This window comes from Buteo buteo, chromosome 1 (assembly GCF_964188355.1).
Source record: "Buteo buteo chromosome 1, bButBut1.hap1.1, whole genome shotgun sequence".
Classification (NCBI taxonomy): Eukaryota; Metazoa; Chordata; class Aves; order Accipitriformes; family Accipitridae; genus Buteo; species Buteo buteo.
Window position 1 is genome coordinate 66,411,735 of NC_134171.1, and position 141,048 is coordinate 66,552,782.

The window sequence follows — 141,048 nt, forward strand, 5'->3', positions numbered from 1 at the left end:
ATTCACTGTGGATATTTCAGTGCCTGTATACCTTCTTGGTCCTCCTCACAGAGCAGGTGGCTTAGCACATGTGGGTGAACAACCTTGGCTCCCGTGTGGGTTGCATTTAGTCCTGTCATTTTCTGAACTTCCCATAGTTGTGGGGGAGAATTCAGAAGAGCAGGGAAAGGGTGAAGAAACCGGAGAGACCACAGCAGTCCCCCTCTTGCGGAGCAGTGGAAGAGGGTAAACAGGCAGCAAATCTGTTGCTTCTCCTGTTATCTCAAAGACCCAAAAGAGGAGCTATTTGATATTAGACATGTCTTCCCTTGCAGCCTGAGTGTCTGATTGCAGGAAACCCCTCCTCAGAGCCTTGCTGTCTGCATTATGTCAGCATGCATCAGTGTCCTTGGAGGCTCAGGCTTCGTAACAGCCAGCTAGGTCAGGTACAGCTGTCAGACATCGTTTGCGGCAGTGTGGAGCTCAACTTGAGAAACAGTTTAAGAACTTGATCTAGGTGCTGGAGCCTTGCCCTGAGCACACTGCCAGAGGTCGACTCTGCCGAGCACAATCTACTGAGCTCCATCACAGTGACATAAACCTGCATGTACTCTTGGGAGAGAGACAGAAAGTCCTGGAATGCTTTTGGCTGCCACCAGGCACACTGTGGGTAACACTGACTGATAAGTGCAGTTTCTTTTACATTTTCTTGGCTTGTAGCAAATTATTCTAAAGTTTTTCATTCAGGTGAGCTGATGATTTGCACGCTTTGTATTGTAAGACCTATGGAGTGCAGTTAAAAAGTATTATTTATTACCTCTCCGCCTTAATGGTTCCTGTTCTTCTGGAGGACAATGGCAGTGATTTTAACTGCCTGTTTAAAATTTCAGCTGTATCAGACTCTTCTTCATAAAACCAAAAACCCCTGCACATCTGAGGAATCGGAGGGATCTAACTCTCCTGTGAATGCATTTTTTTCCTTCCCTTTGATAAGGCATACCACAAAACACAATTGCTTGCAGTTCATGACTTTGCCAGGAGGAATCTGAATACATTTCTGTATAATTCGTACTGAGTAGGAAAAAAAAGCCCATCTAGAACAGATGGAATGCTTATTTTCAGCAGTGGAGATGCCTTAATTTTGATTACTATTAGCAACAAGAGGTTTAGCAGTTCCATCCCCATCACTACAAAATAATTAATCTATCCAAGCAAATGTAGGTAAAATGTCATTTTAGGATACTTGTCAGCGAGCCTGAAATCTATATCCGCTGTGTTTTGGGTTTATGCTTTGTCAGTTCTAATATCTTATCCTTTTCTTTTTTTAACCAGAATCAAACTTAGCTGTATTGGTCTGTACTTTGCACCAACTTTCAAAACGTGAGTGATTTTTTTTTTTTTTCTTCCTGTTAGAGGGAAGTGGAGAAGGAGATTGATAGGAAGAAAATGAAATCAGAAAAAGAAAGAAAATCATTGCAGCCTGCAGCTAACAAAGACTCCAATAAATTGAAGTGAGTGTACAGTGGTGGGATGGCAGACATGCATAAAACTAAGTCTTTTTTTAAAAAGGTTAAGGCGAGGAACTGTATCTCCTGTCCTTATACTTCTGAGTTTGCTTATAACATCGTGTGCCTTCTGAAACTTAATCTGCTGCAATCTGTCTTTACATCCTGGAACCAACCATGTGGCTATGGGAGTGTCATTTATTCGCCTTTTTATTTGTTGCAGATGTGAAGTGATACTTGGGTGTCACTTATCTTCCTCTCCCTTAACGCTGAGGATTATGGTTCTAATCATTCAAGCATAAGCTGACGTTTCCGTGGCTGATCATCCTCCTATACCTGGTTTACACTGCTGCAAAAGCGTTGAATGTTGTGGCATTTGTCCTGATTTCGAACAGTTGAGATGGGAATGAAGACTTCACCATTTTAAACACAAACTTGTCCATCCTGCAGCTTATGTTGCTGCATGCTCTGATCCATATACTACATGTAGCTCAAAGAATCTGTTTATGCTGCAAGAAATTTAATTGCCAGTTGTGCCCGTACTACTTTTCCTTCTAAGCTGGTAGGCAACCATTTGCACTGCTCTCTTTCAGACCAGATGCAGGAAACAAATTTGTGCAAAAAAATTAGACGTTGTTTGAGTTGCAAACAGTGTGGTAGATTGCACGCTGGGATGTAGGAGCCATTTCCCCTTCTCTAAACTACAGTGGTGGTAATCTCTCAGCAGACAATTGCCCAGGTGATCTGGGAGGTGGCAGCTGTTCTGTGGGGAGTAGCATATGCTTGTTCTGCACGATGGCTTAGGTGTTTCAGGGGATGGCAAGAGAACTTGCCATCTGGTTGACAATGTCTCTGCTCATTGCAGGGGGGTTGTACTAGATGATCTTTAAAGGTCCCTTCCAACCAAAACTATTCTATGACTCTAGGTGAGTAAGACTTGAGAGTTCAAGTATCAATTATTTCTGCTTTCATGAGAAATGGAACTAGCCTTAAAATGCTTTTAAAAAGGGAGTTGGACTAGATGATCTTTAAAGGTCCCTTCTAACCCAAACCATTCAACGATTCTTACGAACTTCTTTTTCTTTGCGCATGTTTTCCTCATTCTGGGTTCTACTGTCATACTTGTTTTGGGGAAGTTCGTGGTCTCACTGCATGGGAAGCAGCAGAAAGCTTTTTAGCAGATTCATAGTACTTCACATGCATTTAAAGCTCTGAGTCTTTGTAAGGTGAGAAGATGATGTGAACGTGTTTTGCACATGGGGAAATTGAGATGCAGACAAATTTGAGTTGCTTGCTCAGGCTCCTGCTGCAAACAGGTGAAATAGCTGAAAGGGTGGCCCCGAAGTCGTGAGTCTCATTCCCATGATTGAGCAATCACGTCCACAGCAGAGCAAGTTCTGGCAGCCTCTTGGGAAAGGATATTGTACTAAATGCAACTGTATGTCCATAAATTTTGACTCGGTGATCATTGCTGTTTTCGTAATTGGACAGGTCCTGATGAAAGAAAAAAGTCAGATGTTAATGCTGATACTCTCTACTCCCTCAGCTGCTTTTGCTGTCATCGGTTACAGACTTTGAACAGCACTTAGCGGCTGGTGCACGCAGTGTCTGTGCTAGGTGGAACTTGTCTTCTCCCAGCTGAGAATGCAGAGGTGAATGTGATGGATATTGCAGAGCTCTCTTTTCTCACCTTGCTGCCATGGGAGGCTGCTGAGCTGGGATGCTCCAGAAGCACGTGGACATGCAGCTCCCCCTTTCTCTAACCAAACCAAGATGCCGCAGTGCCAGTAGGCTTTTTACTTTGACTAGCCCAGATTTGCATAGAGGTGAAATGTGCAAAGCCCAGTCCAGAAAACAGATTTGTATGTATAGGTGGGTAGGGAGCATTTGCGTTCTCCACTAAAATCATCATCTTGTTTTTGTCTTTTTTGTATGTGACCTAATGGGGACGCAACCAGTGTGCCTTTTGAATTGCGGTCTTTCTAGAATTTCAGATGGCCTTTATGGCCAGGAATTTCTCATGTATTCCACTATAGCATTTGCAGTGTTTCTGGTAGATCTGCTGAAACTTACCCCATAATTTGCATACCAGTGTACTGCCAGCATTTTGGCTAGGTCTTTGCTAGAGCAAACGCTTCCAAGAGCATGTCTTCAAATGGGCGGTGTTCCTGAGAGGGGAGGCTCCTGTGTCAGTTCTGGGCTACTGCATTCAATTCCTGCTTGATTGTGGCTTGAACTTGAGGTATTGACTTGCATTGGTATGTAGCATTGAGGTTTGTGTCCTGACAACATGAGTAAACTGCTTTTCTGCAGAGAAAACATTGAAGTACTCTGAAAGCACTTAGGCGTTAGGGCTAACATTTAGTTGGGTGAAGGGATATTTCAGCTGTGGTAATAATGGAAGGGCATTACTTCTGTGGTTCATTCCTCCCTTTTTCTCAGTGAAAACGAGCACCCCTTTTAGCCATGTTCTGGCTTTCAGAGTGGGAAGAATAGGATGCGTTTTTGGGGAGAGAGGGCTCTGGATCAGGTCAGGGGATGCCGCTGAGCTCTGCGTCAAACAGTCCTCTCTGGAGCGTCAGCTGTAGTGAAGCTGGGGAGCATGTGTGCAGTGAGTAGGGACTGTGCCACGGGAAAAGTGGGTTGTGGAAGAGGGGAGAGGACTGTCGCACGCACAGCAGAACGAAGCAAGATGTGCAATGTTACACTTCAGTCTTCTCACTGGGTTTAACTTCATTTCCTCCTCTTCTGATAAGGCAGTCCATGAGTTGGGATTCACTGCTCTGTGTTTTCCTGGAAACTTTGAGAAGCTGAATAAAAATGATGTAAATGAGCAGTAGTGAAACAAGGTTTAGAGCTATTTGGTGCTGCTTACAGCTGCCAGAGTTCCCTGGTAATCCTAACTTCAAATGATCAGAAATCTGATGTGCCACCATCCTATTAAATGTGATAGTCTCTGCCATTTAAAAGCACAGCATTTTAAGTCTCTATCACTGGAATCCTCTCAACTTTATAGTGTTGTCTAGTTGAGCTGGTGAGTCCTGGCAAGGAATGACTCAGTTGAATTCTGTCAAAGCACATACAGGATCAAATGTCTAGGTGAGTATCTCTGACCATAGAAGATATCTTCTACCATAATTGGGAAAGAGAGGTAGTGCTGCAGTTCATTTGCCTTGTTGGGTGATTTGTGCCAGGGATTTTAGTTGCTGTGATTGCCTCTCTTCCTCTTTCAGTGAAAAGGGGCTGTGTTGGAGGGATGCCTTTTTTTTGCAACAGCCTCGTATTCTGGTTGCAAGCATTTACTCCAATGATAAGTCCTGAAGGTTATTCCTACTTGAAAACCAACTTGTTTGTGTGTTGTTGGCGGCTTAAGATGTGTTACCTAATGCCAGTGAAGTCCCTGAAGTTTTGTTTTGCTTTTGTTGGATTCTTTATGTTAACAACTCATTTCACACTTCCAGAGAAATTTAAAGAGAACTGGCACATGATATAACTATGTTTTTAAAAAAATCCCTACCTTATATGTACACCATATTCATCCCAATTGCTGAATTTGCTTCCCATCTCCAGAGCATCAAAAACTTCACTTGAAACCCAGAAGAAAGATCTCCTGCTACCCCCACCACTGCCACCCATGTCTCCTGTACATCCTCCACCAAAGTCAACCAAGATGGCCCAAAAGAGACCCAAAAGTGAGAGCAGCGAGCTGCCTGTCGTGGATAACACTGCCAGGGACGAGAGCAACCACAAGGATCCTTTGTTCTCCAAGCACAAGAAAGTGGAGAGAAATCCCGCTGAGCTCTCAAAGGGCATCAAAGTAGGTATCCATTATAACTGGCAGGATGTTTCCTGCAACCCATGGGTGCTGTGTGATTCTCTTGAGAAACATGCTCTGAGGATATTAAAAAGGAAGGAAGATAAACAAGCCACCAGAGAAAGCTCTTTGAAGCATTTTTACCCCTTTAATGGCTATCTGTGACCTTATGTTGCTAGCTCAAAAGCCTGTGTTGTAACTTCTCTGCTGACTTTCCATCATCTGTTTTAATCTTACCAGTGAAACATAGTGAGAAGGGGTGACCATGTGAAAAACAAAGGCAAGAGAATCGTGTTTATGGTAGTAACTGCTTCTGACTGTAGGCAACTGCAAGTACAATATTGGTGTAAAAATAAGTGTGTTTACAGAAAGAAAGAGTGGATTGCTTAAAAATACGAAACAAGCAACCTGTGGTTTTGACCGTGACCTAGGTATAAGGTTTTATAGCTTGCTTACAAAATTGTTGATGATCCTTGCAGCTGGATCTTTGCATTTTGAGGTTATAAAATTCAATTATATTGCTGCTTACTCATGGCTCTGTGTGTGTGATCTAGGATGTTGCTGTGTGTGTTAAGCTAGACTGTGCATGCTGTATTAGCTGGCTTCTAACTGCTTGCTTTTTCCTGATAATGTAGTTAGTAGTGGAGAATCAGCAATTTCCATGTGGTTAAGCTGGAAATAAGTGTGAATGGATATTACCCCTTCTGCCTTGGCTAGTGGCCATGAAAAACGTGCTGCTTGCAGCCTTACTGCTATTTTAGCCATTGTGCAAGGAAACCTGCTACTTAATTTCTCCATGCTTGGGAGAAGTTTGAATGGTATTAAGCCTTGCTAGCAGTCAGGTAGGATGCCAAGTTTCCATTTCCATTATTGAAAGGGGTACTGGGGAAGAAAGTAAGAAGAGCTGGAGAGCCTGGAGAATAGATTATGCCTGGGACAAATAAACATTTTCTCTTGAAATTTAGGAAAGCCAAGCTTTGGAATTGATTTAGACATCTCTCTAACCAGCTTTATCTCCACTCTGTGTTTTTTTCAGGGATCTCCAGGGGATGTCACAAATCCTTTCCCAGTGCCTTCTTTGCCAAATGGTGCCTCCAAGCCAAGGGGACCTCAACTCACGTTTGAAAAGTAAGTTTTTGTTTTACACCCATCACCTGTACTTTCTGAATACACCAGACAAGGCTGGCCCTGCAGCCACCCAGGCTTCTGCTTCTTGATCACTTCTTTGGGGAGGAAAGAGAGAGAGAGATGTCTGAGACCTGCCCTGTACTGCCTTCTTGTGTCTGGGACTTAGCCCACCCACCACAAAGCAAAGGTCTCATTACAACAGTTCTTGGTTTGAGGGAAGCTACTCTAGAAATTAAGTACTTTTGAACTCTGAGAGGAGGTGTCTTGTGCCTGCCTACAAGTAATGGGTTTTGATTTGTCTGATTCTTGACAAGTGGCAAACTCCTCTGTGACAGGGTGCTGGGCAGGCAACTGACTTTTTCTGAGAGGGTATGACTCTACTTGCTCCTTTTGTTAGCGCACAGGTGGCTGTATGCCATTTCCATGGTGAATAGATTATCCCAATGCGCAGAAATGTGTGCAGTCCAAATTTATCATCATTTATGTGTTGACTGAGACCCAGCTCTGTAGAAGCGTTGCACACCATATCTCTTGTAAGCAGATAACTTGAATGCAAGCTCTTTTGGTCTGAGTGTGTCATACTGCAGAGTTTACTGTATGCTTCAATCAGAAATGTATTGCTGGTATTGTACTTGAGGAATGATAGGGCATCACGTAACTACTATCTCTCCATGGGAGCAAAGAAGTAAACTTGGCCTCATAGTAGCCTAACCTCCAGTGTTTTTTCTACTTAGAAATGTAAGTTTTCAGTGTTATTCTAACATACATTTTTTAAGAAATCAATTCATTTTATCTGTCCATTCAACTGCTATGTATTTCTGAACATGCAGACAACATTCATTTAGTGACTATCATAACTGTAACGTGTGTTTGATAAGGCTGTAACAAGCTTACCAAAACAGGATGTTCGGACTCATAGCATCCTGTAGATAAGAAGGTAAAATTTATCCTACTCTTTTTCTCTGTTTTCTGTTTTTCCTCTTTCTGTCCCCAATTCAGGCAGCATCCGATAGAATACTACATAGAAGTGGCCAAGAGGCTGAAGCACAAAGCTGATGCAATGGTAAGTCATGGCCCTGTGCTAGAAATGTTAACCAGCTCTTGCATTCAGACCTGATACTTGCATGCACGTGAATAAGATTCGCTGGCTAACGTTACTTCCATACTCCCTACATGGAGCATGTTCAAGTCATATGTGGGGAGGCTGTCTTTATTTGCCAAATGTTCAGGCATTTCCCTTTGTTGTAAACACATCTAGAGAATGTGCCTAGAGAATAGGATTCAGAACTGATGTTGTCTGAGGTTAGCAGGCCTGTTTGCTTTGCAGAGCTATCACAAAGTCCTTGGAAGATAGTTTTAAGACAGTTTACTCTGAAACGTCAGGATCCTGTGTTGGTGGACAAGACTTGGAAGTGCCCTTTGCAGATGTAACTAGCTTTCTCCACTATGTGCAGTTTAACAGCATGCATGAATGAACCTATTTTTTTGCTAATTATGGCTCAGTCAGATAATGTACATTTGCTACTTGCCATTTACCTGTGAAAATGAAGTGAGGGAATACTGCAATGGGAAGGCCCCATCTGCCTCTCCCAAAGCAGGCCCCCAAGATGAGACAATAATATCCAAAAATGTGAAGGTAATAAATTACTTAAGGAAAATGTTGAGCAAGAGGAAGAGATACGAATAGCCAGAGCCCACAAAGCTGATGACTGGGACCACATTAGGGGTTCTGCTGAGAATCCTTTAATTATCACCTGGAGGCCTGACTTGCATCTTTTTCTTTCTTCAAATCCTGCCTAACTAGGGGAAAAAAAGGGAATTCAGGTACACTTGAGAGAAGCAGTTTTTGTCTTAGTCTAAAAATTAGAATTTTCTTCCCAATAGACCGACAAGACTGGAAAGGCCTTTCAGTACCTAGATGCTGCCCTTTCCTTCATTGAGTATGGGATCGCCTTGGAATCGGATGCACCAGCACCAAAATCAGCTTACAGCATATTCAGGGGCACCATAGATCTCATCAAGTAAGTGGTTTTCAAAGCATGATGGTTAGGCAGCATGTTTGGAGGGGAAGGGTTAGTTGCATTGCTTGTTTGCAACTGTGGCAGCTCTGGATTCCCACCATGGAGCAGAGTTTGGGTTGCTGTACAAGCATCAGACAGACCATCCAGAGGCACCAGAGACAAATCCTTTGAAATGTGTTTCAGCATTGCTTATCAGAAGAAGTAGGCACCATGTCCTCCTCAGCATTTGAGCCTTGCAGTTGAGGTACACCAGAGGACACTGGTTCAGATAATCGAGGACATGAAGGAGTTTTTACTTTATCCAGAACTGAAGTTGCTTTTGCATGTGAGCTCAATAGTATGTCAGTTAAAAAAAATCAAAGCAACAATCTAGCACGTGGAAGAGCGGTTTGTGCCCCAAAGCTCTTGCAGCTTGATTGAAGGCAGATTTTACTGGTTTCTCCCATGTGTCTTTGTACCAGTGCACTTTATTGGGGTTTCTTTTAGCAACGTTCCCTGTTTAGTTTCACAGCCATAGTAGATGCATGTAGATAGTAGACATTATGACATATGCAGGCAGTGCAATCCAAGGAACCATGTACTGGATAGAAGAGAGACAGGTATCGGTTTATTCATATGGAAATTACAGGTTATGTGAGTTTTCGAGAGCTGATTTGACTTCTGACCTTAGAGCTGAAAGAGCTGTCAGAGTTTTTTTTGTGGTAGACTTCAAACTTTTTAAATGACATTGTTTGCTTTTTGGTCTTGAGGGACTGCATTTCCAAGATGCTACTGTTGCTTTGTTTTCAAAAAGGAGGTTTGCTTATTTGTTCTTTGCCAAAAGAAACATTTCCACTGAGATGTCTGTCTTGTCCAGAAACACTTGAATTAGTGTTGTAGTCAGTGGTGGGGGCACCTCTTCTGGGCCTCAGGCCTGTAGGTGGCCCACGGGGGGCATCTACTTGTAGGGATGTTGCCCATTAATCAGTGTAAGAGGAGAGCGAGTCGCATAAGGGGCCACATCTGTTCCTGCTGCGTGGAAAACAAGGCATTTGGAGACAGTCCTCTGCTCAAGATCATACAAAGCACTTGGTGCCAGGACTAAGAACTCGGGGCAGGTTTCTTGACTTTTGGACCAGTGCTTGAGATAACGGCATGCACTGGTTTTTCATAAACAGTAGGACTTCAGAGCCCTGATGACTGACAAGATTCTGTTTGTTTCCTTAGATTCGCCATGACATTGAAATCCTTTACGGACTCCTCAGCATCTTCACAAGAAAAAATCTTTGCTGTGTTATGGTGCGTAACCGTTGTTCTGCACCTTCATATTCTGTTTTTAGACTTGATAGAGTGAAAGACCCGTTACTTTCAGGGGCAAAAGAATGAGTTAAATGGGAATCAGAGTTCTGCAAGGAAAAAAACCCCACAATATCAAAACCAGAATGAACAGGAACATCTCTAAAGTGAGCTGGGATATCACAAGGGACTACATGTGGAAGGCACAGGCTCTAAAATTTGATCTGCTGGTAACTTGAGAGCACATAAGGGCTTTCACCTAAGGTGAAAGAATGCGATTTGGCTGTCCGTGCTTGAGCTGTGTAACTGAAGCTGTAGTTGAACGTAGCTGAGGCACTTCTGGACAGAGGCTTACTCAGCCTGTGGCACCTATAAGAGGTTGGGCACCTGTTTTATGTAAAAGACCAGACATGGCCCTTCCTTGTTTGGTTGTTTTTTTTGTTGGGGTTTTTTTTCCCCCTTGTGATTTTTTTACAGAGTCTTTCTTTAAGATGAGCAGGAGGAGAAATTCTGAGCTTTCTTGACTTTGCAATACAGCTGATGTGTGCCTGCCTCCATCCCACAAGGCTGATGACTGCTGAGCAGGCAGCGGTGAGCGTGAACTCTTACTCTTGGTTGTGTTTCTGTTCACAGCATGCGCTGCCAGTCCATTCTGCACATGGCAATGTTTCGTTACAAAAAAGAGACTGCAATAAAGTATTCCAGGATCCTGAATGACCACTTCAAGGTAGGGCATGCGTATTACTAAGCTGCCAGCTGGCTGGCTGCAGTAGTTACTGATGTTGGCTGAATAGCCCATACCTAACAAGAGTTCTGTTCCTTACTGCAGAGTTCTTCCAGAGTAACACAAGCACCTTCTCCATGTGTTGCAAGGTAAGATTTAAAAAGATATATGTTGTGATGTGTCTATAAGGGTGTGAGTGAAAATAGTATCCAGAGTATTTGAGTTGCAGGCTGCGTTTGAGTGCCTCACCACTCGCTCTTTCGTACCACCTGAAATCATATTGTTAGGGGGCATGAGTAGGTTTCTGCTCTCTCTTTCCTGTCTTTTCTCATTGGAAAGGTTGGGTTTTTTTTTGTTATGAGGTCCAGAGTTACTGTGTATCAGGCAGAGCAGTTCTCCACCAGAGAAACAGGCCAGAGGAGCAAGGAAGGTAGCATCACTATGCTATTTCAGAGTCCCTGTTGTTGTCATCTTTGTTCTGTTCTGTCGCTCTCATCTAGAGATCGTTTCAGACTTAAGAGGGTACCATCCCCATCTCCCTGGCCACTGTCCAGTAGGATTATGCCTTCAGCCTGTGGTAGCATAACTTTGAGGTGATACTTTAATATTTTTCTCTTTACCTCAGTCACCAATTAAGAAAAAGAAACTAATTTTCTAATTTGTGAGTTATTGAGCATTTTGTCCTTTCTATGTATCTGCAGCAGTGTTGCTGCGTATGTGGCAGCAAAAGTAAAAGGCAAGATGTCCCATAACAGTGTTTGGCCCAATGCCTGGCAGACTGGTGCTGTGTTTTAATGACAATGAGTAAGACTTTTTCTCTATCCTGTGGTAATTGCATTTGGCAGATAGCTATCCAGCTCCACATCTGTCCCTTTTAAACTTTGCAGTTGAGAGAAGGTGGTTTGGTCTTCAGTAGTGATGCTGAAATTCCAGTTATTTTTCTGCCACCTTGGACAGTGTAGGTTATTGGGAATTAAATGGTCTCCCAAGAGCAGTGGTGGAAGCTCGCTCATACCAGTGACTGAAATGAGGTTGGTTGAAGTGGTGGGGGTGAAGCGATGTGATGAAGCCAGCCTGTGTCTGGAAGGCGGGCAGCTGACTGCGTTTAGCTTCCCTAGGTCTATAAATAAGTGTGTGTAGGCTGACCTGGCTGCTTTGACTAGCTGTCAGAAAGCTCCAGCCTCTGTAGGTGGGGAGCTTCAGCACGCCTGAAATGGAAGTCTTTAGCAAAAAACACTTAGAGAATCTGGTGAAGGCTTGCACGAGGAGGTGTAGATTTTGGAAGGTGGATGGGTGGCCCTTTCTGATGTCTGGTCCCACATTTTCTTTTGTCAAGAGGAGTCCTTAGAGTCGCAAATCAATTCAAAAACCTTGGCCTTGCACTCAGAGGACAATTACCTGTTATGCAGCTGAATGCATCTCAGTTTTTAACACTCTATGCTGCAGGCCTAGATGATACTGGATAGCTCCTGGCATAAGCCAGTCTTGTGGCAAGACTTTCAACTCTGAAATGAAATGTTTGTGGTGGTGTTTCTTTCTCCTGCAGAAGCACAGGCATGCCTTCTCTTTCTCCAATGGCCTCTCCTGCTGGTTCTGTGAGTTCTCAGCCAGGATCGAATGCTAGCAACTGCAGCGGCAACAGCATTGGCTCTTCAGTCACTGTCCCTTATAATATCCCAAGCATCACCTCTTCCTACGTCAACATTACTTCCTATATCCTCTATGCGTATGATATTTGGGAACGGGCTGATGCACTGGTCAGGAAGAATAAGGGTAAGTTTTTGCCCTCTGGCTTTTCTTTCTTATGTGTTGTGTTTATGTGTATGTACTTGCTTAAATCCTAACACTCAGTGTAGCAAACACCATACCTAAAGAACAAAGCAGTAAAAATGTCGAAATAGACAGCTATGGCTTATTGGCAGGTTATTGGCAGAGATACTTGGTGGTGATATAATGATGAGTGTTCCAATTAAAAGGTTGTCTTGGCATCCTCAAATGTCTAAGAGCTAAGGCATGAGGGTATCAAGTGCAGGAAACCAGCCAGCTCGCTCCATGGTAACACAAGAAGCATAAGGGTTGTTTTTTTCTGTTTGTTTTTCCCTTTGGGGCGCTTAGTTTTTCTGAATTGGTCCGTTTTCTTTAAAAACATCTTTTTGGCCTGTACCCTTGTGTTTCAGTTTGTTTGTCAAACTTCCAGGTATTTTTGTCTTGAAAAAGGTGAAGCTGGCTTCTCTCCATAACAGAGAAGCTGAGCAGCACTTCAATTGGAGTCCTTGCCAAGCAGCATTTCTAAAATTGCTCCTACTTTTTTTTATTTTACAGTTTTGTAGTTAAAAATGTTGTGTTGTCCTGTGGTACAAGCAGTGGTGGATAAGCAAAAGCCCTAGAGCAGATGCAGTTCAGTCTGTAACCTGCCATCCCATGTGGCATTTGCAGTGTCATTTTCCGTAAAACACAAAGTTTTGTGAGCTACTGTGGGCAAAGGGAAGTTTTGCCATGATCTGTTGGCAAACTTGCGACAGAAAATAAACACGATGTGCCTGGCTGAATTGTTGGAAGGCTGTAAAAATAGTCACACTAATGAGGCAGTTGCTGAAATTCAAAAGGCTTTGCAAGTCACCTTTGAATAAAGTAACTCCAGTTGTTGGCTGTCCTCTGAGCAAATCTGTGCTCACAGCAGCAATTCATGTGTAGTATTTTGGATTCTAGCCTCTAAAGGCTGAGAAAAGATTGTCACATAGAAGGAGCAGTGGATGCTGCTGGTAAGCCAGAGGAATGAGTCCTGGAGGAAAACCTGTGGGAGGGCAGCCTGAGCACAATCTTGCATCAATCAAGACTAAATTCAGAACCTGCTATGTGTTGCTGTTTTGATGTAGGGGAATGATGACCGGGGTAGTAAATACTCCTTAGGGAGTAGATCTGTGCAGAAGAGTAAATACTCATGTAGGCTTAGCAGTTGTTGTCACTGTTCAGGATGGTGGAGGAATTTCAGAACTGGAACTTGTTGATATTCAGTGTAATGTACAGATGCTAAGAGGTGCGGAGAGTGAGTACCTAAAACTAAAAAAAAGGCCATATCCTTGATTCTTTTGTGCAATTCATAGGGCATAAGAAGAGGAAAGAGCAGTGGCCTTCAGTTATCGAGTTCTCTTAAACAGGGAAGTCATAAGTTAGTGGAAAGCAGTTAGTTCTAACTACGTCCAAGTCACTTGTGCAGAGCTGAAGTGCTTTCTGGCGGGTCCGCAACCAGTTGCTTCCAGCACAGGACCCAGCTCCTCACTGTAATGCAGAGTAGCACCGTGGATCATGAGGCTGTAAGAGGTTGTCTTCAGCCTCTGATTTCCCACAGCAAGGACAAGCTGAGGTTGCACGTGTGCATGTGAAGTCACTCTCCTTTCACAAAGTACTGTGGTCCCAGATCAGATTATCTTCTGGTTGCCCAGGCAGGGTGTTCAGACTCCTTGTCCCTGCTTACAGCTCTTCTGTTTCCTGTGGAGGGAATGGATACCCATTTTGTACACAAAAGGAGGGAAATCAGGGGAAATGTGTTCTCTGCTTCTGAATTGGAAAGTATTAGAATGAAAGTGTTGTGCTCTCTGCTGCTGAAGAGTTCCTTGCACAGCCAAGCAGAAATCTTCAGCCTCCAGGTTCAATCTTTGTGTGTAAATAAGGAGAGCTGAGAACGGGCGGTTTCTGAAAAGGTACCTGGCAACACGATCAAGGCTGGAGGGACCGAGGGACTGGGACGAGCCCATGTCCCTAGAAGGCAGGTCATGCAGGAATATCTTGGAAAGGTGACTGGAAAGGAATAGGTGTGATAATTTCCTGTAACTCACTGTCACCTGCACAGATGATTGCCAGCACAGAGCAGGGCATGCAGCCTGCCGGCATCTCCCAGCAGATTCAGATATGCTGCAAGAGCCTTCTCCTGCCCATGTGGGAGGAGGAGCGTGGTGCCTCAAGCTGGTGGCAGGGTAGGAGGACTCTGTGAAATCTGCCTGACATGCCCAGCTAAAGGCAACCCAAATCTGAGCTGTATAGCCTGGCAAGCTCTATAAATTTTTAAACCTGTTCAGTTGAGAAATCATGATGTCTCCAAGGTTTGAGGATGGATGAAGGAAAGGGACCAGTCTGATGACGGCTGTGTGTGCTTCCCGGCATCACTCAGAAAGACACTCAAATTTGGCCTGTTTAAAATCTGGGGGAAGCACACAGCAGTAACTGGGGTATGAACACCCAAACTTTTGCCCACCTACCATGGAGTCTCGATGTCCTTTTAAAGCCAGCACCTGGGGAGGCGGTTCAGTGTGTGTAGGCGTGTGTGAGTGTGATTTTCCTCTTGCGTGCTGTGCCTCGTGCACTTATTACATTTCCCAGCCTTCTACTATTGCTGACCTCTCTGCATGAACAATGTTTAATGGGACTTGCCAACTGTCAGTGTGCTGCTGTTGTCGCTCCTCACTGCCCCCTAGCCTGTCGGATGTGCCTGTTTTGTGAAACCAACCAAATGTTTTCTTTCTCCCTCCCCTTTTTCCAGAGTTTTTTGCTGAACTCAGCACAGCGACGTGCACTCTGGCACTGAACAGTAGCATGACCGAACTGGTACACTACGCTAGACAGGGTTTACAGTGGCTGAGACTGGAAACAAATACGCCTTAACTGGTGCTCAAGGTGGTCAAATACCTTGAACTTTTTTGCACTTTTGAAGCCTCAGAAACAGTCTAACTTGTTGAATCATTGGATACAAAGCACCTGCAAGGGAAAATAAATCAAGGTGGAAGGGATCTGGTTACACTGGAAAAACTTTGAACTGCATTTTTAGGGTAGCGCTTTGCTGCCTTGAAAAAGAAGAGATGGAGGAAAGCCTCGGCGTTGATGGCACCTTCCTTTCAAACAATGAAGTGCAATGAATTGTCTGAATGGCCTAATGTATTGATGGTCTATAAACATTTCTATTACGAATAACCAGCAGGACAATAATCACACATGAAGAAGTGCCGACAAGAAGGAAATCTGCCTCCAGAGGTTATTATGCAACATCCCACAGTCTGCAACAGTTGTGTGCCCAGAAGACATGTCAGAGAAATGTTTTTCCAAGCATGGATGCAATCTTTGGTGTCTTTGTTCCTCAGATGGCAAGTAGCAACAACCTCAGCAGCACCGAAAAGCGTTATGTTACAATAAAAACAGCAAAGTGGTCTGCCTTGCCTGCTTTCCAACCCCACCCTCTTGCATTTCTCAGCCAGCTGCTGTCCTGAGAAGCGGGGGAAGCCACTGCCTTCAGTGCTGCAAGTTCACTTTTTAAGTCGTCGCTGCTTTGGTCCTCCTCCTTGCCATGCACTCACGCACACAGAAGCCCTTAGCACTCGAACTGTATTACTTAGGGTCTTGCTCGGTTTAAGCCTTGTAAGCCAGAAACAGTTGGGGTGGCAAAATGACCAGGCGTGGTTGGAAACAGCTCTGCCTTTCTTCTGTGGTGGAGGGATGTCACTCACACTGAGGACTCCTTGACTGGTTGCTTTTTGTCATTCCGATGGGTGGGGGTGGACAGCTGTACTGGGTCACTCGGATTGCTTGGGCATGGTTCTGAGTCTGAGAGCTTACATGGGGAGGAATCACTTCTGTTTAAGGAGGGACTAAGTGGCTGAATGTGGAACATAAGACAAATTTTGCATTTGGGTATTTGCCTGCAACCGTTGCTGGTCTCAGTGAATATCTAAGAGCAGGATTTGGTACCAAAGTAGGGCATCCTTCATGGGGGAGATGACTTGTGCTTTTTCTCAGCCAAACTACAGGATGGGCCCAGCAACTTAGAAATCTGTCAAGAGAACACAAAAGGGATAATTAACTGTTTGCAAGCATTTTTTCCTTGTCAGGAGCTGCAGTTTTGAAATTGCAATTTTGCAGGTGACAGTAACAGTGAAGGCAGCATCCATGGCATTAGTGTATGCAGTAAGATGACACCCTTCTCTACCCAAAGATTTCCTGTTGCATGACAGCAGCGTCCTGCCGTCCTCATATCTAATAGTGTGCCTTAGCCCTCTGGTCCCCTCTCGCATCCCTCGCCCTATCTCTGACAAACCCGTGGGAGTGGCAAAGAGAAGGATGGTATCCCAAAATACTTGTGCTTACAGGAAAGAATTAGCTCCCTTTTCCACATAATTTCAGGATGGAGGAACAGGTCTGCATGCATGTAGCAGTACCCCCTTTGTAAAGTACCTTCTTGTGGTTTTGAGGCTTCCGAAAATGGACAGTAAATAAATATCAACAAAAGGTCTGCATTTCCAGAAGTAGTTTCTGTAGAAATGAGCCCTGCCACAAGGAAGCCTGGAGTCCTCTTGCCTCTGGGAGGAGCTGGCAGGAGTGTGCTGTGGTCCTGCCCTTGTCCTGAGCACAAGGGAGCTCTCCTCTTGTCTCCCCTGGCAGCGCAGGACTGCCGGGATCATGGCCGGGTCTTCCTGCAGCTTCAAGAGGCTGTCCTTTTACGTTCACTTTATCAAAAGCCTTAGTGCATTTCAGGGATAAGTTGTCCTAACCAATGGAAGGAAGGTCCATGTCCCCCCCCTCCCCATTTTCCTTATCAAACTTCACTTGTACTCCTCCTCCCTGGAGGAGCAACTGCTCTGAATAAGCCAGGGACAGAGAGAGGCTCAGTGTTAACTGTTTTGTTCTCAGGAAGCGCAGCGATGGCCAGCCGGCCCGAAGGCTTGACGTGCACTTTGGAGCTTGATTCCATACTAGTGGGACGATGCCTTCTTCTGACTTTGTCTTCAAACAAAGCTGGTTTTAGGATCACCAGCTGAGGAGGAGGAAGGCAGGCAGTAAGCTTTATTGAACCTGAAAACCGCTGTGGGAGTGTGTAAGAATGATAGCAAAGTCTGAGGGGGAAGCATAAGGTGAAGCAGGGACACGGGTACCCCTGGTACTTCATTTCGCATACACCCATCTCCCTCCCTGCTGCCAGGCCAGGTTCCTGTCGGAGAGCCGCTTGCTCATGGCTTGCCAGCCCCGGGGCAACTGCCTGCCACAACCTGCGAGGCAGGGTGTGCGGCTGCCCCGCTCCTGCATCCAGCTTGGTGCAGCCCATGGGTGCACCAGGTCCTGTCCTCGCCTGCTCTTTGGGCACTCTACTGCCCAGAGAGTGATAATCTGTTGTCCTGCTCCTAGGAAAGCTCGTGCAAGGGTGCCGGGTGAGCAAAGTTGGTAAGAAGACACCCAGCGAAGGCAGATGAACTACTGGCATTTGCTTCTTTACAGTTGGGAAAAGGCAGCACGTGCTCTGCTACCATGCAAAGACAGTTGTGCGAGAACTGCTCCTGCTCCCCCAGGCTTCGGAGGAAATGAGATCACAGGCAGTTTGTGTTACGGGCATGTGGGGGGCTATTTGGGGGCTCTCATTTCAAAAGCGATCAGTGGAAGCCTCAGGACTAAGCTACATAGCAAGAAGCTGTGTTTTGTTTCAGGTCATGGAGAAGACTGTTTAAATAATAGGAAATTTTTGAAAAGCCATCGTATTTCAACCTTGAGCTAGGTCAGAGGCCTGCAAAGGGTTAGGAAAGATGCTCATCATTTTGACTTGGGCCTGTTCAGGCCTTTAAAAAAAAACAAAAACAAAAACAAAAACCAAAAACCAAACAAAAAAATAATAAATAAAAAAAACCAAACCAAAACATAACAGTGGAGGAAATAGCATTTGCCGTTAGGAAACAAAACCATGAATCCAAGGAAAAACAGAGGTGGTGGTTGAGTCCCAGGAGGAGAGGAGGCAGCTATGGTGGCAAAACAGAATCATTTCCATGCAATATTTATTTAGAAGAAATAATACATGTGTTGAAATTCTCAAATGTTCTATTTTTAAGATGCCATTTATTTAATAGTTGAAAACCCTACTTACATGGAGATAGAGATCTCTTCTGTAACTGAAAGTCAAAGTCTGACTGCAATGCCATTGTTTTTGGTTTTGTCCTCTCCCCTCCCTCTTGGTTCCCATTATAAATCTGTACATCTTAAACTTATTTTAGGGATGTATGTCCCTTTTGTAAATAACTTTTTCTGCCCTGTGTGTGATGGAGTTTCCAAGATGGTTGATTCATTCATATAGGGAAATAAACAATAAATGAAGTAGCCTATTTGTTATGAGTTGTTGCAAGAGTCCTCATGTTCTCAGCTTCTTGTAGAGAAATTGTAATTTGCCTTTTCTCTCTGAATGGTCTTAGTGTTTCCCTTCTGAATGAGGTTTAAGCATGAATTTCTGTACAAGAAGCCTCTGTTTCAGATAGCAATAGTCGGACACACTTCAGTTTAATTTTGATGAGACTTTGTGACAGATAATAATATCGTAGGTAATATTTTTATTCTTCTCCCAAGTCACCGCTTCAGGAGCTTCTGTGATACATCGTCCAAATCTTTTTAGATATCCATCCACAAATCCTCCACTTGTCTTAATTACAGCATCTCACAGTTTGAGCCTTCAAACAAATCATCATCTACTATGGAAAGTACCAGCTATAGCCATCAGACAGCTGTAAAACTAGCTGTGGAGAGCCAGGTCACTGTATATATCCAGTTGGCTGTTAATTGTATCTGGCTTGAGAAACAGCAGTTATGAATTATATCATCTATTTGAAAAATCAAGGGATTTTCACAATCAGAGGTTTAAGGTAAGTCAAGAGCCAGTCTTACCAACATGATGCACTACTAGAGTTAAAGATGAAAAGATGTAATATTACAGATGTAAACCACAATATTAAGATAATGTATTGCAGTGTGTGATAGAATTGATCACGATCCAGACAGAAGGAGAGAACAGATGTTCCACTGGCAGAAAATACTGGTTTGGGCTGACCTGAATGCTTAGCTATAGGCTTTTACTGTTCTCCGATTTTAAACAGAACAGAAATGAGTTTTAGTAGCACTTCTTGAATCAAGATACTAAACTCTGGAAATCTGAAGGTCACACAGAAGTCATGAACGTCAGTATATTTCAAGTCCAAACCTACTCCTCCTTCCAGCTTGAAATGGAATTGTACATAGGTTTGTCATTGCACAGCCTGAAGGGACAGCAGATGAAAAGGGCAAGAAGTTGAAGTTGTACTTTCACATCTTTAATTATATAGAAGTTCACTAGTTTAAGAACCACTAGCTAGGAGGATTGATCAGCATTTAGGTTAGCGTGCATGATGCTCTGTTAATTATGTACTAAGAATCCACAAACAGAGAGAAGAGCCATTTACAGATTTGCTCCCCAAATCAACAGTAATGCAACAATAACATCCAACTACTTGAGGTTAGTTTAGTACTGGGTGAATGCTGCACACTTGGACACACACAGAGTTATTTCCCTCTCTAGGGCGAAACACTGCCACGGCCATTCAAAACCTCAGTAACGTCTGCTCCCTTTTCATCTTGGCAATTAAGTCTTCCAGCCTCGGTACAGTCTAGTATTTCAACTACACTAAGAATGTAAGTGGCCATCACAGAAAGTGACCGACTCTAAGGAAACTAAAGGAAGTGCCTCCTTCATAACATCATCTGTTATTCCTTGTAGACAGCTGTTTGACACTTTCAATGAAGGAGTAACTGTCTGAATAAAAAAACAAACCACATATTGTTTATAGCTCACCATTGTTTGCTGAGAGCAGGCCAGCAATTTTCTTGTTCAAGTTAAATATTTAGAAATATTGATTGCATCTGCTGTTCCCAGAGCGCAGCTGTTCCAGACCCCAGAGTTGGTGTTCTGGTCTTCAGGCAAGGGACTGAGGATCCCCTCCTAGCTATTCTTCACTATCAAACTTAGAAAAGCAAGCAGCGATGGGAGGTCAGAGCACAAGCACGTTCTCTTATATCTGCTACAGTTCAGATAACAGTAACACCCTGAAGTGAAGCAATTTTGATTCAGACATTCTAGGTAAGTCTGAAACGGAATTAAGTGTAACATTACTCAAGTCAAGTCACATCATAGAGTATTTATGTTCAGTATAGGCAAAATACCTCAAATAATATAATTTTGAAGCAAAGAGAAATGAAGACACTAGACAGTGGCAGGACATGAATGAACATCGCTCTGTTTTCCTGTGTCATGAAATGAAACCCCAGGAATGCTGGCCGACGAGCCAACCTAGATGTTGGAGTACATGGCCTGCTCCACCTGTCACGTACCTTGGGAGACAGTGACCTAGAAAGAGGGGATTGTCCTCATTCTTCCACTGACACAAGGGAGGAAGACATTTCAGTGATACAGAACAGAAACAAAACCAAGACCCCCACTATAACCACAACTAGGCAGTGTTCAGGTGAGAAGTATTATGATACCCGTAAATCCAATGCTCTTTATGAGCAGTGGTACTGAAGTAAGTTGGAGAAAAGAAGGCAGAAGTCCAGGAGAAATCAAGACACAGGTGAAGTTTCACCAAGTATCCTGTATGTAATTTTGGTTACCAACTCACAAGATGAACAAAAAATCACATCATGGTCTGTACAGAGAAGGACAGTTAGCCTCACTCACTCAGAAAACAAAAGGGCCTTTTAATTGAAGGAGACAAGAAATTTGCCTTCTGTAAATGCAAAGTTTGTAGCCCTATGAACAGGGAGGTTTTGGAAGTGACTTGAGTACAAACAGACTGCATGCATATAAATATATACGAGTTTGTATGTGTGGCTGTGTAAAACTAACTTGTCTAATACAGAGCCTGATGACACGCTGGTGCTGCTGACCACAAGATTAGATAAGCATATGCAGTGATGAGATCTTCTCCAGTTTAATGTAGCTAACTGTCATGGTTTAAGCCCAGCCAGCAACTAAGCACCACGCAGCCGCTCACTCACTTCCCCCCACCCAGTGGGATGGGGGAGAGAATCGGGAAAAGAAGTAAAACTCATGGGTTGAGATAAGAACGGTTTAATAGAACAGAAAAGAAGAAACTAATAATGATAATGATAACAGTAATAAAATGACAACAGTAATAATAAAAGGATTGGAATGTACAAATGATGCACAGTGCAATTGCTCACCACCCGCCAATCGACACCCAGTTAGTCCCCGAGCTGTTCCCCCCTCCAGTTCCTATACGAGATGTGATGTCCCATGGTATGGAATACCCCTTTGGCCAGTTTGGGTCAGCTGCCCTGGCTGTGTCCTGTGCCAACTTCTTGCGCCCCTCCAGCTTTCTCACTGGCTGGGCTTGAGAAGCTGAAAAATCCTTGCCTTCAGACTAAACACTACTTAGCAACAACTGAAAACATCGGTGTGTTATCAACATTCTTTGCATATACTGAACTCAAAACATAGCACCTTACCAGCTACTAAGACGACAATTAACTCTATCCCAGCTAAAACCAGGACACTAACAGAACAAGGCTAGTTGTTGTCTTGTGTTGTACTAAGAAAACCTGAACATTTGAAAAGAGGGCAGCTGGCAGAGCTGAGGAAGAGACAGAGGGACAGAAGTGGGAAGGGCAGGAGGCAGCTGCAGTGCAAACTGCAGCCCAGCAGCAGCTTTGGCAGGGACTGCACAAGCAGCTGTTCGCTGTTCAGTTTGGTTACAGCTGCATCACCAAGAAGGAACATGGGGGGAAAAAAATGACAAAATAGCGTAGAAAAACGTCAGTGCTCTCCCCTTCTCCATTCACCAACTCTGTCACAGGAGTTATTGCAACCTCAGGCAAAACTGCTCAGATGCCCATGCTAATTAGGTCAAATCAGACAAGGTTGGAAAACATGGGAAAGTTCAAGTTACACACTGTAATACAAGCCTAAGCCTACTGTACTTTTCAGCAGAAAGTTAATTTAACAGGGAAAAAAAACAAATCAGAAAGCACATATCTAACTGGTTTAGCTTGTTTAAAACCACCAGGCTTCCTTTTGTAGAAATTAATAAAAAATTTTCTTAAGACAACATGAATATAAATTTCCAGATCCTTTCAGAATTTCAAAGGTTCTTTGTAGCAAAAACTGACATGTGTTATTGTTCTGTGTTACTTGTCACACAGGTAGTTCAGAAAACGGTGAAATGGGTACAGCTGCCACCATCTTTTATCTTCTTCTGTAACTAAAACCCCATCGGTGCTGTAGACGCACAAACAGTGAATACAGACTGCTCTTTCTTGGAAAAATGTGACAGAAAAGGTGTCTTGTAGAGCATGAAAAGCACAGATAAAATCTCACTTTGGAAAGAATTCTGCCTGGCAATCCCTTAATCCTGTTTTGAGATAGCTTCTTCCCTGCTTCCTTTGATATAATACGTGATTATGCTCAACAAAGTTCTACTGAGGTTTAATCCCAGTTTCCATCAAACAGCAGAAAGGCCAACTGTCCTCTGGGCTTTATGGGATGACACGTTGACAATTTTGTTCAGTTTTGCATAATCAAAACCAAACAACCTAATATGCCATGATTTACTTCTGCTTGATTTACTTTTGCTTCAGAACAATCAGCAAAACGTATCAGAAGCCCCAAAACAGTGAAGAAGGACTCTGCTTTATAGATACAGGTGCACTCGAGTGATTTATTTATGCAAGGTAACCTTGGCAATATCCAAAAAGTAGAACACAAAAGAAAAAACACTGCAAATGAGTCCAATTATTGGGACCATAGTGAAGTGTTGGTAGATAGGTAATGAAAATTTTAACTAGTACTTTACATTCCTAATAACACAGAACAGGCCCTTACCAAGGAGAGACACTATTGTCTCCTCTGATGGACCTGATTTAAAATAACAATAGTTTAATGGTCTCCACAGCAGTGTTTAGTCCAGCCCTTCCTGGGAAGTGTTAACAGAGAGCAAAATAATTTCTAAGTCATTTGCCAGCTGCCCTTTATCCTGGACACATAAATCAAGGCATGGCACCCACCAGCACATCCTAGAGCTGTAGCCAAACACCATTTCCCATATACCCACCAGCCCCATCCTCTCAGAGCTCTCTGCCTTAGCTGCCAACCGTCATCATATTCTCTCATCTAGAGTCGAGATTCACTGAGGCTGCAGCCTCATGGTACACTCACAAGTCAAATGGCTCAAACCATAAAGCAATATCATTTTCCTTTTGTCCCAGAGCTGTAAGGCTCCTTCAAAATCTGTTTGAAATCAGGAGGGGGCAGAGGTAATACAAGAGAAAAGGCTTCACAACCCAAGAAGCTACAACTATTGATGCAGGAAATCATTATTACAAAATTTGTTTGGTGAAGCCTGCTGAGGAAGAACTAAGACACTGGCTAGCATGGTACTATGCTGCCTTGCATCAAAGCCTTGGTGGACTGGCAGTGAGCTTCAGCTGTAGCCCACATGTGAAGTTGGTGTGTGCAGGATTGCTGCAGACTGTGTGCCATTTGCCTTCTGTAGGAAATTCAGGGGCCTCGTTTTCCAAGGTGGTGTCTCATAGCGCTTCCCTTCAGTGTTTACTGTAAAAGAAGAGGAAGGAGGTGATTTTCACCAAGAAGGTGTGTAAGGAAATGAGGCAGTAGAAACTGAGAGATGGAGGAGGATAGTCACAGGGGAATGGCAAAGTCAAAATGCCTGAACAAAGAAAGCACGTACGTCTTCACAAGTGTAATCTGGCAGAGCCCTTGTGCACTGAGAACCTCTTCTGCATCAGTGAGAGGTACTCCGGGACTGTGGGCTCAGTACCTTTGCAGGAGGTGTCACCTGTGCAGGAGGGGTTGGCTCTGTACTGGTAGACACAGGAGACCTTTGGGGTTTCTTCGTGTTGTCCTGCTCCATGGACAAGAGCAGATTTCTCACTTCTGGTTTGTGAAATTGTTGTTCGTTGTGAGATGGTGGCCACCTTCGGCAGTAAACACGGTCCTATTTCAATGAAAGTATCTCCGTGCATGTCAGTTGCTTTGGTATGAGTGTAAAATAATTTGTGTAGTTGGTGGGGATAGTGTTTAAACAAGGGAATCACTTTTTTATTCAAGGTTTTTACTCCTCTGTTGTCACAGAATCATAAAAGCAAACTGCTCAGAGTCATTAGAGGTGACCCACAGAGCCGTAAATCTTTTTTGCTTTGTTCATAATTTGACATGAAGGCTTGCAAGAGTGTGAGAGTTTCTGCAGTTTTCCTTTTCCTAACAAGCATCAGGAACACTAACTCTCTCCTCGCTTTTCCAAGGTGATGTGGTTCATTGGGGATCTTTCGTATTTGTTTTCTTGCTATAAAATGTGTTACAGCTTATTTTTCTTATTTGGGCATGAAATAGGAGATAGGCTTGACCTTGGCATTTGCTTACGTCTTGTGTAGGAGACCTCAGCAGCAAAAAAAGAACCCCTGTGGCAGAAGAAATATTCGCAGAGAGAGTGAACATGCACAGCTTCTGGTGCAAAGTTGATGCTTTCTGCCCCTTGGGGAGCCAGTGCAGTCTAGTAGCATGCTAGTCTCTTGCTGTACAAGGATCAGACTTCTTCCACCCTGCCCTGCTGTGTTAGTGTGCTAGGTAACCTTTGTTGGCTGTGTTAGTGTGCTAGGTAACCTTCGTTTAGAATTCCGCTCACGGAACTTTGTCTTTGTTGTCTGTAGATGGCAGCCAAGGATACTGACCTCCATTGCAAAGTGTCCTGAGATCAGTTGGAAAGCACAGTTAAATCCCTAGATTGTGTGTTATCATTTTATCGTTCATTCAGGTAATGACAAGGTTTAGCAGATTGAGCATGCTAAATGTTCAAAAAGGATGTGGGAGGTTTGTTTGTTTTGGCAAGTGCAAACTAAGTCTTTCTCAGTGTCTGCTGCTTGAAAATGTGTCTGCCTTGGCTGAGATTTGTCTTCTGGTTGTCTTTCAGAATGCTCCAGGCCGACCTGCAGCTCAGTGATAGTGAAGAGAGTGGTGACGACCAAGTCAGTTTTAGATGTTTTATACACTAGGCACACAGACTTCCCTTTAAATCATCACAACTTGTTGTGTTGTTCCGAGTTCCTTAAGCTAACCTTTCCTCCCCCTCTCCTCTTTGTTTTTGTGAACAAAACAGGTTGTTGAAAAGCCACCTTCTTCACTTGCTCCTCCAAGGTACAGGTTTGTTCCCAAACTACTAGCTAGACCAAATAAGGAGGAAAAACAAAACTAATGGGGTAGAAGATGGGTAAGGGTTCCTGGTTTCTCTTGTAGATACAGGTGTTGGTTTCTAGCTGCCTGAAGCTGCTGTTGAAAATCGCCTTTAGTTGTGTGGAGTTTTACGGAAAGCTCCGATTAGAAAGTAATAATCCAGACATGCTGGATTTTGTCTGTGAACCAGAACTGATTTCCCCAACTGTTCCCTTCTTTTCTCCTCTTCCTCTCCACCAGTGTATATGTAGATCACACTGGATCTAATGGGATTTTCAGTTGTAGTAGTGACAAGTGAGGTGTGAGTCCAGTTTTAGTTTAGAAGGAAGCCCAAAAAAGCCAAGTGGATGAAGAACAGAAAAGGGTTAGGTAGGCTCATGGAGGCTATTTCAGCTCCTACTGATAAGGCAGCTGGCTGTAAGCAGTTCCTGCCATGTGTTGTTAGTCAGAAGCAGTATTCAAGGTAGACTGAACAGCCACACGCCAGCATTAGAGGAAGAAAGGTGGAGAAGCCCAGAATTTTTCCTATAGGAGAGCACTGACATATGTTTTTGGCTTGATATCTATATTCTTCAAGCACAGGCTAATGGTCTACAAAGTCAGACTGGCAGAAGGGCACGTCAGTTCTTGGTGTGATCTGTGTCTCTGCAAGCTCTTGAAATAGAGTGTTCTCACAGTATCAGTCTGGATAAGCAAGGAGCTTGCCTCCAGATCATACAAATGTGTTGATACTAATGTGGGAAACAGTTTTCAAAGCAAAAAAAAAAAAAATCAACATTTTGTAAGCCCATTTCAAAACAAAAAGAAGGTGTGCATAAAAGTCACAGTTCTCCCTCAGTTCCATCCACTCCCATTGTCAGTGCTAGAGGAAAACACTTTTGAGTAGGGGAGGGTGTTGCAAAAAATGCTACTGATTGACATGACCGTTAATGAAACAGTTACAGCACCTTGACCAAGTAACACAGATGAAGAAGTAAAAACTTAAGGGGGAGAACACAAAAAAGAGAAACCATCCTGGAATGTATGTTTCTGTCTTGTTAGCCTTTATTGGAAATTTTTCCGTTGAGGGTTGGGGCTTTCAGAAAAACACTCGTTAGTTTTGGTTATTTTTTAAACTTCAGTTGGCTAAATGCAGCTTCATACTGGAGCAGTGATGTCCTGCTTACGTATTTGTCCGACTGGGTTGGAGTTGAAGGTTTTATTATTTCCAGAGGTTTTTTATTCCAGTGCTTTATCTTTTGACTATGGCAATGTATTCCTTTGGCCTTCTCCCCTCCCCTCTCAGTGCCAAAACACAGGGTTTCAGTTTTATTTTTGAATCCTGCCATGTCAATATAATAAGTAAGTAACCTTCACCCATGCTGCTTTCTAATTTTATCTCATGGTGGCCTTGCAGTGCCCTACAGTCCCAGCCCAAGAGTGTGGCATCAGCACATTCCAGCAGCCCGGAGTCAGGGAGCACCAGTGACTCAGACAGCTCTTCAGACTCAGAGACGGAGAGCAACTCGAGTGACAGTGAAGCAAACGACCCTCCGAGAGCGTCAGCACCTGAGGTGAATGCCAATAAAATGTAGAGGCTGCTTAATGCAGCCTCTTGCCTCAGACTCTCTGCTGTCTGAATGCATTCAGGACAGGAGACCTGAAATACTGTCGTTGTTCAGGTGTCCCCTTGACATCTTTGCTGCATCATCAGGCTTATCTTGCCCTTTGTTTCCCTTCTAGAGTTTGTCAATTAAATAACCCCTAGTAACAGCATAACTAGACGTCTACGTGCCTAACCTTGAAGTGTTGCCCCCTTCTCCTTTGGCATCATTGTCTAGCACTCCTGGAGGAATTAGTGCCTTCACGGGTGAGACACAAGCAAGGTGCAGATGAGAAGCACAGCTTGTCTGGGGTGTTTGGGGCCCATGTCTGCCCGTGCAGCTTTCCTGGGTGCCAAGGCTATGGGTTGCTTCGGGGTGAGACCAGTTTCCTGATACATTAAGAGGAGCCACTGCCTCCCTGCAGCTCCTGTGTGTGAGTGACAGATTCAGCTTCTCCCAGATCACAGCTGAAGTGATGAGACCTGCAGGAAGGGCTGGAATGTGCTTAGACTTGCTTCTGTTGAATTTGGCTCAGATAGTGCTGCACTGGCATTTCTGAGGCTTTTACTGGGAAAAGCAGACAACCAGAACTTAGCGCCTTAAAGTTTCATAATTGAGACCATGCATTTTTTGAAAATCTGCTGCAGAAGTGCTCATGTCCCATGGTTTCAAACAGTTCCTCCAGCTTGCAAAACATTCTTGGGCCAGTGGGAAGTACATAGTTATATCCTGTGGACCACAGCTGATGTAAACCAATCTGCTGCCAGTTTTGAGGTACTCTCACAAAACACAGAAACCGTGTAATTTATTCCCCGCCCCCTCCTCCAGCCCTAGTTTTCCTTTCTTTTACCTTAGAAGCACATGAACAGGGAGAATTTTATGTGCAGAAAACAAGCTTTGAGAAGGTGTATCTTTTCATCTCACATCTACTACACTTCACCCTCTAGCAGTTCAGTTACAGACTTTGCCCTCTGCAATGTGGGTGTCTTTGGAAGGACAGATGTTATACTTCTCCTCTTTTACCAAATCCTGCCTGGTTTGTCCTGAAAATACTAGATTGTAAGATCCTTCTCGCTCTAGTGAAGTCCTAACTATTTGCCATTGACCATTTTATCCTTTTTTATTCAGCAAACTATTCATCCATGGTGCTCAAGGAGTAAGTTAGTGCACATGGCCCATTTGTTTATAGTCAGTTCTTCACATGCAAAAGAACAGACTTTAAGACCTATAGGCAGTAGTTCCTTTATTATTTTTTTTTTTTATTTTTTTTTTTTTAAAAAAATCTCTTACTATCCTTTGGTTTTGGAAACCTAATGAAAACCTGTATGATGGTGTAGATCACAAACAAGATAACCGATGGTAGAAGTGCTAGAAAAGGATCAGAGTATGCCACTGTCTGATAGCTACGTACATTATAAACCAAAGTTTACTAAGTCTTTTAGCCATGTTTTTACAGTGTTTGACCAAAAAACAAATGTTCTTCAGTGGCTAGTAAGTTAAAATTCTGATGAAAATAAAGCAGATTTGTGTTATCTGAAAAGCCTAATGGAATTCGTGGTTTAATTTTACTTCCAAACCCATGGTAAAACCAAGCACTGTTTTTTAAACCAGGATTCTAGATGGACTGACTTAAACACAGTTGAAGACATGTCTTATTTATCTGCATGTTCTACAGTGAGTTGAGTCTGGATAGAGAAGAAAATCATGGCAGAAGGGATTCATTAGTCTCGGAAAACATTTCACGTACTGGGCTTTCTCTTTTCGGGGAAGGGTTGTGGCTCTTCTCAGAAGTGAGAGTGGTAACTGGGGAGAATCAGTGAGTGCGGGAGTTTAGCTGTGCTCTGATGGTGCCCAGATAATGAGTTACCCATTTGAGTGGTGTTGCCACATACATGGTGTTTTCAGAATGGGCCCCAGAGAATAATGCCTCAGATTTGCAGCTTCTGTTGTCTCTTTTAGCATTAGTTGGGTTTGCTTTTCTCGTAATTTGTCAGACCGCTGTTAGATTAGGCAGAGCTTGTAGCAACCACGTTATGTTATTTGACCGTGATGCCAGGGGCCTTCAGACTTCAGTCGTTGCTCACGCCTTGCTTGACCCAGAGGGAAGCGAGTGTTGGGTTGTGTAGGCAGAGGACTCAGAAGAGGCCGGACTTGACATGCTAGCCATACAATTTATTTTGGTAAATGGTTTGCTTTTGGCTAAACCACAGGAGCCTGACAGCCTACCTGTCAGACTTCAATGAGATGTGTTAGCTGGCACAGCTGCTCATCTGTTTTGAAAGTAGTGCTGTGTGCAACTAACTTTCCAAAAGTGTTGCGAGGACAGCACCTAATCCATTTCTACACCTGCTGCTTTTTTTATATGTTGTCTGATTGCACAACGGTGTTGGTTAGTGGCAAACCAAGATGAAGCTTTCATGTAGACTGGTCTCTTGCTGAGCAACAGGTAAGGCTAGCAGAGATCCAGGAGTGCTGTGCAATACGTTTGACTGATCCTGTGCGAAGATGAGGTCTGTGTTTCTGAATTGTCAATGTGCAGACGCTAAAGCATCACCACTGACACATGGTCTTTCACTTTCAAGCTCTTTTAACATCAAGGGGAAATTTTACTGGGCTCTGGTAAGCCATGCTAGGATGAAAATAGCCCATAAAGGCATCATAAAGTCTTGCATCCTTCCTTTCTCTTTTTGTGTGCAGCCTGACCCACCGACTTCTAATAAGTGGCAGCTTGACAACTGGCTAACCAAGGTGAACCCACCAGCAGTGCCAACAGAGAGTCTCAGCGAAATTGCCCATGGGGATGGATGTGAAGAGGGCAAGGAGCAGGGGCAGGCTGTCAGCAGCAATTCCTCCCACCAGCGTGCCGAGCCGAGGGAGCCTCATCACAAGAGCTCTGGCCGAGCGGCCAGGGCTCCTCAGGACGCTCATCTTCTGACCAAACGCAACTGCCAGAAGTCTCCTGTGCGGGCCGAGGGGCCCTCACCCAGGCAGACTGTGGGCATCAAAGGGCCCAGCAAGGGCCTTGTCCACGAGGGGCCCAAAGGAGGCCTGAAGGTGGAGAGTGACCCTGGTCCTTTTGAGGTCAGAGACCAGTCTTCCAGAGACAAGCCAAAAGTCAAAACGAAAGGGAAGCCAAAATCCAGTGACAGAAAAGACCTGACCCCGGCACTGCAAGAGCCCCCTGAGAACAGAAAGCACAAGAGCTCCCACCAGGCCAATGCCAAACCCTTCTTGGACCCCAAGGTCATGAGAGATGTTTTGCTTGGCAGTGTCCAGGAGCATCTCGCTCTCAGTCCCCTTCCTCAAGGCCAGGGCACAAGCCCCACCAGGACTAGCGGCCACAGGCCTGCCATCGTGGCCAGAGAGGATTTTCACAAGGAGAAACTTCCCTTGCCTATCAGGGGGAAGAAGTTGCTCTCGCCAGTGAGGGACTCCCCTGCCCCTCAGTCCCTCATGGTGAAAATAGATCTCCCTCTGCTGTCAAGAGTCCCCCAGCCCCCTGGGAAAGGCAGTCACCAGAAGAGAGCAGAAGCCAAGGAACCCCCTGGTGCAAGGAAGCAGGACTTGGAGAGAAAAATCACGGATACTCTTGACAAGTCCCTTCAGAAGAGGAAGGTAAGAGGTGGAGGTGGGTTTGTACAAGGACCAAGGTGGTGTTTGAAAAACCCATGCGGAGAGTTCATTTCTGCTCCTAAGTTGGGAGTAGATCCCTTGCGCTCCTCCTTTAAAGGTGTTATCAAACTTCTAAAGGGAATGTGTATCAAAGCCGTTCATAGAGGTTTCTTGTTGGTCACAAATGCCCTGCTGAGCAAATGAAAAGCCTCGTGAGCTAACAAACGCTTTGGTATTTGAAAACACTTTTTGCTGTATTTTCTTGAAATACTAGTTTTCTCAGACAACAAAACCCCAGCCCTCCTATATTGGAGGAGCTTTCAGCAGCAGGCTGTGTCAGCATGTGGTTGGCCAGCCCCCTGGTAGCATTTGTGGGTTTCCCTGGCTTTCAACCAAGCAGAGCTTTGTAGGGCTGTGGTGCCCCCTCCCCCTGCAACCCCTTTAAATGCAGCATGGTATCTGAAGCACCTCCCAGACTGTGCAGTCATCTACACTATCCATTTAATGTCTGTTGTGGGAGAGCACCTTGCCTGCACTTTGTGGGGAGAACTGACACAGGCTGCCCTGGTCTGTGGTTTTTGGTTTTGTCTATGCGTGGACCTTCTGCTGCCTTTAGCCATGCAGCCTTAGGCTGCGTAGCGTAGTCTTTTCCTGTGTGGAGTCATTCATTTCCATGAAACAGTTGTGATTGCTTGCTTACACAAAGAGGAACAAATTCTGCAGGTGTGAATTGTGTTATTACTAGGGATGATGGCAGCAGCCCCATGTTTTTGCTTTTCCATAAATGCAGACTTTTAACTGAACCAGGTTCACCGAGAGTAACAAGTGTCGCTAAACCCTGCTTTGGATCTCAGCGGTTGGCTAAATATGTAGAAAACTTCTTTGGTTTCCCCTGGAGCTGCTGAGGTGCTAGCAGCGATGCTAGTGCTTAAAAGATGCATGTGTCCAGAGTCCTTCAGCTAGAATAGTTGCTTTGCTTTGAATTACAAGACAGCCCTTTATTTAACTGAGATGGTAGTTGCTCACAAGTGTTTTTTGGAAAGCTAAGTCCCAAAGGGGGCTGTGAATATACTTCTAGCCAGCTGGTTCAGCTGCACAGGGTTGGTTGCAGGCCTTGTGGTGAATGGGTATTCACTGTGGATATTTCAGTGCCTGTATACCTTCTTGGTCCTCCTCACAGAGCAGGTGGCTTAGCACATGTGGGTGAACAACCTTGGCTCCCGTGTGGGTTGCATTTAGTCTTGTCATTTTCTGAACTTCCCATAGTTGTGGGGGAGAATTCAGAAGAGCAGGGAAAGGGTGAAGAAACCGGAGAGACCACAGCAGTCCCCCTCTTGCGGAGCAGTGGAAGAGGGTAAACAGGCAGCAAATCTGTTGCTTCTCCTGTTATCTCAAAGACCCAAAAGAGGAGCTATTTGATATTAGACATGTCTTCCCTTGCAGCCTGAGTGTCTGATTGCAGGAAACCCCTCCTCAGAGCCTTGCTGTCTGCATTATGTCAGCATGCATCAGTGTCCTTGGAGGCTCAGGCTTCGTAACAGCCAGCTAGGTCAGGTACAGCTGTCAGACATCGTTTGCGGCAGTGTGGAGCTCAACTTGAGAAACAGTTTAAGAACTTGATCTAGGTGCTGGAGCCTTGCCCTGAGCACACTGCCAGAGGTCGACTCTGCCGAGCACAATCTACTGAGCTCCATCACAGTGACATAAACCTGCATGTACTCTTGGGAGAGAGACAGAAAGTCCTGGAATGCTTTTGGCTGCCACCAGGCACACTGTGGGTAACACTGACTGATAAGTGCAGTTTCTTTTACATTTTCTTGGCTTGTAGCAAATTATTCTAAAGTTTTTCATTCAGGTGAGCTGATGATTTGCACGCTTTGTATTGTAAGACCTATGGAGTGCAGTTAAAAAGTATTATTTATTACCTCTCCGCCTTAATGGTTCCTGTTCTTCTGGAGGACAATGGCAGTGATTTTAACTGCCTGTTTAAAATTTCAGCTGTATCAGATTCTTCTTCATAAAACCAAAAACCCCTGCACATCTGAGGAATCGGAGGGATCTAACTCTCCTGTGAATGCATTTTTTTCCTTCCCTTTGATAAGGCATACCACAAAACACAATTGCTTGCAGTTCATGACTTTGCCAGGAGGAATCTGAATACATTTCTGTATAATTCGTACTGAGTAGGGAAAAAAAGCCCATCTAGAACAGATGGAATGCTTATTTTCAGCAGTGGAGATGCCTTAATTTTGATTACTATTAGCAACAAGAGGTTTAGCAGTTCCATCCCCATCACTACAAAATAATTAATCTATCCAAGCAAATGTAGGTAAAATGTCATTTTAGGATACTTGTCAGCGAGCCTGAAATCTATATCCGCTGTGTTTTGGGTTTATGCTTTGTCAGTTCTAATATCTTATCCTTTTCTTTTTTTAACCAGAATCAAACTTAGCTGTATTGGTCTGTACTTTGCACCAACTTTCAAAACGTGAGTGATTTTTTTTTTTTTTTCTTCCTGTTAGAGGGAAGTGGAGAAGGAGATTGATAGGAAGAAAATGAAATCAGAAAAAGAAAGAAAATCATTGCAGTCTTCAGCTAACAAAGACTCCAATAAATTGAAGTGAGTGTACAGTGGTGGGATGGCAGACATGCATAAAACTAAGTCTTTTTTTAAAAAGGTTAAGGCGAGGAACTGTATCTCCTGTCCTTATACTTCTGAGTTTGCTTATAACATCGTGTGCCTTCTGAAACTTAATCTGCTGCAATCTGTCTTTACATCCTGGAACCAACCATGTGGCTATGGGAGTGTCATTTATTCGCCTTTTTATTTGTTGCAGATGTGAAGTGATACTTGGGTGTCACTTATCTTCCTCTCCCTTAACGCTGAGGATTATGGTTCTAATCATTCAAGCATAAGCTGACGTTTCCGTGGCTGATCATTCTCCTATACTTGGTTTACACTGCTGCAAAAGCATTGAATGTTGTGGCATTTGTCCTGATTTCGAACAGTTGAGATGGGAATGAAGACTTCACCATTTTAAACACAAACTTGTCCATCCTGCAGCTTATGTTGCTGCATGCTCTGATCCATATACTACATGTAGCTCAAAGAATCTGTTTATGCTGCAAGAAATTTAATTGCCAGTTGTGCCCGTACTACTTTTCCTTCTAAGCTGGTAGGCAACCATTTGCACTGCTCTCTTTCAGACCAGATGCAGGAAACAAATTTGTGCAAAAAAATTAGACGTTGTTTGAGTTGCAAACAGTGTGGTAGATTGCACGCTGGGATGTAGGAGCCATTTCCCCTTCTCTAAACTACAGTGGTGGTAATCTCTCAGCAGACAATTGCCCAGGTGATCTGGGAGGTGGCAGCTGTTCTGTGGGGAGTAGCATATGCTTGTTCTGCACGATGGCTTAGGTGTTTCAGGGGATGGCAAGAGAACTTGCCATCTGGTTGACAATGTCTCTGCTCATTGCAGGGGGGTTGTACTAGATGATCTTTAAAGGTCCCTTCCAACCAAAACTCTTCTATGACTCTAGGTGAGTAAGACTTGAGAGTTCAAGTATCAATTATTTCTGCTTTCATGAGAAATGGAACTAGCCTTAAAATGCTTTTAAAAAGGGAGTTGGACTAGATGATCTTTAAAGGTCCCTTCTAACCCAAACCATTCAATGATTCTTACGAACTTCTTTTTCTTTGCGCATGTTTTCCTCATTCTGGGTTCTACTGTCATACTTGTTTTGGGGAAGTTCGTGGTCTCACTGCATGGGAAGCAGCAGAAAGCTTTTTAGCAGATTCATAGTACTTCACATGCATTTAAAGCTCTGAGTCTTTGTAAGGTGAGAAGATGATGTGAACGTGTTTTGCACATGGGGAAATTGAGATGCAGACAAATTTGAGTTGCTTGCTCAGGCTCCTGCTGCAAACAGGTGAAATAGCTGAAAGGGTGGCCCCGAAGTCGTGAGTCTTATTCCCATGATTGAGCAATCACGTCCACAGCAGAGCAAGTTCTGGCAGCCTCTTGGGAAAGGATATTGTACTAAATGCAACTGTATGTCCATAAATTTTGACTCGGTGATCATTGCTGTTTTCTTAATCGGACAGGTCCTGATGAAAGAAAAAAGTCAGATGTTAATGCTGATACTCTCTACTCCCTCAGCTGCTTTTGCTGTCATCGGTTACAGACTTTGAACAGCACTTAGCGGCTGGTGCACACAGTGTCTGTGCTAGGTGGAACTTGTCTTCTCCCAGCTGAGAATGCAGAGGTGAATGTGATGGATATTGCAGAGCTCTCTTTTCTCACCTTGCTGCCATGGGAGGCTGCTGAGCTGGGATGCTCCAGAAGCACGTGGACATGCAGCTCCCCCTTTCTCTAACCAAACCAAGATGCCGCAGTGCCAGTAGGCTTTTTACTTTGACTAGCCCAGATTTGCATAGAGGTGAAATGTGCAAAGCCCAGTCCAGAAAACAGATTTGTATGTATAGGTGGGTAGGGAGCATTTGCGTTCTCCACTAAAATCATCATCTTGTTTTTGTCTTTTTTGTATGTGACCTAATGGGGACGCAACCAGTGTGCCTTTTGAATTGCGGTCTTTCTAGAATTTCAGATGGCCTTTATGGCCAGGAATTTCTCATGTATTCCACTATAGCATTTGCAGTGTTTCTGGTAGATCTGCTGAAACTTACCCCATAATTTGCATACCAGTGTACTGCCAGCATTTTGGCTAGGTCTTTGCTAGAGCAAACGCTTCCAAGAGCATGTCTTCAAATGGGCGGTGTTCCTGAGAGGGGAGGCTCCTGTGTCAGTTCTGGGCTACTGCATTCAATTCCTGCTTGATTGTGGCTTGAATTTGAGGTATTGACTTGCATTGGTATGTAGCATTGAGGTTTGTGTCCTGACAACATGAGTAAACTGCTTTTCTGCAGAGAAAACATTGAAGTACTCTGAAAGCACTTAGGCGTTAGGGCTAACATTTAGTTGGGTGAAGGGATATTTCAGCTGTGGTAATAATGGAAGGGCATTATTTCTGTGGTTCATTCCTCCCTTTTTCTCAGTGAAAATGAGCACCCCTTTTAGCCATGTTCTGGCTTTCAGAGTGGGAAGAATAGGATGCGTTTTTGGGGAGAGAGGGCTCTGGATCAGGTCAGGGGATGCCGCTGAGCTCTGCGTCAAACAGTCCTCTCTGGAGCGTCAGCTGTAGTGAAGCTGGGGAGCATGTGTGCAGTGAGTAGGGACTGTGCCACGGGAAAAGTGGGTTGTGGAAGAGGGGAGAGGACTGTCGCACGCACAGCAGAACGAAGCAAGATGTGCAATGTTACACTTCAGTCTTCTCACTGGGTTTAACTTCATTTCCTCCTCTTCTGATAAGGCAGTCCATGAGTTGGGATTCACTGCTCTGTGTTTTCCTGGAAACTTTGAGAAGCTGAATAAAAATGATGTAAATGAGCAGTAGTGAAACAAGGTTTAGAGCTATTTGGTGCTGCTTACAGCTGCCAGAGTTCCCTGGTAATCCTAACTTCAAATGATCAGAAATCTGATGTGCCACCATCCTATTAAATGTGATAGTCTCTGCCATTTGAAAGCACAGCATTTTAAGTCTCTATCACTGGAATCCTCTCAACTTTATAGTGTTGTCTAGTTGAGCTGGTGAGTCCTGGCAAGGAATGACTCAGTTGAATTCTGTCAAAGCACATACAGGATCAAATGTCTAGGTGAGTATCTCTGACCATAGAAGATATCTTCTACCATAATTGGGAAAGAGAGGTAGTGCTGCAGTTCATTTGCCTTGTTGGGTGATTTGTGCCAGGGATTTTAGTTGCTGTGATTGCCTCTCTTCCTCTTTCAGTGAAAAGGGGCTGTGTTGGAGGGATGCCTTTTTTTTGCAACAGCCTCGTATTCTGGTTGCAAGCATTTACTCCAATGATAAGTCCTGAAGGTTATTCCTACTTGAAAACCAACTTGTTTGTGTGTTGTTGGCGGCTTAAGATGTGTTATCTAATGCCAGTGAAGTCCCTGAAGTTTTGTTTTGCTTTTGTTGGATTCTTTATGTTAACAACTCATTTCACACTTCCAGAGAAATTTAAAGAGAACTGGCACATGATATAACTATGTTTTTAAAAAAATCCCTACCTTATATGTACACCATATTCATCCCAATTGCTGAATTTGCTTCCCATCTCCAGAGCATCAAAAACTTCACTTGAAACCCAGAAGAAAGATCTCCTGCTACCCCCACCACTGCCACCCATGTCTCCTGTACATCCTCCACCAAAGTCAACCAAGATGGCCCAAAAGAGACCCAAAAGTGAGAGCAGCGAGCTGCCTGTCGTGGATAACACTGCCAGGAACGAGAGCAACCACAAGGATCCTTTGTTCTCCAAGCACAAGAAAGTGGAGAGAAATCCCGCTGAGCTCTCAAAGGGCATCAAAGTAGGTATCCATTATAACCGGCAGGATGTTTCCTGCAACCCATGGGTGCTGTGTGATTCTCTTGAGAAACATGCTCTGAGGATATTAAAAAGGAAGGAAGATAAACAAGCCACCAGAGAAAGCTCTTTGAAGCATTTTTACCCCTTTAATGGCTATCTGTGCCCTTATGTTGCTAGCTCAAAAGCCTGTGTTGTAACTTCTCTGCTGACTTTCCATCATCTGTTTTAATCTTACCAGTGAAACATAGTGAGAAGGGGTGACCATGTGAAAAACAAAGGCAAGAGAATCGTGTTTATGGTAGTAACTGCTTCTGACTGTAGGCAACTGCAAGTACAATATTGGTGTAAAAATAAGTGTGTTTACAGAAAGAAAGAGTGGATTGCTTAAAAATACGAAACAAGCAACCTGTGGTTTTGACCGTGACCTAGGTATAAGGTTTTATAGCTTGCTTACAAAATTGTTGATGATCCTTGCAGCTGGATCTTTGCATTTTGAGGTTATAAAATTCAATTATATTGCTGCTTACTCATGGCTCTGTGTGTGTGATCTAGGATGTTGCTGTGTGTGTTAAGCTAGACTGTGCATGCTGTATTAGCTGGCTTCTAACTGCTTGCTTTTTCCTGATAATGTAGTTAGTAGTGGAGAATCAGCAATTTCCATGTGGTTAAGCTGGAAATAAGTGTGAATGGATATTACCCCTTCTGCCTTGGCTAGTGGCCATGAAGAATGTGCTGCTTGCAGCCTTACTGCTATTTTAGCCATTGTGCAAGGAAACCTGCTACTTAATTTCTCCATGCTTGGGAGAAGTTTGAATGGTATTAAGCCTTGCTAGCAGTCAGGTAGGATGCCAAGTTTCCATTTCCATTATTGAAAGGGGTACTGGGGAAGAAAGTAAGAAGAGCTGGAGAGCCTGGAGAATAGATTATGCCTGGGACAAATAAACATTTTCTCTTGAAATTTAGGAAAGCCAAGCTTTGGAATTGATTTAGACATCTCTCTAACCAGCTTTATCTCCACTCTGTGTTTTTTTCAGGGATCTCCAGGGGATGTCACAAATCCTTTCCCAGTGCCTTCTTTGCCAAATGGTGCCTCCAAGCCAAGGGGACCTCAACTCACGTTTGAAAAGTAAGTTTTTGTTTTACACCCATCACCTGTACTTTCTGAATACACCAGACAAGGCTGGCCCTGCAGCCACCCAGGCTTCTGCTTCTTGATCACTTCTTTGGGGAGGAAAGAGAGAGAGAGATGTCTGAGACCTGCCCTGTACTGCCTTCTTGTGTCTGGGACTTAGCCCACCCACCACAAAGCAAAGGTCTCATTACAACAGTTCTTGGTTTGAGGGAAGCTACTCTAGAAATTAAGTACTTTTGAACTCTGAGAGGAGGTGTCTTGTGCCTGCCTACAAGTAATGGGTTTTGATTTGTCTGATTCTTGACAAGTGGCAAACTCCTCTGTGACAGGGTGCTGGGCAGGCAACTGACTTTTTCTGAGAGGGTATGACTCTACTTGCTCCTTTTGTTAGCGCACAGGTGGCTGTATGCCATTTCCATGGTGAATAGATTATCCCAATGCGCAGAAATGTGTGCAGTCCAAATTTATCATCATTTATGTGTTGACTGAGACCCAGCTCTGTAGAAGCGTTGCACACCATATCTCTTGTAAGCAGATAACTTGAATGCAAGCTCTTTTGGTCTGAGTGTGTCATACTGCAGAGTTTACTGTATGCTTCAATCAAAAATGTATTGCTGGTATTGTACTTGAGGAATGATAGGGCATCACGTAACTACTATCTTTCCATGGGAGCAAAGAAGTAAACTTGGCCTCATAGTAGCCTAACCTCCAGTGTTTTTTCTACTTAGAAATGTAAGTTTTCAGTGTTATTCTAACATACATTTTTTAAGAAATCAATTCATTTTATCTGTCCATTCAACTGCTATGTATTTCTGAACATGCAGACAACATTCATTTAGTGACTATCATAACTGTAACGTGTGTTTGATAAGGCTGTAACAAGCTTACCAAAACAGGATGTTCGGACTCATAGCATCCTGTAGATAAGAAGGTAAAATTTATCCTACTCTTTTTCTCTGTTTTCTGTTTTTCCTCTTTCTGTCCCCAATTCAGGCAGCATCCGATAGAATACTACATAGAAGTGGCCAAGAGGCTGAAGCACAAAGCTGATGCAATGGTAAGTCATGGCCCTGTGCTAGAAATGTTAACCAGCTCTTGCATTCAGACCTGATACTTGCATGCACGTGAATAAGATTCGCTGGCTAACGTTACTTCCATACTCCCTACATGGAGCATGTTCAAGTCATATGTGGGGAGGCTGTCTTTATTTGCCAAATGTTCAGGCATTTCCCTTTGTTGTAAACACATCTAGAGAATGTGCCTAGAGAATAGGATTCAGAACTGATGTTGTCTGAGGTTAGCAGGCCTGTTTGCTTTGCAGAGCTATCGCAAAGTCCTTGGAAGATAGTTTTAAGACAGTTTACTCTGAAACGTCAGGATCCTGTGTTGGTGAACAAGACTTGGAAGTGCCCTTTGCAGATGTAACTAGCTTTCTCCACTATGTGCAGTTTAACAGCATGCATGAATGAACCTATTTTTTTGCTAATTATGGCTCAGTCAGATAATGTACATTTGCTACTTGCCATTTACCTGTGAAAATGAAGTGAGGGAATACTGCAATGGGAAGGCCCCATCTGCCTCTCCCAAAGCAGGCGCCCAAGATGAGACAATAATATCCAAAAATGTGAAGGTAATAAATTACTTAAGGAAAATGTTGAGCAAGAGGAAGAGATACGAATAGCCAGAGCCCACAAAGCTGATGACTGGGACCACATTAGGGGTTCTGCTGAGAATCCTTTAATTATCACCTGGAGGCCTGACTTGCATCTTTTTCTTTCTTCAAATCCTGCCTAACTAGGGGAAAAAAAGGGAATTCAGGTATACTTGAGAGAAGCAGTTTTTGTCTTAGTCTAAAAATTAGAATTTTCTTCCCAATAGACCGACAAGACTGGAAAGGCCTTTCAGTACCTAGATGCTGCCCTTTCCTTCATTGAGTATGGGATCGCCTTGGAATCGGATGCACCAGCACCAAAATCAGCTTACAGCATATTCAGGGGCACCATAGATCTCCTCAAGTAAGTGGTTTTCAAAGCATGATGGTTAGGCAGCATGTTTGGAGGGGAAGGGTTAGTTGCATTGCTTGTTTGCAACTGTGGCAGCTCTGGATTCCCACCATGGAGCAGAGTTTGGGTTGCTGTACAAGCATCAGACAGACCATCCAGAGGCACCAGAGACAAATCCTTTGAAATGTGTTTCAGCATTGCTTATCAGAAGAAGTAGGCACCATGTCCTCCTCAGCATTTGAGCCTTGCAGTTGAGGTACACCAGAGGACACTGGTTCAGATAATCGAGGACAGGAAGGAGTTTTTACTTTATCCAGAACTGAAGTTGCTTTTGCATGTGAGCTCAATAGTATGTCAGTTAAAAAAAATCAAAGCAACAATCTAGCACGTGGAAGAGCGGTTTGTGCCCCAAAGCTCTTGCAGCTTGATTGAAGGCAGATTTTACTGGTTTCTCCCATGTGTCTTTGTACCAGTGCACTTCATTGGGGTTTCTTTTAGCAACGTTCCCTGTTTAGTTTCACAGCCATAGTAGATGCATGTAGATAGTAGACATTATGACATATGCAGGCAGTGCAATCCAAGGAACCATGTACTGGATAGAAGAGAGACAGGTATCGGTTTATTCATATGGAAATTACAGGTTATGTGAGTTTTCGAGAGCTGATTTGACTTCTGACCTTAGAGCTGAAAGAGCTGTCAGAGTTTTTTTTGTGGTAGACTTCAAACTTTTTAAATGACATTGTTTGCTTTCTGGTCTTGAGGGACTGCATTTCCAAGATGCTACTGTTGCTTTGTTTTCAAAAAGGAGGTTTGCTTATTTGTTCTTTGCCAAAAGAAACATTTCCACTGAGATGTCTGTCTTGTCCAGAAACACTTGAATTAGTGTTGTAGTCAGTGGTGGGGGCACCTCTTCTGGGCCTCAGGCCTGTAGGTGGCCCACGGGGGGCATCTACTTGTAGGGATGTTGCCCATTAATCAGTGTAAGAGGAGAGCGAGTCGCATAAGGGGCCACATCTGTTCCTGCTGCGTGGAAAACAAGGCATTTGGAGACAGTCCTCTGCTCAAGATCATACAAAGCACTTGGTGCCAGGACTAAGAACTCGGGGCAGGTTTCTTGACTTTTGGACCAGTGCTTGAGATAACGGCATGCACTGGTTTTTCATAAACAGTAGGACTTCAGAGCCCTGATGACTGACAAGATTCTGTTTGTTTCCTTAGATTCGCCATGACATTGAAATCCTTTACGGACTCCTCAGCATCTTCACAAGAAAAAATCTTTGCTGTGTTATGGTGCGTAACCGTTGTTCTGCACCTTCATATTCTGTTTTTAGACTTGATAGAGTGAAAGACCCGTTACTTTCAGGGGCAAAAGAATGAGTTAAATGGGAATCAGAGTTCTGCAAGGAAAAAAACCCCACAATATCAAAACCAGAATGAACAGGAACATCTCTAAAGTGAGCTGGGATATCACAAGGGACTACATGTGGAAGGCACAGGCTCTAAAAATTGATCTGCTGGTAACTTGAGAGCACATAAGGGCTCTCACCTAAGGTGAAAGAATGCGATTTGGCTGTCCGTGCTTGAGCTGTGTAACTGAAGCTGTAGTTGAACGTAGCTGAGGCACTTCTGGACAGAGGCTTACTCAGCCTGTGGCACCTATAAGAGGTTGGGCACCTGTTTTATGTAAAAGACCAGATATGGCCCTTTCTTGTTTGGTTGGTTTTTTTGTTGGGTTTTGTTTCTCCCCTTGTGATTTTTTTACAGAGTCTTTCTTTAAGATGAGCAGGAGGAGAAATTCTGAGCTTTCTTGACTTTGCAATACAGCTGATGTGTGCCTGCCTCCATCCCACAAGGCTGATGACTGCTGAGCAGGCAGCGGTGAGCGTGAACTCTTACTCTTGGTTGTGTTTCTGTTCACAGCATGCGCTGCCAGTCCATTCTGCACATGGCAATGTTTCGTTACAAAAAAGAGACTGCAATAAAGTATTCCAGGATCCTGAATGACCACTTCAAGGTAGGGCATGCGTATTACTAAGCTGCCAGCTGGCTGGCTGCAGTAGTTACTGATGTTGGCTGAATAGCCCATACCTAACAAGAGTTCTGTTCCTTACTGCAGAGTTCTTCCAGAGTAACACAAGCACCTTCTCCATGTGTTGTAAGGTAAGATTTAAAAAGATGTATGTTGTGATGTGTCTATAAGGGTGTGAGTGAAAATAGTATCCAGAGTATTTGAGTTGCAGGCTGCGTTTGAGTGCCTCACCGCTCGCTCTTTCGTACCACCTGAAATCATATTGTTAGGGGGCATGAGTAGGTTTCTGCTCTCTCTTTCCTGTCTTTTCTCATTGGAAAGGTTGGGGTTTTTTTTGTTATGAGGTCCAGAGTTACTGTGTATCAGGCAGAGCAGTTCTCCACCAGAGAAACAGGCCAGAGGAGCAAGGAAGGTAGCATCACTATGCTATTTCAGAGTCCCTGTTGTTGTCATCTTTGTTCTGTTCTGTCGCTCTCATCTAGAGATCGTTTCAGACTTAACAGGGTACCATCCCCATCTCCCTGGCCACTGTCCAGTAGGATTATGCCTTCAGCCTGTGGTAGCATAACTTTGAGGTGATACTTTAATATTTTTCTCTTTACCTCAGTCACCAATTAAGAAAAAGAAACTAATTTTCTAATTTGTGAGTTATTGAGCATTTTGTCCTTTCTATGTATCTGCAGCAGTGTTGCTGCGTATGTGGCAGCAAAAGTAAAAGGCAAGATGTCCCATAACAGTGTTTGGCCCAATGCCTGGCAGACTGGTGCTGTGTTTTAATGACAATGAGTAAGAGTTTTTCTCTATCCTGTGGTAATTGCATTTGGCAGATAGCTATCCAGCTCCACGTCTGTCCCTTTTAAACTTTGCAGTTGAGAGAAGGTTGTTTGGTCTTCAGTAGTGACGCTGAAATTCCAGTTATTTTTCTGCCACCTTGGACAGCGTAGGTTATTGGGAATTAAATGGTCTCCCAAGAGCAGTGGTGGAAGCTCGCTCATACCAGTGACTGAAATGAGGTTGGTTGAAGTGGTGGGGGTGAAGCGATGTGATGAAGCCAGCCTGTGTCTGGAAGGCGGGCAGCTGACTGCATTTAGCTTCCCTAGGTCTATAAATAAGTGTGTGTAGGCTGACCTGGCTGCTTTGACTAGCTGTCAGAAAGCTCCAGCCTCTGTAGGTGGGGAGCTTCAGCATGCCTGAAATGGAAGTCTTTAGCAAAAAACACTTAGAGAATCTGGTGAAGGCTTGCACGAGGAGGTGTAGATTTTGGAAGGTGGATGGGTGGCCCTTTCTGATGTCTGGTCCCACATTTTCTTTTGTCAAGAGGAGTCCTTAGAGTCGCAAATCAATTCAAAAACCTTGGCCTTGCACTCAGAGGACAATTACCTGTTATGTAGCTGAATGCATCTCAGTTTTTAACACTCTATGCTGCAGGCCTAGATGATACTGGATAGCTCCTGGCATAAGCCAGTCTTGTGGCAAGACTTTCGACTCTGAAATGAAATGTTTGTGGTGGTGTTTCTTTCTCCCGCAGAAGCACAGGCATGCCTTCTCTTTCTCCAATGGCCTCTCCTGCTGGTTCTGTGAGTTCTCAGCCAGGATCGAATGCTAGCAACTGCAGCGGCAACAGCATTGGCTCTTCAGTCACTGTCCCTTATAATATCCCAAGCATCACCTCTTCCTACGTCAACATTACTTCCTATATCCTCTATGCGTATGATATTTGGGAACGGGCTGATGCACTGGTCAGGAAGAATAAGGGTAAGTTTTTGCCCTCTGGCTTTTCTGTCTTATGTGTTGTGTTTATGTGTATGTACTTGCTTAAATCCTAACACTCAGTGTAGCAAACACCATACCTAAAGAACAAAGCAGTAAAAATGTCGAAATAGACAGCTATGGCTTATTGGCAGGTTATTGGCAGAGATACTTGGTGGTGATATAATGATGAGTGTTCCAATTAAAAGGTTGTCTTGGCATCCTCAAATGTCTAAGAGCTAAGGCATGAGGGTATCAAGTGCAGGAAACCAGCCAGCTCGCTCCATGGTAACACAAGAAGCATAAGGGTTGTTTTTTTTTTCTGTTTGTTTTTCCCTTTGGGGCGCTTAGCTTTTCTGAATTGGTCCATTTTCTTTAAAAACATCTTTTTGGCCTGTACCCTTGTGTTTCAGTTTGTTTGTCAAACTTCCAGGTATTTTTGTCTTGAAAACGGTGAAGCTGGCTTCTCTCCATAACAGAGAAGCTGAGCAGCACTTCAATTGGAGTCCTTGCTGGGCATGTGACCAGTATTTGCCAAGCAGCATTTCTAAAATTGCTCCTACTTTTTTTTATTTTACAGTTTTGTAGTTAAAAATGTTGTGTTGTCCTGTGGTACAAGCAGTGGTGGATAAGCAAAAGCCCTAGAGCAGATGCAGTTCAGTCTGTAACCTGCCATCCCATGTGGCATTTGCAGTGTCATTTTCCGTAAAACACAAAGTTTTGTGAGCTACTGTGGGCAAAGGGAAGTTTTGCCATGATCTGTTGGCAAACTTGTGAAAGAAAATAAACACGATGTGCCTGGCTGAATTGTTGGAAGGCTGTAAAAATAGTCACACTAATGAGGCAGTTGCTGAAATTCAAAAGGCTTTGCAAGTCACCTTTGAATAAAGTAACTCCAGTTGTTGGCTGTCCTCTGAGCAAATCTGTGCTCACAGCAGCAATTCATGTGTAGTATTTTGGATTCTAGCCTCTAAAGGCTGAGAAAAGACTGTCACATAGAAGGAGCAGTGGATGCTGCTGGTAAGCCAGAGGAATGAGTCCTGGAGGAAAACCTGTGGGAGGGCAGCCTGAGCACAATCTTGCATCAATCAAGACTAAATTCAGAACCTGCTATGTGTTGCTGTTTTGATGTAGGGGAATGATGACCGGGGTAGTAAATACTCCTTAGGGAGTAGATCTGTGCAGAAGAGTAAATACTCATGTAGGCTTAGCAGTTGTTGTCACTGTTCAGGATGGTGGAGGAATTTCAGAACTGGAACTTGTTGATATTCAGTGTAATGTACAGATGCTAAGAGGTGCGGAGAGTGAGTACCTAAAACTAAAAAAAAGGCCATATCCTTGATTCTTTTGTGCAATTCATAGGGCATAAGAAGAGGAAAGAGCAGTGGCCTTCAGTTATCGAGCTCTCTTAAACAGGGAAGTCATAAGTTAGTGGAAAGCAGTTAGTTCTAACTACGTCCAAGTCACTTGTGCAGAGCTGAAGTGCTTTCTGGCGGGTCCGCAACCAGTTGCTTCCAGCACAGGACCCAGCTCCTCACTGTAATGCAGAGTAGCACCGTGGATCATGAGGCTGTAAGAGGTTGTCTTCAGCCTCTGATTTCCCACAGCAAGGACAAGCTGAGGTTGCACGTGTGCATGTGAAGTCACTCTCCTTTCACAAAGTACTGTGGTCCCAGATCAGATTATCTTCTGGTTGCCCAGGCAGGGTGTTCAGACTCCTTGTCCCTGCTTACAGCTCTTCTGTTTCCTGTGGAGGGAATGGATACCCATTTTGTACACAAAAGGAGGGAAATCAGGGGAAATGTGTTCTCTGCTTCTGAATTGGAAAGTATTAGAATGAAAGTGTTGTGCCCTCTGCTGCTGAAGAGTTCCTTGCACAGCCAAGCAGAAATCTTCAGCCTCCAGGTTCAATCTTTGTGTGTAAATAAGGAGAGCTGAGAACGGGCGGTTTCTGAAAAGGTACCTGGCAACACGATCAAGGCTGGAGGGACCGAGGGACTGGGACGAGCCCATGTCACTAGAAGGCAGGTCATGCAGGAATATCTTGGAAAGGTGACTGGAAAGGAATAGGTGTGATAATTTCCTGTAACTCACTGTCACCTGCACAGATGATTGCCAGCACAGAGCAGGGCATGCAGCCTGCCGGCATCTCCCAGCAGATTCAGATATGCTGCAAGAGCCTTCTCCTGCCCATGTGGGAGGAGGAGCGTGGTGCCTCAAGCTGGTGGCAGGGTAGGAGGACTCTGTGAAATCTGCCTGACATGCCCAGCTAAAGGCAACCCAAATCTGAGCTGTATAGCCTGGCAAGCTCTATAAATTTTTAAACCTGTTCAGTTGAGAAATCATGATGTCTCCAAGGTTTGAGGATGGATGAAGGAAAGGGACCAGTCTGATGACGGCTGTGTGTGCCTCCCGGCATCACTCAGAAAGACACTCAAATTTGGCCTGTTTAAAATCTGGGGGAAGCACACAGCAGTAACTGGGGTATGAACACCCAAACTTTTGCCCACCTACCATGGAGTCTCGATGTCCTTTTAAAGCCAGCACCTGGGGAGGCGGTTCAGTGTGTGTAGGCGTGTGTGAGTGTGATTTTCCTCTTGCGTGCTGTGCCTCGTGCACTTATTACATTTCCCAGCCTTCTACTATTGCTGACCTCTCTGCATGAACAATGTTTAATGGGACTTGCCAACTGTCAGTGTGCTGCTGTTGTCGCTCCTCACTGCCCCCTAGCCTGTCGGATGTGCCTGTTTTGTGAAACCAACCAAATGTTTTCTTTCTCCCTCCCCTTTTTCCAGAGTTTTTTGCTGAACTCAGCACAGCGACGTGCACTCTGGCACTGAACAGTAGCATGACCGAACTGGTACACTACGCTAGACAGGGTTTACAGTGGCTGAGACTGGAAACAAATACGCCTTAACTGGTGCTCAAGGTGGTCAAATACCTTGAACTTTTTTGCACTTTTGAAGCCTCAGAAACAGTCTAACTTGTTGAATCATTGGATACAAAGCACCTGCAAGGGAAAATAAATCAAGGTGGAAGGGATCTGGTTACACTGGAAAAACTTTGAACTGCATTTTTAGGGTAGCGCTTTGCTGCCTTGAAAAAGAAGAGATGGAGGAAAGCCTCAGCGTTGATGGCACCTTCCTTTCAAACAATGAAGTGCAATGAATTGCCTGAATGGCCTAATGTATTGATGGTCTATAAACATTTCTATTACGAATAACCAGCAGGACAATAATCACACATGAAGAAGTGCCGACAAGAAGGAAATCTGCCTCCAGAGGTTATTATGCAACATCCCACAGTCTGCAACAGTTGTGTGCCCAGAAGACATGTCAGAGAAATGTTTTTCCAAGCATGGATGCAATCTTTGGTGTCTTTGTTCCTCAGATGGCAAGTAGCAACAACCTCATCAGCACCGAAAAGCGTTATGTTACAATAAAAACAGCAAAGTGGTCTGCCTTGCCTGCTTTCCAACCCCACCCTCTTGCATTTCTCAGCCAGCTGCTGTCCTGAGAAGCGGGGGAAGCCACTGCCTTCAGTGCTGCAAGTTCACTTTTTAAGTCGTCGCTGCTTTGGTCCTCCTCCTTGCCATGCACTCACGCACACAGAAGCCCTTAGCACTCGAACTGTATTACTTAGGGTCTTGCTCGGTTTAAGCCTTGTAAGCCAGAAACAGTTGGGGTGGCAAAATGACCAGGCGTGGTTGGAAACAGCTCTGCCTTTCTTCTGTGGTGGAGGGATGTCACTCACACTGAGGACTCCTTGACTGGTTGCTTTTTGTCATTCCGATGGGTGGGGGTGGACAGCTGTACTGGGTCACTCGGATTGCTTGGGCATGGTTCTGAGTCTGAGAGCTTACATGGGGAGGAATCACTTCTGTTTAAGGAGGGACTAAGTGGCTGAATGTGGAACATAAGACAAATTTTGCATTTGGGTATTTGCCTGCAACCGTTGCTGGTCTCAGTGAATATCTAAGAGCAGGATTTGGTACCAAAGTAGGGCATCCTTCATGGGGGAGATGACTTGTGCTCTTTCTCAGCCAAACTACAGGATGGGCCCAGCAACTTAGAAATCTGTCAAGAGAACACAAAAGGGATAATTAACTGTTTGCAAGCATTTTTTCCTTGTCAGGAGCTGCAGTTTTGAAATTGCAATTTTGCAGGTGACAGTAACAGTGAAGGCGGCATCCATGGCATTAGTGTATGCAGTAAGATGACACCCTTCTCTACCCAAAGATTTCCTGTTACATGACAGCAGCGTCCTGCCGTCCTCATATCTAATAGTGTGCCTTAGCCCTCTGGTCCCCTCTCGCATCCCTCGCCCTATCTCTGACAAACCCGTGGGAGTGGCAAAGAGAAGGATGGTATCCCAAAATACTTGTGCTTACAGGAAAGAATTAGCTCCCTTTTCCACATAATTTCAGGATGGAGGAACAGGTCTGCATGCATGTAGCAGTACCCCCTTTGTAAAGTACCTTCTTGTGGTTTTGAGGCTTCCGAAAATGGACAGTAAATAAATATCAACAAAAGGTCTGCATTTCCAGAAGTCGTTTCTGTAGAAATGAGCCCTGCCACAAGGAAGCCTGGAGTCCTCTTGCCTCTGGGAGGAGCTGGCAGGAGTGTGCTGTGGTCCTGCCCTTGTCCTGAGCACAAGGGAGCTCTCCTCTTGTCTCCCCTGGCAGCGCAGGACTGCCGGGATCATGGCCGGGTCTTCCTGCAGCTTCAAGAGGCTGTCCTTTTACGTTCACTTTATCAAAAGCCTTAGTGCATTTCAGGGATAAGTTGTCCTAACCAATGGAAGGAAGGTCCATGTCCCCCCCCTCCCCATTTTCCTTATCAAACTTCACTTGTACTCCTCCTCCCTGGAGGAGCAACTGCTCTGAATAAGCCAGGGACAGAGAGAGGCTCAGTGTTAACTGTTTTGTTCTCAGGAAGCGCAGCGATGGCCAGCCGGCCCGAAGGCTTGACGTGCACTTTGGAGCTTGATTCCATACTAGTGGGACGATGCCTTCTTCTGACTTTGTCTTCAAACAAAGCTGGTTTTAGGATCACCAGCTGAGGAGGAGGAAGGCAGGCAGTAAGCTTTATTGAACCTGAAAACCGCTGTGGGAGTCTGTAAGAATGATAGCAAAGTCTGAGGGGGAAGCATAAGGTGAAGCAGGGACACGGGTACCCCTGGTACTTCATTTCGCATACACCCATCTCCCTCCCTGCTGCCAGGCCAGGTTCCTGTCGGAGAGCCGCTTGCTCATGGCTTGCCAGCCCCGGGGCAACTGCCTGCCACAACCTGCGAGGCAGGGTGTGCGGCTGCCCCGCTCCTGCATCCAGCTTGGTGCAGCCCATGGGTGCACCAGGTCCTGTCCTCGCCTGCTCTTTGGGCACTCTACTGCCCAGAGAGTGATAATCTGTTGTCCTGCTCCTAGGAAAGCTCGTGCAAGGGTGCCGGGTGAGCAAAGTTGGTAAGAAGACACCCAGCGAAGGCAGATGAACTACTGGCATTTGCTTCTTTACAGTTGGGAAAAGGCAGCACGTGCTCTGCTACCATGCAAAGACAGTTGTGCGAGAACTGCTCCTGCTCCCCCAGGCTTCGGAGGAAATGAGATCACAGGCAGTTTGTGTTACGGGCATGTGGGGGGCTATTTGGGGGCTCTCATTTCAAAAGCGATCAGTGGAAGCCTCAGGACTAAGCTACATAGCAAGAAGCTGTGTTTTGTTTCAGGTCATGGAGAAGACTGTTTAAATAATAGGAAATTTTTGAAAAGCCATCGTATTTCAACCTTGAGCTAGGTCAGAGGCCTGCAAAGGGTTAGGAAAGATGCTCATCATTTTGACTTGGGCCTGTTCAGGCCTTTAAAAAAAAACAAAAACAAAAACAAAAACCAAAAACCAAAAACCAAACAAAAAAATAATAAATAAAAAAACCCAAACCAAAACATAACAGTGGAGGAAATAGCATTTGCCGTTAGGAAACAAAACCATGAATCCAAGGAAAAACAGAGGTGGTGGTTGAGTCCCAGGAGGAGAGGAGGCAGCTATGGTGGCAAAACAGAATCATTTCCATGCAATATTTATTTAGAAGAAATAATACATGTGTTGAAATTCTCAAATGTTCTATTTTTAAGATGCCATTTATTTAATAGTTGAAAACCCTACTTACATGGAGATAGAGATCTCTTCTGTAACTGAAAGTCAAAGTCTGACTGCAATGTCATTGTTTTTGGTTTTGTCCTCTCCCCTCCCTCTTGGTTCCCATTATAAATCTGTACATCTTAAACTTATTTTAGGGATGTATGTCCCTTTTGAAAATAACTTTTTCTGCCCTGTGTGTGATGGAGTTTCCAAGATGGTTGATTCATTCATATGGGGAAATAAACAATAAATGAAGTAGCCTATTTGTTATGAGTTGTTGCAAGAGTCCTCATGTTCTCAGCTTCTTGTAGAGAAATTGTAATTTGCCTTTTCTCTCTGAATGGTCTTAGTGTTTCCCTTCTGAATGAGGTTTAAGCATGAATTTCTGTACAAGAAGCCTCTGTTTCAGATAGCAATAGTCGGACACACTTCAGTTTAATTTTGATGAGACTTTGTGACAGATAATAATATCGTAGGTAATATTTTTATTCTTCTCCCAAGTCACCGCTTCAGGAGCTTCTGTGATACATCGTCCAAATCTTTTTAGATATCCATCCACAAATCCTCCACTTGTCTTAATTACAGCATCTCACAGTTTGAGCCTTCAAACAAATCATCATCTACTATGGAAAGTACCAGCTATAGCCATCAGACAGCTGTAAAACTAGCTGTGGAGAGCCAGGTCACTGTATATATCCAGTTGGCTGTTAATTGTATCTGGCTTGAGAAACAGCAGTTATGAATTATATCATCTATTTGAAAAATCAAGGGATTTTCACAATCAGAGGTTTAAGGTAAGTCAAGAGCCAGTCTTACCAACATGATGCACTACTAGAGTTAAAGATGAAAAGATGTAATATTACAGATGTAAACCACAATATTAAGATAATGTATTGCAGTGTGTGATAGAATTGATCACGATCCAGACAGAAGGAGAGAACAGATGTTCCACTGGCAGAAAATACTGGTTTGGGCTGACCTGAATGCTTAGCTATAGGCTTTTACTGTTCTCCGATTTTAAACAGAACAGAAATGAGTTTTAGTAGCACTTCTTGAATCAAGATACTAAACTCTGGAAATCTGAAGGTCACACAGAAGTCATGAACGTCAGTATATTTCAAGTCCAAACCTACTCCTCCTTCCAGCTTGAAATGGAATTGTACATAGGTTTGTCATTGCACAGCCTGAAGGGACAGCAGATGAAAAGGGCAAGAAGTTGAAGTTGTACTTTCACATCTTTAATTATATAGAAGTTCACTAGTTTAAGAACCACTAGCTAGGAGGATTGATCAGCATTTAGGTTAGCGTGCATGATGCTCTGTTAATTATGTACTAAGAATCCACAAACAGAGAGAAGAGCCATTTACAGATTTGCTCCCCAAATCAACAGTAATGCAACAATAACATCCAACTACTTGAGGTTAGTTTAGTACTGGGTGAATGCTGCACACTTGGACACACACAGAGTTATTTCCCTCTCTAGGACGAAACACTGCCACGGCCATTCAAAACCTCAGTAACGTCTGCTCCCTTTTCATCTTGGCAATTAAGTCTTCCAGCCTCGGTACAGTCTAGTATTTCAACTACACTAAGAATGTAAGTGGCCATCACAGAAAGTGACCGACTCTAAGGAAACTAAAGGAAGTGCCTCATTCATAACATCATCTGTTATTCCTTGTAGACAGCTGTTTGACACTTCCAATGAAGGAGTAACTGTCTGAATAAAAAAACAAACCACATATTGTTTATAGCTCACCATTGTTTGCTGAGAGCAGGCCAGCAATTTTCTTGTTCAAGTTAAATATTTAGAAATATTGATTGCATCTGCTGTTCCCAGAGCGCAGCTGTTCCAGACCCCAGAGTTGGTGTTCTGGTCTTCAGGCAAGGGACTGAGGATCCCCTCCTAGCTATTCCTCACTATCAAACTTAGAAAAGCAAGCAGCGATGGGAGGTCAGAGCACAAGCACGTTATCTTATATCTGCTACAGTTCAGATAACAGTAACACCCTGAAGTGAAGCAATTTTGATTCAGACATTCTAGGTAAGTCTGAAACGGAATTAAGTGTAACATTACTCAAGTCAAGTCACATCATAGAGTATTTATGTTCAGTATAGGTAAAATACCTCAAATAATATAATTTTGAAGCAAAGAGAAATGAAGACACTAGACAGTGGCAGGACATGAATGAACATCGCTCTGTTTTCCTGTGTCATGAAATGAAACCCCAGGAATGCTGGCCGACGAGCCAACCTAGATGTTGGAGTACATGGCCTGCTCCACCTGTCACGTACCTTGGGAGACAGTGACCTAGAAAGAGGGGATTGTCCTCATTCTTCCACTGACACAAGGGAGGAAGACATTTCAGTGATACAGAACAGAAACAAAACCAAGACCCCCACTATAACCACAACTAGGCAGTGTTCAGGTGAGAAGTATTATGATACCCGTAAATCCAATGCTCTTTATGAGCAGTGGTACTGAAGTAAGTTGGAGAAAAGAAGGCAGAAGTCCAGGAGAAATCAAGACACAGGTGAAGTTGCACCAAGTATCCTGTATGTAATTTTGGTTACCAACTCACAAGATGAACAAAAAATCACATCATGGTCTGTACAGAGAAGGACAGTTAGCCTCACTCACTCAGAAAACAAAAGGGCCTTTTAATTGAAGGAGGCGAGAAATTTGCCTTCTGTAAATGCAAAGTTTGTAGCCCTATGAACAGGGAGGTTTTGGAAGTGACTTGAGTACAAACAGACTGCATGCATATAAATATATACGAGTTTGTATGTGTGGCTGTGTAAAACTAACTTGTCTAATACAGAGCCTGATGACACGCTGGTGCTGCTGACCACAAGACTAGATAAGCATATGCAGTGATGAGATCTTCTCCAGTTTAATGTAGCTAACTGTCATGGTTTAAGCCCAGCCAGCAACTAAGCACCACGCAGCCGCTCACTCACTTCCCCCCACCCAGTGGGATGGGGGAGAGAATCGGGAAAAGAAGTAAAACTCATGGGTTGAGATAAGAACGGTTTAATAGAACAGAAAAGAAGAAACTAATAATGATAATGATAACAGTAATAAAATGACAACAGTAATAATAAAAGGATTGGAATGTACAAATGATGCACAGTGCAATTGCTCAGCACCCGCCAATCGACACCCAGTTAGTCCCCGAGCTGTTCCCCCCTCCAGTTCCTATACGAGATGTGACGTCCCATGGTATGGAATACCCCTTTGGCCAGTTTGGGTCAGCTGCCCTGGCTGTGTCCTGTGCCAACTTCTTGCGCCCCTCCAGCTTTCTCACTGGCTGGGCTTGAGAAGCTGAAAAATCCTTGCCTTCAGACTAAACACTACTTAGCAACAACTGAAAACATCGGTGTGTTATCAACATTCTTTGCATATACTGAACTCAAAACATAGCACCTTACCAGCTACTAAGAAGACAATTAACTCTATCCCAGCTAAAACCAGGACACTAACAGAACAAGGCTAGTTGTTGTCTTGTGTTGTACTAAGAAAACCTGAACATTTGAAAAGAGGGCAGCTGGCAGAGCTGAGGAAGAGACAGAGGGACAGAAGTGGGAAGGGCAGGAGGCAGCTGCAGTGCAAACTGCAGCCCAGCAGCAGCTTTGGCAGGGACTGCACAAGCAGCTGTTCGCTGTTCAGTTTGGTTACAGCTGCATCACCAAGAAGGAACATGGGGGGAAAAAAATGACAAAATAGCGTAGAAAAACGTCAGTGCTCTCCCCTTCTCCATTCACCAACTCTGTCACAGGAGTTATTGCAACCTCAGGCAAAACTGCTCAGATGCCCATGCTAATTAGGTCAAATCAGACAAGGTTGGAAAACATGGGAAAGTTCAAGTTACACACTGTAATACAAGCCTAAGCCTACTGTACTTTTCAGCAGAAAGTTAATTTAACAGGGAAAAAAACAAATCAGAAACCACATATCTAACTGGTTTAGCTTGTTTAAAACCACCAGGCTTCCTTTTGTAGAAATTAATAAAAAATTTTCTTAAGACAACATGAATATAAATTTCCAGATCCTTTCAGAATTTCAAAGGTTCTTTGTAGCAAAAACTGACATGTGTTATTGTTCTGTGTTACTTGTCACACAGGTAGTTCAGAAAACAGTGAAATGGGTACAGCTGGCACCATCTTTTATCTTCTTCTGTAACTAAAACCCCATCGGTGCTGTAGACGCACAAACAGTGAATACAGACTGCTCTTTCTTGGAAAAATGTGACAGAAAAGGTGTCTTGTAGAGCATGAAAAGCACAGATAAAATCTCACTTTGGAAAGAATTCTGCCTGGCAATCCCTTAATCCTGTTTTGAGAGAGCTTCTTCCCTGCTTCCTTTGATATAATACATGATTATGCTCAACAAAGTTCTACTGAGGTTTAATCCCCGTTTCCATCGAACAGCAGAAAGGCCAGCTGTCCTCTGGGCTTTATGGGATGACAGGTTGACAATTTTGTTCAGTTTTGCATAATCAAAACCAAACAACCTAATATGCCATGATTTACTTCTGCTTGATTTACTTTTGCTTCAGAACAATCAGCAAAACGTATCAGAAGCCCCAAAACAGTGAAGAAGGACTCTGCTTTATAGATACAGGTGCACTCGAGTGATTTATTTATGCAAGGTAACCTTGGCAATATCCAAAAAGTAGAACACAAAAGAAAAAACACTGCAAATGAGTCCAATTATTGGGACCATAGTGAAGTGTTGGTAGATAGGTAATGAAAATTTTAACTAGTACTTTACATTCCTAATAACACAGAACAGGCCCTTACCAAGGAGAGACACTATTGTCTCCTCTGATGGACCTGATTTAAAATAACAATAGTTTAATGGTCTCCACAGCAGTGTTTAGTCCAGCCCTTCCTGGGAAGTGTTAACAGAGAGCAAAATAATTTCGAAGTCATTTGCCAGCTGCCCTTTATCCTGGACACATAAATCAAGGCATGGCACCCACCAGCACATCCTAGAGCTGTAGCCAAACACCATTTCCCATATACCCACCAGCCCCATCCTCTCAGAGCTCTCTGCCTTAGCTGCCAACCGTCATCATATTCTCTCATCTAGAGTCGAGATTCACTGAGGCTGCAGCCTCATGGTACACTCACAAGTCAAATGGCTCAAACCATAAAGCAATATCATTCTCCTTTTGTCCCAGAGCTGTAAGGCTCCTTCAAAATCTGTTTGAAATCAGGAGGGGGCAGAGGTAATACAAGATAAAAGGCTTCACAACCCAAGAAGCTACAACTATTGATGCAGGAAATCATTATTACAAAATTTGTTTGGTGAAGCCTGCTGAGGAAGAACTAAGACACTGGCTAGCATGGTACTATGCTGCCTTGCATCAAAGTCTTGGTGGACTGGCAGTGAGCTTCAGCTGTAGCCCACATGTGAAGTTGGTGTGTGCAGGATTGCTGCAGCCTGTGTGCCATTTGCCTTCTGTAGGAAATTGAGGGGCCTCGTTTTCCAAGGTGGTGTCTCATAGCGCTTCCCTTCAGTGTTTACTGTAAAAGAAGAGGAAGGAGGTGATTTCCACCAAGAAGGTGTGTAAGGAAATGAGGCAGTAGAAACTGAGAGATGGAGGAGGATAGTCACAGGGGAATGGCAAAGTCAAAATGCCTGAACAAAGAAAGCACGTACGTCTTCACAAGTGTAATCTGGCAGAGCCCTTGTGCACTGAGAACCTCTTCTGCATCAGTGAGAGGTACTCCGGGACTGTGGGCTCAGTACCTTTGCAGGAGGTGTCACCTGTGCAGGAGGGGTTGGCTCTGTACTGGTAGACACAGGAGACCTTTGGGGTTTCTTCATGTTGTCCTGCTCCATGGACAAGAGCAGATTTCTCACTTCTGGTTTGTGAAATTGTTGTTCGTTGTGAGATGGTGGCCACCTTCGGCAGTAAACACGGTCCTATTTCAATGAAAGTATCTCCGTGCATGTCAGTTGCTTTGGTATGAGTGTAAAATAATTTGTGTAGTTGGTGGGGATAGTGTTTAAATAAGGGAATCACTTTTTTATTCAAGGTTTTTACTCCTCTGTTGTCACAGAATCATAAAAGCAAACTGCTCAGAGTCATTAGAGGTGACCCACAGAGCCGTAAATCTTTTTTGCTTTGTTCATAATTTGACATGAAGGCTTGCAAGAGTGTGAGAGTTTCTGCAGTTTTCCTTTTCCTAACAAGCATCAGGAACACTAACTCTCTCCTCGCTTTTCCCAGGTGATGTGGTTCACTGGGGATCTTTCGTATTTGTTTTCTTGCTATAAAATGTGTTACAGCTTATTTTTCTTATTTGGGCATGAAATAGGAGATAGGCTTGACCTTGGCATTTGCTTACGTCTTGTGTAGGAGACCTCAGCAGCAAAAAAAGAACCCCTGTGGCAGAAGAAATATTCGCAGAGAGAGTGAACATGCACAGCTTCTGGTGCAAAGTTGATGCTTTCTGCCCCTTGGGGAGCCAGTGCAGTCTAGTAGCATGCTAGTCTCTTGCTGTACAAGGATCAGACTTCTTCCACCCTGCCCTGCTGTGTTAGTGTGCTAGGTAACCTTTGTTGGCTGTGTTAGTGTGCTAGGTAACCTTCGTTTAGAATTCCGCTCACGGAACTTTGTCTTTGTTGTCTGTAGATGGCAGCCAAGGATACTGACCTCCATTGCAAAGTGTCCTGAGATCAGTTGGAAAGCACAGTTAAATCCCTAGATTGTGTGTTATCATTTTATCATTCATTCAGGTAATGACAAGGTTTAGCAGATTGAGCATGCTAAATGTTCAAAAAGGATGTGGGAGGTTTGTTTGTTTTGGCAAGTGCAAACTAAGTCTTTCTCAGTGTCTGCTACTTGAAAATGTGTCTGCCTTGGCTGAGATTTGTCTTCTGGTTGTCTTTCAGAATGCTCCAGGCCGACCTGCAGCTCAGTGATAGTGAAGAGAGTGGTGACGACCAAGTCAGTTTTAGATGTTTTATACACTAGGCACACAGACTTCCCTTTAAATCATCACAACTTGTTGTGTTGTTCCGAGTTCCTTAAGCTAACCTTTCCTCCCCCTCTCCTCTTTGTTTTTGTGAACAAAACAGGTTGTTGAAAAGCCACCTTCTTCACTTGCTCCTCCAAGGTACAGGTTTGTTCCCAAACTACTAGCTAGACCAAATAAGGAGGAAAAACAAAACTAATGGGGTAGAAGATGGGTAAGGGTTCCTGGTTTCTCTTGTAGATACAGGTGTTGGTTTCTAGCTGCCTGAAGCTGCTGTTGAAAATCGCCTTTAGTTGTGTGGAGTTTTACGGAAAGCTCCGATTAGAAAGTAATAATCCAGACATGCTGGATTTTGTCTGTGAACCAGAACTGATTTCCCCAACTGTTCCCTTCTTTTCTCCTCTTCCTCTCCACCAGTGTATATGTAGATCACACTGGATCTAATGGGATTTTCAGTTGTAGTAGTGACAAGTGAGGTGTGAGTCCAGTTTTAGTTTAGAAGGAAGCCCAAAAAAGCCAAGTGGATGAAGAACAGAAAAGGGTTAGGTAGGCTCATGGAGGCTATTTCAGCTCCTACTGATAAGGCAGCTGACTGCAAGCAGTTCCTGCCATGTGTTGTTAGTCAGAAGCAGTATTCAAGGTAGACTGAAGAGCCACACGCCAGCATTAGAGGAAGAAAGGTGGAGAAGCCCAGAATTTTTCCTATAGGAGAGCACCGACATATGTTTTTGGCTTGATATCTATATTCTTCAAGCACAGGGTAATGGTCTACAAAGTCAGACTGGCAGAAGGGCACGTCAGTTCTTGGTGTGATCTGTGTCTCTGCAAGCTCTTGAAATAGAGTGTTCTCACAGTATCAGTCTGGATAAGCAAGGAGCTTGCCTCCAGATCATACAAATGTGTTGATACTAATGTGGGAAACAGTTTTCAAAGCAAAAAAAAAAAAAAAAATCAACATTTTGTAAGCCCATTTCAAAACAAAAAGAAGGTGTGCATAAAAGTCACAGTTCTCCCTCAGTTCCATCCACTCCCATTGTCAGTGCTAGAGGAAAACACTTTTGAGTAGGGGAGGGTGTTGCAAAAAATGCTACTGATTGACATGACCGTTAATGAAACAGTTACAGCACCTTGACCAAGTAACACAGATGAAGAAGTAAAAACTTAAGGGGGAGAACACAAAAAAGAGAAACCATCCTGGAATGTATGTTTCTGTCTTGTTAGCCTTTATTGGAAATTTTTCCGTTGAGGGTTGGGGCTTTCAGAAAAACACTCGTTAGTTTTGGCTATTTTTTAAACTTCGGTTGGCTAAATGCAGCTTCATACTGGAGCAGTGATGTCCTGCTTACGTATTTGTCCGACTGGGTTGGAGTTGAAGGTTTTATTATTTCCAGAGGTTTTTTATTCCAGTGCTTTATCTTTTGACTATGGCAATGTATTCCTTTGGCCTTCTCCCCTCCCCTCTCAGTGCCAAAACACAGGGTTTCAGTTTTATTTTTGAATCCTGCCATGTCAATATAATAAGTAAGTAACCTTCACCCATGCTGCTTTCTAATTTTATCTCATGGTGGCCTTGCAGTGCCCTACAGTCCCAGCCCAAGAGTGTGGCATCAGCACATTCCAGCAGCCCGGAGTCAGGGAGCACCAGTGACTCAGACAGCTCTTCAGACTCAGAGACGGAGAGCAGCTCGAGTGACAGTGAAGCAAACGACCCTCCGAGAGCGTCAGCACCTGAGGTGAATGCCAATAAAATGTAGAGGCTGCTTAATGCAGCCTCTTGCCTCAGACTCTCTGCTGTCTGAATGCATTCAGGACAGGAGACCTGAAATACTGTCGTTGTTCAGGTGTCCCCTTGACACCTTTGCTGCATCATCAGGCTTATCTTACCCTTTGTTTCCCTTCTAGAGTTTGTCAATTAAATAACCCTTAGTAACAGCATAATTAGACGTCTACGTGCCTAACCTTGAAGTGTTGCCCCCTTCTCCTTTGGCATCATTGTCTAGCACTCCTGGAGGAATTAGTGCCTTCACGGGTGAGACACAAGCAAGGTGCAGATGAGAAGCACAGCTTGTCTGGGGTGTTTGGGGCCCATGTCTGCCCGTGCAGCTTTCCTGGGTGCCAAGGCTATGGGTTGCTTCGGGGTGAGACCAGTTTCCTGATACATTAAGAGGAGCCACTGCCTCCCTGCAGCTCCTGTGTGTGAGTGACAGATTCAGCTTCTCCCAGATCACAGCTGAAGTGATGAGACCTGCAGGAAGGGCTGGAATGTGCTTAGACTTGCTTCTGTTGAATTGGGCTCAGATAGTGCTGCACTGGCATTTCTGAGGCTTTTACTGGGAAAAGCAGACAACCAGAACTTAGCGCCTTAAAGTTTCATAATTGAGACCATGCATTTTTTGAAAATCTGCTGCAGAAGTGCTCATGTCCCATGGTTTCAAACAGTTCCTCCAGCTTGCAAAACATTCTTGGGCCAGTGGGAAGTACATAGTTATATCCTGTGGACCACAGCTGATGTAAACCAATCTGCTGCCAGTTTTGAGGTACTCTCACAAAACACAGAAACCGTGTAATTTATTCCCCGCCCCCTCCTCCAGCCCTAGTTTTCCTTTCTTTTACCTTAGAAGCACATGAACAGGGAGAATTTTATGTGCAGAAAACAAGCTTTGAGAAGGTGTATCTTTTCATCTCACATCTACTACACTTCACCCTCTAGCAGTTCAGTTACAGACTTTGCCCTCTGCAATGTGGGTGTCTTTGGAAGGACAGATGTTATACTTCTCCTCTTTTACCAAATCCTGCCTGGTTTGTCCTGAAAATACTAGATTGTAAGATCCTTCTCGCTCTAGTGAAGTCCTAACTATTTGCCATTGACCATTTTATCCTTTTTTATTCAGCAAACTATTCATCCATGGTGCTCAAGGAGTAAGTTAGTGCACATGGCCCATTTGTTTATAGTCAGTTCTTCACATGCAAAAGAACAGACTTTAAGACCTATAGGCAGTAGTTCCTTTATTTTTTTTTATTTTATTTTTTAAAAAAAAAAACTCTTACTATCCTTTGGTTTTGGAAACCTAATGAAAACCTGTATGATGGTGTAGATCACAAACAAGATAACCGATGGTAGAAGTGCTAGAAAAGGATCAGAGTATGCCACTGTCTGATAGCTACGTACATTATAAACCAAAGTTTACTAAGTCTTTTAGCCATGTTTTTACAGTGTTTGACCAAAAACCAAATGTTCTTCAGTGGCTAGTAAGTTAAAATTCTGATGAAAATAAAGCAGATTTGTGTTATCTGAAAAGCCTAATGGAATTCGTGGTTTAATTTTACTTCCAAACCCATGGTAAAACCAAGCACTGTTTTTTAAACCAGGATTCTAGATGGACTGACTTAAACACAGTTGAAGACATGTCTTATTTATCTGCATGTTCTACAGTGAGTTGAGTCTGGATAGAGAAGAAAATCATGGCAGAAGGGATTCATTAGTCTCGGAAAACATTTCACGTACTGGGCTTTCTCTTTTCGGGGAAGGGTTGTGGCTCTTCTCAGAAGTGAGAGTGGTAACTGGGGAGAATCAGTGAGTGCGGGAGTTTAGCTGTGCTCTGATGGTGCCCAGATAATGAGTTACCCATTTGAGTGGTGTTGCCACATACATGGTGTTTTCAGAATGGGCCCCAGAGAATAATGCCTCAGATTTGCAGCTTCTGTTGTCTCTTTTAGCATTAGTTGGGTTTGCTTTTCTCGTAATTTGTCAGACCGCTGTTAGATTAGGCAGAGCTTGTAGCAACCACGTTATGTTATTTGACCGTGATGCCAGGGGCCTTCAGACTTCAGTCGTTGCTCACGCCTTGCTTGACCCAGAGGGAAGCGAGTGTTGGGTTGTGTAGGCAGAGGACTCAGAAGAGGCCGGACTTGACATGCGAGCCATACAATTTATTTTGGTAAATGGTTTGCTTTTGGCTAAACCACAGGAGCCTGACAGCCTACCTGTCAGACTTCAATGAGATGTGTTAGCTGGCACAGCTGCTCATCTGTTTTGAAAGTAGTGCTGTGTGCAACTAACTTTCCAAAAGTGTTGCGAGGACAGCACCTAATCCATTTCTACACCTGCTGCTTTTTTTATATGTTGTCTGATTGCACAACGGTGTTGGTTAGTGGCAAACCAAGATGAAGCTTTCATGTAGACTGGTCTCTTGCTGAGCAACAGGTAAGGCTAGCAGAGATCCAGGAGTGCTGTGCAATACGTTTGACTGATCCTGTGCGAAGATGAGGTCTGTGTTTCTGAATTGTCAATGTGCACACGCTAAAGCATCACCACTGACACATGGTCTTTCACTTTCAAGCTCTTTTAACATCAAGGGGAAATTTTACTGGGCTCTGGTAAGCCATGCTAGGATGAAAATAGCCCATAAAGGCATCATAAAGTCTTGCATCCTTCCTTTCTCTTTTTGTGTGCAGCCTGACCCACCGACTTCTAATAAGTGGCAGCTTGACAACTGGCTAACCAAGGTGAACCCACCAGCAGTGCCAACAGAGAGTCTCAGCGAAATTGCCCATGGGGATGGATGTGAAGAGGGCAAGGAGCAGGGGCAGGCTGTCAGCAGCAATTCCTCCCACCAGCGTGCCGAGCCGAGGGAGCCTCATCACAAGAGCTCTGGCCGAGCGGCCAGGGCTCCTCAGGACGCTCATCTTCTGACCAAACGCAACTGCCAGAAGTCTCCTGTGCGGGCCGAGGGGCCCTCACCCAGGCAGACTGTGGGCATCAAAGGGCCCAGCAAGGGCCTTGTCCACGAGGGGCCCAAAGGAGGCCTGAAGGTGGAGAGTGACCCTGGTCCTTTTGAGGTCAGAGACCAGTCTTCCAGAGACAAGCCAAAAGTCAAAACGAAAGGGAAGCCAAAATCCAGTGACAGAAAAGACCTGACCCCGGCACTGCAAGAGCCCCCTGAGAACAGAAAGCACAAGAGCTCCCACCAGGCCAATGCCAAACCCTTCTTGGACCCCAAGGTCATGAGAGATGTTTTGCTTGGCAGTGTCCAGGAGCATCTCGCTCTCAGTCCCCTTCCTCAAGGCCAGGGCACAAGCCCCACCAGGACTAGCGGCCACAGGCCTGCCATCGTGGCCAGAGAGGATTTTCACAAGGAGAAACTTCCCTTGCCTATCAGGGGGAAGAAGTTGCTCTCGCCAGTGAGGGACTCCCCTGCCCCTCAGTCCCTCATGGTGAAAATAGATCTCCCTCTGCTGTCAAGAGTCCCCCAGCCCCCTGGGAAAGGCAGTCACCAGAAGAGAGCAGAAGCCAAGGAACCCCCTGGTGCAAGGAAGCAGGACTTGGAGAGAAAAATCACGGATACTCTTGACAAGTCCCTTCAGAAGAGGAAGGTAAGAGGTGGAGGTGGGTTTGTACAAGGACCAAGGTGGTGTTTGAAAAACCCATGCGGAGAGTTCATTTCTGCTCCTAAGTTGGGAGTAGATCCCTTGCGCTCCTCCTTTAAAGGTGTTATCAAACTTCTAAAGGGAATGTGTATCAAAGCCGTTCATAGAGGTTTCTTGTTGGTCACAAATGCCCTGCTGAGCAAATGAAAAGCCTCGTGAGCTAACAAACGCTTTGGTATTTGAAAACATTTTCTGCTGTATTTTCTTGAAATACTAGTTTTCTCAGACAACAAAACCCCAGCCCTCCTATATTGGAGGAGCTTTCAGCAGCAGGCTGTGTCAGCATGTGGTTGGCCAGCCCCCTGGTAGCATTTGTGGGTTTCCCTGGCTTTCAACCAAGCAGAGCTTTGTAGGGCTGTGGTGCCCCCTCCCCCTGCAACCCCTTTAAATGCAGCATGGTATCTGAAGCACCTCCCAGACTGTGCAGTCATCTACACTATCCATTTAATGTCTGTTGTGGGAGAGCACCTTGCCTGCACTTTGTGGGGAGAACTGACACAGGCTGCCCTGGTCTGTGGTTTTTGGTTTTGTCTATGCGTGGACCTTCTGCTGCCTTTAGCCATGCAGCCTTAGGCTGCGTAGCGTAGTCTTTTCCTGTGTGGAGTCATTCATTTCCATGAAACAGTTGTGATTGCTTGCTTACACAAAGAGGAACAAATTCTGCAGGTGTGAATTGTGTTATTACTAGGGATGATGGCAGCAGCCCCATGTTTTTGCTTTTCCATAAATGCAGACTTTTAACTGAACCAGGTTCACCGAGAGTGACAAGTGTCGCTAAACCCTGCTTTGGATCTCAGCGGTTGGCTAAATATGTAGAAAACTTCTTTGGTTTCCCCTGGAGCTGCTGAGGTGCTAGCAGCGATGCTAGTGCTTAAAAGATGCATGTGTCCAGAGTCCTTCAGCTAGAATAGTTGCTTTGCTTTGAATTACAAGACAGCCCTTTATTTAACTGAGATGGTAGTTGCTCACAAGTGTTTTTTGGAAAGCTAAGTCCCAAAGGGGGCTGTGAATATACTTCTAGCCAGCTGGTTCAGCTGCACAGGGTTGGTTGCAGGCCTTGTGGTGAATGGGTATTCACTGTGGATATTTCAGTGCCTGTATACCTTCTTGGTCCTCCTCACAGAGCAGGTGGCTTAGCACATGTGGGTGAACAACCTTGGCTCCCGTGTGGGTTGCATTTAGTCCTGTCATTTTCTGAACTTCCCATAGTTGTGGGGGAGAATTCAGAAGAGCAGGGAAAGGGTGAAGAAACCGGAGAGACCACAGCAGTCCCCCTCTTGCGGAGCAGTGGAAGAGGGTAAACAGGCAGCAAATCTGTTGCTTCTCCTGTTATCTCAAAGACCCAAAAGAGGAGCTATTTGATATTAGACATGTCTTCCCTTGCAGCCTGAGTGTCTGATTGCAGGAAACCCCTCCTCAGAGCCTTGCTGTCTGCATTATGTCAGCATGCATCAGTGTCCTTGGAGGCTCAGGCTTCGTAACAGCCAGCTAGGTCAGGTACAGCTGTCAGACATCGTTTGCGGCAGTGTGGAGCTCAACTTGAGAAACAGTTTAAGAACTTGATCTAGGTGCTGGAGCCTTGCCCTGAGCACACTGCCAGAGGTCGACTCTGCCGAGCACAATCTACTGAGCTCCATCACAGTGACATAAACCTGCATGTACTCTTGGGAGAGAGACAGAAAGTCCTGGAATGCTTTTGGCTGCCACCAGGCACACTGTGGGTAACACTGACTGATAAGTGCAGTTTCTTTTACATTTTCTTGGCTTGTAGCAAATTATTCTAAAGTTTTTCATTCAGGTGAGCTGATGATTTGCACGCTTTGTATTGTAAGACCTATGGAGTGCAGTTAAAAAGTATTATTTATTACCTCTCCGCCTTAATGGTTCCTGTTCTTCTGGAGGACAATGGCAGTGATTTTAACTGCCTGTTTAAAATTTCAGCTGTATCAGATTCTTCTTCATAAAACCAAAAACCCCTGCACATCTGAGGAATCGGAGGGATCTAACTCTCCTGTGAATGCATTTTTTTCCTTCCCTTTGATAAGGCATACCACAAAACACAATTGCTTGCAGTTCATGACTTTGCCAGGAGGAATCTGAATACATTTCTGTATAATTCGTACTGAGTAGGAAAAAAAAGCCCATCTAGAACAGATGGAATGCTTATTTTCAGCAGTGGAGATGCCTTAATTTTGATTACTATTAGCAACAAGAGGTTTAGCAGTTCCATCCCCATCACTACAAAATAATTAATCTATCCAAGCAAATGTAGGTAAAATGTCATTTTAGGATACTTGTCAGCGAGCCTGAAATCTATATCCGCTGTGTTTTGGGTTTATGCTTTGTCAGTTCTAATATCTTATCCTTTTCTTTTTTTAACCAGAATCAAACTTAGCTGTATTGGTCTGTACTTTGCACCAACTTTCGAAACGTGAGTGATTTTTTTTTTTTTTCTTCCTGTTAGAGGGAAGTGGAGAAGGAGATTGATAGGAAGAAAATGAAATCAGAAAAAGAAAGAAAATCATTGCAGCCTGCAGCTAACAAAGACTCCAATAAATTGAAGTGAGTGTACAGTGGTGGGATGGCAGACATGCATAAAACTAAGTCTTTTTTTAAAAAGGTTAAGGCGAGGAACTGTATCTCCTGTCCTTATACTTCTGAGTTTGCTTATAACATCGTGTGCCTTCTGAAACTTAATCTGCTGCAATCTGTCTTTACATCCTGGAACCAACCATGTGGCTATGGGAGTGTCATTTATTCGCCTTTTTATTTGTTGCAGATGTGAAGTGATACTTGGGTGTCACTTATCTTCCTCTCCCTTAACGCTGAGGATTATGGTTCTAATCATTCAAGCATAAGCTGACGTTTCCGTGGCTGATCATCCTCCTATACCTGGTTTACACTGCTGCAAAAGCGTTGAATGTTGTGGCATTTGTCCTGATTTCGAACAGTTGAGATGGGAATGAAGACTTCACCATTTTAAACACAAACTTGTCCATCCTGCAGCTTATGTTGCTGCATGCTCTGATCCATATACTACATGTAGCTCAAAGAATCTGTTTATGCTGCAAGAAATTTAATTGCCAGTTGTGCCCGTACTACTTTTCCTTCTAAGCTGGTAGGCAACCATTTGCACTGCTCTCTTTCAGACCAGATGCAGGAAACAAATTTGTGCAAAGAAATTAGACGTTGTTTGAGTTGCAAACAGTGTGGTAGATTGCACGCTGGGATGTAGGAGCCATTTCCCCTTCTCTAAACTACAGTGGTGGTAATCTCTCAGCAGACAATTGCCCAGGTGATCTGGGAGGTGGCAGCTGTTCTGTGGGGAGTAGCATATGCTTGTTCTGCACGATGGCTTAGGTGTTTCAGGGGATGGCAAGAGAACTTGCCATCTGGTTGACAATGTCTCTGCTCATTGCAGGGGGGTTGTACTAGATGATCTTTAAAGGTCCCTTCCAACCAAAACTATTCTATGACTCTAGGTGAGTAAGACTTGAGAGTTCAAGTATCAATTATTTCTGCTTTCATGAGAAATGGAACTAGCCTTAAAATGCTTTTAAAAAGGGAGTTGGACTAGATGATCTTTAAAGGTCCCTTCTAACCCAAACCATTCAACGATTCTTACGAACTTCTTTTTCTTTGCGCATGTTTTCCTCATTCTGGGTTCTACTGTCATACTTGTTTTGGGGAAGTTCGTGGTCTCACTGCATGGGAAGCAGCAGAAAGCTTTTTAGCAGATTCATAGTACTTCACATGCATTTAAAGCTCTGAGTCTTTGTAAGGTGAGAAGATGATGTGAACGTGTTTTGCACATGGGGAAATTGAGATGCAGACAAATTTGAGTTGCTTGCTCAGGCTCCTGCTGCAAACAGGTGAAATAGCTGAAAGGGTGGCCCCGAAGTCGTGAGTCTCATTCCCATGATTGAGCAATCACGTCCACAGCAGAGCAAGTTCTGGCAGCCTCTTGGGAAAGGATATTGTACTAAATGCAACTGTATGTCCATAAATTTTGACTTGGTGATCATTGCTGTTTTCTTAATCGGACAGGTCCTGATGAAAGAAAAAAGTCAGATGTTAATGCTGATACTCTCTACTCCCTCAGCTGCTTTTGCTGTCATCGGTTACAGACTTTGAACAGCACTTAGCGGCTGGTGCACGCAGTGTCTGTGCTAGGTGGAACTTGTCTTCTCCCAGCTGAGAATGCAGAGGTGAATGTGATGGGTATTGCAGAGCTCTGTTTTCTCACCTTGCTGCCATGGGAGGCTGCTGAGCTGGGATGCTCCAGAAGCACGTGGACATGCAGCTCCCCCTTTCTCTAACCAAACCAAGATGCCGCAGTGCCAGTAGGCTTTTTACTTTGACTAGCCCAGATTTGCATAGAGGTGAAATGTGCAAAGCCCAGTCCAGAAAACAGATTTGTATGTATAGGTGGGTAGGGAGCATTTGCGTTCTCCACTAAAATCATCATCTTGTTTTTGTCTTTTTTGTATGTGACCTAATGGGGACGCAACCAGTGTGCCTTTTGAATTGCGGTCTTTCTAGAATTTCAGATGGCCTTTATGGCCAGGAATTTCTCATGTATTCCACTATAGCATTTGCAGTGTTTCTGGTAGATCTGCTGAAACTTACCCCATAATTTGCATACCAGTGTACTGCCAGCATTTTGGCTAGGTCTTTGCTAGAGCAAACGCTTCCAAGAGCATGTCTTCAAATGGGCGGTGTTCCTGAGAGGGGAGGTTCCTGTGTCAGTTCTGGGCTATTGCATTCAATTCCTGCTTGATTGTGGCTTGAATTTGAGGTATTGACTTGCATTGGTATGTAGCATTGAGGTTTGTGTCCTGACAATATGAGTAAACTGCTTTTCTGCAGAGAAAACATTGAAGTACTCTGAAAGCACTTAGGCGTTAGGGCTAACATTTAGTTGGGTGAAGGGATATTTCAGCTGTGGTAATAATGGAAGGGCATTACTTCTGTGGTTCATTCCTCCCTTTTTCTCAGTGAAAATGAGCACCCCTTTTAGCCATGTTCTGGCTTTCAGAGTGGGAAGAATAGGATGCGTTTTTGGGGAGAGAGGGCTCTGGATCAGGTCAGGGGATGCCGCTGAGCTCTGCGTCAAACAGTCCTCTCTGGAGCGTCAGCTGTAGTGAAGCTGGGGAGCATGTGTGCAGTGAGTAGGGACTGTGCCACGGGAAAAGTGGGTTGTGGAAGAGGGGAGAGGACTGTCGCACGCACAGCAGAACGAAGCAAGATGTGCAATGTTACACTTCAGTCTTCTCACTGGGTTTAACTTCATTTCCTCCTCTTCTGATAAGGCAGTCCATGAGTTGGGATTCACTGCTCTGTGTTTTCCTGGAAACTTTGAGAAGCTGAATAAAAATGATGTAAATGAGCAGTAGTGAAACAAGGTTTAGAGCTATTTGGTGCTGCTTACAGCTGCCAGAGTTCCCTGGTAATCCTAACTTCAAATGATCAGAAATCTGATGTGCCACCATCCTATTAAATGTGATAGACTCTGCCATTTAAAAGCACAGCATTTTAAGTCTCTATCACTGGAATCCTCTCAACTTTATAGTGTTGTCTAGTTGAGCTGGTGAGTCCTGGCAAGGAATGACTCAGTTGAATTCTGTCAAAGCACATACGGGATCAAATGTCTAGGTGAGTATCTCTGACCATAGAAGATATCTTCTACCATAATTGGGAAAGAGAGGTAGTGCTGCAGTTCATTTGCCTTGTTGGGTGATTTGTGCCAGGGATTTTAGTTGCTGTGATTGCCTCTCTTCCTCTTTCAGTGAAAAGGGGCTGTGTTGGAGGGATGCCTTTTTTTTGCAACAGCCTCGTATTCTGGTTGCAAGCATTTACTCCAATGATAAGTCCTGAAGGTTATTCCTACTTGAAAACCAACTTGTTTGTGTGTTGTTGGCGGCTTAAGATGTGTTACCTAATGCCAGTGAAGTCCCTGAAGTTTTGTTTTGCTTTTGTTGGATTCTTTATGTTAACAACTCATTTCACACTTCCAGAGAAATTTAAAGAGAACTGGCACATGATATAACTATGTTTTTAAAAAAATCCCTACCTTATATGTACACCATATTCATCCCAATTGCTGAATTTGCTTCCCATCTCCAGAGCATCAAAAACTTCACTTGAAACCCAGAAGAAAGATCTCCTGCTACCCCCACCGCTGCCACCCATGTCTCCTGTACATCCTCCACCAAAGTCAACCAAGATGGCCCAAAAGAGACCCAAAAGTGAGAGCAGCGAGCTGCCTGTCGTGGATAACACTGCCAGGAACGAGAGCAACCACAAGGATCCTTTGTTCTCCAAGCACAAGAAAGTGGAGAGAAATCCCGCTGAGCTCTCAAAGGGCATCAAAGTAGGTATCCATTATAACTGGCAGGATGTTTCCTGCAACCCATGGGTGCTGTGTGATTCTCTTGAGAAACATGCTCTGAGGATATTAAAAAGGAAGGAAGATAAACAAGCCACCAGAGAAAGCTCTTTGAAGCATTTTTACCCCTTTAATGGCTATCTGTGACCTTATGTTGCTAGCTCAAAAGCCTGTGTTGTAACTTCTCTGCTGACTTTCCATCATCTGTTTTAATCTTACCAGTGAAACATAGTGAGAAGGGGTGACCATGTGAAAAACAAAGGCAAGAGAATCGTGTTTATGGTAGTAACTGCTTCTGACTGTAGGCAACTGCAAGTACAATATTGGTGTAAAAATAAGTGTGTTTACAGAAAGAAAGAGTGGATTGCTTAAAAATAAGAAACAAGCAACCTGTGGTTTTGACCGTGACCTAGGTATAAGGTTTTATAGCTTGCTTACAAAATTGTTGATGATCCTTGCAGCTGGATCTTTGCATTTTGAGGTTATAAAATTCAATTATATTGCTGCTTACTCATGGCTCTGTGTGTGTGATCTAGGATGTTGCTGTGTGTGTTAAGCTAGACTGTGCATGCTGTATTAGCTGGCTTCTAACTGCTTGCTTTTTCCTGATAATGTAGTTAGTAGTGGAGAATCAGCAATTTCCATGTGGTTAAGCTGGAAATAAGTGTGAATGGATATTACCCCTTCTGCCTTGGCTAGTGGCCGTGAAAAACGTGCTGCTTGCAGCCTTACTGCTATTTTAGCCATTGTGCAAGGAAACCTGCTACTTAATTTCTCCATGCTTGGGAGAAGTTTGAATGGTATTAAGCCTTGCTAGCAGTCAGGTAGGATGCCAAGTTTCCATTTCCATTATTGAAAGGGGTACTGGGGAAGAAAGTAAGAAGAGCTGGAGAGCCTGGAGAATAGATTATGCCTGGGACAAATAAACATTTTCTCTTGAAATTTAGGAAAGCCAAGCTTTGGAATTGATTTAGACATCTCTCTAACCAGCTTTATCTCCACTCTGTGTTTTTTTCAGGGATCTCCAGGGGATGTCACAAATCCTTTCCCAGTGCCTTCTTTGCCAAATGGTGCCTCCAAGCCAAGGGGACCTCAACTCACGTTTGAAAAGTAAGTTTTTGTTTTACACCCATCACCTGTACTTTCTGAATACACCAGACAAGGCTGGCCCTGCAGCCACCCAGGCTTCTGCTTCTTGATCACTTCTTTGGGGAGGAAAGAGAGAGAGAGATGTCTGAGACCTGCCCTGTACTGCCTTCTTGTGTCTGGGACTTAGCCCACCCACCACAAAGCAAAGGTCTCATTACAACAGTTCTTGGTTTGAGGGAAGCTACTCTAGAAATTAAGTACTTTTGAACTCTGAGAGGAGGTGTCTTGTGCCTGCCTACAAGTAATGGGTTTTGATTTGTCTGATTCTTGACAAGTGGCAAACTCCTCTGTGACAGGGTGCTGGGCAGGCAACTGACTTTTTCTGAGAGGCTATGACTCTACTTGCTCCTTTTGTTAGCGCACAGGTGGCTGTATGCCATTTCCATGGTGAATAGATTATCCCAATGCGCAGAAATGTGTGCAGTCCAAATTTATCATCATTTATGTGTTGACTGAGACCCAGCTCTGTAGAAGCGTTGCACACCATATCTCTTGTAAGCAGATAACTTGAATGCAAGCTCTTTTGGTCTGAGTGTGTCATACTGCAGAGTTTACTGTATGCTTCAATCAAAAATGTATTGCTGGTATTGTACTTGAGGAATGATAGGGCATCACGTAACTACTATCTTTCCATGGGAGCAAAGAAGTAAACTTGGCCTCATAGTAGCCTAACCTCCAGTGTTTTTTCTACTTAGAAATGTAAGTTTTCAGTGTTATTCTAACATACATTTTTTAAGAAATCAATTCATTTTATCTGTCCATTCAACTGCTATGTATTTCTGAACATGCAGACAACATTCATTTAGTGACTATCATAACTGTAACGTGTGTTTGATAAGGCTGTAACAAGCTTACCAAAACAGGATGTTCGGACTCATAGCATCCTGTAGATAAGAAGGTAAAATTTATCCTACTCTTTTTCTCTGTTTTCTGTTTTTCCTCTTTCTGTCCCCAATTCAGGCAGCATCCGATAGAATACTACATAGAAGTGGCCAAGAGGCTGAAGCACAAAGCTGATGCAATGGTAAGTCATGGCCCTGTGCTAGAAATGTTAACCAGCTCTTGCATTCAGACCTGATACTTGCATGCACGTGAATAAGATTCGCTGGCTAACGTTACTTCCATACTCCCTACATGGAGCATGTTCAAGTCATATGTGGGGAGGCTGTCTTTATTTGCCAAATGTTCAGGCATTTCCCTTTGTTGTAAACACATCTAGAGAATGTGCCTAGAGAATAGGATTCAGAACTGATGTTGTCTGAGGTTAGCAGGCCTGTTTGCTTTGCAGAGCTATCACAAAGTCCTTGGAAGATAGTTTTAAGACAGTTTACTCTGAAACGTCAGGATCCTGTGTTGGTGGACAAGACTTGGAAGTGCCCTTTGCAGATGTAACTAGCTTTCTCCACTATGTGCAGTTTAACAGCATGCATGAATGAACCTATTTTTTTGCTAATTATGGCTCAGTCAGATAATGTACATTTGCTACTTGCCATTTACCTGTGAAAATGAAGTGAGGGAATACTGCAATGGGAAGGCCCCATCTGCCTCTCCCAAAGCAGGCCCCCAAGATGAGACAATAATATCCAAAAACGTGAAGGTAATAAATTACTTAAGGAAAATGTTGAGCAAGAGGAAGAGATACGAATAGCCAGAGCCCACAAAGCTGATGACTGGGACCACATTAGGGGTTCTGCTGAGAATCCTTTAATTATCACCTGGAGGCCTGACTTGCATCTTTTTCTTTCTTCAAATCCTGCCTAACTAGGGGAAAAAAAGGGAATTCAGGTACACTTGAGAGAAGCAGTTTTTGTCTTAGTCTAAAAATTAGAATTTTCTTCCCAATAGACCGACAAGACTGGAAAGGCCTTTCAGTACCTAGATGCTGCCCTTTCCTTCATTGAGTATGGGATTGCCTTGGAATCGGATGCACCAGCACCAAAATCAGCTTACAGCATATTCAGGGGCACCATAGATCTCCTCAAGTAAGTGGTTTTCAAAGCATGATGGTTAGGCAGCATGTTTGGAGGGGAAGGGTTAGTTGCATTGCTTGTTTGCAACTGTGGCAGCTCTGGATTCCCACCATGGAGCAGAGTTTGGGTTGCTGTACAAGCATCAGACAGACCATCCAGAGGCACCAGAGACAAATCCTTTGAAATGTGTTTCAGCATTGCTTATCAGAAGAAGTAGGCACCATGTCCTCCTCAGCATTTGAGCTTTGCAGTTGAGGTACACCAGAGGACACTGGTTCAGATAATCGAGGACAGGAAGGAGTTTTTACTTTATCCAGAACTGAAGTTGCTTTTGCATGTGAGCTCAATAGTATGTCAGTTAAAAAAAATCAAAGCAACAATCTAGCACGTGGAAGAGCGGTTTGTGCCCCAAAGCTCTTGCAGCTTGATTGAAGGCAGATTTTACTGGTTTCTCCCATGTGTCTTTGTACCAGTGCACTTCATTGGGGTTTCTTTTAGCAACGTTCCCTGTTTAGTTTCACAGCCATAGTAGATGCATGTAGATCGTAGACATTATGACATATGCAGGCAGTGCAATCCAAGGAACCATGTACTGGATAGAAGAGAGACAGGTATCAGTTTATTCATATGGAAATTACAGGTTATGTGAGTTTTCGAGAGCTGATTTGACTTCTGACCTTAGAGCTGAAAGAGCTGTCAGAGTTTTTTTTGTGGTAGACTTCAAACTTTTTAAATGACATTGTTTGCTTTTTGGTCTTGAGGGACTGCATTTCCAAGATGCTACTGTTGCTTTGTTTTCAAAAAGGAGGTTTGCTTATTTGTTCTTTGCCAAAAGAAACATTTCCACTGAGATGTCTGTCTTGTCCAGAAACACTTGAATTAGTGTTGTAGTCAGTGGTGGGGGCACCTCTTCTGGGCCTCAGGCCTGTAGGTGGCCCACGGGGGGCATCTACTTGTAGGGATGTTGCCCATTAATCAGTGTAAGAGGAGAGCGAGTCGCATAAGGGGCCACATCTGTTCCTGCTGCGTGGAAAACAAGGCATTTGGAGACAGTCCTCTGCTCAAGATCATACAAAGCACTTGGTGCCAGGACTAAGAACTCGGGGCAGGTTTCTTGACTTTTGGACCAGTGCTTGAGATAACGGCATGCACTGGTTTTTCATAAACAGTAGGACTTCAGAGCCCTGATGACTGACAAGATTCTGTTTGTTTCCTTAGATTCGCCATGACATTGAAATCCTTTACGGACTCCTCAGCATCTTCACAAGAAAAAATCTTTGCTGTGTTATGGTGCGTAACCGTTGTTCTGCACCTTCATATTCTGTTTTTAGACTTGATAGAGTGAAAGACCCGTTACTTTCAGGGGCAAAAGAATGAGTTAAATGGGAATCAGAGTTCTGCAAGGAAAAAAACCCCACAATATAAAAACCAGAATGAACAGGAACATCTCTAAAGTGAGCTGGGATATCACAAGGGACTACATGTGGAAGGCACAGGCTCTAAAATTTGATCTGCTGGTAACTTGAGAGCACATAAGGGCTCTCACCTAAGGTGAAAGAATGCGATTTGGCTGTCCGTGCTTGAGCTGTGTAACTGAAGCTGTAGTTGAACGTAGCTGAGGCACTTCTGGACAGAGGCTTACTCAGCCTGTGGCACCTATAAGAGGTTGGGCACCTGTTTTATGTAAAAGACCAGACATGGCCCTTCCTTGTTTGGTTGTTTTTTTTGTTGGGTTTTTTTTTCCCCCTTGTGATTTTTTTACAGAGTCTTTCTTTAAGATGAGCAGGAGGAGAAATTCTGAGCTTTCTTGACTTTGCAATACAGCTGATGTGTGCCTGCCTCCATCCCACAAGGCTGATGACTGCTGAGCAGGCAGCGGTGAGCGTGAACTCTTACTCTTGGTTGTGTTTCTGTTCACAGCATGCGCTGCCAGTCCATTCTGCACATGGCAATGTTTCGTTACAAAAAAGACACTGCAATAAATTATTCCAGGATCCTGAATGACCACTTCAAGGTAGGGCATGCGTATTACTAAGCTGCCAGCTGGCTGGCTGCAGTAGTTACTGATGTTGGCTGAATAGCCCATACCTAACAAGAGTTCTGTTCCTTACTGCAGAGTTCTTCCAGAGTAACACAAGCACCTTCTCCATGTGTTGCAAGGTAAGATTTAAAAAGATGTATGTTGTGATGTGTCTATAAGGGTGTGAGTGAAAATAGTATCCCGAGTATTTGAGTTGCAGGCTGCGTTTGAGTGCCTCACCGCTCGCTCTTTCGTACCACCTGAAATCATATTGTTAGGGGGCATGAGTAGGTTTCTGCTCTCTCTTTCCTGTCTTTTCTCATTGGAAAGGTTGGGGTTTTTTTGTTATGAGGTCCAGAGTTACTGTGTATCAGGCAGAGCAGTTCTCCACCAGAGAAACAGGCCAGAGGAGCAAGGAAGGTAGCATCACTATGCTATTTCAGAGTCCCTGTTGTTGTCATCTTTGTTCTGTTCTGTCGCTCTCATCTAGAGATCGTTTCAGACTTAAGAGGGTACCATCCCCATCTCCCTGGCCACTGTCCAGTAGGATTATGCCTTCAGCCTGTGGTAGCATAACTTTGAGGTGATACTTTAATATTTTTCTCTTTACCTCAGTCACCAATTAAGAAAAAGAAACTAATTTTCTAATTTGTGAGTTATTGAGCATTTTGTCCTTTCTATGTATCTGCAGCAGTGTTGCTGCGTATGTGGCAGCAAAAGTAAAAGGCAAGATGTCCCATAACAGTGTTTGGCCCAATGCCTGGCAGACTGGTGCTGTGTTTTAATGACAATGAGTAAGACTTTTTCTCTATCCTGTGGTAATTGCATTTGGCAGATAGCTATCCAGCTCCACATCTGTCCCTTTTAAACTTTGCAGTTGAGAGAAGGTGGTTTGGTCTTCAGTAGTGATGCTGAAATTCCAGTTATTTTTCTGCCACCTTGGACAGCGTAGGTTATTGGGAATTAAATGGTCTCCCAAGAGCAGTGGTGGAAGCTCGCTCATACCAGTGACTGAAATGAGGTTGGTTGAAGTGGTGGGGGTGAAGCGATGTGATGAAGCCAGCCTGTGTCTGGAAGGCGGGCAGCTGGCTGCATTTAGCTTCCCTAGGTCTATAAATAAGTGTGTGTAGGCTGACCTGGCTGCTTTGACTAGCTGTCAGAAAGCTCCAGCCTCTGTAGGTGGGGAGCTTCAGCACGCCTGAAATGGAAGTCTTTAGCAAAAAACACTTAGAGAATCTGGTGAAGGCTTGCACGAGGAGGTGTAGATTTTGGAAGGTGGATGGGTGGCCCTTTCTGATGTCTGGTCCCACATTTTCTTTTGTCAAGAGGAGTCCTTAGAGTCGCAAATCAATTCAAAAACCTTGGCCTTGCACTCAGAGGACAATTACCTGTTATGTAGCTGAATGCATCTCAGTTTTTAACACTCTATGCTGCAGGCCTAGATGATACTGGATAGCTCCTGGCATAAGCCAGTCTTGTGGCAAGACTTTCGACTCTGAAATGAAATGTTTGTGGTGGTGTTTCTTTCTCCTGCAGAAGCACAGGCATGCCTTCTCTTTCTCCAATGGCCTCTCCTGCTGGTTCTGTGAGTTCTCAGCCAGGATCGAATGCTAGCAACTGCAGCGGCAACAGCATTGGCTCTTCAGTCACTGTCCCTTATAATATCCCAAGCATCACCTCTTCCTACGTCAACATTACTTCCTATATCCTCTATGCGTATGATATTTGGGAACGGGCTGATGCACTGGTCAGGAAGAATAAGGGTAAGTTTTTGCCCTCTGGCTTTTCTGTCTTATGTGTTGTGTTTATGTGTATGTACTTGCTTAAATCCTAACACTCAGTGTAGCAAACACCATACCTAAAGAACAAAGCAGTAAAAATGTCGAAATAGACAGCTATGGCTTATTGGCAGGTTATTGGCAGAGATACTTGGTGGTGATATAATGACGAGTGTTCCAATTAAAAGGTTGTCTTGGCATCCTCAAATGTCTAAGAGCTAAGGCATGAGGGTATCAAGTGCAGGAAACCAGCCAGCTCGCTCCATGGTAACACAAGAAGCATAAGGGTGTTTTTTTTCTGTTTGTTTTTCCCTTTGGGGCGCTTAGCTTTTCTGAATTGGTCCGTTTTCTTTAAAAACATCTTTTTGGCCTGTACCCTTGTGTTTCAGTTTGTTTGTCAAACTTCCAGGTATTTTTGTCTTGAAAACGGTGAAGCTGGCTTCTCTCCATAACAGAGAAGCTGAGCAGCACTTCAATTGGAGTCCTTGCCAAGCAGCATTTCTAAAATTGCTCCTACTTTTTTTTATTTTACAGTTTTGTAGTTAAAAATGTTGTGTTGTCCTGTGGTACAAGCAGTGGTGGATAAGCAAAAGCCCTAGAGCAGATGCAGTTCAGTCTGTAACCTGCCATCCCATGTGGCATTTGCAGTGTCATTTTCCGTAAAACACAAAGTTTTGTGAGCTACTGTGGGCAAAGGGAAGATTTGCCATGATCTGTTGGCAAACTTGCGAAAGAAAATAAACACGATGTGCCTGGCTGAATTGTTGGAAGGCTGTAAAAATAGTCACACTAATGAGGCAGTTGCTGAAATTCAAAAGGCTTTGCAAGTCACCTTTGAATAAAGTAACTCCAGTTGTTGGCTGTCCTCTGAGCAAATCTGTGCTCACAGCAGCAATTCATGTGTAGTATTTTGGATTCTAGCCTCTAAAGGCTGAGAAAAGACTGTCACATAGAAGGAGCAGTGGATGCTGCTGGTAAGCCAAAGGAATGAGTCCTGGAGGAAAACCTGTGGGAGGGCAGCCTGAGCACAATCTTGCATCAATCAAGACTAAATTCAGAACCTGCTATGTGTTGCTGTTTTGATGTAGGGGAATGATGACCGGGGTAGTAAATACTCCTTAGGGAGTAGATCTGTGCAGAAGAGTAAATACTCATGTAGGCTTAGCAGTTGTTGTCACTGTTCAGGATGGTGGAGGAATTTCAGAACTGGAACTTGTTGATATTCAGTGTAATGTACAGATGCTAAGAGGTGCGGAGAGTGAGTACCTAAAACTAAAAAAAAGGCCATATCCTTGATTCTTTTGTGCAATTCATAGGGCATAAGAAGAGGAAAGAGCAGTGGCCTTCAGTTATCGAGTCCTCTTAAACAGGGAAGTCATAAGTTAGTGGAAAGCAGTTAGTTCTAACTATGTCCAAGTCACTTGTGCAGAGCTGAAGTGCTTTCTGGCGGGTCCGCAACCAGTTGCTTCCAGCACAGGACCCAGCTCCTCACTGTAATGCAGAGTAGCACCGTGGATCATGAGGCTGTAAGAGGTTGTCTTCAGCCTCTGATTTCCCACAGCAAGGACAAGCTGAGGTTGCACGTGTGCATGTGAAGTCACTCTCCTTTCACAAAGTACTGTGGTCCCAGATCAGATTATCTTCTGGTTGCCCAGGCAGGGTGTTCAGACTCCTTGTCCCTGCTTACAGCTCTTCTGTTTCCTGTGGAGGGAATGGATACCCATTTTGTACACAAAAGGAGGGAAATCAGGGGAAATGTGTTCTCTGCTTCTGAATTGGAAAGTATTAGAATGAAAGTGTTGTGCTCTCTGCTGCTGAAGAGTTCCTTGCACAGCCAAGCAGAAATCTTCAGCCTCCAGGTTCAATCTTTGTGTGTAAATAAGGAGAGCTGAGAACGGGCGGTTTCTGAAAAGGTACCTGGCAACACGATCAAGGCTGGAGGGACCGAGGGACTGGGACGAGCCCATGTCCCTAGAAGGCAGGTCATGCAGGAATATCTTGGAAAGGTGACTGGAAAGGAATAGGTGTGATAATTTCCTGTAACTCACTGTCACCTGCACAGATGATTGCCAGCACAGAGCAGGGCATGCAGCCTGCCAGCATCTCCCAGCAGATTCAGATATGCTGCAAGAGCCTTCTCCTGCCCATGTGGGAGGAGGAGCGTGGTGCCTCAAGCTGGTGGCAGGGTAGGAGGACTCTGTGAAATCTGCCTGACATGCCCAGCTAAAGGCAACCCAAATCTGAGCTGTATAGCCTGGCAAGCTCTATAAATTTTTAAACCTGTTCAGCTGAGAAATCATGATGTCTCCAAGGTTTGAGGATGGATGAAGGAAAGGGACCAGTCTGATGACGGCTGTGTGTGCTTCCCGGCATCACTCAGAAAGACACTCAAATTTGGCCTGTTTAAAATCTGGGGGAAGCACACAGCAGTAACTGGGGTATGAACACCCAAACTTTTGCCCACCTACCATGGAGTCTCGATGTCCTTTTAAAGCCAGCACCTGGGGAGGCGGTTCAGTGTGTGTAGGCGTGTGTGAGTGTGATTTTCCTCTTGCGTGCTGTGCCTCGTGCACTTATTACATTTCCCAGCCTTCTACTATTGCTGACCTCTCTGCATGAACAATGTTTAATGGGACTTGCCAACTGTCAGTGTGCTGCTGTTGTCGCTCCTCACTGCCCCCTAGCCTGTCGGATGTGCCTGTTTTGTGAAACCAACCAAATGTTTTCTTTCTCCCTCCCCTTTTTCCAGAGTTTTTTGCTGAACTCAGCACAGCGACGTGCACTCTGGCACTGAACAGTAGCATGACCGAACTGGTACACTACGCTAGACAGGGTTTACAGTGGCTGAGACTGGAAACAAATACGCCTTAACTGGTGCTCAAGGTGGTCAAATACCTTGAACTTTTTTGCACTTTTGAAGCCTCAGAAACAGTCTAACTTGTTGAATCATTGGATACAAAGCACCTGCAAGGGAAAATAAATCAAGGTGGAAGGGATCTGGTTACACTGGAAAAACTTTGAACTGCATTTTTAGGGTAGCGCTTTGCTGCCTTGAAAAAGAAGAGATGGAGGAAAGCCTCGGCGTTGATGGCACCTTCCTTTCAAACAATGAAGTGCAATGAATTGCCTGAATGGCCTAATGTATTGATGGTCTATAAACATTTCTATTACGAATAACCAGCAGGACAATAATCACACATGAAGAAGTGCCGACAAGAAGGAAATCTGCCTCCAGAGGTTATTATGCAACATCCCACAGTCTGCAACAGTTGTGTGCCCAGAAGACATGTCAGAGAAATGTTTTTCCAAGCATGGATGCAATCTTTGGTGTCTTTGTTCCTCAGATGGCAAGTAGCAACAACCTCAGCAGCACCGAAAAGCGTTATGTTACAATAAAAACAGCAAAGTGGTCTGCCTTGCCTGCTTTCCAACCCCACCCTCTTGCATTTCTCAGCCAGCTGCTGTCCTGAGAAGCGGGGGAAGCCACTGCCTTCAGTGCTGCAAGTTCACTTTTTAAGTCGTCGCTGCTTTGGTCCTCCTCCTTGCCATGCACTCACGCACACAGAAGCCCTTAGCACTCGAACTGTATTACTTAGGGTCTTGCTCGGTTTAAGCCTTGTAAGCCAGAAACAGTTGGGGTGGCAAAATGACCAGGCGTGGTTGGAAACAGCTCTGCCTTTCTTCGGTGGTGGAGGGATGTCACTCACACTGAGGACTCCTTGACTGGTTGCTTTTTGTCATTCCGATGGGTGGGGGTGGACAGCTGTACTGGGTCACTCGGATTGCTTGGGCATGGTTCTGAGTCTGAGAGCTTACATGGGGAGGAATCACTTCTGTTTAAGGAGGGACTAAGTGGCTGAATGTGGAACATAAGACAAATTTTGCATTTGGGTATTTGCCTGCAACCGTTGCTGGTCTCAGTGAATATCTAAGAGCAGGATTTGGTACCAAAGTAGGGCATCCTTCATGGGGGAGGTGACTTGTGCTTTTTCTCAGCCAAACTACAGGATGGGCCCAGCAACTTAGAAATCTGTCAAGAGAACACAAAAGGGATAATTAACTGTTTGCAAGCATTTTTTCCTTGTCAGGAGCTGCAGTTTTGAAATTGCAATTTTGCAGGTGACAGTAACAGTGAAGGCGGCATCCATGGCATTAGTGTATGCAGTAAGATGACACCCTTCTCTACCCAAAGATTTCCTGTTGCATGACAGCAGCGTCCTGCCGTCCTCATATCTAATAGTGTGCCTTAGCCCTCTGGTCCCCTCTCGCATCCCTCGCCCTATCTCTGACAAACCCGTGGGAGTGGCAAAGAGAAGGATGGTATCCCAAAATACTTGTGCTTACAGGAAAGAATTAGCTCCCTTTTCCACATAATTTCAGGATGGAGGAACAGGTCTGCATGCATGTAGCAGTACCCCCTTTGTAAAGTACCTTCTTGTGGTTTTGAGGCTTCCGAAAATGGACAGTAAATAAATATCAACAAAAGGTCTGCATTTCCAGAAGTAGTTTCTGTAGAAATGAGCCCTGCCACAAGGAAGCCTGGAGTCCTCTTGCCTCTGGGAGGAGCTGGCAGGAGTGTGCTGTGGTCCTGCCCTTGTCCTGAGCACAAGGGAGCTCTCCTCTTGTCTCCCCTGGCAGCGCAGGACTGCCGGGATCATGGCCGGGTCTTCCTGCAGCTTCAAGAGGCTGTCCTTTTACGTTCACTTTATCAAAAGCCTTAGTGCATTTCAGGGATAAGTTGTCCTAACCAATGGAAGGAAGGTCCATGTCCCCCCCCTCCCCATTTTCCTTATCAAACTTCACTTGTACTCCTCCTCCCTGGAGGAGCAACTGCTCTGAATAAGCCAGGGACAGAGAGAGGCTCAGTGTTAACTGTTTTGTTCTCAGGAAGCGCAGCGATGGCCAGCCGGCCCGAAGGCTTGACGTGCACTTTGGAGCTTGATTCCATACTAGTGGGACGATGCCTTCTTCTGACTTTGTCTTCAAACAAAGCTGTTTTTAGGATCACCAGCTGAGGAGGAGGAAGGCAGGCAGTAAGCTTTATTGAACCTGAAAACCGCTGTGGGAGTCTGTAAGAATGATAGCAAAGTCTTAGGGGGAAGCATAAGGTGAAGCAGGGACACGGGTACCCCTGGTACTTCATTTCGCATACACCCATCTCCCTCCCTGCTGCCAGGCCAGGTTCCTGTCGGAGAGCCGCTTGCTCATGGCTTGCCAGCCCCGGGGCAACTGCCTGCCACAACCTGCGAGGCAGGGTGTGCGGCTGCCCCGCTCCTGCATCCAGCTTGGTGCAGCCCATGGGTGCACCAGGTCCTGTCCTCGCCTGCTCTTTGGGCACTCTGCTGCCCAGAGAGTGATAATCTGTTGTCCTGCTCCTAGGAAAGCTCGTGCAAGGGTGCCGGGTGAGCAAAGTTGGTAAGAAGACACCCAGCGAAGGCAGATGAACTACTGGCATTTGCTTCTTTACAGTTGGGAAAAGGCAGCACGTGCTCTGCTACCATGCAAAGACAGTTGTGCGAGAACTGCTCCTGCTCCCCCAGGCTTCGGAGGAAATGAGATCACAGGCAGTTTGTGTTACGGGCATGTGGGGGGCTATTTGGGGGCTCTCATTTCAAAAGCGATCAGTGGAAGCCTCAGGACTAAGCTACATAGCAAGAAGCTGTGTTTTGTTTCAGGTCATGGAGAAGACTGTTTAAATAATAGGAAATTTTTGAAAAGCCATCGTATTTCAACCTTGAGCTAGGTCAGAGGCCTGCAAAGGGTTAGGAAAGATGCTCATCATTTTGACTTGGGCCTGTTCAGGCCTTTAAAAAAAAACAAAAACAAAAACAAAAACCAAAAACCAAACAAAAAAATAATAAATAAAAAAACCCAAACCAAAACATAACAGTGGAGGAAATAGCATTTGCCGTTAGGAAACAAAACCATGAATCCAAGGAAAAACAGAGGTGGTGGTTGAGTCCCAGGAGGAGAGGAGGCAGCTATGGTGGCAAAACAGAATCATTTCCATGCAATATTTATTTAGAAGAAATAAGACATGTGTTGAAATTCTCAAATGTTCTATTTTTAAGATGCCATTTATTTAATAGTTGAAAACCCTACTTACATGGAGATAGAGATCTCTTCTGTAACTGAAAGTCAAAGTCTGACTGCAATGTCATTGTTTTTGGTTTTGTCCTCTCCCCTCCCTCTTGGTTCCCATTATAAATCTGTACATCTTAAACTTATTTTAGGGATGTATGTCCCTTTTGAAAATAACTTTTTCTGCCCTGTGTGTGATGGAGTTTCCAAGATGGTTGATTCATTCATATGGGGAAATAAACAATAAATGAAGTAGCCTATTTGTTATGAGTTGTTGCAAGAGTCCTCATGTTCTCAGCTTCTTGTAGAGAAATTGTAATTTGCCTTTTCTCTCTGAATGGTCTTAGTGTTTCCCTTCTGAATGAGGTTTAAGCATGAATTTCTGTACAAGAAGCCTCTGTTTCAGATAGCAATAGTCGGACACACTTCAGTTTAATTTTGATGAGACTTTGTGACAGATAATAATATCGTAGGTAATATTTTTATTCTTCTCCCAAGTCACCGCTTCAGGAGCTTCTGTGATACATCGTCCAAATCTTTTTAGATATCCATCCACAAATCCTCCACTTGTCTTAATTACAGCATCTCACAGTTTGAGCCTTCAAACAAATCATCATCTACTATGGAAAGTACCAGCTATAGCCATCAGACAGCTGTAAAACTAGCTGTGGAGAGCCAGGTCACTGTATATATCCAGTTGGCTGTTAATTGTATCTGGCTTGAGAAACAGCAGTTATGAATTATATCATCTATTTGAAAAATCAAGGGATTTTCACAATCAGAGGTTTAAGGTAAGTCAAGAGCCAGTCTTACCAACATGATGCACTACTAGAGTTAAAGATGAAAAGATGTAATATTACAGATGTAAAACACAATATTAAGACAATGTATTGCAGTGTGTGATAGAATTGATCATGATCCAGACAGAAGGAGAGAACAGATGTTCCACTGGCAGAAAATACTGGTTTGGGCTGACCTGAATGCTTAGCTATAGGCTTTTACTGTTCTCCGATTTTAAACAGAACAGAAATGAGTTTTAGTAGCACTTCTTGAATCAAGATACTAAACTCTGGAAATCTGAAGGTCACACAGAAGTCATGAACGTCAGTATATTTCAAGTCCAAACCTACTCCTCCTTCCAGCTTGAAATGGAATTGTACATAGGTTTGTCATTGCACAGCCTGAAGGGACAGCAGATGAAAAGGGCAAGAAGTTGAAGTTGTACTTTCACATCTTTAATTATATAGAAGTTCACTAGTTTAAGAACCACTAGCTAGGAGGATTGATCAGCATTTAGGTTAGCGTGCATGATGCTCTGTTAATTATGTACTAAGAATCCACAAACAGAGAGAAGAGCCATTTACAGATTTGCTCCCCAAATCAACAGTAATGCAACAATAACATCCAACTACTTGAGGTTAGTTTAGTACTGGGTGAATGCTGCACACTTGGACACACACAGAGTTATTTCCCTCTCTAGGACGAAACACTGCCACGGCCATTCAAAACCTCAGTAACGTGTGCTCCCTTTTCATCTTGGCAATTAAGTCTTCCAGCCTCGGTACAGTCTAGTATTTCAACTACACTAAGAATGTAAGTGGCCATCACAGAAAGTGACCGACTCTAAGGAAACTAAAGGAAGTGCCTCATTCATAACATCATCTGTTATTCCTTGTAGACAGCTGTTTGACACTTTCAATGAAGGAGTAACTGTCTGAATAAAAAAACAAACCACATATTGTTTATAGCTCACCATTGTTTGCTGAGAGCAGGCCAGCAATTTTCTTGTTCAAGTTAAATATTTAGAAATATTGATTGCATCTGCTGTTCCCAGAGTGCAGCTGTTCCAGACCCCAGAGTTGGTGTTCTGGTCTTCAGGCAAGGGACTGAGGATCCCCTCCTAGCTATTCCTCACTATCAAACTTAGAAAAGCAAGCAGGGATGGGAGGTCAGAGCACAAGCACGTTATCTTATATCTGCTACAGTTCAGATAACAGTAACACCCTGAAGTGAAGCAATTTTGATTCAGACATTCTAGGTAAGTCTGAAACGGAATTAAGTGTAACATTACTCAAGTCAAGTCACATCATAGAGTATTTATGTTCAGTATAGGCAAAATACCTCAAATAATATAATTTTGAAGCAAAGAGAAATGAAGACACTAGACAGTGGCAGGACATGAATGAACATCGCTCTGTTTTCCTGTGTCATGAAATGAAACCCCAGGAATGCTGGCCGACGAGCCAACCTAGATGTTGGAGTACATGGCCTGCTCCACCTGTCACGTACCTTGGGAGACAGTGACCTAGAAAGAGGGGATTGTCCTCATTCTTCCACTGACACAAGGGAGGAAGACATTTCAGTGATACAGAACAGAAACAAACCCAAGACCCCCACTATAACCACAACTAGGCAGTGTTCAGGTGAGAAGTATTATGATACCCGTAAATCCAATGCTCTTTATGAGCAGTGGTACTGAAGTAAGTTGGAGAAAAGAAGGCAGAAGTCCAGGAGAAATCAAGACACAGGTGAAGTTGCACCAAGTATCCTGTATGTAATTTTGGTTACCAACTCACAAGATGAACAAAAAAATCACATCATGGTCTGTACAGAGAAGGACAGTTAGCCTCACTCACTCAGAAAACAAAAGGGCCTTTTAATTGAAGGAGACAAGAAATTTGCCTTCTGTAAATGCAAAGTTTGTAGCCCTATGAACAGGGAGGTTTTGGAAGTGACTTGAGTACAAACAGACTGCATGCATATAAATATATACGAGTTTGTATGTGTGGCTGTGTAAAACTAACTTGTCTAATACAGAGCCTGATGACACGCTGGTGCTGCTGACCACAAGATTAGATAAGCATATGCAGTGATGAGATCTTCTCCAGTTTAATGCAGCTAACTGTCATGGTTTAAGCCCAGCCAGCAACTAAGCACCACGCAGCCGCTCACTCACTTCCCCCCACCCAGTGGGATGGGGGAGAGAATCGGGAAAAGAAGTAAAACTCATGGGTTGAGATAAGAACGGTTTAATAGAACAGAAAAGAAGAAACTAATAATGATAATGATAACAGTAATAAAATGACAACAGTAATAATAAAAGGATTGGAATGTACAAATGATGCACAGTGCAATTGCTCAGCACCCGCCAATCGACACCCAGTTAGTCCCCGAGCTGTTCCCCCCTCCAGTTCCTATACGAGATGTGACGTCCCATGGTATGGAATACCCCTTTGGCCAGTTTGGGTCAGCTGCCCTGGCTGTGTCCTGTGCCAACTTCTTGCGCCCCTCCAGCTTTCTCACTGGCTGGGCTTGAGAAGCTGAAAAATCCTTGCCTTCAGACTAAACACTACTTAGCAACAACTGAAAACATCGGTGTGTTACCAACATTCTTTGCATATACTGAACTCAAAACATAGCACCTTACCAGCTACTAAGAAGACAATTAACTCTATCCCAGCTAAAACCAGGACACTAACAGAACAAGGCTAGTTGTTGTCTTGTGTTGTACTAAGAAAACCTGAACATTTGAAAAGAGGGCAGCTGGCAGAGCTGAGGAAGAGACAGAGGGACAGAAGTGGGAAGGGCAGGAGGCAGCTGCAGTGCAAACTGCAGCCCAGCAGCAGCTTTGGCAGGGACTGCACAAGCAGCTGTTCGCTGTTCAGTTTGGTTACAGCTGCATCACCAAGAAGGAACATGGGGGGAAAAACCTGACAAAATAGCGTAGAAAAACGTCAGTGCTCTCCCCTTCTCCATTCACCAACTCTGTCACAGGAGTTATTGCAACCTCAGGCAAAACTGCTCAGATGCCCATGCTAATTAGGTCAAATCAGACAAGGTTGGAAAACATGGGAAAGTTCAAGTTACACACTGTAATACAAGCCTAAGCCTACTGTACTTTTCAGCAGAAAGTTAATTTAACAGGGAAAAAAAAAAAGTCAGAAACCACGTATCTAACTGGTTTAGCTTGTTTAAAACCACCAGGCTTCCTTTTGTAGAAATTAATAAAAAATTTTCTTAAGACAACATGAATATAAATTTCCAGATCCTTTCAGAATTTCAAAGGTTCTTTGTAGCAAAAACTGACATGTGTTATTGTTCTGTGTTACTTGTCACACAGGTAGTTCAGAAAACGGTGAAATGGGTACAGCTGGCACCATCTTTTATCTTCTTCTGTAACTAAAACCCCATCGGTGCTGTAGACGCACAAACAGTGAATACAGACTGCTCTTTCTTGGAAAAATGTGACAGAAAAGGTGTCTTGTAGAGCATGAAAAGCACAGATAAAATCTCACTTTGGAAAGAATTCTGCCTGGCAATCCCTTAATCCTGTTTTGAGAGAGCTTCTTCCCTGCTTCCTTTGATATAATACATGATTATGCTCAACAAAGTTCTACTGAGGTTTAATCCCAGTTTCCATCGAACAGCAGAAAGGCCAACTGTCCTCTGGGCTTTATGGGATGACAGGTTGACAATTTTGTTCAGTTTTGCATAATCAAAACCAAACAACCTAATATGCCATGATTTACTTCTGCTTGATTTACTTTTGCTTCAGAACAATCAGCAAAACGTATCAGAAGCCCCAAAACAGTGAAGAAGGACTCTGCTTTATAGATACAGGTGCACTCGAGTGATTTATTTATGCAAGGTAACCTTGGCAATATCCAAAAAGTAGAACACAAAAGAAAAAACACTGCAAATGAGTCCAATTATTGGGACCATAGTGAAGTGTTGGTAGATAGGTAATGAAAATTTTAACTAGTACTTTACATTCCTAATAACACAGAACAGGCCCTTACCAAGGAGAGACACTATTGTCTCCTCTGATGGACCTGATTTAAAATAACAATAGTTTAATGGTCTCCACAGCAGTGTTTAGTCCAGCCCTTCCTGGGAAGTGTTAACAGAGAGCAAAATAATTTCTAAGTCATTTGCCAGCTGCCCTTTATCCTGGACACATAAATCAAGGCATGGCACCCACCAGCACATCCTAGAGCTGTAGCCAAACACCATTTCCCATATACCCACCAGCCCCATCCTCTCAGAGCTCTCTGCCTTAGCTGCCAACCGTCATCATATTCTCTCATCTAGAGTCGAGATTCACTGAGGCTGCAGCCTCATGGTACACTCACAAGTCAAATGGCTCAAACCATAAAGCAATATCATTTTCCTTTGGTCCCAGAGCTGTAAGGCTCCTTCAAAATCTGTTTGAAATCAGGAGGGGGCAGAGGTAATACAAGATAAAAGGCTTCACAACCCAAGAAGCTACAACTATTGATGCAGGAAATCATTATTACAAAATTTGTTTGGTGAAGCCTGCTGAGGAAGAACTAAGACACTGGCTAGCATGGTACTATGCTGCCTTGCATCAAAGCCTTGGTGGACTGGCAGTGAGCTTCAGCTGTAGCCCACATGTGAAGTTGGTGTGTGCAGGATTGCTGCAGCCTGTGTGCCATTTGCCTTCTGTAGGAAATTCAGGGGCCTCGTTTTCCAAGGTGGTGTCTCATAGCGCTTCCCTTCAGTGTTTACTGTAAAAGAAGAGGAAGGAGGTGATTTTCACCAAGAAGGTGTGTAAGGAAATGAGGCAGTAGAAACTGAGAGATGGAGGAGGATTGTCACAGGGGAATGGCAAAGTCAAAATGCCTGAACAAAGAAAGCACGTACGTCTTCACAAGTGTAATCTGGCAGAGCCCTTGTGCACTGAGAACCTCTTCTGCATCAGTGAGAGGTACTCCGGGACTGTGGGCTCAGTACCTTTGCAGGAGGTGTCACCTGTGCAGGAGGGGTTGGCTCTGTACTGGTAGACACAGGAGACCTTTGGGGTTTCTTCATGTTGTCCTGCTCCATGGACAAGAGCAGATTTCTCACTTCTGGTTTGTGAAATTGTTGTTCGTTGTGAGATGGTGGCCACCTTCGGCAGTAAACACGGTCCTATTTCAATGAAAGTATCTCCGTGCATGTCAGTTGCTTTGGTATGAGTGTAAAATAATTTGTGTAGTTGGTGGGGATAGTGTTTAAACAAGGGAATCACTTTTTTATTCAAGGTTTTTACTCCTCTGTTGTCACAGAATCATAAAAGCAAACTGCTCAGAGTCATTAGAGGTGACCCACAGAGCCGTAAATCTTTTTTGCTTTGTTCATAATTTGGCATGAAGGCTTGCAAGAGTGTGAGAGTTTCTGCAGTTTTCCTTTTCCTAACAAGCATCAGGAACACTAACTCTCTCCTCGCTTTTCCCAGGTGATGTGGTTCACTGGGGATCTTTCGTATTTGTTTTCTTGCTATAAAATGTGTTACAGCTTATTTTTCTTATTGGGGCATGAGAAAAACTTCTCACAGAGAGCCCTTAGTTTGAAATGAGGTTGAAATAAACAGAGTTTTGACCTGATTGATTAAAACCCCTGTCTCTGTTCCCAAGCTTTTTATCCCATTTTTGGAATGACACTTGTGTAATTCTTTGCATTGAGTAGTCGGTCTCCAGCTAGTTTCAAGATTTAAACCACTATACTTTTGAATAGCAAGAGTTTTGCCTGTCTGTTTTCCAACTCCTTTTGGGGTGCCTGCATCATTGCCAAAGAGGGGGATAGCAATTTGGGAGAACTTTGGGTCCCTCCCCATAAATCCTTCCCTTCCAGCCTTTTGAGGACCTCGGTAATACATTGAAATTGCCAGCAGTAGTTGCCATCTGCAGGCAGAGGACTAAATTATGCTTTTGGAAACATTTGCAGGCAGCCTGCTTTCTACTCTAGCAACAGTAGAACAGAGTTCATGCCTCCCCACTTGTAAACCGCTTTAAGTATCTGAACTGCTCAATGTTACGGTTACTGCTGAGAAGTGCAGGAGCATGAATTTCATTGTGTAGAGAAGAAATAGGAGATAGGCTTGACCTTGGCATTTGCTTACGTCTTGTGTAGGAGACCTCAGCAGCAAAAAAGAACCCCTGTGGCAGAAGAAATATTCGCAGAGAGAGTGAACATGCACAGCTTCTGGTGCAAAGTTGATGCTTTCTGCCCCTTGGGGAGCCAGTGCAGTCTAGTAGCATGCTAGTCTCTTGCTGTACAAGGATCAGACTTCTTCCACCCTGCCCTGCTGTGTTAGTGTGCTAGGTAACCTTTGTTGGCTGTGTTAGTGTGCTAGGTAACCTTCGTTTAGAATTCCGCTCACGGAACTTTGTCTTTGTTGTCTGTAGATGGCAGCCAAGGATACTGACCTCCATTGCAAAGTGTCCTGAGATCAGTTGGAAAGCACAGTTAAATCCCTAGATTGTGTGTTATCATTTTATCATTCATTCAGGTAATGACAAGGTTTAGCAGATTGAGCATGCTAAATGTTCAAAAAGGATGTGGGAGGTTTGTTTGTTTTGGCAAGTGCAAACTAAGTCTTTCTCAGTGTCTGCTACTTGAAAATGTGTCTGCCTTGGCTGAGATTTGTCTTCTGGTTGTCTTTCAGAATGCTCCAGGCCGACCTGCAGCTCAGTGATAGTGAAGAGAGTGGTGACGACCAAGTCAGTTTTAGATGTTTTATACACTAGGCACACAGACTTCCCTTTAAATCATCACAACTTGTTGTGTTGTTCCGAGTTCCTTAAGCTAACCTTTCCTCCCCCTCTCCTCTTTGTTTTTGTGAACAAAACAGGTTGTTGAAAAGCCACCTTCTTCACTTGCTCCTCCAAGGTACAGGTTTGTTCCCAAACTACTAGCTAGACCAAATAAGGAGGAAAAACAAAACTAATGGGGTAGAAGATGGGTAAGGGTTCCTGGTTTCTCTTGTAGATACAGGTGTTGGTTTCTAGCTGCCTGAAGCTGCTGTTGAAAATCGCCTTTAGTTGTGTGGAGTTTTACGGAAAGCTCCGATTAGAAAGTAATAATCCAGACATGCTGGATTTTGTCTGTGAACCAGAACTGATTTCCCCAACTGTTCCCTTCTTTTCTCCTCTTCCTCTCCACCAGTGTATATGTAGATCACACTGGATCTAATGGGATTTTCAGTTGTAGTAGTGACAAGTGAGGTGTGAGTCCAGTTTTAGTTTAGAAGGAAGCCCAAAAAAGCCAAGTGGATGAAGAACAGAAAAGGGTTAGGTAGGCTCATGGAGGCTATTTCAGCTCCTACTGATAAGGCAGCTGACTGCAAGCAGTTCCTGCCATGTGTTGTTAGTCAGAAGCAGTATTCAAGGTAGACTGAAGAGCCACACGCCAGCATTAGAGGAAGAAAGGTGGAGAAGCCCAGAATTTTTCCTATAGGAGAGCACCGACATATGTTTTTGGCTTGATATCTATATTCTTCAAGCACAGGGTAATGGTCTACAAAGTCAGACTGGCAGAAGGGCACGTCAGTTCTTGGTGTGATCTGTGTCTCTGCAAGCTCTTGAAATAGAGTGTTCTCACAGTATCAGTCTGGATAAGCAAGGAGCTTGCCTCCAGATCATACAAATGTGTTGATACTAATGTGGGAAACAGTTTTCAAAGCAAAAAAAAAAAAAATAATCAACATTTTGTAAGCCCATTTCAAAACAAAAAGAAGGTGTGCATAAAAGTCACAGTTCTCCCTCAGTTCCATCCACTCCCATTGTCAGTGCTAGAGGAAAACACTTTTGAGTAGGGGAGGGTGTTGCAAAAAATGCTACTGATTGACATGACCGTTAATGAAACAGTTACAGCACCTTGACCAAGTAACACAGATGAAGAAGTAAAAACTTAAGGGGGAGAACACAAAAAAGAGAAACCATCCTGGAATGTATGTTTCTGTCTTGTTAGCCTTTATTGGAAATTTTTCCGTTGAGGGTTGGGGCTTTCAGAAAAACACTCGTTAGTTTTGGCTATTTTTTAAACTTCGGTTGGCTAAATGCAGCTTCATACTGGAGCAGTGATGTCCTGCTTACGTATTTGTCCGACTGGGTTGGAGTTGAAGGTTTTATTATTTCCAGAGGTTTTTTATTCCAGTGCTTTATCTTTTGACTATGGCAATGTATTCCTTTGGCCTTCTCCCCTCCCCTCTCAGTGCCAAAACACAGGGTTTCAGTTTTATTTTTGAATCCTGCCATGTCAATATAATAAGTAAGTAACCTTCACCCATGCTGCTTTCTAATTTTATCTCATGGTGGCCTTGCAGTGCCCTACAGTCCCAGCCCAAGAGTGTGGCATCAGCACATTCCAGCAGCCCGGAGTCAGGGAGCACCAGTGACTCAGACAGCTCTTCAGACTCAGAGACGGAGAGCAGCTCGAGTGACAGTGAAGCAAACGACCCTCCGAGAGCGTCAGCACCTGAGGTGAATGCCAATAAAATGTAGAGGCTGCTTAATGCAGCCTCTTGCCTCAGACTCTCTGCTGTCTGAATGCATTCAGGACAGGAGACCTGAAATACTGTCGTTGTTCAGGTGTCCCCTTGACACCTTTGCTGCATCATCAGGCTTATCTTACCCTTTGTTTCCCTTCTAGAGTTTGTCAATTAAATAACCCTTAGTAACAGCATAATTAGACGTCTACGTGCCTAACCTTGAAGTGTTGCCCCCTTCTCCTTTGGCATCATTGTCTAGCACTCCTGGAGGAATTAGTGCCTTCACGGGTGAGACACAAGCAAGGTGCAGATGAGAAGCACAGCTTGTCTGGGGTGTTTGGGGCCCATGTCTGCCCGTGCAGCTTTCCTGGGTGCCAAGGCTATGGGTTGCTTCGGGGTGAGACCAGTTTCCTGATACATTAAGAGGAGCCACTGCCTCCCTGCAGCTCCTGTGTGTGAGTGACAGATTCAGCTTCTCCCAGATCACAGCTGAAGTGATGAGACCTGCAGGAAGGGCTGGAATGTGCTTAGACTTGCTTCTGTTGAATTGGGCTCAGATAGTGCTGCACTGGCATTTCTGAGGCTTTTACTGGGAAAAGCAGACAACCAGAACTTAGCGCCTTAAAGTTTCATAATTGAGACCATGCATTTTTTGAAAATCTGCTGCAGAAGTGCTCATGTCCCATGGTTTCAAACAGTTCCTCCAGCTTGCAAAACATTCTTGGGCCAGTGGGAAGTACATAGTTATATCCTGTGGACCACAGCTGATGTAAACCAATCTGCTGCCAGTTTTGAGGTACTCTCACAAAACACAGAAACCGTGTAATTTATTCCCCGCCCCCTCCTCCAGCCCTAGTTTTCCTTTCTTTTACCTTAGAAGCACATGAACAGGGAGAATTTTATGTGCAGAAAACAAGCTTTGAGAAGGTGTATCTTTTCATCTCACATCTACTACACTTCACCCTCTAGCAGTTCAGTTACAGACTTTGCCCTCTGCAATGTGGGTGTCTTTGGAAGGACAGATGTTATACTTCTCCTCTTTTACCAAATCCTGCCTGGTTTGTCCTGAAAATACTAGATTGTAAGATCCTTCTCGCTCTAGTGAAGTCCTAACTATTTGCCATTGACCATTTTATCCTTTTTTATTCAGCAAACTATTCATCCATGGTGCTCAAGGAGTAAGTTAGTGCACATGGCCCATTTGTTTATAGTCAGTTCTTCACATGCAAAAGAACAGACTTTAAGACCTATAGGCAGTAGTTCCTTTATTTTTTTTTTTTTAAATTTTTTTTAAAAAAAATCTCTTACTATCCTTTGGTTTTGGAAACCTAATGAAAACCTGTATGATGGTGTAGATCACAAACAAGATAACCGACGGTAGAAGTGCTAGAAAAGGATCAGAGTATGCCACTGTCTGATAGCTACGTACATTATAAACCAAAGTTTACTAAGTCTTTTAGCCATGTTTTTACAGTGTTTGACCAAAAACCAAATGTTCTTCAGTGGCTAGTAAGTTAAAATTCTGATGAAAATAAAGCAGATTTGTGTTATCTGAAAAGCCTAATGGAATTTGTGGTTTAATTTTACTTCCAAACCCATGGTAAAACCAAGCACTGTTTTTTAAACCAGGATTCTAGATGGACTGACTTAAACACAGTCGAAGACATGTCTTATTTATCTGCATGTTCTACAGTGAGTTGAGTCTGGATAGAGAAGAAAATCATGGCAGAAGGGATTCATTAGTCTCGGAAAACATTTCACGTACTGGGCTTTCTCTTTTTGGGGAAGGGTTGTGGCTCTTCTCAGAAGTGAGAGTGGTAACTGGGGAGAATCAGTGAGTGCGGGAGTTTAGCTGTGCTCTGATGGTGCCCAGATAATGAGTTACCCATTTGAGTGGTGTTGCCACATACATGGTGTTTTCAGAATGGGCCCCAGAGAATAATGCCTCAGATTTGCAGCTTCTGTTGTCTCTTTTAGCATTAGTTGGGTTTGCTTTTCTCGTAATTTGTCAGACCGCTGTTAGATTAGGCAGAGCTTGTAGCAACCACGTTATGTTATTTGACCGTGATGCCAGGGGCCTTCAGACTTCAGTCGTTGCTCACGCCTTGCTTGACCCAGAGGGAAGCGAGTGTTGGGTTGTGTAGGCAGAGGACTCAGAAGAGGCCGGACTTGACATGCTAGCCATACAATTTATTTTGGTAAATGGTTTGCTTTTGGCTAAACCACAGGAGCCTGACAGCCTACCTGTCAGACTTCAATGAGATGTGTTAGCTGGCACAGCTGCTCATCTGTTTTGAAAGTAGTGCTGTGTGCAACTAACTTTCCAAAAGTGTTGCGAGGACAGCACCTAATCCATTTCTACACCTGCTGCTTTTTTTATATGTTGTCTGATTGCACAACGGTGTTGGTTAGTGGCAAACCAAGATGAAGCTTTCATGTAGACTGGTCTCTTGCTGAGCAACAGGTAAGGCTAGCAGAGATCCAGGAGTGCTGTGCAATACGTTTGACTGATCCTGTGCGAAGATGAGGTCTGTGTTTCTGAATTGTCAATGTGCACACGCTAAAGCATCACCACTGACACATGGTCTTTCACTTTCAAGCTCTTTTAACATCAAGGGGAAATTTTACTGGGCTCTGGTAAGCCATGCTAGGATGAAAATAGCCCATAAAGGCATCATAAAGTCTGGCATCCTTCCTTTCTCTTTTTGTGTGCAGCCTGACCCACCGACTTCTAATAAGTGGCAGCTTGACAACTGGCTAACCAAGGTGAACCCACCAGCAGTGCCAACAGAGAGTCTCAGCGAAATTGCCCATGGGGATGGATGTGAAGAGGGCAAGGAGCAGGGGCAGGCTGTCAGCAGCAATTCCTCCCACCAGCGTGCCGAGCCGAGGGAGCCTCATCACAAGAGCTCTGGCCGAGCGGCCAGGGCTCCTCAGGACGCTCATCTTCTGACCAAACGCAACTGCCAGAAGTCTCCTGTGCGGGCCGAGGGGCCCTCACCCAGGCAGACTGTGGGCATCAAAGGGCCCAGCAAGGGCCTTGTCCACGAGGGGCCCAAAGGAGGCCTGAAGGTGGAGAGTGACCCTGGTCCTTTTGAGGTCAGAGACCAGTCTTCCAGAGACAAGCCAAAAGTCAAAACGAAAGGGAAGCCAAAATCCAGTGACAGAAAAGACCTGACCCCGGCACTGCAAGAGCCCCCTGAGAACAGAAAGCACAAGAGCTCCCACCAGGCCAATGCCAAACCCTTCTTGGACCCCAAGGTCATGAGAGATGTTTTGCTTGGCAGTGTCCAGGAGCATCTCGCTCTCAGTCCCCTTCCTCAAGGCCAGGGCACAAGCCCCACCAGGACTAGCGGCCACAGGCCTGCCATCGTGGCCAGAGAGGATTTTCACAAGGAGAAACTTCCCTTGCCTATCAGGGGGAAGAAGTTGCTCTCGCCAGTGAGGGACTCCCCTGCCCCTCAGTCCCTCATGGTGAAAATAGATCTCCCTCTGCTGTCAAGAGTCCCCCAGCCCCCTGGGAAAGGCAGTCACCAGAAGAGAGCAGAAGCCAAGGAACCCCCTGGTGCAAGGAAGCAGGACTTGGAGAGAAAAATCACGGATACTCTTGACAAGTCCCTTCAGAAGAGGAAGGTAAGAGGTGGAGGTGGGTTTGTACAAGGACCAAGGTGGTGTTTGAAAAACCCATGCGGAGAGTTCATTTCTGCTCCTAAGTTGGGAGTAGATCCCTTGCGCTCCTCCTTTAAAGGTGTTATCAAACTTCTAAAGGGAATGTGTATCAAAGCCGTTCATAGAGGTTTCTTGTTGGTCACAAATGCCCTGCTGAGCAAATGAAAAGCCTCGTGAGCTAACAAACGCTTTGGTATTTGAAAACATTTTCTGCTGTATTTTCTTGAAATACTAGTTTTCTCAGACAACAAAACCCCAGCCCTCCTATATTGGAGGAGCTTTCAGCAGCAGGCTGTGTCAGCATGTGGTTGGCCAGCCCCCTGGTAGCATTTGTGGGTTTCCCTGGCTTTCAACCAAGCAGAGCTTTGTAGGGCTGTGGTGCCCCCTCCCCCTGCAACCCCTTTAAATGCAGCATGGTATCTGAAGCACCTCCCAGACTGTGCAGTCATCTACACTATCCATTTAATGTCTGTTGTGGGAGAGCACCTTGCCTGCACTTTGTGGGGAGAACTGACACAGGCTGCCCTGGGCTGTGGTTTTTGGTTTTGTCTATGCGTGGACCTTCTGCTGCCTTTAGCCATGCAGCCTTAGGCTGCGTAGCGTAGTCTTTTCCTGTGTGGAGTCATTCATTTCCATGAAACAGTTGTGATTGCTTGCTTACACAAAGAGGAACAAATTCTGCAGGTGTGAATTGTGTTATTACTAGGGATGATGGCAGCAGCCCCATGTTTTTGCTTTTCCATAAATGCAGACTTTTAACTGAACCAGGTTCACCGAGAGTAACAAGTGTCGCTAAAGCCTGCTTTGGATCTCAGCGGTTGGCTAAATATGTAGAAAACTTCTTTGGTTTCCCCTGGAGCTGCTGAGGTGCTAGCAGCGATGCTAGTGCTTAAAAGATGCATGTGTCCAGAGTCCTTCAGCTAGAATAGTTGCTTTGCTTTGAATTACAAGACAGCCCTTTATTTAACTGAGATGGTAGTTGCTCACAAGTGGTTTTTGGAAAGCTAAGTCCCAAAGGGGGCTGTGAATATACTTCTAGCCAGCTGGTTCAGCTGCACAGGGTTGGTTGCAGGCCTTGTGGTGAATGGGTATTCACTGTGGATATTTCAGTGCCTGTATACCTTCTTGGTCCTCCTCACAGAGCAGGTGGCTTAGCACATGTGGGTGAACAACCTTGGCTCCCGTGTGGGTTGCATTTAGTCTTGTCATTTTCTGAACTTCCCATAGTTGTGGGGGAGAATTCAGAAGAGCAGGGAAAGGGTGAAGAAACCGGAGAGACCACAGCAGTCCCCCTCTTGCGGAGCAGTGGAAGAGGGTAAACAGGCAGCAAATCTGTTGCTTCTCCTGTTATCTCAAAGACCCAAAAGAGGAGCTATTTGATATTAGACATGTCTTCCCTTGCAGCCTGAGTGTCTGATTGCAGGAAACCCCTCCTCAGAGCCTTGCTGTCTGCATTATGTCAGCATGCATCAGTGTCCTTGGAGGCTCAGGCTTCGTAACAGCCAGCTAGGTCAGGTACAGCTGTCAGACATCGTTTGCGGCAGTGTGGAGCTCAACTTGAGAAACAGTTTAAGAACTTGATCTAGGTGCTGGAGCCTTGCCCTGAGCACACTGCCAGAGGTCGACTCTGCCGAGCACAATCTACTGAGCTCCATCACAGTGACATAAACCTGCATGTACTCTTGGGAGAGAGACGGAAAGTCCTGGAATGCTTTTGGCTGCCACCAGGCACACTGTGGGTAACACTGACTGATAAGTGCAGTTTCTTTTACATTTTCTTGGCTTGTAGCAAATTGTTCTAAAGTTTTTCATTCAGGTGAGCTGATGATTTGCACGCTTTGTATTGTAAGACCTATGGAGTGCAGTTAAAAAGTATTATTTATTACCTCTCCGCCTTAATGGTTCCTGTTCTTCTGGAGGACAATGGCAGTGATTTTAACTGCCTGTTTAAAATTTCAGCTGTATCAGACTCTTCTTCATAAAACCAAAAACCCCTGCACATCTGAGGAATCGGAGGGATCTAACTCTCCTGTGAATGCATTTTTTTCCTTCCCTTTGATAAGGCATACCACAAAACACAATTGCTTGCAGTTCATGACTTTGCCAGGAGGAATCTGAATACATTTCTGCATAATTCGTACTGAGTAGGAAAAAAAAGCCCATCTAGAACAGATGGAATGCTTATTTTCAGCAGTGGAGATGCCTTAATTTTGATTACTATTAGCAACAAGAGGTTTAGCAGTTCCATCCCCATCACTACAAAATAATTAATCTATCCAAGCAAATGTAGGTAAAATGTCATTTTAGGATACTTGTCAGCGAGCCTGAAATCTATATCCGCTGTGTTTTGGGTTTATGCTTTGTCAGTTCTAATATCTTATCCTTTTCTTTTTTTAACCAGAATCAAACTTAGCTGTATTGGTCTGTACTTTGCACCAACTTTCGAAACGTGAGTGATTTTTTTTTTTTTTCTTCCTGTTAGAGGGAAGTGGAGAAGGAGATTGATAGGAAGAAAATGAAATCAGAAAAAGAAAGAAAATCATTGCAGTCTTCAGCTAACAAAGACTCCAATAAATTGAAGTGAGTGTACAGTGGTGGGATGGCAGACATGCATAAAACTAAGTCTTTTTTTAAAAAGGTTAAGGCGAGGAACTGTATCTCCTGTCCTTATACTTCTGAGTTTGCTTATAACATCGTGTGCCTTCTGAAACTTAATCTGCTGCAATCTGTCTTTACATCCTGGAACCAACCATGTGGCTATGGGAGTGTCATTTATTCGCCTTTTTATTTGTTGCAGATGTGAAGTGATACTTGGGTGTCACTTATCTTCCTCTCCCTTAACGCTGAGGATTATGGTTCTAATCATTCAAGCATAAGCTGACGTTTCCGTGGCTGATCATCCTCCTATACCTGGTTTACACTGCTGCAAAAGCGTTGAATGTTGTGGCATTTGTCCTGATTTCGAACAGTTGAGATGGGAATGAAGACTTCACCATTTTAAACACAAACTTGTCCATCCTGCAGCTTATGTTGCTGCATGCTCTGATCCATATACTACATGTAGCTCAAAGAATCTGTTTATGCTGCAAGAAATTTAATTGCCAGTTGTGCCCGTACTACTTTTCCTTCTAAGCTGGTAGGCAACCATTTGCACTGCTCTCTTTCAGACCAGATGCAGGAAACAAATTTGTGCAAAGAAATTAGACGTTGTTTGAGTTGCAAACAGTGTGGTAGATTGCACGCTGGGATGTAGGAGCCATTTCCCCTTCTCTAAACTACAGTGGTGGTAATCTCTCAGCAGACAATTGCCCAGGTGATCTGGGAGGTGGCAGCTGTTCTGTGGGGAGTAGCATATGCTTGTTCTGCACGATGGCTTAGGTGTTTCAGGGGATGGCAAGAGAACTTGCCATCTGGTTGACAATGTCTCTGCTCATTGCAGGGGGGTTGTACTAGATGATCTTTAAAGGTCCCTTCCAACCAAAACTATTCTATGCCTCTAGGTGAGTAAGACTTGAGAGTTCAAGTATCAATTATTTCTGCTTTCATGAGAAATGGAACTAGCCTTAAAATGCTTTTAAAAAGGGAGTTGGACTAGATGATCTTTAAAGGTCCCTTCTAACCCAAACCATTCAATGATTCTTACGAACTTCTTTTTCTTTGCGCATGTTTTCCTCATTCTGGGTTCTACTGTCATACTTGTTTTGGGGAAGTTCGTGGTCTCACTGCATGGGAAGCAGCAGAAAGCTTTTTAGCAGATTCATAGTACTTCACATGCATTTAAAGCTCTGAGTCTTTGTAAGGTGAGAAGATGATGTGAACGTGTTTTGCACATGGGGAAATTGAGATGCAGACAAATTTGAGTTGCTTGCTCAGGCTCCTGCTGCAAACAGGTGAAATAGCTGAAAGGGTGGCCCCGAAGTCGTGAGTCTCATTCCCATGATTGAGCAATCACGTCCACAGCAGAGCAAGTTCTGGCAGCCTCTTGGGAAAGGATATTGTACTAAATGCAACTGTATGTCCATAAATTTTGACTTGGTGATCATTGCTGTTTTCTTAATCGGACAGGTCCTGATGAAAGAAAAAAGTCAGATGTTAATGCTGATACTCTCTACTCCCTCAGCTGCTTTTGCTGTCATCGGTTACAGACTTTGAACAGCACTTAGCGGCTGGTGCACGCAGTGTCTGTGCTAGGTGGAACTTGTCTTCTCCCAGCTGAGAATGCAGAGGTGAATGTGATGGGTATTGCAGAGCTCTGTTTTCTCACCTTGCTGCCATGGGAGGCTGCTGAGCTGGGATGCTCCAGAAGCACGTGGACATGCAGCTCCCCCTTTCTCTAACCAAACCAAGATGCCGCAGTGCCAGTAGGCTTTTTACTTTGACTAGCCCAGATTTGCATAGAGGTGAAATGTGCAAAGCCCAGTCCAGAAAACAGATTTGTATGTATAGGTGGGTAGGGAGCATTTGCGTTCTCCACTAAAATCATCATCTTGTTTTTGTCTTTTTTGTATGTGACCTAATGGGGACGCAACCAGTGTGCCTTTTGAATTGCGGTCTTTCTAGAATTTCAGATGGCCTTTATGGCCAGGAATTTCTCATGTATTCCACTATAGCATTTGCAGTGTTTCTGGTAGATCTGCTGAAACTTACCCCATAATTTGCATACCACTGTACTGCCAGCATTTTGGCTAGGTCTTTGCTAGAGCAAACGCTTCCAAGAGCATGTCTTCAAATGGGCGGTGTTCCTGAGAGGGGAGGCTCCTGTGTCAGTTCTGGGCTACTGCATTCAATTCCTGCTTGATTGTGGCTTGAATTTGAGGTATTGACTTGCATTGGTATGTAGCATTGAGGTTTGTGTCCTGACAATATGAGTAAACTGCTTTTCTGCAGAGAAAACATTGAAGTACTCTGAAAGCACTTAGGCGTTAGGGCTAACATTTAGTTGGGTGAAGGGATATTTCAGCTGTGGTAATAATGGAAGGGCATTACTTCTGTGGTTCATTCCTCCCTTTTTCTCAGTGAAAACGAGCACCCCTTTTAGCCATGTTCTGGCTTTCAGAGTGGGAAGAATAGGATGCGTTTTTGGGGAGAGAGGGCTCTGGATCAGGTCAGGGGATGCCGCTGAGCTCTGCGTCAAACAGTCCTCTCTGGAGCGTCAGCTGTAGTGAAGCTGGGGAGCATGTGTGCAGTGAGTAGGGACTGTGCCACGGGAAAAGTGGGTTGTGGAAGAGGGGAGAGGACTGTCGCACGCACAGCAGAACGAAGCAAGATGTGCAATGTTACACTTCAGTCTTCTCACTGGGTTTAACTTCATTTCCTCCTCTTCTGATAATGCAGTCCATGAGTTGGGATTCACTGCTCTGTGTTTTCCTGGAAACTTTGAGAAGCTGAATAAAAATGATGTAAATGAGCAGTAGTGAAACAAGGTTTAGAGCTATTTGGTGCTGCTTACAGCTGCCAGAGTTCCCTGGTAATCCTAACTTCAAATGATCAGAAATCTGATGTGCCACCATCCTATTAAATGTGATAGTCTCTGCCATTTAAAAGCACAGCATTTTAAGTCTCTATCACTGGAATCCTCTCAACTTTATAGTGTTGTCTAGTTGAGCTGGTGAGTCCTGGCAAGGAATGACTCAGTTGAATTCTGTCAAAGCACATACAGGATCAAATGTCTAGGTGAGTATCTCTGACCATAGAAGATATCTTCTACCATAATTGGGAAAGAGAGGTAGTGCTGCAGTTCATTTGCCTTGTTGGGTGATTTGTGCCAGGGATTTTAGTTGCTGTGATTGCCTCTCTTCCTCTTTCAGTGGAAAGGGGCTGTGTTGGAGGGATGCCTTTTTTTTGCAACAGCCTCGTATTCTGGTTGCAAGCATTTACTCCAATGATAAGTCCTGAAGGTTATTCCTACTTGAAAACCAACTTGTTTGTGTGTTGTTGGCGGCTTAAGATGTGTTATCTAATGCCAGTGAAGTCCCTGAAGTTTTGTTTTGCTTTTGTTGGATTCTTTATGTTAACAACTCATTTCACACTTCCAGAGAAATTTAAAGAGAACTGGCACATGATATAACTATGTTTTTAAAAAAATCCCTACCTTATATGTACACCATATTCATCCCAATTGCTGAATTTGCTTCCCATCTCCAGAGCATCAAAAACTTCACTTGAAACCCAGAAGAAAGATCTCCTGCTACCCCCACCACTGCCACCCATGTCTCCTGTACATCCTCCACCAAAGTCAACCAAGATGGCCCAAAAGAGACCCAAAAGTGAGAGCAGCGAGCTGCCTGTCGTGGATAACACTGCCAGGGACGAGAGCAACCACAAGGATCCTTTGTTCTCCAAGCACAAGAAAGTGGAGAGAAATCCCGCTGAGCTCTCAAAGGGCATCAAAGTAGGTATCCATTATAACTGGCAGGATGTTTCCTGCAACCCATGGGTGCTGTGTGATTCTCTTGAGAAACATGCTCTGAGGATATTAAAAAGGAAGGAAGATAAACAAGCCACCAGAGAAAGCTCTTTGAAGCATTTTTACCCCTTTAATGGCTATCTGTGACCTTATGTTGCTAGCTCAAAAGCCTGTGTTGTAACTTCTCTGCTGACTTTCCATCATCTGTTGTAATCTTACCAGTGAAACATAGTGAGAAGGGGTGACCATGTGAAAAACAAAGGCAAGAGAATCGTGTTTATGGTAGTAACTGCTTCTGACTGTAGGCAACTGCAAGTACAATATTGGTGTAAAAATAAGTGTGTTTACAGAAAGAAAGAGTGGATTGCTTAAAAATAAGAAACAAGCAACCTGTGGTTTTGACCGTGACCTAGGTATAAGGTTTTATAGCTTGCTTACAAAATTGTTGATGATCCTTGCAGCTGGATCTTTGCATTTTGAGGTTATAAAATTCAATTATATTGCTGCTTACTCATGGCTCTGTGTGTGTGATCTAGGATGTTGCTGTGTGTGTTAAGCTAGACTGTGCATGCTGTATTAGCTGGCTTCTAACTGCTTGCTTTTTCCTGATAATGTAGTTAGTAGTGGAGAATCAGCAATTTCCATGTGGTTAAGCTGGAAATAAGTGTGAATGGATATTACCCCTTCTGCCTTGGCTAGTGGCCGTGAAAAACGTGCTGCTTGCAGCCTTACTGCTATTTTAGCCATTGTGCAAGGAAACCTGCTACTTAATTTCTCCATGCTTGGGAGAAGTTTGAATGGTATTAAGCCTTGCTAGCAGTCAGGTAGGATGCCAAGTTTCCATTTCCATTATTGAAAGGGGTACTGGGGAAGAAAGTAAGAAGAGCTGGAGAGCCTGGAGAATAGATTATGCCTGGGACAAATAAACATTTTCTCTTGAAATTTAGGAAAGCCAAGCTTTGGAATTGATTTAGACATCTCTCTAACCAGCTTTATCTCCACTCTGTGTTTTTTTCAGGGATCTCCAGGGGATGTCACAAATCCTTTCCCAGTGCCTTCTTTGCCAAATGGTGCCTCCAAGCCAAGGGGACCTCAACTCACGTTTGAAAAGTAAGTTTTTGTTTTACACCCATCACCTGTACTTTCTGAATACACCAGACAAGGCTGGCCCTGCAGCCACCCAGGCTTCTGCTTCTTGATCACTTCTTTGGGGAGGAAAGAGAGAGAGAGATGTCTGAGACCTGCCCTGTACTGCCTTCTTGTGTCTGGGACTTAGCCCACCCACCACAAAGCAAAGGTCTCATTACAACAGTTCTTGGTTTGAGGGAAGCTACTCTAGAAATTAAGTACTTTTGAACTCTGAGAGGAGGTGTCTTGTGCCTGCCTACAAGTAATGGGTTTTGATTTGTCTGATTCTTGACAAGTGGCAAACTCCTCTGTGACAGGGTGCTGGGCAGGCAACTGACTTTTTCTGAGAGGCTATGACTCTACTTGCTCCTTTTGTTAGCGCACAGGTGGCTGTATGCCATTTCCATGGTGAATAGATTATCCCAATGCGCAGAAATGTGTGCAGTCCAAATTTATCATCATTTATGTGTTGACTGAGACCCAGCTCTGTAGAAGCGTTGCACACCATATCTCTTGTAAGCAGATAACTTGAATGCAAGCTCTTTTGGTCTGAGTGTGTCATACTGCAGAGTTTACTGTATGCTTCAATCAGAAATGTATTGCTGGTATTGTACTTGAGGAATGATAGGGCATCACGTAACTACTATCTTTCCATGGGAGCAAAGAAGTAAACTTGGCCTCATAGTAGCCTAACCTCCAGTGTTTTTTCTACTTAGAAATGTAAGTTTTCAGTGTTATTCTAACATACATTTTTTAAGAAATCAATTCATTTTATCTGTCCATTCAACTGCTATGTATTTCTGAACATGCAGACAACATTCATTTAGTGACTATCATAACTGTAACGTGTGTTTGATAAGGCTGTAACAAGCTTACCAAAACAGGATGTTCGGACTCATAGCATCCTGTAGATAAGAAGGTAAAATTTATCCTACTCTTTTTCTCTGTTTTCTGTTTTTCCTCTTTCTGTCCCCAATTCAGGCAGCATCCGATAGAATACTACATAGAAGTGGCCAAGAGGCTGAAGCACAAAGCTGATGCAATGGTAAGTCATGGCCCTGTGCTAGAAATGTTAACCAGCTCTTGCATTCAGACCTGATACTTGCATGCACGTGAATAAGATTCGCTGGCTAACGTTACTTCCATACTCCCTACATGGAGCATGTTCAAGTCATATGTGGGGAGGCTGTCTTTATTTGCCAAATGTTCAGGCATTTCCCTTTGTTGTAAACACATCTAGAGAATGTGCCTAGAGAATAGGATTCAGAACTGATGTTGTCTGAGGTTAGCAGGCCTGTTTGCTTTGCAGAGCTATCACAAAGTCCTTGGAAGATAGTTTTAAGACAGTTTACTCTGAAACGTCAGGATCCTGTGTTGGTGGACAAGACTTGGAAGTGCCCTTTGCAGATGTAACTAGCTTTCTCCACTATGTGCAGTTTAACAGCATGCATGAATGAACCTATTTTTTTGCTAATTATGGCTCAGTCAGATAATGTACATTTGCTACTTGCCATTTACCTGTGAAAATGAAGTGAGGGAATACTGCAATGGGAAGGCCCCATCTGCCTCTCCCAAAGCAGGCCCCCAAGATGAGACAATAATATCCAAAAATGTGAAGGTAATAAATTACTTAAGGAAAATGTTGAGCAAGAGGAAGAGATACGAATAGCCAGAGCCCACAAAGCTGATGACTGGGACCACATTAGGGGTTCTGCTGAGAATCCTTTAATTATCACCTGGAGGCCTGACTTGCATCTTTTTCTTTCTTCAAATCCTGCCTAACTAGGGGAAAAAAAGGGAATTCAGGTACACTTGAGAGAAGCAGTTTTTGTCTTAGTCTAAAAATTAGAATTTTCTTCCCAATAGACCGACAAGACTGGAAAGGCCTTTCAGTACCTAGATGCTGCCCTTTCCTTCATTGAGTATGGGATTGCCTTGGAATCGGATGCACCAGCACCAAAATCAGCTTACAGCATATTCAGGGGCACCATAGATCTCATCAAGTAAGTGGTTTTCAAAGCATGATGGTTAGGCAGCATGTTTGGAGGGGAAGGGTTAGTTGCATTGCTTGTTTGCAACTGTGGCAGCTCTGGATTCCCACCATGGAGCAGAGTTTGGGTTGCTGTACAAGCATCAGACAGACCATCCAGAGGCACCAGAGACAAATCCTTTGAAATGTGTTTCAGCATTGCTTATCAGAAGAAGCAGGCACCATGTCCTCCTCAGCATTTGAGCCTTGCAGTTGAGGTACACCAGAGGACACTGGTTCAGATAATCGAGGACAGGAAGGAGTTTTTACTTTATCCAGAACTGAAGTTGCTTTTGCATGTGAGCTCAATAGTATGTCAGTTAAAAAAAATCAAAGCAACAATCTAGCACGTGGAAGAGCGGTTTGTGCCCCAAAGCTCTTGCAGCTTGATTGAAGGCAGATTTTACTGGTTTCTCCCATGTGTCTTTGTACCAGTGCACTTTATTGGGGTTTCTTTTAGCAACGTTCCCTGTTTAGTTTCACAGCCATAGTAGATGCATGTAGATAGTAGACATTATGACATATGCAGGCAGTGCAATCCAAGGAACCATGTACTGGATAGAAGAGAGACAGGTATCAGTTTATTCATATGGAAATTACAGGTTATGTGAGTTTTCGAGAGCTGATTTGACTTCTGACCTTAGAGCTGAAAGAGCTGTCAGAGTTTTTTTTGTGGTAGACTTCAAACTTTTTAAATGACATTGTTTGCTTTTTGGTCTTGAGGGACTGCATTTCCAAGATGCTACTGTTGCTTTGTTTTCAAAAAGGAGGTTTGCTTATTTGTTCTTTGCCAAAAGAAACATTTCCACTGAGATGTCTGTCTTGTCCAGAAACACTTGAATTAGTGTTGTAGTCAGTGGTGGGGGCACCTCTCCTGGGCCTCAGGCCTGTAGGTGGCCCACGGGGGGCATCTACTTGTAGGGATGTTGCCCATTAATCAGTGTAAGAGGAGAGCGAGTCGCATAAGGGGCCACATCTGTTCCTGCTGCGTGGAAAACAAGGCATTTGGAGACAGTCCTCTGCTCAAGATCATACAAAGCACTTGGTGCCAGGACTAAGAACTCGGGGCAGGTTTCTTGACTTTTGGACCAGTGCTTGAGATAACGGCATGCACTGGTTTTTCATAAACAGTAGGACTTCAGAGCCCTGATGACTGACAAGATTCTGTTTGTTTCCTTAGATTCGCCATGACATTGAAATCCTTTACGGACTCCTCAGCATCTTCACAAGAAAAAATCTTTGCTGTGTTATGGTGCGTAACTGTTGTTCTGCACCTTCATATTCTGTTTTTAGACTTGATAGAGTGAAAGACCCGTTACTTTCAGGGGCAAAAGAATGAGTTAAATGGGAATCAGAGTTCTGCAAGGAAAAAAACCCCACAATATCAAAACCAGAATGAACAGGAACATCTCTAAAGTGAGCTGGGATATCACAAGGGACTACATGTGGAAGGCACAGGCTCTAAAATTTGATCTGCTGGTAACTTGAGAGCACATAAGGGCTCTCACCTAAGGTGAAAGAATGCGATTTGGCTGTCCGTGCTTGAGCTGTGTAACTGAAGCTGTAGTTGAACGTAGCTGAGGCACTTCTGGACAGAGGCTTACTCAGCCTGTGGCACCTATAAGAGGTTGGGCACCTGTTTTATGTAAAAGACCAGACATGGCCCTTCCTTGTTTGGTTGGTTTTTTTGTTGGTTTTTTTTTTCCCCTTTGTGATTTTTTTACAGAGTCTTTCTTTAAGATGAGCAGGAGGAGAAATTCTGAGCTTTCTTGACTTTGCAATACAGCTGATGTGTGCCTGCCTCCATCCCACAAGGCTGATGACTGCTGAGCAGGCAGCGGTGAGCGTGAACACTTACTCTTGGTTGTGTTTCTGTTCACAGCATGCGCTGCCAGTCCATTCTGCACATGGCAATGTTTCGTTACAAAAAAGAGACTGCAATAAAGTATTCCAGGATCCTGAATGACCACTTCAAGGTAGGGCATGCGTATTACTAAGCTGCCAGCTGGCTGGCTGCAGTAGTTACTGATGTTGGCTGAATAGCCCATACCTAACAAGAGTTCTGTTCCTTACTGCAGAGTTCTTCCAGAGTAACACAAGCACCTTCTCCATGTGTTGCAAGGTAAGATTTAAAAAGATGTATGTTGTGATGTGTCTATAAGGGTGTGAGTGAAAATAGTATCCCGAGTATTTGAGTTGCAGGCTGCGTTTGAGTGCCTCACCGCTCGCTCTTTCGTACCACCTGAAATCATATTGTTAGGGCGCATGAGTAGGTTTCTGCTCTCTCTTTCCTGTCTTTTCTCATTGGAAAGGTTGGGGTTTTTTTTGTTATGAGGTCCAGAGTTACTGTGTATCAGGCAGAGCAGTTCTCCACCAGAGAAACAGGCCAGAGGAGCAAGGAAGGTAGCATCACTATGCTATTTCAGAGTCCCTGTTGTTGTCATCTTTGTTCTGTTCTGTCGCTCTCATCTAGAGATCGTTTCAGACTTAAGAGGGTACCATCCCCATCTCCCTGGCCACTGTCCAGTAGGATTATGCCTTCAGCCTGTGGTAGCATAACTTTGAGGTGATACTTTAATATTTTTCTCTTTACCTCAGTCACCAATTAAGAAAAAGAAACTAATTTTCTAATTTGTGAGTTATTGAGCATTTTGTCCTTTCTATGTACCTGCAGCAGTGTTGCTGCGTATGTGGCAGCAAAAGTAAAAGGCAAGATGTCCCATAACAGTGTTTGGCCCAATGCCTGGCAGACTGGTGCTGTGTTTTAATGACAATGAGTAAGACTTTTTCTCTATCCTGTGGTAATTGCATTTGGCAGATAGCTATCCAGCTCCACATCTGTCCCTTTTAAACTTTGCAGTTGAGAGAAGGTTGTTTGGTCTTCAGTAGTGATGCTGAAATTCCAGTTATTTTTCTGCCACCTTGGACAGTGTAGGTTACTGGGAATTAAATGGTCTCCCAAGAGCAGTGGTGGAAGCTCGCTCATACCAGTGACTGAAATGAGGTTGGTTGAAGTGGTGGGGGTGAAGCGATGTGATGAAGCCAGCCTGTGTCTGGAAGGCGGGCAGCTGACTGCATTTAGCTTCCCTAGGTCTATAAGTAAGTGTGTGTAGGCTGACCTGGCTGCTTTGACTAGCTGTCAGAAAGCTCCAGCCTCTGTAGGTGGGGAGCTTCGGCATGCCTGAAATGGAAGTCTTTAGCAAAAAACACTTAGAGAATCTGGTGAAGGCTTGCACAAGGAGGTGTAGATTTTGGAAGGTGGATGGGTGGCCCTTTCTGATGTCTGGTCCCACATTTTCTTTTGTCAAGAGGAGTCCTTAGAGTCGCAAATCAATTCAAAAACCTTGGCCTTGCACTCAGAGGACAATTACCTGTTATGCAGCTGAATGCATCTCAGTTTTTAACACTCTATGCTGCAGGCCTAGATGATACTGGATAGCTCCTGGCATAAGCCAGTCTTGTGGCAAGACTTTCGACTCTGAAATGAAATGTTTGTGGTGGTGTTTCTTTCTCCTGCAGAAGCACAGGCATGCCTTCTCTTTCTCCAATGGCCTCTCCTGCTGGTTCTGTGAGTTCTCAGCCAGGATCGAATGCTAGCAACTGCAGCGGCAACAGCATTGGCTCTTCAGTCACTGTCCCTTATAATATCCCAAGCATCACCTCTTCCTACGTCAACATTACTTCCTATATCCTCTATGCGTATGATATTTGGGAACGGGCTGATGCACTGGTCAGGAAGAATAAGGGTAAGTTTTTGCCCTCTGGCTTTTCTGTCTTATGTGTTGTGTTTATGTGTATGTACTTGCTTAAATCCTAACACTCAGTGTAGCAAACACCATACCTAAAGAACAAAGCAGTAAAAATGTCGAAATAGACAGCTATGGCTTATTGGCAGGTTATTGGCAGAGATACTTGGTGGTGATATAATGATGAGTGTTCCAATTAAAAGGTTGTCTTGGCATCCTCAAATGTCTAAGAGCTAAGGCATGAGGGTATCAAGTGCAGGAAACCAGCCAGCTCGCTCCATGGTAACACAAGAAGCATAAGGGGTTTTTTTTTTCTTTTTGTTTTTCCCTTTGGGGCCTTAGCTTTTCTGAATTGGTCTGTTTTCTTTAAAAACATCTTTTTGGCCTGTACCCTTGTGTTTCAGTTTGTTTGTCAAACTTCCAGGTATTTTTGTCTTGAAAACGGTGAAGCTGGCTTCTCTCCGTAACAGAGAAGCTGAGCAGCACTTCAGTTGGAGTCCTTGCTGGGCATGTGACCAGTATTTGCCAAGCAGCATTTCTAAAATTGCTCCTACTTTTTTTTATTTTACAGTTTTGTAGTTAAAAATGTTGTGTTGTCCTGTGGTACAAGCAGTGGTGGATAAGCAAAAGCCCTAGAGCAGATGCAGTTCAGTCTGTAACCTGCCATCCCATGTGGCATTTGCAGTGTCATTTTCCGTAAAACACAAAGTTTTGTGAGCTACTGTGGGCAAAGGGAAGTTTTGCCATGATCTGTTGGCAAACTTGCGACAGAAAATAAACACGATGTGCCTGGCTGAATTGTTGGAAGGCTGTAAAAATAGTCACACTAATGAGGCAGTTGCTGAAATTCAAAAGGCTTTGCAAGTCACCTTTGAATAAAGTAACGCCAGTTGTTGGCTGTCCTCTGAGCAAATCTGTGCTCACAGCAGCAATTCATGTGTAGTATTTTGGATTCTAGCCTCTAAAGGCTGAGAAAAGACTGTCACATAGAAGGAGCAGTGGATGCTGCTGGTAAGCCAGAGGAATGAGTCCTGGAGGAAAACCTGTGGGAGGGCAGCCTGAGCACAATCTTGCATCAATCAAGACTAAATTCAGAACCTGCTATGTGTTGCTGTTTTGATGTAGGGGAATGATGACCGGGGTAGTAAATACTCCTTAGGGAGTAGATCTGTGCAGAAGAGTAAATACTCATGTAGGCTTAGCAGTTGTTGTCACTGTTCAGGATGGTGGAGGAATTTCAGAACTGGAACTTGTTGATATTCAGTGTAATGTACAGATGCTAAGAGGTGCGGAGAGTGAGTACCTAAAACTAAAAAAAAGGCCATATCCTTGATTCTTTTGTGCAATTCATAGGGCATAAGAAGAGGAAAGAGCAGTGGCCTTCAGTTATCGAGCTCTCTTAAACAGGGAAGTCATAAGTTAGTGGAAAGCAGTTAGTTCTAACTATGTCCAAGTCACTTGTGCAGAGCTGAAGTGCTTTCTGGCGGGTCCGCAACCAGTTGCTTCCAGCACAGGACCCAGCTCCTCACTGTAATGCAGAGTAGCACCGTGGATCATGAGGCTGTAAGAGGTTGTCTTCAGCCTCTGATTTCCCACAGCAAGGACAAGCTGAGGTTGCACGTGTGCATGTGAAGTCACTCTCCTTTCACAAAGTACTGTGGTCCCAGATCAGATTATCTTCTGGTTGCCCAGGCAGGGTGTTCAGACTCCTTGTCCCTGCTTACAGCTCTTCTGTTTCCTGTGGAGGGAATGGATACCCATTTTGTACACAAAAGGAGGGAAATCAGGGGAAATGTGTTCTCTGCTTCTGAATTGGAAAGTATTAGAATGAAAGTGTTGTGCTCTCTGCTGCTGAAGAGTTCCTTGCACAGCCAAGCAGAAATCTTCAGCCTCCAGGTTCAATCTTTGTGTGTAAATAAGGAGAGCTGAGAACGGGCGGTTTCTGAAAAGGTACCTGGCAACACGATCAAGGCTGGAGGGACCGAGGGACTGGGACGAGCCCATGTCCCTAGAAGGCAGGTCATGCAGGAATATCTTGGAAAGGTGACTGGAAAGGAATAGGTGTGATAATTTCCTGTAACTCACTGTCACCTGCACAGATGATTGCCAGCACAGAGCAGGGCATGCAGCCTGCCGGCATCTCCCAGCAGATTCAGATATGCTGCAAGAGCCTTCTCCTGCCCATGTGGGAGGAGGAGCGTGGTGCCTCAAGCTGGTGGCAGGGTAGGAGGACTCTGTGAAATCTGCCTGACATGCCCAGCTAAAGGCAACCCAAATCTGAGCTGTATAGCCTGGCAAGCTCTATAAATTTTTAAACCTGTTCAGTTGAGAAATCATGATGTCTCCAAGGTTTGAGGATGGATGAAGGAAAGGGACCAGTCTGATGACGGCTGTGTGTGCTTCCCGGCATCACTCAGAAAGACACTCAAATTTGGCCTGTTTAAAATCTGGGGGAAGCACACAGCAGTAACTGGGGTATGAACACCCAAACTTTTGCCCACCTACCATGGAGTCTCGATGTCCTTTTAAAGCCAGCACCTGGGGAGGCGGTTCAGTGTGTGTAGGCGTGTGTGAGTGTGATTTTCCTCTTGCGTGCTGTGCCTCGTGCACTTATTACATTTCCCAGCCTTCTACTATTGCTGACCTCTCTGCATGAACAATGTTTAATGGGACTTGCCAACTGTCAGTGTGCTGCTGTTGTCGCTCCTCACTGCCCCCTAGCCTGTCGGATGTGCCTGTTTTGTGAAACCAACCAAATGTTTTCTTTCTCCCTCCCCTTTTTCCAGAGTTTTTTGCTGAACTCAGCACAGCGACGTGCACTCTGGCACTGAACAGTAGCATGACCGAACTGGTACACTACGCTAGACAGGGTTTACAGTGGCTGAGACTGGAAACAAATACGCCTTAACTGGTGCTCAAGGTGGTCAAATACCTTGAACTTTTTTGCACTTTTGAAGCCTCAGAAACAGTCTAACTTGTTGAATCATTGGATACAAAGCACCTGCAAGGGAAAATAAATCAAGGTGGAAGGGATCTGGTTACACTGGAAAAACTTTGAACTGCATTTTTAGGGTAGCGCTTTGCTGCCTTGAAAAAGAAGAGATGGAGGAAAGCCTCAGCGTTGATGGCACCTTCCTTTCAAACAATGAAGTGCAATGAATTGCCTGAATGGCCTAATGTATTGATGGTCTATAAACATTTCTATTACGAATAACCAGCAGGACAATAATCACACATGAAGAAGTGCCGACAAGAAGGAAATCTGCCTCCAGAGGTTATTATGCAACATCCCACAGTCTGCAACAGTTGTGTGCCCAGAAGACATGTCAGAGAAATGTTTTTCCAAGCATGGATGCAATCTTTGGTGTCTTTGTTCCTCAGATGGCAAGTAGCAACAACCTCAGCAGCACCAAAAAGCGTTATGTTACAATAAAAACAGCAAAGTGGTCTGCCTTGCCTGCTTTCCAACCCCACCCTCTTGCATTTCTCAGCCAGCTGCTGTCCTGAGAAGCGGGGGAAGCCACTGCCTTCAGTGCTGCAAGTTCACTTTTTAAGTCGTCGCTGCTTTGGTCCTCCTCCTTGCCATGCACTCACGCACACAGAAGCCCTTAGCACTCGAACTGTATTACTTAGGGTCTTGCTCGGTTTAAGCCTTGTAAGCCAGAAACAGTTGGGGTGGCAAAATGACCAGGCGTGGTTGGAAACAGCTCTGCCTTTCTTCGGTGGTGGAGGGATGTCACTCACACTGAGGACTCCTTGACTGGTTGCTTTTTGTCATTCCGATGGGTGGGGGTGGACAGCTGTACTGGGTCACTCGGATTGCTTGGGCATGGTTCTGAGTCTGAGAGCTTACATGGGGAGGAATCACTTCTGTTTAAGGAGGGACTAAGTGGCTGAATGTGGAACATAAGACAAATTTTGCATTTGGGTATTTGCCTGCAACCGTTGCTGGTCTCAGTGAATATCTAAGAGCAGGATTTGGTACCAAAGTAGGGCATCCTTCATGGGGGAGGTGACTTGTGCTTTTTCTCAGCCAAACTACAGGATGGGCCCAGCAACTTAGAAATCTGTCAAGAGAACACAAAAGGGATAATTAACTGTTTGCAAGCATTTTTTCCTTGTCAGGAGCTGCAGTTTTGAAATTGCAATTTTGCAGGTGACAGTAACAGTGAAGGCAGCATCCATGGCATTAGTGTATGCAGTAAGATGACACCCTTCTCTACCCAAAGATTTCCTGTTGCATGACAGCAGCGTCCTGCCGTCCTCATATCTAATAGTGTGCCTTAGCCCTCTGGTCCCCTCTCGCATCCCTCGCCCTATCTCTGACAAACCCGTGGGAGTGGCAAAGAGAAGGATGGTATCCCAAAATACTTGTGCTTACAGGAAAGAATTAGCTCCCTTTTCCACATAATTTCAGGATGGAGGAACAGGTCTGCATGCATGTAGCAGTACCCCCTTTGTAAAGTACCTTCTTGTGGTTTTGAGGCTTCCGAAAATGGACAGTAAATAAATATCAACAAAAGGTCTGCATTTCCAGAAGTCGTTTCTGTAGAAATGAGCCCTGCCACAAGGAAGCCTGGAGTCCTCTTGCCTCTGGGAGGAGCTGGCAGGAGTGTGCTGTGGTCCTGCCCTTGTCCTGAGCACAAGGGAGCTCTCCTCTTGTCTCCCCTGGCAGCGCAGGACTGCCGGGATCATGGCCGGGTCTTCCTGCAGCTTCAAGAGGCTGTCCTTTTACGTTCACTTTATCAAAAGCCTTAGTGCATTTCAGGGATAAGTTGTCCTAACCAATGGAAGGAAGGTCCATGTCCCCCCCCTCCCCATTTTCCTTATCAAACTTCACTTGTACTCCTCCTCCCTGGAGGAGCAACTGCTCTGAATAAGCCAGGGACAGAGAGAGGCTCAGTGTTAACTGTTTTGTTCTCAGGAAGCGCAGCGATGGCCAGCCGGCCCGAAGGCTTGACGTGCACTTTGGAGCTTGATTCCATACTAGTGGGACGATGCCTTCTTCTGACTTTGTCTTCAAACAAAGCTGTTTTTAGGATCACCAGCTGAGGAGGAGGAAGGCAGGCAGTAAGCTTTATTGAACCTGAAAACCGCTGTGGGAGTCTGTAAGAACGATAGCAAAGTCTTAGGGGGAAGCATAAGGTGAAGCAGGGACACGGGTACCCCTGGTACTTCATTTCGCATACACCCATCTCCCTCCCTGCTGCCAGGCCAGGTTCCTGTCGGAGAGCCACTTGCTCATGGCTTGCCAGCCCCGGGGCAACTGCCTGCCACAACCTGCGAGGCAGGGTGTGCGGCTGCCCCGCTCCTGCATCCAGCTTGGTGCAGCCCATGGGTGCACCAGGTCCTGTCCTCGCCTGCTCTTTGGGCACTCTACTGCCCAGAGAGTGATAATCTGTTGTCCTGCTCCTAGGAAAGCTCGTGCAAGGGTGCCGGGTGAGCAAAGTTGGTAAGAAGACACCCAGCGAAGGCAGATGAACTACTGGCATTTGCTTCTTTACAGTTGGGAAAAGGCAGCACGTGCTCTGCTACCATGCAAAGACAGTTGTGCGAGAACTGCTCCTGCTCCCCCAGGCTTCGGAGGAAATGAGATCACAGGCAGTTTGTGTTACGGGCATGTGGGGGGCTATTTGGGGGCTCTCATTTCAAAAGCGATCAGTGGAAGCCTCAGGACTAAGCTACACAGCAAGAAGCTGTGTTTTGTTTCAGGTCATGGAGAAGACTGTTTAAATAATAGGAAATTTTTGAAAAGCCATCGTATTTCAACCTTGAGCTAGGTCAGAGGCCTGCAAAGGGTTAGGAAAGATGCTCATCATTTTGACTTGGGCCTGTTCAGGCCTTTAAAAAAAAACAAAAACAAAACCCAAAAACCAAACAAAAAAATAATAAATAAAAAAAACCAAACCAAAACATAACAGTGGAGGAAATAGCATTTGCCGTTAGGAAACAAAACCATGAATCCAAGGAAAAACAGAGGTGGTGGTTGAGTCCCAGGAGGAGAGGAGGCAGCTATGGTGGCAAAACAGAATCATTTCCATGCAATATTTATTTAGAAGAAATAATACATGTGTTGAAATTCTCAAATGTTCTATTTTTAAGATGCCATTTATTTAATAGTTGAAAACCCTACTTACATGGAGATAGAGATCTCTTCTGTAACTGAAAGTCAAAGTCTGACTGCAATGTCATTGTTTTTGGTTTTGTCCTCTCCCCTCCCTCTTGGTTCCCATTATAAATCTGTACATCTTAAACTTATTTTAGGGATGTATGTCCCTTTTGAAAATAACTTTTTCTGCCCTGTGTGTGATGGAGTTTCCAAGATGGTTGATTCATTCATATGGGGAAATAAACAATAAATGAAGTAGCCTATTTGTTATGAGTTGTTGCAAGAGTCCTCATGTTCTCAGCTTCTTGTAGAGAAATTGTAATTTGCCTTTTCTCTCTGAATGGTCTTAGTGTTTCCCTTCTGAATGAGGTTTAAGCATGAATTTCTGTACAAGAAGCCTCTGTTTCAGATAGCAATAGTCGGACACACTTCAGTTTAATTTTGATGAGACTTTGTGACAGATAATAATATCGTAGGTAATATTTTTATTCTTCTCCCAAGTCACCGCTTCAGGAGCTTCTGTGATACATCGTCCAAATCTTTTTAGATATCCATCCACAAATCCTCCACTTGTCTTAATTACAGCATCTCACAGTTTGAGCCTTCAAACAAATCATCATCTACTATGGAAAGTACCAGCTATAGCCATCAGACAGCTGTAAAACTAGCTGTGGAGAGCCAGGTCACTGTATATATCCAGTTGGCTGTTAATTGTATCTGGCTTGAGAAACAGCAGTTATGAATTATATCATCTATTTGAAAAATCAAGGGATTTTCACAATCAGAGGTTTAAGGTAAGTCAAGAGCCAGTCTTACCAACATGATGCACTACTAGAGTTAAAGATGAAAAGATGTAATATTACAGATGTAAACCACAATATTAAGATAATGTATTGCAGTGTGTGATAGAATTGATCACGATCCAGACAGAAGGAGAGAACAGATGTTCCACTGGCAGAAAATACTGGTTTGGGCTGACCTGAATGCTTAGCTATAGGCTTTTACTGTTCTCCGATTTTAAACAGAACAGAAATGAGTTTTAGTAGCACTTCTTGAATCAAGATACTAAACTCTGGAAATCTGAAGGTCACACAGAAGTCATGAACGTCAGTATATTTCAAGTCCAAACCTACTCCTCCTTCCAGCTTGAAATGGAATTGTACATAGGTTTGTCATTGCACAGCCTGAAGGGACAGCAGATGAAAAGGGCAAGAAGTTGAAGTTGTACTTTCACATCTTTAATTATATAGAAGTTCACTAGTTTAAGAACCACTAGCTAGGAGGATTGATCAGCATTTAGGTTAGCGTGCATGATGCTCTGTTAATTATGTACTAAGAATCCACAAACAGAGAGAAGAGCCATTTACAGATTTGCTCCCCAAATCAACAGTAATGCAACAATAACATCCAACTACTTGAGGTTAGTTTAGTACTGGGTGAATGCTGCACACTTGGACACACACAGAGTTATTTCCCTCTCTAGGACGAAACACTGCCACGGCCATTCAAAACCTCAGTAACGTCTGCTCCCTTTTCATCTTGGCAATTAAGTCTTCCAGCCTCGGTACAGTCTAGTATTTCAACTACACTAAGAATGTAAGTGGCCATCACAGAAAGTGACCGACTCTAAGGAAACTAAAGGAAGTGCCTCCTTCATAACATCATCTGTTATTCCTTGTAGACAGCTGTTTGACACTTTCAATGAAGGAGTAACTGTCTGAATAAAAAAACAAACCACATATTGTTTATAGCTCACCATTGTTTGCTGAGAGCAGGCCAGCAATTTTCTTGTTCAAGTTAAATATTTAGAAATATTGATTGCATCTGCTGTTCCCAGAGTGCAGCTGTTCCAGACCCCAGAGTTGGTGTTCTGGTCTTCAGGCAAGGGACTGAGGATCCCCTCCTAGCTATTCCTCACTATCAAACTTAGAAAAGCAAGCAGCGATGGGAGGTCAGAGCACAAGCACGTTATCTTATATCTGCTACAGTTCAGATAACAGTAACACCCTGAAGTGAAGCAATTTTGATTCAGACATTCTAGGTAAGTCTGAAACGGAATTAAGTGTAACATTACTCAAGTCAAGTCACATCATAGAGTATTTATGTTCAGTATAGGCAAAATACCTCAAATAATATAATTTTGAAGCAAAGAGAAATGAAGACACTAGACAGTGGCAGGACATGAATGAACATCGCTCTGTTTTCCTGTGTCATGAAATGAAACCCCAGGAATGCTGGCCGACGAGCCAACCTAGATGTTGGAGTACATGGCCTGCTCCACCTGTCACGTACCTTGGGAGACAGTGACCTAGAAAGAGGGGATTGTCCTCATTCTTCCACTGACACAAGGGAGGAAGACATTTCAGTGATACAGAACAGAAACAAAACCAAGACCCCCACTATAACCACAACTAGGCAGTGTTCAGGTGAGAAGTATTATGATACCCGTAAATCCAATGCTCTTTATGAGCAGTGGTACTGAAGTAAGTTGGAGAAAAGAAGGCAGAAGTCCAGGAGAAATCAAGACACAGGTGAAGTTTCACCAAGTATCCTGTATGTAATTTTGGTTACCAACTCACAAGATGAACAAAAAATCACATCATGGTCTGTACAGAGAAGGACAGTTAGCCTCACTCACTCAGAAAACAAAAGGGCCTTTTAATTGAAGGAGACGAGAAATTTGCCTTCTGTAAATGCAAAGTTTGTAGCCCTATGAACAGGGAGGTTTTGGAAGTGACTTGAGTACAAACAGACTGCATGCATATAAATATATACGAGCTTGTATGTGTGGCTGTGTAAAACTAACTTGTCTAATACAGAGCCTGATGACACGCTGGTGCTGCTGACCACAAGATTAGATAAGCATATGCAGTGATGAGATCTTCTCCAGTTTAATGCAGCTAACTGTCATGGTTTAAGCCCAGCCAGCAACTAAGCACCACGCAGCCGCTCACTCACTTCCCCCCACCCAGTGGGATGGGGGAGAAAATTGGGAAAAGAAGTAAAACTCATGGGTTGAGATAAGAACAGTTTAATAGAACAGAAAAGAAGAAACTAATAATGATAATGATAACAGTAATAAAATGACAACAGTAATAATAAAAGGATTGGAATGTACAAATGATGCACAGTGCAATTGCTCACCACCCGCCAATCGACACCCAGTTAGTCCCCGAGCTGTTCCCCCCTCCAGTTCCTATACGAGATGTGACGTCCCATGGTATGGAATACCCCTTTGGCCAGTTTGGGTCAGCTGCCCTGTCTGTGTCCTGTGCCAACTTCTTGCGCCCCTCCAGCTTTCTCACTGGCTGGGCTTGAGAAGCTGAAAAATCCTTGCCTTCAGACTAAACACTACTTAGCAACAACTGAAAACATCGGTGTGTTATCAACATTCTTTGCATATACTGAACTCAAAACATAGCACCTTACCAGCTACTAAGAAGACAATTAACTCTATCCCAGCTAAAACCAGGACACTAACAGAACAAGGCTAGTTGTTGTCTTGTGTTGTACTAAGAAAACCTGAACATTTGAAAAGAGGGCAGCTGGCAGAGCTGAGGAAGAGGCAGAGGGACAGAAGTGGGAAGGGCAGGAGGCAGCTGCAGTGCAAACTGCAGCCCAGCAGCAGCTTTGGCAGGGACTGCACAAGCAGCTGTTCGCTGTTCGGTTTGGTTACAGCTGCATCACCAAGAAGGAACATGGGGGGAAAAACCTGACAAAATAGCGTAGAAAAACGTCAGTGCTCTCCCCTTCTCCATTCACCAACTCTGTCACAGGAGTTATTGCAACCTCAGGCAAAACTGCTCAGATGCCCATGCTAATTAAGTCAAATCAGACAAGGTTGGAAAACATGGGAAAGTTCAAGTTACACACTGTAATACAAGCCTAAGCCTACTGTACTTTTCAGCAGAAAGTTAATTTAACAGGGAAAAAAAAAAATCAGAAACCACATATCTAACTGGTTTAGCTTGTTTAAAACCACCAGGCTTCCTTTTGTAGAAATTAATAAAAAATTTTCTTAAGACAACATGAATATAAATTTCCAGATCCTTTCAGAATTTCAAAGGTTCTTTGTAGCAAAAACTGACATGTGTTATTGTTCTGTGTTACTTGTCACACAGGTAGTTCAGAAAACAGTGAAATGGGTACAGCTGCCACCATCTTTTATCTTCTTCTGTAACTAAAACCCCATCGGTGCTGTAGACGCACAAACAGTGAATACAGACTGCTCTTTCTTGGAAAAATGTGACAGGTGTCTTGTAGAGCATGAAAAGAACAGATAAAATCTCACTTTGGAAATAATTCTGCCTGGCAATCCCTTAATCCTGTTTTGAGAGAGCTTCTTCCCTGCTTCCTTTGATATAATACGTGATTATGCTCAACAAAGTTCTACTGAGGTTTAATCCCAGTTTCCATCGAACAGCAGAAAGGCCAACTGTCCTCTGGGCTTTATGGGATGACAGGTTGACAATTTTGTTCAATTTTGCATAATCAAAACCAAACAACCTAATATGCCATGATTTACTTCTGCTTGATTTACTTTTGCTTCAGAACAATCAGCAAAACGTATCAGAAGCCCCAAAACAGTGAAGAAGGACTCTGCTTTATAGATACAGGTGCACTCGAGTGATTTATTTATGCAAGGTAACCTTGGCAATATCCAAAAAGTAGAACACAAAAGAAAAAACACTGCAAATGAGTCCAATTATTGGGACCATAGTGAAGTGTTGGTAGATAGGTAATGAAAATTTTAACTAGTACTTTACATTCCTAATAACACAGAACAGGCCCTTACCAAGGAGAGACACTATTGTCTCCTCTGATGGACCTGATTTAAAATAACAATAGTTTAATGGTCTCCACAGCAGTGTTTAGTCCAGCCCTTCCTGGGAAGTGTTAACAGAGAGCAAAATAATTTCTAAGTCATTTGCCAGCTGCCCTTTATCCTGGACACATAAATCAAGGCATGGCACCCACCAGCACATCCTAGAGCTGTAGCCAAACACCATTTCCCATATACCCACCAGCCCCATCCTCTCAGAGCTCTCTGCCTTAGCTGCCAACCGTCATCATATTCTCTCATCTAGAGTCGAGATTCACTGAGGCTGCAGCCTCATGGTACACTCACAAGTCAAATGGCTCAAACCATAAAGCAATATCATTCTCCTTTTGTCCCAGAGCTGTAAGGCTCCTTCAAAATCTGTTTGAAATCAGGAGGGGGCAGAGGTAATACAAGATAAAAGGCTTCACAACCCAAGAAGCTACAACTATTGATGCAGGAAATCATTATTACAAAATTTGTTTGGTGAAGCCTGCTGAGGAAGAACTAAGACACTGGCTAGCATGGTACTATGCTGCCTTGCATCAAAGTCTTGGTGGACTGGCAGTGAGCTTCAGCTGTAGCCCACATGTGAAGTTGGTGTGTGCAGGATTGCTGCAGCCTGTGTGCCATTTGCCTTCTGTAGGAAATTGAGGGGCCTCGTTTTCCAAGGTGGTGTCTCATAGCGCTTCCCTTCAGTGTTTACTGTAAAAGAAGAGGAAGGAGGTGATTTCCACCAAGAAGGTGTGTAAGGAAATGAGGCAGTAGAAACTGAGAGATGGAGGAGGATAGTCACAGGGGAATGGCAAAGTCAAAATGCCTGAACAAAGAAAGCACGTACGTCTTCACAAGTGTAATCTGGCAGAGCCCTTGTGCACTGAGAACCTCTTCTGCATCAGTGAGAGGTACTCCGGGACTGTGGGCTCAGTACCTTTGCAGGAGGTATCACCTGTGCAGGAGGGGTTGGCTCTGTACTGGTAGACACAGGAGACCTTTGGGGTTTCTTCATGTTGTCCTGCTCCATGGACAAGAGCAGATTTCTCACTTCTGGTTTGTGAAATTGTTGTTCGTTGTGAGATGGTGGCCACCTTCGGCAGTAAACACGGTCCTATTTCAATGAAAGTATCTCCGTGCATGTCAGTTGCTTTGGTATGAGTGTAAAATAATTTGTGTAGTTGGTGGGGATAGTGTTTAAATAAGGGAATCACTTTTTTATTCAAGGTTTTTACTCCTCTGTTGTCACAGAATCATAAAAGCAAACTGCTCAGAGTCATTAGAGGTGACCCACAGAGCCGTAAATCTTTTTTGCTTTGTTCATAATTTGACATGAAGGCTTGCAAGAGTGTGAGAGTTTCTGCAGTTTTCCTTTTCCTAACAAGCATCAGGAACACTAACTCTCTCCTCACTTTTCCCAGGTGATGTGGTTCACTGGGGATCTTTCGTATTTGTTTTCTTGCTATAAAATGTGTTACAGCTTATTTTTCTTATTTGGGCATGAGAAAAATTTCTCACAGAGAGCCCTTAGTTTGAAATGAGGTTGAAATAAACAGAGTTTTGACCTGATTGATTAAAACCCCTGTCTCTGTTCCCAAGCTTTTTATCCCATTTTTGGAATGACACTTGTGTAATTCTTTGCATTGAGTAGTCGGTCTCCAGCTAGTTTCAAGATTTAAACCACTATACTTTTGAATAGCAAGAGTTTTGCCTGTCTGTTTTCCAACTCCTTTTGGGGTGCCTGCATCATTGCCAAAGAGGGGGATAGCAATTTGGGAGAACTTCGGGTCCCTCCCCATAAATCCTTCCCTTCCAGCCTTTTGAGGACCTCAGTAATACATTGAAATTGCCAGCAGTAGTTGCCATCCGCAGGCAGAGGACTAAATTATGCTTTTGGAAACATTTGCAGGCAGCCTGCTTTCTACTCTAGCAACAGTAAAACAGAGTTCATGCCTCCCCACTTGTAAACTGCTTTAAGTATCTGAACTGCTCAATGTTACGGTTACTGCTGAGATGTGCAGGAGCATGAATTCCATTGTGTAGAGAAGAAATAGGAGATAGGCTTGACCTTGGCATTTGCTTATGTCTTGTGTAGGAGACCTCAGCAGCAAAAAAAGAACCCCTGTGGCAGAAGAAATATTCGCAGAGAGAGTGAACATGCACAGCTTCTGGTGCAAAGTTGATGCTTTCTGCCCCTTGGGGAGCCAGTGCAGTCTAGTAGCATGCTAGTCTCTTGCTGTACAAGGATCAGACTTCTTCCACCCTGCCCTGCTGTGTTAGTGTGCTAGGTAACCTTTGTTGGCTGTGTTAGTGTGCTAGGTAACCTTCGTTTAGAATTCCGCTCACGGAACTTTGTCTTTGTTGTCTGTAGATGGCAGCCAAGGATACTGACCTCCATTGCAAAGTGTCCTGAGATCAGTTGGAAAGCACAGTTAAATCCCTAGATTGTGTGTTATCATTTTATCATTCATTCAGGTAATGACAAGGTTTAGCAGATTGAGCATGCTAAATGTTCAGAAAGGATGTGGGAGGTTTGTTTGTTTTGGCAAGTGCAAACTAAGTCTTTCTCAGTGTCTGCTGCTTGAAAATGTGTCTGCCTTGGCTGAGATTTGTCTTCTGGTTGTCTTTCAGAATGCTCCAGGCCGACCTGCAGCTCAGTGATAGTGAAGAGAGTGGTGACGACCAAGTCAGTTTTAGATGTTTTATACACTAGGCACACAGACTTCCCTTTAAATCATCACAACTTGTTGTGTTGTTCCGAGTTCCTTAAGCTAACCTTTCCTCCCCCTCTCCTCTTTGTTTTTGTGAACAAAACAGGTTGTTGAAAAGCCACCTTCTTCACTTGCTCCTCCAAGGTACAGGTTTGTTCCCAAACTACTAGCTAGACCAAATAAGGAGGAAAAACAAAACTAATGGGGTAGAAGATGGGTAAGGGTTCCTGGTTTCTCTTGTAGATACAGGTGTTGGTTTCTAGCTGCCTGAAGCTGCTGTTGAAAATCGCCTTTAGTTGTGTGGAGTTTTACGGAAAGCTCCGATTAGAAAGTAATAATCCAGACATGCTGGATTTTGTCTGTGAACCAGAACTGATTTCCCCAACTGTTCCCTTCTTTTCTCCTCTTCCTCTCCACCAGTGTATATGTAGATCACACTGGATCTAATGGGATTTTCAGTTGTAGTAGTGACAAGTGAGGTGTGAGTCCAGTTTTAGTTTAGAAGGAAGCCCAAAAAAGCCAAGTGGATGAAGAACAGAAAAGGGTTAGGTAGGCTCATGGAGGCTATTTCAGCTCCTACTGATAAGGCAGCTGGCTGTAAGCAGTTCCTGCCATGTGTTGTTAGTCAGAAGCAGTATTCAAGGTAGACTGAAGAGCCACACGCCAGCATTAGAGGAAGAAAGGTGGAGAAGCCCAGAATTTTTCCTATAGGAGAGCACCGACATATGTTTTTGGCTTGATATCTATATTCTTCAAGCACAGGGTAATGGTCTACAAAGTCAGACTGGCAGAAGGGCACGTCAGTTCTTGGTGTGATCTGTGTCTCTGCAAGCTCTTGAAATAGAGTGTTCTCACAGTATCAGTCTGGATAAGCAAGGAGCTTGCCTCCAGATCATACAAATGTGTTGATACTAATGTGGGAAACAGTTTTCAAAGCAAAAAAAAAAAAAAAAATCAACATTTTGTAAGCCCATTTCAAAACAAAAAGAAGGTGTGCATAAAAGTCACAGTTCTCCCTCAGTTCCATCCACTCCCATTGTCAGTGCTAGAGGAAAACACTTTTGAGTAGGGGAGGGTGTTGCAAAAAATGCTACTGATTGACATGACCGTTAATGAAACAGTTACAGCACCTTGACCAAGTAACACAGATGAAGAAGTAAAAACTTAAGGGGGAGAACACAAAAAAGAGAAACCATCCTGGAATGTATGTTTCTGTCTTGTTAGCCTTTATTGGAAATTTTTCCGTTGAGGGTTGGGGCTTTCAGAAAAACACTCGTTAGTTTTGGCTATTTTTTAAACTTCGGTTGGCTAAATGCAGCTTCATACTGGAGCAGTGATGTCCTGCTTACGTATTTGTCCGACTGGGTTGGAGTTGAAGGTTTTATTATTTCCAGAGGTTTTTTATTCCAGTGCTTTATCTTTTGACTATGGCAATGTATTCCTTTGGCCTTCTCCCCTCCCCTCTCAGTGCCAAAACACAGGGTTTCGGTTTTATTTTTGAATCCTGCCATGTCAATATAATAAGTAAGTAACCTTCACCCATGCTGCTTTCTAATTTTATCTCATGGTGGCCTTGCAGTGCCCTACAGTCCCAGCCCAAGAGTGTGGCATCAGCACATTCCAGCAGCTCGGAGTCAGGGAGCACCAGTGACTCAGACAGCTCTTCAGACTCAGAGACAGAGAGCAGCTCGAGTGACAGTGAAGCAAACGACCCTCCGAGAGCGTCAGCACCTGAGGTGAATGCCAATAAAATGTAGAGGCTGCTTAATGCAGCCTCTTGCCTCAGACTCTCTGCTGTCTGAATGCATTCAGGACAGGAGACCTGAAATACTGTCGTTGTTCAGGTGTCCCCTTGACATCTTTGCTGCATCATCAGGCTTATCTTGCCCTTTGTTTCCCTTCTAGAGTTTGTCAATTAAATAACCCTTAGTAACAGCATAATTAGACGTCTACGTGCCTAACCTCGAAGTGTTGCCCCCTTCTCCTTTGGCATCATTGTCTAGCACTCCTGGAGGAATTAGTGCCTTCACGGGTGAGACACAAGCAAGGTGCAGATGAGAAGCACAGCTTGTCTGGGGTGTTTGGGGCCCATGTCTGCCCGTGCAGCTTTCCTGGGTGCCAAGGCTATGGGTTGCTTCGGGGTGAGACCAGTTTCCTGATACATTAAGAGGAGCCACTGCCTCCCTGCAGCTCCTGTGTGTGAGTGACAGATTCAGCTTCTCCCAGATCACAGCTGAAGTGATGAGACCTGCAGGAAGGGCTGGAATGTGCTTAGACTTGCTTCTGTTGAATTTGGCTCAGATAGTGCTGCACTGGCATTTCTGAGGCTTTTACTGGGAAAAGCAGACAACCAGAACTTAGCGCCTTAAAGTTTCATAATTGAGACCATGCATTTTTTGAAAATCTGCTGCAGAAGTGCTCATGTCCCATGGTTTCAAACAGTTCCTCCAGCTTGCAAAACATTCTTGGGCCAGTGGGAAGTACATAGTTATATCCTGTGGACCACAGCTGATGTAAACCAATCTGCTGCCAGTTTTGAGGTACTCTCACAAAACACAGAAACCGTGTAATTTATTCCCCGCCCCCTCCTCCAGCCCTAGTTTTCCTTTCTTTTACCTTAGAAGCACATGAACAGGGAGAATTTTATGTGCAGAAAACAAGCTTTGAGAAGGTGTATCTTTTCATCTCACATCTACTACACTTCACCCTCTAGCAGTTCAGTTACAGACTTTGCCCTCTGCAATGTGGGTGTCTTTGGAAGGACAGATGTTATACTTCTCCTCTTTTACCAAATCCTGCCTGGTTTGTCCTGAAAATACTAGATTGTAAGATCCTTCTCGCTCTAGTGAAGTCCTAACTATTTGCCATTGACCATTTTATCCTTTTTTATTCAGCAAACTATTCATCCATGGTGCTCAAGGAGTAAGTTAGTGCACATGGCCCATTTGTTTATAGTCAGTTCTTCGCATGCAAAAGAACAGACTTTAAGACCTATAGGCAGTAGTTCCTTTATTTTTTTTTTTTTAAATTTTTTTTAAAAAAAATCTCTTACTATCCTTTGGTTTTGGAAACCTAATGAAAACCTGTATGATGGTGTAGATCACAAACAAGATAACCGACGGTAGAAGTGCTAGAAAAGGATCAGAGTATGCCACTGTCTGATAGCTACGTACATTATAAACCAAAGTTTACTAAGTCTTTTAGCCATGTTTTTACAGTGTTTGACCAAAAAACAAATGTTCTTCAGTGGCTAGTAAGTTAAAATTCTGATGAAAATAAAGCAGATTTGTGTTATCTGAAAAGCCTAATGGAATTCGTGGTTTAATTTTACTTCCAAACCCATGGTAAAACCAAGCACTGTTTTTTAAACCAGGATTCTAGATGGACTGACTTAAACACAGTTGAAGACATGTCTTATTTATCTGCATGTTCTACAGTGAGTTGAGTCTGGATAGAGAAGAAAATCATGGCAGAAGGGATTCATTAGTCTCGGAAAACATTTCACGTACTGGGCTTTCTCTTTTCGGGGAAGGGTTGTGGCTCTTCTCAGAAGTGAGAGTGGTAACTGGGGAGAATCAGTGAGTGCGGGAGTTTAGCTGTGCTCTGATGGTGCCCAGATAATGAGTTACCCATTTGAGTGGTGTTGCCACATACATGGTATTTTCAGAATGGGCCCCAGAGAATAATGCCTCAGATTTGCAGCTTCTGTTGTCTCTTTTAGCATTAGTTGGGTTTGCTTTTCTCGTAATTTGTCAGACCGCTGTTAGATTAGGCAGAGCCTGTAGCAACCACGTTATGTTATTTGACCGTGATGCCAGGGGCCTTCAGACTTCAGTCGTTGCTCACGCCTTGCTTGACCCAGAGGGAAGCGAGTGTTGGGTTGTGTAGGCAGAGGACTCAGAAGAGGCCGGACTTGACATGCTAGCCATACAATTTATTTTGGTAAATGGTTTGCTTTTGGCTAAACCACAGGAGCCTGACAGCCTACCTGTCAGACTTCAATGAGATGTGTTAGCTGGCACAGCTGCTCATCTGTTTTGAAAGTAGTGCTGTGTGCAACTAACTTTCCAAAAGTGTTGCGAGGACAGCACCTAATCCATTTCTACGACTGCTGCTTTTTTTATATGTTGTCTGATTGCACAACGGTGTTGGTTAGTGGCAAACCAAGATGAAGCTTTCATGTAGACTGGTCTCTTGCTGAGCAACAGGTAAGGCTAGCAGAGATCCAGGAGTGCTGTGCAATACGTTTGACTGATCCTGTGCGAAGATGAGGTCTGTGTTTCTGAATTGTCAATGTGCACACGCTAAAGCATCACCACTGACACATGGTCTTTCACTTTCAAGCTCTTTTAACATCAAGGGGAAATTTTACTGGGCTCTGGTAAGCCATGCTAGGATGAAAATAGCCCATAAAGGCATCATAAAGTCTTGCATCCTTCCTTTCTCTTTTTGTGTGCAGCCTGACCCACCGACTTCTAATAAGTGGCAGCTTGACAACTGGCTAACCAAGGTGAACCCACCAGCAGTGCCAACAGAGAGTCTCAGCGAAATTGCCCATGGGGATGGATGTGAAGAGGGCAAGGAGCAGGGGCAGGCTGTCAGCAGCAATTCCTCCCACCAGCGTGCCGAGCCGAGGGAGCCTCATCACAAGAGCTCTGGCCGAGCGGCCAGGGCTCCTCAGGACGCTCATCTTCTGACCAAACGCAACTGCCAGAAGTCTCCTGTGCGGGCCGAGGGGCCCTCACCCAGGCAGACTGTGGGCATCAAAGGGCCCAGCAAGGGCCTTGTCCACGAGGGGCCCAAAGGAGGCCTGAAGGTGGAGAGTGACCCTGGTCCTTTTGAGGTCAGAGACCAGTCTTCCAGAGACAAGCCAAAAGTCAAAACGAAAGGGAAGCCAAAATCCAGTGACAGAAAAGACCTGACCCCGGCACTGCAAGAGCCCCCTGAGAACAGAAAGCACAAGAGCTCCCACCAGGCCAATGCCAAACCCTTCTTGGACCCCAAGGTCATGAGAGATGTTTTGCTTGGCAGTGTCCAGGAGCATCTCGCTCTCAGTCCCCTTCCTCAAGGCCAGGGCACAAGCCCCACCAGGACTAGCGGCCACAGGCCTGCCATCGTGGCCAGAGAGGATTTTCACAAGGAGAAACTTCCCTTGCCTATCAGGGGGAAGAAGTTGCTCTCGCCAGTGAGGGACTCCCCTGCCCCTCAGTCCCTCATGGTGAAAATAGATCTCCCTCTGCTGTCAAGAGTCCCCCAGCCCCCTGGGAAAGGCAGTCACCAGAAGAGAGCAGAAGCCAAGGAACCCCCTGGTGCAAGGAAGCAGGACTTGGAGAGAAAAATCACGGATACTCTTGACAAGTCCCTTCAGAAGAGGAAGGTAAGAGGTGGAGGTGGGTTTGTACAAGGACCAAGGTGGTGTTTGAAAAACCCATGCGGAGAGTTCATTTCTGCTCCTAAGTTGGGAGTAGATCCCTTGCGCTCCTCCTTTAATGGTGTTATCAAACTTCTAAAGGGAATGTGTATCAAAGCCGTTCATAGAGGTTTCTTGTTGGTCACAAATGCCCTGCTGAGCAAATGAAAAGCCTCGTGAGCTAACAAACGCTTTGGTATTTGAAAACACTTTTTGCTGTATTTTCTTGAAATACTAGTTTTCTCAGACAACAAAACCCCAGCCCTCCTATATTGGAGGAGCTTTCAGCAGCAGGCTGTGTCAGCATGTGGTTGGCCAGCCCCCTGGTAGCATTTGTGGGTTTCCCTGGCTTTCAACCAAGCAGAGCTTTGTAGGGCTGTGGTGCCCCCTCCCCCTGCAACCCCTTTAAATGCAGCATGGTATCTGAAGCACCTCCCAGACTGTGCAGTCATCTACACTATCCATTTAATGTCTGTTGTGGGAGAGCACCTTGCCTGCACTTTGTGGGGAGAACTGACACAGGCTGCCCTGGTCTGTGGTTTTTGGTTTTGTCTATGCGTGGACCTTCTGCTGCCTTTAGCCATGCAGCCTTAGGCTGCGTAGCGTAGTCTTTTCCTGTGTGGAGTCATTCATTTCCATGAAACAGTTGTGATTGCTTGCTTACACAAAGAGGAACAAATTCTGCAGGTGTGAATTGTGTTATTACTAGGGATGATGGCAGCAGCCCCATGTTTTTGCTTTTCCATAAATGCAGACTTTTAACTGAACCAGGTTCACCGAGAGTAACAAGTGTCGCTAAAGCCTGCTTTGGATCTCAGCGGTTGGCTAAATATGTAGAAAACTTCTTTGGTTTCCCCTGGAGCTGCTGAGGTGCTAGCAGCGATGCTAGTGCTTAAAAGATGCATGTGTCCAGAGTCCTTCAGCTAGAATAGTTGCTTTGCTTTGAATTACAAGACAGCCCTTTATTTAACTGAGATGGTAGTTGCTCACAAGTGGTTTTTGGAAAGCTAAGTCCCAAAGGGGGCTGTGAATATACTTCTAGCCAGCTGGTTCAGCTGCACAGGGTTGGTTGCAGGCCTTGTGGTGAATGGGTATTCACTGTGGATATTTCAGTGCCTGTATACCTTCTTGGTCCTCCTCACAGAGCAGGTGGCTTAGCACATGTGGGTGAACAACCTTGGCTCCCGTGTGGGTTGCATTTAGTCTTGTCATTTTCTGAACTTCCCATAGTTGTGGGGGAGAATTCAGAAGAGCAGGGAAAGGGTGAAGAAACCGGAGAGACCACAGCAGTCCCCCTCTTGCGGAGCAGTGGAAGAGGGTAAACAGGCAGCAAATCTGTTGCTTCTCCTGTTATCTCAAAGACCCAAAAGAGGAGCTATTTGATATTAGACATGTCTTCCCTTGCAGCCTGAGTGTCTGATTGCAGGAAACCCCTCCTCAGAGCCTTGCTGTCTGCATTATGTCAGCATGCATCAGTGTCCTTGGAGGCTCAGGCTTCGTAACAGCCAGCTAGGTCAGGTACAGCTGTCAGACATCGTTTGCGGCAGTGTGGAGCTCAACTTGAGAAACAGTTTAAGAACTTGATCTAGGTGCTGGAGCCTTGCCCTGAGCACACTGCCAGAGGTCGACTCTGCCGAGCACAATCTACTGAGCTCCATCACAGTGACATAAACCTGCATGTACTCTTGGGAGAGAGACAGAAAGTCCTGGAATGCTTTTGGCTGCCACCAGGCACACTGTGGGTAACACTGACTGATAAGTGCAGTTTCTTTCACATTTTCTTGGCTTGTAGCAAATTATTCTAAAGTTTTTCATTCAGGTGAGCTGATGATTTGCACGCTTTGTATTGTAAGACCTATGGAGTGCAGTTAAAAAGTATTATTTATTACCTCTCCGCCTTAATGGTTCCTGTTCTTCTGGAGGACAATGGCAGTGATTTTAACTGCCTGTTTAAAATTTCAGCTGTATCAGACTCTTCTTCATAAAACCAAAAACCCCTGCACATCTGAGGAATCGGAGGGATCTAACTCTCCTGTGAATGCATTTTTTTCCTTCCCTTTGATAAGGCATACCACAAAACACAATTGCTTGCAGTTCATGACTTTGCCAGGAGGAATCTGAATACATTTCTGTATAATTCGTACTGAGTAGGAAAAAAAAGCCCATCTAGAACAGATGGAATGCTTATTTTCAGCAGTGGAGATGCCTTAATTTTGATTACTATTAGCAACAAGAGGTTTAGCAGTTCCATCCCCATCACTACAAAATAATTAATCTATCCAAGCAAATGTAGGTAAAATGTCATTTTAGGATACTTGTCAGCGAGCCTGAAATCTATATCCGCTGTGTTTTGGGTTTATGCTTTGTCAGTTCTAATATCTTATCCTTTTCTTTTTTTAACCAGAATCAAACTTAGCTGTATTGGTCTGTACTTTGCACCAACTTTCAAAACGTGAGTGATTTTTTTTTTTTTTCTTCCTGTTAGAGGGAAGTGGAGAAGGAGATTGATAGGAAGAAAATGAAATCAGAAAAAGAAAGAAAATCATTGCAGTCTTCAGCTAACAAAGACTCCAATAAATTGAAGTGAGTGTACAGTGGTGGGATGGCAGACATGCATAAAACTAAGTCTTTTTTTAAAAAGGTTAAGGCGAGGAACTGTATCTCCTGTCCTTATACTTCTGAGTTTGCTTATAACATCGTGTGCCTTCTGAAACTTAATCTGCTGCAATCTGTCTTTACATCCTGGAACCAACCATGTGGCTATGGGATTGTCATTTATTCGCCTTTTTATTTGTTGCAGATGTGAAGTGATACTTGGGTGTCACTTATCTTCCTCTCCCTTAACGCTGAGGATTATGGTTCTAATCATTCAAGCATAAGCTGACGTTTCCGTGGCTGATCATCCTCCTATACCTGGTTTACACTGCTGCAAAAGCGTTGAATGTTGTGGCATTTGTCCTGATTTCGAACAGTTGAGATGGGAATGAAGACTTCACCATTTTAAACACAAACTTGTCCATCCTGCAGCTTATGTTGCTGCATGCTCTGATCCATATACTACATGTAGCTCAAAGAATCTGTTTATGCTGCAAGAAATTTAATTGCCAGTTGTGCCCGTACTACTTTTCCTTCTAAGCTGGTAGGCAACCATTTGCACTGCTCTCTTTCAGACCAGATGCAGGAAACAAATTTGTGCAAAGAAATTAGACGTTGTTTGAGTTGCAAACAGTGTGGTAGATTGCACGCTGGGATGTAGGAGCCATTTCCCCTTCTCTAAACTACAGTGGTGGTAATCTCTCAGCAGACAATTGCCCAGGTGATCTGGGAGGTGGCAGCTGTTCTGTGGGGAGTAGCATATGCTTGTTCTGCACGATGGCTTAGGTGTTTCAGGGGATGGCAAGAGAACTTGCCATCTGGTTGACAATGTCTCTGCTCATTGCAGGGGGGTTGTACTAGATGATCTTTAAAGGTCCCTTCCAACCAAAACTCTTCTATGACTCTAGGTGAGTAAGACTTGAGAGTTCAAGTATCAATTATTTCTGCTTTCATGAGAAATGGAACTAGCCTTAAAATGCTTTTAAAAAGGGAGTTGGACTAGATGATCTTTAAAGGTCCCTTCTAACCCAAACCATTCAACGATTCTTACGAACTTCTTTTTCTTTGCGCATGTTTTCCTCATTCTGGGTTCTACTGTCATACTTGTTTTGGGGAAGTTCGTGGTCTCACTGCATGGGAAGCAGCAGAAAGCTTTTTAGCAGATTCATAGTACTTCACATGCATTTAAAGCTCTGAGTCTTTGTAAGGTGAGAAGATGATGTGAACGTGTTTTGCACATGGGGAAATTGAGATGCAGACAAATTTGAGTTGCTTGCTCAGGCTCCTGCTGCAAACAGGTGAAATAGCTGAAAGGGTGGCCCCGAAGTCGTGAGTCTCATTCCCATGATTGAGCAATCACGTCCACAGCAGAGCAAGTTCTGGCAGCCTCTTGGGAAAGGATATTGTACTAAATGCAACTGTATGTCCATAAATTTTGACTCGGTGATCATTGCTGTTTTCGTAATTGGACAGGTCCTGATGAAAGAAAAAAGTCAGATGTTAATGCTGATACTCTCTACTCCCTCAGCTGCTTTTGCTGTCATCGGTTACAGACTTTGAACAGCACTTAGCGGCTGGTGCACGCAGTGTCTGTGCTAGGTGGAACTTGTCTTCTCCCAGCTGAGAATGCAGAGGTGAATGTGATGGATATTGCAGAGCTCTCTTTTCTCACCTTGCTGCCATGGGAGGCTGCTGAGCTGGGATGCTCCAGAAGCACGTGGACATGCAGCTCCCCCTTTCTCTAACCAAACCAAGATGCCGCAGTGCCAGTAGGCTTTTTACTTTGACTAGCCCAGATTTGCATAGAGGTGAAATGTGCAAAGCCCAGTCCAGAAAACAGATTTGTATGTATAGGTGGGTAGGGAGCATTTGCGTTCTCCACTAAAATCATCATCTTGTTTTTGTCTTTTTTGTATGTGACCTAATGGGGACGCAACCAGTGTGCCTTTTGAATTGCGGTCTTTCTAGAATTTCAGATGGCCTTTATGGCCAGGAATTTCTCATGTATTCCACTATAGCATTTGCAGTGTTTCTGGTAGATCTGCTGAAACTTACCCCATAATTTGCATACCAGTGTACTGCCAGCATTTTGGCTAGGTCTTTGCTAGAGCAAACGCTTCCAAGAGCATGTCTTCAAATGGGCGGTGTTCCTGAGAGGGGAGGCTCCTGTGTCAGTTCTGGGCTACTGCATTCAATTCCTGCTTGATTGTGGCTTGAATTTGAGGTATTGACTTGCATTGGTATGTAGCATTGAGGTTTGTGTCCTGACAATATGAGTAAACTGCTTTTCTGCAGAGAAAACATTGAAGTACTCTGAAAGCACTTAGGCGTTAGGGCTAACATTTAGTTGGGTGAAGGGATATTTCAGCTGTGGTAATAATGGAAGGGCATTACTTCTGTGGTTCATTCCTCCCTTTTTCTCAGTGAAAACGAGCACCCCTTTTAGCCATGTTCTGGCTTTCAGAGTGGGAAGAATAGGATGCGTTTTTGGGGAGAGAGGGCTCTGGATCAGGTCAGGGGATGCCGCTGAGCTCTGCGTCAAACAGTCCTCTCTGGAGCGTCAGCTGTAGTGAAGCTGGGGAGCATGTGTGCAGTGAGTAGGGACTGTGCCACGGGAAAAGTGGGTTGTGGAAGAGGGGAGAGGACTGTCGCACGCACAGCAGAACGAAGCAAGATGTGCAATGTTACACTTCAGTCTTCTCACTGGGTTTAACTTCATTTCCTCCTCTTCTGATAATGCAGTCCATGAGTTGGGATTCACTGCTCTGTGTTTTCCTGGAAACTTTGAGAAGCTGAATAAAAATGATGTAAATGAGCAGTAGTGAAACAAGGTTTAGAGCTATTTGGTGCTGCTTACAGCTGCCAGAGTTCCCTGGTAATCCTAACTTCAAATGATCAGAAATCTGATGTGCCACCATCCTATTAAATGTGATAGTCTCTGCCATTTAAAAGCACAGCATTTTAAGTCTCTATCACTGGAATCCTCTCAACTTTATAGTGTTGTCTAGTTGAGCTGGTGAGTCCTGGCAAGGAATGACTCAGTTGAATTCTGTCAAAGCACATACAGGATCAAATGTCTAGGTGAGTATCTCTGACCATAGAAGATATCTTCTACCATAATTGGGAAAGAGAGGTAGTGCTGCAGTTCATTTGCCTTGTTGGGTGATTTGTGCCAGGGATTTTAGTTGCTGTGATTGCCTCTCTTCCTCTTTCAGTGAAAAGGGGCTGTGTTGGAGGGATGCCTTTTTTTTGCAACAGCCTCGTATTCTGGTTGCAAGCATTTACTCCAATGATAAGTCCTGAAGGTTATTCCTACTTGAAAACCAACTTGTTTGTGTGTTGTTGGCGGCTTAAGATGTGTTACCTAATGCCAGTGAAGTCCCTGAAGTTTTGTTTTGCTTTTGTTGGATTCTTTATGTTAACAACTCATTTCACACTTCCAGAGAAATTTAAAGAGAACTGGCACATGATATAACTATGTTTTTAAAAAAATCCCTACCTTATATGTACACCATATTCATCCCAATTGCTGAATTTGCTTCCCATCTCCAGAGCATCAAAAACTTCACTTGAAACCCAGAAGAAAGATCTCCTGCTACCCCCACCACTGCCACCCATGTCTCCTGTACATCCTCCACCAAAGTCAACCAAGATGGCCCAAAAGAGACCCAAAAGTGAGAGCAGCGAGCTGCCTGTCGTGGATAACACTGCCAGGAACGAGAGCAACCACAAGGATCCTTTGTTCTCCAAGCACAAGAAAGTGGAGAGAAATCCCGCTGAGCTCTCAAAGGGCATCAAAGTAGGTATCCATTATAACTGGCAGGATGTTTCCTGCAACCCATGGGTGCTGTGTGATTCTCTTGAGAAACATGCTCTGAGGATATTAAAAAGGAAGGAAGATAAACAAGCCACCAGAGAAAGCTCTTTGAAGCATTTTTACCCCTTTAATGGCTATCTGTGACCTTATGTTGCTAGCTCAAAAGCCTGTGTTGTAACTTCTCTGCTGACTTTCCATCATCTGTTTTAATCTTACCAGTGAAACATAGTGAGAAGGGGTGACCATGTGAAAAACAAAGGCAAGAGAATCGTGTTTATGGTAGTAACTGCTTCTGACTGTAGGCAACTGCAAGTACAATATTGGTGTAAAAATAAGTGTGTTTACAGAAAGAAAGAGTGGATTGCTTAAAAATACGAAACAAGCAACCTGTGGTTTTGACCGTGACCTAGGTATAAGGTTTTATAGCTTGCTTACAAAATTGTTGATGATCCTTGCAGCTGGATCTTTGCATTTTGAGGTTATAAAATTCAATTATATTGCTGCTTACTCATGGCTCTGTGTGTGTGATCTAGGATGTTGCTGTGTGTGTTAAGCTAGACTGTGCATGCTGTATTAGCTGGCTTCTAACTGCTTGCTTTTTCCTGATAATGTAGTTAGTAGTGGAGAATCAGCAATTTCCATGTGGTTAAGCTGGAAATAAGTGTGAATGGATATTACCCCTTCTGCCTTGGCTAGTGGCCATGAAAAACGTGCTGCTTGCAGCCTTACTGCTATTTTAGCCATTGTGCAAGGAAACCTGCTACTTAATTTCTCCATGCTTGGGAGAAGTTTGAATGGTATTAAGCCTTGCTAGCAGTCAGGTAGGATGCCAAGTTTCCATTTCCATTATTGAAAGGGGTACTGGGGAAGAAAGTAAGAAGAGCTGGAGAGCCTGGAGAATAGATTATGCCTGGGACAAATAAACATTTTCTCTTGAAATTTAGGAAAGCCAAGCTTTGGAATTGATTTAGACATCTCTCTAACCAGCTTTATCTCCACTCTGTGTTTTTTTCAGGGATCTCCAGGGGATGTCACAAATCCTTTCCCAGTGCCTTCTTTGCCAAATGGTGCCTCCAAGCCAAGGGGACCTCAACTCACGTTTGAAAAGTAAGTTTTTGTTTTACACCCATCACCTGTACTTTCTGAATACACCAGACAAGGCTGGCCCTGCAGCCACCCAGGCTTCTGCTTCTTGATCACTTCTTTGGGGAGGAAAGAGAGAGAGAGATGTCTGAGACCTGCCCTGTACTGCCTTCTTGTGTCTGGGACTTAGCCCACCCACCACAAAGCAAAGGTCTCATTACAACAGTTCTTGGTTTGAGGGAAGCTACTCTAGAAATTAAGTACTTTTGAACTCTGAGAGGAGGTGTCTTGTGCCTGCCTACAAGTAATGGGTTTTGATTTGTCTGATTCTTGACAAGTGGCAAACTCCTCTGTGACAGGGTGCTGGGCAGGCAACTGACTTTTTCTGAGAGGCTATGACTCTACTTGCTCCTTTTGTTAGCGCACAGGTGGCTGTATGCCATTTCCATGGTGAATAGATTATCCCAATGCGCAGAAATGTGTGCAGTCCAAATTTATCATCATTTATGTGTTGACTGAGACCCAGCTCTGTAGAAGCGTTGCACACCATATCTCTTGTAAGCAGATAACTTGAATGCAAGCTCTTTTGGTCTGAGTGTGTCATACTGCAGAGTTTACTGTATGCTTCAATCAAAAATGTATTGCTGGTATTGTACTTGAGGAATGATAGGGCATCACGTAACTACTATCTTTCCATGGGAGCAAAGAAGTAAACTTGGCCTCATAGTAGCCTAACCTCCAGTGTTTTTTCTACTTAGAAATGTAAGTTTTCAGTGTTATTCTAACATACATTTTTTAAGAAATCAATTCATTTTATCTGTCCATTCAACTGCTATGTATTTCTGAACATGCAGACAACATTCATTTAGTGACTATCATAACTGTAACGTGTGTTTGATAAGGCTGTAACAAGCTTACCAAAACAGGATGTTCGGACTCATAGCATCCTGTAGATAAGAAGGTAAAATTTATCCTACTCTTTTTCTCTGTTTTCTGTTTTTCCTCTTTCTGTCCCCAATTCAGGCAGCATCCGATAGAATACTACATAGAAGTGGCCAAGAGGCTGAAGCACAAAGCTGATGCAATGGTAAGTCATGGCCCTGTGCTAGAAATGTTAACCAGCTCTTGCATTCAGACCTGATACTTGCATGCACGTGAATAAGATTCGCTGGCTAACGTTACTTCCATACTCCCTACATGGAGCATGTTCAAGTCATATGTGGGGAGGCTGTCTTTATTTGCCAAATGTTCAGGCATTTCCCTTTGTTGTAAACACATCTAGAGAATGTGCCTAGAGAATAGGATTCAGAACTGATGTTGTCTGAGGTTAGCAGGCCTGTTTGCTTTGCAGAGCTATCACAAAGTCCTTGGAAGATAGTTTTAAGACAGTTTACTCTGAAACGTCAGGATCCTGTGTTGGTGGACAAGACTTGGAAGTGCCCTTTGCAGATGTAACTAGCTTTCTCCACTATGTGCAGTTTAACAGCATGCATGAATGAACCTATTTTTTTGCTAATTATGGCTCAGTCAGATAATGTACATTTGCTACTTGCCATTTACCTGTGAAAATGAAGTGAGGGAATACTGCAATGGGAAGGCCCCATCTGCCTCTCCCAAAGCAGGCCCCCAAGATGAGACAATAATATCCAAAAATGTGAAGGTAATAAATTACTTAAGGAAAATGTTGAGCAAGAGGAAGAGATACGAATAGCCAGAGCCCACAAAGCTGATGACTGGGACCACATTAGGGGTTCTGCTGAGAATCCTTTAATTATCACCTGGAGGCCTGACTTGCATCTTTTTCTTTCTTCAAATCCTGCCTAACTAGGGGAAAAAAAGGGAATTCAGGTACACTTGAGAGAAGCAGTTTTTGTCTTAGTCTAAAAATTAGAATTTTCTTCCCAATAGACCGACAAGACTGGAAAGGCCTTTCAGTACCTAGATGCTGCCCTTTCCTTCATTGAGTATGGGATCGCCTTGGAATCGGATGCACCAGCACCAAAATCAGCTTACAGCATATTCAGGGGCACCATAGATCTCCTCAAGTAAGTGGTTTTCAAAGCATGATGGTTAGGCAGCATGTTTGGAGGGGAAGGGTTAGTTGCATTGCTTGTTTGCAACTGTGGCAGCTCTGGATTCCCACCATGGAGCAGAGTTTGGGTTGCTGTACAAGCATCAGACAGACCATCCAGAGGCACCAGAGACAAATCCTTTGAAATGTGTTTCAGCATTGCTTATCAGAAGAAGTAGGCACCATGTCCTCCTCAGCATTTGAGCCTTGCAGTTGAGGTACACCAGAGGACACTGGTTCAGATAATCGAGGACATGAAGGAGTTTTTACTTTATCCAGAACTGAAGTTGCTTTTGCATGTGAGCTCAATAGTATGTCAGTTAAAAAAAATCAAAGCAACAATCTAGCACGTGGAAGAGCGGTTTGTGCCCCAAAGCTCTTGCAGCTTGATTGAAGGCAGATTTTACTGGTTTCTCCCATGTGTCTTTGTACCAGTGCACTTTATTGGGGTTTCTTTTAGCAACGTTCCCTGTTTAGTTTCACAGCCATAGTAGATGCATGTAGATAGTAGACATTATGACATATGCAGGCAGTGCAATCCAAGGAACCATGTACTGGATAGAAGAGAGACAGGTATCGGTTTATTCATATGGAAATTACAGGTTATGTGAGTTTTCGAGAGCTGATTTGACTTCTGACCTTAGAGCTGAAAGAGCTGTCAGAGTTTTTTTTGTGGTAGACTTCAAACTTTTTAAATGACATTGTTTGCTTTTTGGTCTTGAGGGACTGCATTTCCAAGATGCTACTGTTGCTTTGTTTTCAAAAAGGAGGTTTGCTTATTTGTTCTTTGCCAAAAGAAACATTTCCACTGAGATGTCTGTCTTGTCCAGAAACACTTGAATTAGTGTTGTAGTCAGTGGTGGGGGCACCTCTTCTGGGCCTCAGGCCTGTAGGTGGCCCACGGGGGGCATCTACTTGTAGGGATGTTGCCCATTAATCAGTGTAAGAGGAGAGCGAGTCGCATAAGGGGCCACATCTGTTCCTGCTGCGTGGAAAACAAGGCATTTGGAGACAGTCCTCTGCTCAAGATCATACAAAGCACTTGGTGCCAGGACTAAGAACTCGGGGCAGGTTTCTTGACTTTTGGACCAGTGCTTGAGATAACGGCATGCACTGGTTTTTCATAAACAGTAGGACTTCAGAGCCCTGATGACTGACAAGATTCTGTTTGTTTCCTTAGATTCGCCATGACATTGAAATCCTTTACGGACTCCTCAGCATCTTCACAAGAAAAAATCTTTGCTGTGTTATGGTGCGTAACCGTTGTTCTGCACCTTCATATTCTGTTTTTAGACTTGATAGAGTGAAAGACCCGTTACTTTCAGGGGCAAAAGAATGAGTTAAATGGGAATCAGAGTTCTGCAAGGAAAAAAACCCCACAATATAAAAACCAGAATGAACAGGAACATCTCTAAAGTGAGCTGGGATATCACAAGGGACTACATGTGGAAGGCACAGGCTCTAAAATTTGATCTGCTGGTAACTTGAGAGCACATAAGGGCTTTCACCTAAGGTGAAAGAATGCGATTTGGCTGTCCGTGCTTGAGCTGTGTAACTGAAGCTGTAGTTGAACGTAGCTGAGGCACTTCTGGACAGAGGCTTACTCAGCCTGTGGCACCTATAAGAGGTTGGGCACCTTTTTTATGTAAAAGACCAGACATGGCCCTTCCTTGTTTGGTTGTTTTTTTTGTTGGGGTTTTTTTTCCCCCTTGTGATTTTTTTACAGAGTCTTTCTTTAAGATGAGCAGGAGGAGAAATTCTGAGCTTTCTTGACTTTGCAATACAGCTGATGTGTGCCTGCCTCCATCCCACAAGGCTGATGACTGCTGAGCAGGCAGCGGTGAGCGTGAACTCTTACTCTTGGTTGTGTTTCTGTTCACAGCATGCGCTGCCAGTCCATTCTGCACATGGCAATGTTTCGTTACAAAAAAGACACTGCAATAAAGTATTCCAGGATCCTGAATGACCACTTCAAGGTAGGGCATGCGTATTACTAAGCTGCCAGCTGGCTGGCTGCAGTAGTTACTGATGTTGGCTGAATAGCCCATACCTAACAAGAGTTCTGTTCCTTACTGCAGAGTTCTTCCAGAGTAACACAAGCACCTTCTCCATGTGTTGCAAGGTAAGATTTAAAAAGATATATGTTGTGATGTGTCTATAAGGGTGTGAGTGAAAATAGTATCCAGAGTATTTGAGTTGCAGGCTGCGTTTGAGTGCCTCACCACTCGCTCTTTCGTACCACCTGAAATCATATTGTTAGGGGGCATGAGTAGGTTTCTGCTCTCTCTTTCCTGTCTTTTCTCATTGGAAAGGTTGGGGTTTTTTTTGTTATGAGGTCCAGAGTTACTGTGTATCAGGCAGAGCAGTTCTCCACCAGAGAAACAGGCCAGAGGAGCAAGGAAGGTAGCATCACTATGCTATTTCAGAGTCCCTGTTGTTGTCATCTTTGTTCTGTTCTGTCGCTCTCATCTAGAGATCGTTTCAGACTTAAGAGGGTACCATCCCCATCTCCCTGGCCACTGTCCAGTAGGATTATGCCTTCAGCCTGTGGTAGCATAACTTTGAGGTGATACTTTAATATTTTTCTCTTTACCTCAGTCACCAATTAAGAAAAAGAAACTAATTTTCTAATTTGTGAGTTATTGAGCATTTTGTCCTTTCTATGTATCTGCAGCAGTGTTGCTGCGTATGTGGCAGCAAAAGTAAAAGGCAAGATGTCCCATAACAGTGTTTGGCCCAATGCCTGGCAGACTGGTGCTGTGTTTTAATGACAATGAGTAAGACTTTTTCTCTATCCTGTGGTAATTGCATTTGGCAGATAGCTATCCAGCTCCACATCTGTCCCTTTTAAACTTTGCAGTTGAGAGAAGGTGGTTTGGTCTTCAGTAGTGATGCTGAAATTCCAGTTATTTTTCTGCCACCTTGGACAGTGTAGGTTATTGGGAATTAAATGGTCTCCCAAGAGCAGTGGTGGAAGCTCACTCATACCAGTGACTGAAATGAGGTTGGTTGAAGTGGTGGGGGTGAAGCGATGTGATGAAGCCAGCCTGTGTCTGGAAGGCGGGCAGCTGACTGCATTTAGCTTCCCTAGGTCTATAAATAAGTGTGTGTAGGCTGACCTGGCTGCTTTGACTAGCTGTCAGAAAGCTCCAGCCTCTATAGGTGGGGAGCTTCAGCATGCCTGAAATGGAAGTCTTTAGCAAAAAACACTTAGAGAATCTGGTGAAGGCTTGCACAAGGAGGTGTAGATTTTGGAAGGTGGATGGGTGGCCCTTTCTGATGTCTGGTCCCACATTTTCTTTTGTCAAGAGGAGTCCTTAGAGTCGCAAATCAATTCAAAAACCTTGGCCTTGCACTCAGAGGACAATTACCTGTTATGTAGCTGAATGCATCTCAGTTTTTAACACTCTATGCTGCAGGCCTAGATGATACTGGATAGCTCCTGGCATAAGCCAGTCTTGCGGCAAGACTTTCGACTCTGAAATGAAATGTTTGTGGTGGTGTTTCTTTCTCCTGCAGAAGCACAGGCATGCCTTCTCTTTCTCCAATGGCCTCTCCTGCTGGTTCTGTGAGTTCTCAGCCAGGATCGAATGCTAGCAACTGCAGCGGCAACAGCATTGGCTCTTCAGTCACTGTCCCTTATAATATCCCAAGCATCACCTCTTCCTACGTCAACATTACTTCCTATATCCTCTATGCGTATGATATTTGGGAACGGGCTGATGCACTGGTCAGGAAGAATAAGGGTAAGTTTTTGCCCTCTGGCTTTTCTGTCTTATGTGTTGTGTTTATGTGTATGTACTTGCTTAAATCCTAACACTCAGTGTAGCAAACACCATACCTAAAGAACAAAGCAGTAAAAATGTCGAAATAGACAGCTATGGCTTATTGGCAGGTTATTGGCAGAGATACTTGGTGGTGATATAATGATGAGTGTTCCAATTAAAAGGTTGTCTTGGCATCCTCAAATGTCTAAGAGCTAAGGCATGAGGGTATCAAGTGCAGGAAACCAGCCAGCTCGCTCCATGGTAACACAAGAAGCATAAGGGTTTTTTTTTTCTGTTTGTTTTTCCCTTTGGGGCGCTTAGTTTTTCTGAATTGGTCCGTTTTCTTTAAAAACATCTTTTTGGCCTGTACCCTTGTGTTTCAGTTTGTTTGTCAAACTTCCAGGTATTTTTGTCTTGAAAACGGTGAAGCTGGCTTCTCTCCATAACAGAGAAGCTGAGCAGCACTTCAATTGGAGT

At 44.1% G+C, this 141,048-nt stretch overlaps 5 protein-coding genes across 5 annotated transcripts in view; all 5 read left to right on the forward strand.

Annotated features, from left to right (window-relative positions):
- The window catches only part of LOC142036661 (AF4/FMR2 family member 1-like), a 22,320-nt gene extending 6,709 nt beyond the window's left edge, over window positions 1-15,611 (forward strand). Inside the window, exons 6-15 of the mRNA XM_075040069.1 lie at window positions 1,393-1,490; window positions 5,055-5,301; window positions 6,335-6,426; window positions 7,426-7,489; window positions 8,311-8,447; window positions 9,654-9,725; window positions 10,356-10,449; window positions 10,552-10,595; window positions 11,993-12,219; window positions 14,984-15,611. Coding sequence (XP_074896170.1) covers window positions 1,393-1,490; window positions 5,055-5,301; window positions 6,335-6,426; window positions 7,426-7,489; window positions 8,311-8,447; window positions 9,654-9,725; window positions 10,356-10,449; window positions 10,552-10,595; window positions 11,993-12,219; window positions 14,984-15,105 — 1,197 coding nt within the window. The 3' untranslated portion in view covers window positions 15,106-15,611. The remainder of the gene's footprint in view (window positions 1-1,392; window positions 1,491-5,054; window positions 5,302-6,334; window positions 6,427-7,425; window positions 7,490-8,310; window positions 8,448-9,653; window positions 9,726-10,355; window positions 10,450-10,551; window positions 10,596-11,992; window positions 12,220-14,983) is intronic.
- Window positions 15,612-25,088: 9,477 nt separating this feature from the next.
- On the forward strand, window positions 25,089-48,192 carry LOC142036666 (AF4/FMR2 family member 1-like). The gene is made up of 15 exons (XM_075040082.1): window positions 25,089-25,117; window positions 25,218-25,272; window positions 25,404-25,441; window positions 26,874-27,030; window positions 29,758-30,675; window positions 33,195-33,292; window positions 36,857-37,103; window positions 38,137-38,228; window positions 39,228-39,291; window positions 40,113-40,249; window positions 41,456-41,527; window positions 42,158-42,251; window positions 42,354-42,397; window positions 43,795-44,021; window positions 46,811-48,192. The coding sequence occupies exons 1-15, from the start codon at window positions 25,089-25,091 to the stop codon at window positions 46,930-46,932; spliced, it is 2,394 nt and encodes a 797-aa protein (XP_074896183.1). The 3' UTR covers window positions 46,933-48,192.
- An 8,729-nt stretch (window positions 48,193-56,921) lies between these two features.
- LOC142036673 (AF4/FMR2 family member 1-like) lies at window positions 56,922-79,242 on the forward strand. Its single transcript, XM_075040094.1, has 15 exons — window positions 56,922-56,950; window positions 57,051-57,105; window positions 57,237-57,274; window positions 58,710-58,866; window positions 61,589-62,506; window positions 65,025-65,122; window positions 68,687-68,933; window positions 69,967-70,058; window positions 71,058-71,121; window positions 71,943-72,079; window positions 73,286-73,357; window positions 73,988-74,081; window positions 74,184-74,227; window positions 75,624-75,850; window positions 78,615-79,242. Exons 1-15 carry the CDS (start codon window positions 56,922-56,924, stop codon window positions 78,734-78,736), a joined length of 2,394 nt encoding a protein of 797 aa, XP_074896195.1. The 3' UTR covers window positions 78,737-79,242.
- Window positions 79,243-89,264: 10,022 nt separating this feature from the next.
- Window positions 89,265-111,588, forward strand: LOC142036677 (AF4/FMR2 family member 1-like). The gene is made up of 15 exons (XM_075040107.1): window positions 89,265-89,293; window positions 89,394-89,448; window positions 89,580-89,617; window positions 91,053-91,209; window positions 93,933-94,850; window positions 97,369-97,466; window positions 101,031-101,277; window positions 102,311-102,402; window positions 103,402-103,465; window positions 104,287-104,423; window positions 105,630-105,701; window positions 106,332-106,425; window positions 106,528-106,571; window positions 107,969-108,195; window positions 110,982-111,588. The coding sequence occupies exons 1-15, from the start codon at window positions 89,265-89,267 to the stop codon at window positions 111,101-111,103; spliced, it is 2,394 nt and encodes a 797-aa protein (XP_074896208.1). The 3' UTR covers window positions 111,104-111,588.
- Window positions 111,589-121,619: 10,031 nt separating this feature from the next.
- Window positions 121,620-141,048, forward strand: part of LOC142036683 (AF4/FMR2 family member 1-like) — a 21,945-nt gene continuing 2,516 nt past the window's right edge. Inside the window, exons 1-14 of the mRNA XM_075040120.1 lie at window positions 121,620-121,648; window positions 121,749-121,803; window positions 121,935-121,972; window positions 123,408-123,564; window positions 126,288-127,205; window positions 129,724-129,821; window positions 133,386-133,632; window positions 134,666-134,757; window positions 135,757-135,820; window positions 136,642-136,778; window positions 137,985-138,056; window positions 138,687-138,780; window positions 138,883-138,926; window positions 140,324-140,550. Of these exons, the coding sequence (XP_074896221.1) occupies window positions 121,620-121,648; window positions 121,749-121,803; window positions 121,935-121,972; window positions 123,408-123,564; window positions 126,288-127,205; window positions 129,724-129,821; window positions 133,386-133,632; window positions 134,666-134,757; window positions 135,757-135,820; window positions 136,642-136,778; window positions 137,985-138,056; window positions 138,687-138,780; window positions 138,883-138,926; window positions 140,324-140,550 (2,272 nt within the window). The remainder of the gene's footprint in view (window positions 121,649-121,748; window positions 121,804-121,934; window positions 121,973-123,407; window positions 123,565-126,287; window positions 127,206-129,723; window positions 129,822-133,385; window positions 133,633-134,665; window positions 134,758-135,756; window positions 135,821-136,641; window positions 136,779-137,984; window positions 138,057-138,686; window positions 138,781-138,882; window positions 138,927-140,323; window positions 140,551-141,048) is intronic.

Excerpts from the sequence above, each read along its gene's own strand:
- LOC142036666 (XM_075040082.1), top strand. The coding sequence starts at position 25,089 with ATGCTAAATGTTCAAAAAGGATGTGGGAG. Across the intron at positions 25,442-26,873 it reads TCTTCACTTGCTCCTCCAAG|TGCCCTACAGTCCCAGCCCA; the intron begins GTACAGGTTTGT and ends GTGGCCTTGCAG. Across the intron at positions 41,528-42,157 it reads AAAATCTTTGCTGTGTTATG|CATGCGCTGCCAGTCCATTC; the intron begins GTGCGTAACCGT and ends TTCTGTTCACAG.
- LOC142036673 (XM_075040094.1), top strand. The coding sequence starts at position 56,922 with ATGCTAAATGTTCAAAAAGGATGTGGGAG. Across the intron at positions 57,275-58,709 it reads TCTTCACTTGCTCCTCCAAG|TGCCCTACAGTCCCAGCCCA; the intron begins GTACAGGTTTGT and ends GTGGCCTTGCAG. Across the intron at positions 75,851-78,614 it reads ACTGGTCAGGAAGAATAAGG|AGTTTTTTGCTGAACTCAGC; the intron begins GTAAGTTTTTGC and ends CCCTTTTTCCAG.
- LOC142036677 (XM_075040107.1), top strand. The coding sequence starts at position 89,265 with ATGCTAAATGTTCAAAAAGGATGTGGGAG. Across the intron at positions 97,467-101,030 it reads AAAGACTCCAATAAATTGAA|AGCATCAAAAACTTCACTTG; the intron begins GTGAGTGTACAG and ends TCCCATCTCCAG. Across the intron at positions 106,572-107,968 it reads CCTTCTCCATGTGTTGCAAG|AAGCACAGGCATGCCTTCTC; the intron begins GTAAGATTTAAA and ends TTTCTCCTGCAG.